This window comes from Halichoeres trimaculatus, unplaced genomic scaffold, assembly GCF_033239565.1.
Source record: "Halichoeres trimaculatus isolate MK-OKI-2021-1 unplaced genomic scaffold, fHalTri1.1 fHalTri1_scaffold_11, whole genome shotgun sequence".
In the NCBI taxonomy this organism is placed as follows: Eukaryota; Metazoa; Chordata; class Actinopteri; order Labriformes; family Labridae; genus Halichoeres; species Halichoeres trimaculatus.
In genome coordinates this window covers 17,559,808-17,683,850 of record NW_027437189.1, presented here as the reverse complement: position 1 = coordinate 17,683,850, position 124,043 = coordinate 17,559,808, and the positions used below count along the sequence as shown (strand labels likewise).

Below are 124,043 nucleotides of genomic sequence, written 5' to 3'. Positions count from 1 at the left end.
TTGAAATGTGCTCTTTGTCTTTTATATTTGTTTAAACAGTTCAAAACAACATGAACATTTTCAGCAAGTAAAATGAGCCAGACTGTCTTTGATTTGTGCATAAATTCCAATTGAAAAAAAATCTGAAAGACAAACCAACAAAAAAAAGTTGCACTGCACATTTTTAAATGTTTGACTGATTGCTAAAAGTCAGTCAAATTTTTACTCACTGAGACTTTCTATTTATGGTTTCTTTCCTGCTTTTCATCTTTTGATTTTATTGTTAATTTTTCATTAAACACAACTCTTTTTTTTTGCACCTTGGTGCTATTGCCACCTGCTGGCAGTTTGGTGAAATACACTTGTATCTGTCGTACTATTCTGAATGATTTACACACATCAGGAGGAAGGTTAGGAAGGTATGTGTCTCGACAAGCTCTGACAAGTTATTTGTATTATTTTTGTTATTATGTCTTTAGTGTTAGGCTGTGGTGGGATCCAGAATGGTACATAATGATAGAAAAATTTAATTTTTATTTTTAAAAATTCCAGCTCATTGATCTATTTGACCTTTTCATTCAAAAATTAGATCGAGTCTGAGAGGACAGAGCTAATAGAAGGTACTAGAACTCTGAAAGATAGTTTAGGTGGTGTCCAGGATATTTTGTTTTTAGCAGGTTTTTTACACACTTAGACAGCTGTAGCTCAGTGGGGGTCAGTCATCTCTCTTTCCCTCTCTCCTTCCTTACACACACGCACACAAACACACACACACACACACACGCACACGCACACAAACACACACACACACACACACACACACACACACACACACACGTACACACACACAAACACACACACACACACACACACACACACACACACACACACACACACACACAGCTGTGATGTGAAGATCTAAACCATTGTTTGTGTATACAAAATGAAACAGAAAAGGAAAAGCCCAAACCCTAACCCTAGCCCTAACCCTAACCCTAACCCTATCCCTTACCCTTACCCTAACCCTAACCCTAACCCTAACCCTAGCCCTAGCCATAACCCCAACCCCAACCCTAACCCTAACCCTAACCCTTACCCTAACCCTAACCCTAGCCCTAGCCCTAACCCTAACCCCAAACCTAGCCCTAACCCTAACCCTAACCCTTACCCTTACCCTAACCCTAACCCTAGCCCAAGCCCTAACCCCAACCCCAACCCTAACCCTAACCCTAGCCCTAACCTCAACCCTAACCCTAACCCTAACCCTAACCCTAACCCTAGCCCTAGCCCTAACCCTAACCCCAAACTTAACCCTAACCCTAACCCTAACCCTAGCCCGAACCCTAACCCTAACCCTAGCCCTAACCCTGACCCTTACCCTAGCCCGAACCCTAACCTTAACCCTTACCCTAACCCTAACCCTAACCCTAGCCCTAGCCCTAACCCCAACCCCAACCCTAACCCTTATCTTAACCCTAACCCTAGCCCTAACCTCAACCCTAACCCTAACCCTAACTCTAGCCCTAACCCTAACCCCAACCCTAACCCTTACCCTAACCCTAACCCTAGCCCTAACATTAACCCTAAACTTAACCCTAACTCACCCTAACCCTAACCCTAACCTTAACCCTAACCCTAGCCCTAATTAACCCTAACTTACACTAACCCTTATTCAGGACTATCCTAAGTTTACACATTTGACTCCTATGTTGCCCCTGACTGGTGGTAATCATGGTGTTAAACTCTCCTTTTGTGATAACCATTCTCACCCTTACTCACTCACTCAAACATACTGATCACTTTAAAGCCACTGGTAGGAGTTTTTAACTGGTCATGAAGAAGGCTGATAAACTGATATTTGCAGTACTTGCACTAACTGTTTTGAGTGGATAAGAATGTTAACACAGATGGTATGGAAAAACGTAGTGTCCTTTGATTTTTCTGGCTGGGGCACTCAAAACAGTCAAAAAGTTAAGTGTGGAACGTTGGCCACTTCTCACTCTTAAAAGTTGCCATCTTAACTACAAAGTGGAAGGGGCGGGACCAGATAAAACAATCTTGTGAAATGTGATAGTAATTTACGGTAAGTACAAAACTGCAGTGTTTGATTTGGGACAACACTGCCTTGTAAGATTTTGTGCACTGTTCTTGTAACTGCATAGTAAACAGAGTGCACTTTGTGTTAGTGTACTAACAAAAGTATCCGATCTGATCTAAGACACAACATAAGTGCCGAACCAAATGACTGACAGCAAGCTGAAGAGACTGCCTTTGAAACGAAAGGAGTTAAATTTTTGCACTGCAGATATTTGCAAAGAGTGATTTAAATTACCGTTATAATCAGAAATATATTATACAAAAGAAATTTATAAGAAACCATGCTGAGTTGTTCTGTCAGAACAAACAAAAACTTCAAAGTAGAAGAGTCAGGGGAGGTGAGAAGTACCCCTTTGCTGGTGAAGGGGATGGGATTATGGTGGCCAAGGACAGATGATCTACCATGGCAAAAGCTATCTCCATTTGGTGAACTGAGCTGCAGGTGCAGAACAGAAGCATTCCTTTTCAAAGATAAACTAAATCCCATCTAAATGCAATGACAGAAACATACTGCAAACAATCTGTTAGAAAAAGCTAAAACAACTGATTGCAGATGCACACCTAATGTACAGATGACGCAAAGCAAAAACAACATGAAACAACAAAAACTTCAGTGATTTAAATGTTGTCACTCTATGGTTATCTTTAGAAGTTAAAATAGATAAAAAAGAATACGACATTTTTAAAAAAAATCTTTCATAGTTATAGTTAGCAATAAGGATAAGTCATGATGACCCTCTGAGGGTGGTGAAAAAGCCATATTGTTTGACACGACTGGCCATCCCAAAACTTAGTGCCCCAGTCTGGCCACCCCAATTTGAACAATTTGGCTCACTCACTGTTGACAAAAAAATGATTGTAAGAACATACAATTAGAGTGCACAGTCAGTGAGTGAGCATGTAAAGCATTATAATATCCAACAAACTAAAAATAACCATAAAAAAAGTGGTTGTATAGGCTACTTATCTCAGAAAAAAAGACATTTTAATGAGGGTCAGCAGCCCATAGGATTCGCTATTTCAGACAACTAGCCTGGTTGGTTTTTATTTGCTGTCATTTGTAGACTTGAAATTTCACTGATAAGCATAAGCAGTGGCAGAATCTCACCAGACTTGTCAGTGATTTTTATATTTCCCGGAGAGAGCCCTTGTCATTTTGTCAGCCTCCCTGTGGCTAAAGTATGCAGCGACAGCGGGGAGGGCTGTCAAACCGTAGCCGCCTGAGAGCGCCTTTCCCCGGGTTGATGAGTCATAATAAGGGCCGGCCAGGTGGTGAAAATAAGAGGGGGGCAAGGTAGTGTGTGTGTGTGTGTGTGTGTGTGTGTGTGTGTGTGTGTGTGTGTGTGTGTGTGTGTGTGTGTGTGTGTGTGTGTGTGTGTGTGAGGGGTAGAGGGAGCATAAAGATGAGGAGAGGAAGGAGAGTGAGCGTTAAGGAGAGGAGGCAGTGAGCTGAGCACTCACTGTGTGTCCTGGAGATTTCAGAGCGTCGCTGCAGAATGGCTCCTCTACTTTGTTAAGAGTGTAAGCTGTGGCTCAGCCAGCCACCACTTACTTAGTTGGGCAAATTGAAAGTAAAAAAATATATTTATCTTGCCCTCTGGACGTGAAGAAATTGCTTTCGTTTCAGCAAAATGAGGAGGTTTTGTTTGAACTTTGCTATCAGCTGTCTGTGGCTTCTCCTGTCAGCGGTAAGTATGATGGATGTGACGCTTCGTTAGCTCCGGAGATAGCACTGTTAACGTCTTGATGTTGTGTTTTTAAACTTCTGTTTTATTTGTTTTCAGATAGCCTACATTCAAAGGCGTGTCGTTAATGTTTATGAAACAAATGAGTCGAGCATTAATTTATGCCAAGGAATATTTCAGTCCTACAGATGATCGTCTTTTTGCAGGATAATCAGGCATAACGTCTTTAACGTTCGACTAGAAACAAGAAAAATCACCGAAGAGCGTTTTGTCCCCCATGTAGGAGTTTTTTTTTTTTTTTTTTTTTTTTTTTTTTTTTTTTTAGATCCGTTTAAGAAACTGAGTGTGAATTATTTACATTGTTTAATCCAATTTGCAGTGCTGCGTAGTTATTTAATTAATCCGCAAAATCAAACTTCTTTTTTTTTTTTTTTTTGAAGAGAGAAGACAGAATACAGGAGTGAGTTGACTTGGGGTTTAATGGGGACTTGCCCAGGAGTTTTTTGTATTTTCCAGATTCCAGATTTTATTTGGATTGACAAGTTTGAAACAATTAAATGAATATTTGCACTGCTGTCTTGTTTATACAATTGTTATTAAATTATATGGGGCGGCCCAGGGTGTTGATTAAAGTTGAATGTTTCATCAGAGACTGAAGTAATGATAACATGATTATCAAAATGGTACCATCTTTCTAGCTTGAGAGTAAATTTTAGGCAAGATTATAATTCAATATACTTCTAATAATAATATAAATTTGACTTTTTGATCTTTGCTTAACCAGTGGTCAGCTGTGTCGCCTACAACTTTAGCTCTGAGGCAGTCTGAAATCCTTAAAACATCCTAATTTTGTGCTTATTCCTTAAATTTGATGACAGTGTAGCCTCTGTCAGTTTTTTTAAAAGTTTCATGCCCCCGAGCTGTGGAAAAATTCACATTCCCCTTTAGAGTTGTTAAAAATAGACACAATAAAGTTGTATTCTAGCCAATTGCAAGAAGTTTCTCTTCAGGTTTTGCCTTTTTTTAACCTCTGCAGGTGTTTTTGCACTGGTGTTGTGCTTGCATCCACTCCACAGCTATTACTCAGTTGCAGTTTCTGTGCTGGCATCTTGACATGGAGCCAATGACATGGCTGTCACACAGTGGGCTCCAATTAGAGTAGGTGAGAACAGCACATAGCTGGAGATTTAGACTTGTAAGTATAGGCACAGCTGGAGCTCACTCGCTTATTGCAGAAGGTAGAGATTGGCACACAGGGCTGGGTGGTAACGGGGATGTGAATCCCACTTGTTGTGGAGAAATAATGATATCGTGGGGGCTGTTTATTCAGGCACTGGGAGGATGAAGTCTTAACTCTGTTTTTTTGACACATTATGATTAAAAAAGAATTCAGGTGCTAAACAATCAGTGAGCAGAACTTTATTTCTAAGTCACAAAGCAGTTTTATGGAAGTATTCATAACCTGACCTGTAATCTTCTTAAATGGCTGTTATAGAGGAAAAACCATGATGTCTTGATAGCAGCATTTTTACCACTCATGGTGTGCAATCAGCTTTGTACCTAACTCAGTGGTTTTGGAAACTACTTTCAGGTCTTATCAAATAAATTTAACGCCACATGATGGTCAGTTATGGTTTTCCAAAACTTTAGTCAAACATTGAATTTGACAGAAAGCTGCCTTATTAACAACTGGAATAATAGGAATTTTATCAATTTAACAAAGACATCACCGGGGAACTGCATTCAGGTTGAAATGACATAGATTCTGTGTTGCTAAGGCATCGTGTTCTGTGCTGTAGTTAACACACTATTACTGGTATTAGCATGACAGACTACTTTTTAAAATATTAGAATGAAACAGTATACTCTTTGGGAAAAAAATGCTCACTTTTTAAAATCTCCCATGGTAAACTGAACACTTCTTTTATTTTTAGTTAGTATTGTTTCAAAAAATATGTGAGGGTGAAGACACATCAGATTTACTGTCAAAGTTTTGTAAAGACTTTGAAACCTCACTCATAAAACTGGGTTGGGAAACTGGGCAGAAAATGCAAAAAGGGTAAAGTAAAGACAAAAACGTGTGCTGTGCCTTTTCTTTTAAAAACACGACCCTGGTAAACAAGGGGAAGACAATCTCAGAAATCAATTCAACAGTACGGGAACATCCCTGATAAGAAAGGTAAGATTAGCACCTAAAAGGAAATAAAAATATATTTTTGGCAGCTCAGTGGTGAAAATTTTATTCAGAAGGATATGCACTGTCTACTGTCTTACACTTTATTTCTTTCTCTTGTAATTTGGGCTTGACTATATTCCTCTCTCCTCCAGCATCTTGATTAACAAGCCCCCACACTCAATCCCTTCACAAGGACACACTGAGTTTTAACTAGGGAACCAAAGAGAGTGTGAGGGAAGGACAGCCTTGGTTGTGTGCCATGGCAATGGGAATGAAACTGTGTGTGAGTCCGAGCCCTCAGGGGCAAACCTATTGATTTCAGTCATTCAAATCCTTTGAGGACATAATACAACAAACATAATTATTTTAATAGATTATCTGCTACTTTATTGATCTACCGTTAAACTGCCCTTCATTCATCCTGCTGGTCTCTGGGTCTCTCTCATTTCTCATCCTCCTTACAACCTTCTGAAAGACTAGAGAAGCCCTACATAAGTTCAGGTGTATTTCCACTTCCCGTATGTTTCATTCTAAGATATTGACATTAATCTCAAAACAAAAGATGTGTACTGAATTATACTTATGCGCAAACTTCAAAATAGCATAAGGTCTAAAATCAGAGTTTTCACCTTTTCCAAAGAAAGATTATCTCTGGTAAAAAGTAATGCAGACTTTTCAGATTTCTTTGTTATCAAGGTTCATTTAAATTTGATGAATAACTCAGATCTTACTTTTTGATATTCTTGGTTAAAGAAAGTGAATAACACCTGCCTCTTGTATTAAGATAACATCAAAAGAGATTTGTGTGACCCCTTCGATTAGGTAAAAACAATGAGCTGTGCCCACTTTGGTGTTCACAGGTCTACGAGACGGCTGAGAACTTTCAGAACCAGCAACAGAGGAAGGAGGAAGGAGGACGAAGGAACACTGAAGGAGCTGCTCTAAAGGTAAAACAAATTTCCAAAGACTTACAGATCATCTCAACCAAACATAAAACACCTGCTTATGGCTCTCTTGGGCCATATGGATGGCCGCAAAACTTCTCCCAAGCTCTGGATCAGTATCTATACCGCACCCCTTCCAAACCCAAACCTCCTGCAAAAACATCAACGAAGGCCAAAAAGATCCTTGGTTGGGGTGACTTTTATTTTAATGTAAAAACAGTGAAATTCAGCCTCCTAGTGACCGGAAAAATAGTCGATCACATCAATGGAACTTTCAGTGTCTACTTTCGCCACAACTCAACCCATCTGGGGAACATATCTGTCAGCATCGTACCACCTTCCAAAGCTGTGGGATGGGACTTTTTGGATTCTGCCGTTCAGGACATTCACACCAAAAACTCAGTCCTGGTGCCTGATCTTACAACCCAGCTCCAGGGCCTGCCTCAGTCCACCAGCTCGATGCCTCCTGAGCAGCAGAGGCTGCAGCAGCAGCAGCAGGACGTGATGATGGTGACTGAACTTAACTGCCGGATAGATTACCAGCGAACTAACCGGTCCAAGAAGACCAAGCCCTGCATGTATGACCCAGGACAGACCTGCTACTCAGAAAACACACAATCCCAGGCAGCCTGGATCTGTGCCAAACCTTTTAAGGTCATCTGCATCTTCATAGCTTTCACTGGCACCGATTACAGGCTGGTCCAGAAAGTCTGTCCAGACTACAATTTTCAGACCGAGCAGAATCAGCAGCACTTTGGGTGACGATTCGGAGATACACCAACTGTCATACATTCTTTAAAACCATGTCTTTTTCAGTTTTTCAAAGAACTTGAGATTGACTGTTTTTTTACACCCTTATAAACTCATTTCATGATATCTGTAAGTGTAAGAGTAAGTTTGAGCCTTTGTTTATTCAATATAGTAACCTTTGTTGACAAGGAGTTTTGAGAGGAAACTTTAACTGCTCACTCATTTTCATTACACTCTACTCTCGGCTATAATGTAAGTAAAGAGCTGACATTCACAGTTCAGATATATTTTCATAGATCATTAATTATTCAAAATGCTTACAGCTCTTAACAGCAAAAGGTTTTTCCTGTTAAATGTAAAGGTAATACAGCGTGATATCAATAAGATACGATTTCTCTAAGACTTAAACAAAGACAAACAAATTAGATGACTGTTGTTGTCACTGTTATCAGCTACGCAAAGTAGGCATGTCCTTGGCTTCCCTCCAGTCAGGATTTTACTTTCACCCTTTGCACTTTGGAAAGTTTTCTGTTTTCCCAGCTGTCGCAGGCATGATTTCTCTGTCACTACGTCAAACAGTACGGGTGAGTACATTTGTTTGATATTTTTTTATGTTTATTTTTTGTTTGCAAATATGTGAAGAGATCAAGAGTTATTTTCACTTACAGGTTCTCTCCATTTTAAATGTAGCTGTACATTAATCAGATTATACTGCAAAACTAGGTCAGCTGAGCTCTTCACCCAAAGTAACCCCAGCACTAAGTGGAACATCATGGGTGAAGATTTGCAGTTTGTTATATTGACAGTTTGCAAACCCAGTAGTTAAGTTTCCCTTTTTTGTGGGATTACTGTAAACATCCTGGGTAGTCGAAGGAGAAAAGTACTTTTGTTTTTTCAGTGGGTTTTTTTGTCGGTAAAGGAAAGTTGACTCTACACTCTGTGCTTTACGGATAAATTTATATACCCAAGGCTTAGAAAACAATGAATATGAGATGAAAGAAGTCTTGCTCAAACATATATTTATGCTTGAACAGTAATCTGTCTATTAGGCCAAAGTAACACATAGTTATATAACTATCATGCAGCTACAAGCTGCTTTCAACAAACAAGGTCCTGATAAATAAGTCACTGTTTGTGTGGCCAGCCCACATTACACTTTTTATGTCCAAGGTTTTCCCTAACTGCTGAATAACACGCTTGTTTTTCACTGCCTTTCATGTAATGGATTGTTTAGAACATCAAAAGACACATTATTCTAAGTCCCTTGTTTCCAAACCCCCGGTGCAAAGTATTATTATTCTGAGTGATGAAAGTGTTTTTTCACACACTCACTCTTCCTAAGGGTTTCAAAAGACACCAAAGCAGCAATCTTGGACAACAAAAAAAAAACAAAGAACAACCCCTCAAAAAGGGTTTCACCCTGCACAGTTTGTAGGACAATGGAGAGCTGCATCAAATTCTTTGCCTTGGTATTTGTCTTTTCCACAAGGTTGTGTTAACCACTCTTTGTTATTGATTAGGACAGTGAGTTTTAGGCATGCAGCACTAGGGATGGATACTGAATCAAGTGCAGATCAAATTCTGTCTGTAGTACCGCGTACCGAGTACCAGTTCACGTGAAATCAAATGGTACCATGTTTAGGTACCTGAATGCATCCTTGTGACAGTGAGGGAGTGGAAGGGTAGGCGATTTTCCACAGTAGAGTTTATACACTGAGAAATAAATCTGTTAAATTAAAAATCTTTGACAAATTAGTGTGTGTTGCCACATCAAGTGACACCGATTGCCAGGTACCAGGCATCAGTACCGTATCATTTCAAATGTGAAGGGAACCCAACCTATGCAGTAATGTCCAGCCTGGATACTCCCGAGTAGAAATTCAGTGTCGTTTACAGAGACAGAGAATTATTTGAAAACCATTTCTGAGGCACACAAGCCATCATATTGACTGGCTGTTGTTCGTTCACCCACGACCCCACAAAGCCCCTCCTGCGAAGGGTTTCAGGTTATTTGGGCCGAGAGGGACCGGTCACGGCAGAGCCATGCAAGCGGAGCCTCAGTGGTGCCGCTGTGTGGAGGGGGCAAGAGAGCCTGGCACAAGATGACCCCGAGATGTGGAGCCTTCTACAGCAGGAGAAAGACAGGCAGTGTCGGGGACTTGAGCTCATCGCATCAGAGGTAAGGTTCATGTATAAGGAAGAGGAAGGAGAGAAGATGATTTAATGCATTTCTCAATCTTGGTGCTGCTTTAGTTTCTAATTGGGAGAAGTTTGGTGTCCCACATCCAGCCATTTGCTCTGTCTCCTTGTAAAATTTAGTTGTTCATAAAATAATTTGGGTATTTACCAAAAGTAGGTTTGTGATATGGTAAAGCCGAAAGGTGCAGTACTTTACTTTCATGGAGTTTGTTGTGATTTGTATCCACTACAGATGACAGCTGTTTAAACTGTACACACAGGCAATGTGAAAAGGTTTGTTTAAGATGGTATTTTCAGCGACAGAAAGAAAGGAAAGCATCCATAACTGTAGAGAAGCTTCCTTCAGCAGTGTAACTACAAGTCACCAGAGTTATGGTTTCTAGAATTCAACTGTTTTCTTCAGGGAGTTCATCAAAATTTCCTTTGCATTTTCCTCCCTCACAAGTCACTGATTTCATCTAAGTGGAAGCTTTGGGAAAAGCCACAGCTTTCATTCTTCTCTTCTTCAGCAATTATGAATCCACAGCACTATCACTCACAATGACATCTGAAAGATTTTTATCTTCTTGTGCATGTGGTGTCAGTCACAGCTGCAGGCTGACTCCCAGTGGAGAGCCCCTGTTTTTTCTTCAAGAACACAGTCTAATGATCCCATTAGGTTCCCTCACTCATTGATCTCAGCATTTCAAGTTGAGACAGGACAGGGGGGAGGCCACCTTTTTTGTGTGTGTGTGTGTGTGTGTGTGTGTGTGTGTGTGTGTGTGTGTGTGTGTGTGTGTGTGTGTGTGTGTGTGTGTGTGTGTGTGTGTGTGTGTGTGTGTGTGTGTCTGTGTGAGCGTTTGTGTGTGTGTGAGCGTTTGAGTGTGTTGAGATAGTGATCTGAAATGTCACAGAGAGAGTTTTATGTCACATAGGGGACAGGTTTAAATCCCCCTGGAATGATTGAGGGATCCCCGAACAGTGACAGGTTTGGAATAATAATAGGCAGAGGGGGCGGCTGAGGAGGACAGGAAAGAGGAGAGAGTGAGACACAGATAAAAGATAAGGAAGTGAAAGTGGGAGAAAAAAGAGAGACAGCTGGAAACAAAACAAATTCACATTCATTTCCTTTTCTGCAGTCCAATCTCTCCTCTGACTCCCAGGTGTCTTTGGGAGATTCAGAGTCACCATTAGTCAGATTATTCTTTATTTAGCCCTTTTTTTCTTTATACCATCTGAAATTTCCTATAGTATCTGTATTTCTTTATAGCATCTGAAGTTATTTAGCCTTGTGCTTCTTGATAGCATCTGTAATTATTTGGCACTTTTAGCCTATATAAGTATCTGCTGAATCTCTCAAAAGGTAAACAACAAATTTAACAGAAGAAAGTCTTTACATGATCCCAGTAAGAGCTGAAACTCTTCTGAATTCTTTTGTAATTGTGTTTTCAAAGAAATATTGTGCTTAAGCCAAATTGCATGCTGGGCAGCAAAAGTTTGGACTATTTTTTTCATTGTGTTGCTGTTCCTTGCTGGGAAAGAGCAGAGGAGCTCAGATTCCTTTTTCCAGTACATAGAGGTTATGTTTGGATGTTGACGGCACTGTTCTTGTTTATCCTGTCAGAACTTCTGCAGCCGAGCAGCGCTGGAGGCACAGGGCTCCTGTCTGAACAACAAGTACTCAGAGGGATACCCAGGACAAAGGTAACTACAGGGGTAATGCACCTCCCAGAATAAACATTTCAGTCCTGAAACAATATTAAATGAATCCCTGAACCCCCAGCTTTGATTTGTGGAAATTTGATTCAAAAATATGTCAGTGAGGTGGACAGAAATACACATTTTTAATGATACTCAATGAAAAAGTGGGATTCTCACAAACACCTCCTGTGTTTTTCAGGTACTATGGTGGTGCAGAGATAGTAGACCAAATTGAGCTGCTGTGTCAGACACGAGCACTCACTGCCTTTCGTTTGGACCCCAACCTGTGGGGTGTGAACGTCCAGCCTTATTCTGGATCCCCTGCAAACTTTGCAGCCTATACATCTGTTCTGCAGCCTCATGACCGCATCATGGGCCTGGACTTGCCTGACGGAGGACAGTGAGTGAACAAAGACACTAGATTTTCCCTGTAGAGTCTAGCAGTGACCCCAGTTTAATGTTTTAACACAAGTATGGCAATTCATTTAAAAACTTTTAGTAAGTGAAATTTTACATTGTTTGCCCAACAGTATAACAAAAGATGTAATAACTTGGGATTCTCTCAATGTATAAGGGAAAATAAAATAAATATTTATCTAAAAGTTTATTTGGGATGTTATGCAATTATTTTGGAAATTAATTAAAAAACTGTATTTGATGCCACTCTGTTGATATCGAACTATATTTTGATAGCCACTATGTTATTTTTTCTGACAGATTTTTTTGTTTTTGTTTGTTTAATTTAAAAAAAGATAGAAAAAAGAAAATGCAATGAAATGTTTGATATTTTGCCTGAGCCATTTTAACACTGTCTTGCATTGTATTGGTGTTGTTATGGAAATAGACAAACTTTTAGTAATGCATTCTGAAATTTTCACATTACACTGCCTATTTGAATAAATACATTTTTATTTGAGTCGCTGAAACCCAAATACTGTGAAAAGTTCTCATTATTCACGTTCCAATGACACCTTTGAGTTGGATTACTTACAGATGATTAATATCTTTAGATAAAAAACAATCCAGTGATTTTTGGAAAGGAAGACAAGTGTTTTAATATATTTAGTGGGCAAATAAAAAAAATAGATTTAATGGCATAAAAATATCATAAACATCAAAGTCTTCGATACAAAATATGACCTAGGACATTTATGATCGTTTGATATATGACAATACTGTTCATGTGTAATAGGAATAAGGTTTACAAAAGCTTAGCGAAGTATGGTATATTGAAAAGAGCCCACATAACTACAGATAACATCTGGGACACCTGCTCCTCTGAAATGCAAGTGTCTGACTCCATTTTTTGTCACCACCTTTCAGCCTCACCCACGGCTATATGACAGACACTAAGAGAATCTCAGCCACCTCCATCTACTTTGAATCAATGCCTTACAAGCTGGATGTGAGTTTTGACGAAAGAAAATACAGAACCAAATGATCAAATATAAGTTGATAGAACCACATTATCTATAAAAACTAAATTACATGGTACCGACTTGTCCTTGTTTGTCCTGCAAGCCAAAGACAGGTCTGATAGATTACGACCAGCTGGAGAGGACCGCCAGACTTTTCAAACCAAGACTCATCATAGCAGGAACCAGTGCCTACGCTCGCCTCATCGACTACCCTCGTATGAAGAAGGTGCCCATTTTATATGAATTTATACCTATTATGACATAGTTTAAAGTTATAGCGGTACAACTGACAGCAATAACTTTTAATTGCTAACACAGAGGCTTTAGTGAAGAATACACAAATCAGTTTAGACTTTGGGACATGAATCACTAAGCTGTGTGTGTTTCAGCTGTGTGTGGAGCTTAATGCCTACCTGCTGGCAGACATGGCTCATATCAGTGGCCTGGTGGCAGCAGGAGCTGTTCCCTCTCCTTTTGAGCACGCTGACCTGGTGACCTCAACAACCCATAAGTCTCTGCGTGGAGCACGGTCAGAAAAAATCTTTGTCCAATGAAACTGTACTGTTGGATGTGATGTTAAAAAACCTGTAGCTCAAGATGTTATTTTGGGTTTTTTATTGTTGTTAAGGTTTTCAGCTGTTGATTTTCCATGCTGTGGTTATTTTTTGTTTGGGGCTTTGATCTGACTTTGTTCTTGTGTTTATTTGTTGTCTATAAAGACTCTTTGTTGACCCATGTTTTTAAAGTTGCTATGAAAAGAAATGTGTTTTTTATTATTATTATTATTTATGATTAGTATTATTATTATTATTATTTGTATCATTATTGGACTATTTGTTTAAACAAGATGTTATACAAATAAGTTATTTATGCCGAAATATTATCTCAAAGTATATTTAAAATATTTTAATTCTAACCTTGATAATATGGGTTTTGTTGTACTGTGCAAGTCAGTATGTTGTAGACATCACTGTTTTCCCTCTATTTTTGGGTCAGTTTGTTTAAAATTATTTTAAATTTTATTTTTACAGTGTAGTAGTAATAGTGGTAGTAGGAATAGTTTAGCATAACATCAATTTTTTTTAATGAGAAACATTAATGTATTAATCTTTCACTCTGTTTTCCTGCAGGGCTGGTCTGATCTTCTTCCGGAAAGGTGTGCGGTCTGTGGATAAAAAAGGTAGGGAGGTGACCTATGACCTCCAGGACAGGGTGAATTTTGCTGTGTTTCCATCACTTCAGGGAGGACCTCACAACCACGCCATTGCTGGTGTGGCTGTTGCCCTCAAACAGGTCCAGTAACCAAATTTGAAAAAGCAAAAATATCTGAAATTATTTTGGTTGAATAAATGGTGAATAGAACAGAGTCCTACTTGTGTGTCCTGATGTGATCCTTAGGCTTCGACGCCAATGTTCAAACAGTACATTGCTCAAGTGCTGCTGAATGCTAAGGCCATGGCTAACACTCTACTGAAGAAAGGCTACACCTTGGTCTCAGGTACTCACAATACAGACGCATACAAACACATTTTTGATCTGCTTTTAAATGATATACACTTATTTATATAACATGTTCTCTGCATTGTTAGGTTTCTTAATACCTGTGTCGATACATTTAAAGTTGCACTGCATTTCTGTCATGAGACACAACAGCTCTAAAATCCCTCTTTACTTTCTCATCTGCACTCGTTTTCACAACTTCTCCTTGACCTTCACTCAGCAGCTGAAGACTGTAAATTATTCCCACTGACCTAAAGATATGATGTTAATTTTCACTTTGGCTATGAAGGTTGAACTATAACAGTGCAGAAACTTTCACAATTTACTTTCACAAACATTTCACAAAACTGAACAGTTTTCACCCTCAAAACTGAATGTTTTGTCACTCCAAACCAAACATTAAAGGCAAATGTCTTTATCTTCACGTCATGCTTTCAGGTGGAACAGACAACCACCTGGTTTTGGTTGACCTTCGACCTCGTGGGATAGATGGAGCACGGACTGAGAGGGTCCTTGAGCTGGTGTCCATCACTGCCAACAAGAACACCTGCCCTGGAGATAAGAGCGCCCTCACTCCTGGAGGACTCAGACTCGGTACTTAGACGATCATTAATCATAGATCATTAAACTATCATTATTATTACATCATTCGTTAGTTAGTTGGCAAGACTCTTTTGATCAAACATAATAAAATAATAAATCATATTAGAAAAATCATGTTACTACGTAATACCCTGTTATTTTTCCTCTCAGGTGCTCCAGCTTTGACCTCACGACAGTTCAAGGAAGCAGACTTTGAAAAGGTTGTGGAGTTCATTGATGAGGGGATTCAGATTGCTCTGGATGTAAAAAAGAAAACTGGTGCGTGAGGAAGAGGTTTTCATGTTTACCTTGGGATTTATTAAGTCAGTGTTGTAAAAACCACCTGACCATGATGTTTACAGGTCTGGGAGACACTTAAGGTCAGGTTTTTAAAACCAAAATCCGTAACTCTGCACGGTGGTGCAATGGTTAGCGCTGCCTCACAGCAAGAAGGTCATCAGATTCGGACAAGTTGGGCCTTTCTGTGTGGGGTCTGCATGTTCTGCCTGTGCATGTGTGGGTTCTCTCTGGGTACTTTAGCTTCCTCCCACAAGCACATGCTCACCAGGTTAAATGGTGATTCTAAATTGCCTGTGGGTGAGAGTATGTGTGTGAAAGGCTTTCTGTCTCTATGTGTCAGCTCTGTCATTGACAGGTGACCAGTCCGGGGTGTACCCTGCCTCTTGCCCAAAGACAGCTGGGATAAGCTCAGTCACCCATGACCCTGACCAGGGTCAATAAGCAGTGGAATAGGATGGGTGGATAGATGGATAGAGCCCCTAACTTGTTTTTATGTATTTGTCATCCAGGTAATCTGGCCAGCTTCAAGTCTTTCCTGCTGGAGGACTCAGAGACGGTGTCACGTCTGGCAGAACTCCGCCAGCGGGTGGAGCTATTTGCCAGGCCCTTTCCTATGCCTGGATTCACTGACCACTAAAAACACCCCACACAGAAAGGCAGAACCCCGCTACAGCATGGACACAGTGACTAGGGCTTCTATAATGTGTTTCTTTTCTTTCTTTTTTGAAAAAATAAATAAATAAAATAAAACACTGTTAACTATATTTCAGCAGGTCATGTGAATCGCAATCTGAATGAACTTGTGAAATTTATACATGAAAATGTCATTGAAAATTCATACATTGGCCACATTCTTATTCAAACAGGTGTTTTATATACAGTGCATTGAAATAAAATATCCTCCTGTTAAAGCTTTTTTTAATTGTTCACATCAAATAAAAGTATCAATGTGTGAGTCGGCTGTACCATCTCTCCTGTTGTTGACACCTCTTGATGTTCAAACAGATTATGAATGTTATAAAAGCAGAGCAGGGGAAGTTAACATGTATGAAAATACTCAACAGTTATTCTAAAAAAAGTTTCTTTAAAGTTTCTTTATGACACTGTTAAAATGACCTGTATTGGGTTTTGTAGCTCTGATTAATACTCAGGCTGGTAAATGTAAGTCTTTTCCAAGTGTTTCAGGTACCACCAGTAAATTTAGACCACAGGCTCTAACCTGTGTAATTATGTTGTCAACCATTTTACAAAAAAAGTTATTTCATCCTTTTCATAGATAGTTTTTTCAGTGCTCATGGAGCACTGCAGGGTATCATTTTAAAAACTATTAGGATTTGTTTTCTCTGTGCTAGTGATAATGCATTTGCTGGATATTGATGCTGTCATGTGAGATTCTTCACAAAGGCTTCAAATGTGTTGTAACTCAGTAGCTTTCTTGCTTGTAATTCATCCACAGCAGCTACACTTGCTCTGATAACACTGTCTGCCTCTCAGATAGGACTGTTGGAAGCTCTGCCTGTTCAGAGGACTTATCAACGTCATGCTTTGTCCCATGCCCTGGGAAACTCGCAGCAGCTGTGCTGGGAATTGAACACAGACTCAGTTTACTCACAAAAACTACGGATCAAAAGTGAGATGCAGTGAAACAGCACGTACTGTGTTTTGAGGCTGTTTTGATAAATGATGAGGACATCTTTTGTATCTTCTATTTGATTTGTAGTGTAGAGCATCTGGAGTGAATGTGCAATGTTTAACACTTGAATATATTGTAATAAAAATTTTGTGAATGTTGACACTTTTTCAAAAAAATTTAAACATTTTATTTTGCATCTTTTGTCAAATGCATTGTTTATTATTTACAGAAGAAAATGGAGAAGGACTCTGCAGGGTTCATAAACACTGATCAATGTTAAGCTGCTGGTATTTCCTCTAGTAATTTCCTCTCGTGAGCTCAGCAGTTTGACTGGTGTATAGTTTGAACAAGATCTCCACACTGTAAAACGTGTACTTATGTCACTAATTGATGTTTTTATAAAAGTGGCTTGTTTTTGTAGAAGTCTCATAAAACAACTATTGTTTTTTGTTTTTGTTTTTGTTTTTTGTAAACAATCTTAACTGTTTTTTTATTCTTCTACATAAACAAAAACAAGCACAAGGTTAGAGTATGACCAATACCTTTTTTTCTCCAAAACACCTTTTGTTTTTGTTTTTTAATCATGTTCTCGCGTTTTTTTTTCTTAATGTATGAACAGAAAAAAGACACAACTGTTTGTTTATTTATCAAAGATTCCTCACAAACGATGAACGTATAAGTATCTGTGATTCATAAAGATAATGAAAAGTGAAACTTATTATTCGCAAAAGTAACAACTTCTCTGCTACCATATTTATTTCTGTGGCACTCTCTTTCAGTGTCCCCCTGGAACCAAATATTATATAACACTAATGATCATGGACAGTTCATAATACACAAAAGAAAATGAGAGCATTATGTAACACCCAAGTCCTTCACTGCCTCACGAAACCTTCAAAACTCTCATTTCTGTGTATTTAAACGCTTCCTCTCTGACTGGTTTTCCCAGATTGATGAAAAAAGAGATTTTGCTGCATCATTATCCCTGTCCAGACTGAAATGAAGTCCCTTAGCTTCATTCAAATGAATGTGTCTCATGTTCAAAAGGAGGCTCTCCTCCAGCATCTGAAGTACAGCTGTATAACCATAGCAAAATGAAGCATTAATACAACTGCTTCCTGTTGGAGCTCTAAATTGATTTCATTAAAAACTGAACAGATTTTTGTTAATATTTCAGCCTTAGGGCTTTTTTTCTGCCTAGACCTTCAGTTCATCCAGTTTTTGGGGTGGAAGATCATTGCTTCAGTTTCTGCCAGAGGAATGTGTCCCATCCACAGAGAGCCGTCAGTGGAAGGATAGGTCAGAGGTCAGGGAAGCTCTCAGCTCTGTTGTCAGAAAACACACAAACTAAACAAAAACACACACACGCAACATCACAACGCAAATAAAGCTAGATTCGTTTCATCTCGGTGCCTCTTTCTCATGACCTCTGGATGCTCTGACTAATGTGAAAAAACCATCTAAAGCAGGGATCTGAAACTCGTGCCATGGAGGGCCAAGAGGCTGCAGGTTTTCTTTCCAACCAAAAACTCCACCAGCTGATTTCACTGATTAGCCCCTGCTCTCTCAGCTTGAAGGTGAGGTAATCAGTGAAATCAGCTGGTGGAGTTTTTGGTTGGAAAGAAAACCTGCAGCCTTTTGGCCCTCCATGGCATGAGTTTCAGATCCCTGGCCCAACGCTTTCAGTAAACCCCTGACATTTGTTAAAAGATCTCAAATTTCAACAATAGAGGGGTGACACAAAAAGTTCATTGTTGTTGTTTTTTTTTGATTGAGGTGTGTTTTCATTATGTCTTTCTACAGCAGAAATAATCAGGTCTTTGGTGCTATAGCTCTGTCTGTTAATGTAGCTGTAGCTGTTCAATAGTAATTTTTTTTCCTCGTCTTTATCTTCTCTGAGAGAGATGGGACTCTGTGTTTGGTGTGTGTGTGTGTGTGTGTGTGTGTGTGTGTGTGTGTGTGTGTGTGTGTGTAAAACCTGCTTCATGTCATACTCATCAACCTGGCACTGCTGTCGCTGATCAAAGACCCAAGGTTGCAGCACACACTGATGCGTATGTGTTCTCTTGCACACACATGCACGCACACACACAGATATATACACACATCTACCAAATGTGGTTAATGTGGTTGTGGACCAGTCAGGCAGTAAAGTGACAGCTTGTCAGCTAACAGATGGATCTGTTCCATTAAAGCCACTGACTGTTACTGGTTGTGTGTGGAAAAAGATGTGTATCTGAAGCAGCTCTCTGCAGGTGTTTCATCACAGCCTCTCTGTTTACTTGTGTGTGACAGTGAACACCTGTAATAATAGCTTTTTCTATGAGCATGAATCAGACACATAATTCATAAGACAATATTTACTCAAGTTTATGCAACTCTTCCTTTATTTTATACAGTGCCCATTGAATTCAGTGACCTCTACAAACAAAATTATGAGCCAGTCATGGAGAAACACATGAAGCCACAAAACACACCTTTGACCAAAGCGATAGGATACTCAAACATAGACTAACACTGGTGTGAGTAAAGCTTTATGCCTCCAGACTAGGGGGAAAAATGACATCAATGACTCTTTTAAGTTAATTAAAAGAGATTTAAAAGAGATCTAAGAGAGCTGACCAGCGTTCTGGACCCTTAGAACAAAAAAATATATATATTTATGTATATATTACTACCACTGATTATTACAAATTTCATGACTAATTTTAAAGGAATTGCACTAAGAATAACATCTATCTAAATTGTTTCTCTTTTTTTAAAAAAAAATAAGTATTTTGTGCATTGAAAGGATTCATGTTACTCAAAAATGTATGGAAAAAAACTTGACAAAACTGCCCAATTTTTCCAAAGGTGATATTCAAAATATATAATCAACAATGTTAGTTAGCAACATTGCTTGTGTACATATTGTTTAAAGAGTTAATACACATCTCAGTTACAAAAATTTAGAATTTTCTGGCTATTTTTTTGTTTGTTTGCGTTTTGATGGATCAGGCTTCACAGGGTTAAATGTAATTTTCTGTCTGTCTTCAGTCTAATTTTAATAAATAGAGGTATATAAATCAGTGAGCATTATCCGAACGCTTTTTTCAGAGATCACATTTAATTTAATAATGGTCCGATAGTACATGTTACCAAGTCTTGATGTGTACTCATCAGTCCATGAATAACCAAGTAACAAACTTGAAATGACAGTACATGAAGGGAGCATGTTAAATGCTGTTTCTTCTCCCCTGGATGGGTGTAAATATCTCAAATACAGCAAATTCCCAACTCACAAATGCCTCAAAGTGACAACTCTGGTTAGTATTACTGGCTTGTCTCTTGCAAACATCACACAGGCACAGAGGAACTAAAGCATTAAAGGTTCTGATCTGTGATTCTTTACACCTCCAGGTGATGACATTGAGGGACTGTGTGGTGAGTTCATGATGGGTCAAGTTTATTTGTCAAGTTTAGATGGCTGCTAGAAGCTCAGAAATCAGGTCCCTCCTTCTTCAGATTTGGGTAGTCTGTGGTGATGGCAACAAACTGAGGGATCAAAAAATACAAACAAACTCAGAAGTTTTTAAAGAGTAATTTCTGTATTTATTTGACCAATAACTAGTCCACAACTTTGAAACCTTTAAGGTAATTACCTTATACTGGTATGTGGGGTCAAGTTTATTCCATGGCTCAGGGTTGCTGGTCTTGTTCCAACTAAAAACAGAAAAACAAAAGACAGAACTGGGATATGTTAGTGTTCTTTGATAACTCTTGTAGATAAACACAACCTTTTTTTGTATTTGAGCTGCTACATTTCATCTATATTTTAGAGCCTGCACTCAATTGAAAATTCAACCTTGGCCAGGGCAAACAAAAGCTGAGGGACAGTTTCACGCCACTCTTTAGCTGACGCTACACACTTCCTGATTTTACCAAAATGTTTGCAGAGAAATGATGGAAGTTCTGCAGAGAAACAAAAAGAGACCACCAGCCTGTGCTCTCCTGTTAAAAGTTGTCTCAGCTTTTATCAAAGCACCATTAAGGAGTTATACACAGTTTGATATCAGGGGGTGGAAAGGAAGTCCAGGCAGGATGAGGTTTGAAGAATCCCTGCTGTTTGTAACAGTCATAAATGAGATACCTCTTCATTAGTAGAATTTATCCACCCACTTTACACCCTTTTCAAAAGTTTGCAAATCTGCTTTTTAAAATTGCGACAAACAAGTCTGATGTCTGAACTAACAACACCTGTGGAGTACATCCTGTGAATATAGGAGGCATTGATTCAAGTTAGGAAACTCCAGCCTTGTCATCAAATAATGTGAAAATGGAAACAAAGAAGGGGACATAACATGAAGATACATGCCTAATTTAGGCAAATTATCTGAATCAGTGTGATAGTGAAAACATTTAAATGTGGTGAAAATTTAGATTTAACACCACACCCAGCAGCTTCATACAAACAAGCCTCAGGTCAAAGGAAATGTTAAAGGTTCTTACGTAACATGGGGTCCTTTTGCCAAACGGACCAGATATAGACCGGCTCCGCCCATTCCCAAACAGATGAAGAAGAACTGGGGAATGAGCTGGGAATACAGAGAGACAGTTAAAAGAACACATTTCTTCATTGTATTTATTTTACATTTCCCTTCCTTTTCATGTTATCATATATTAATATTATTTTAAGTCTTTATGCTAATTAAACCGTGTCACATGTTCATGAATTACAAAGACAAAACAAAAAAAAAACCCTGAACTTTTCATGGCAACACATACACAGTTAAAGGCTGATATTTTATCAGTTTCCAACCATTCCTGCACTGTTGATGGTTTATTGAGAAGTTAAAGCTGTAAGCAGCGATGCACCGCTCTGAGTGACAGAGATTGCTTGACTGATTGCAGCCTGAAGGATCAGAAATAACAGACAGATGTGACTGAGCAGTATTCCAAATATAGGCCTACCAAGTCTTCAAATTCTGACATAAAATATAAAAATGATGTCCTTTACAAGTTGTATCAGTCAGTAAAAAAAGAATTAAGAGTTTTTACTGAACCCTGGAGTAGTTGCTTTTCCTCTTTTCAGTTGGCTTATCTCCCTACATCATATCAAGCTATACAGTGAGTAGATTATTAGCTTTACTTTATCAGGTGAAGTGGGGAATAGCTAGCCTGACTCTGAGTTTTTACAGAATAAATTAAATACAAACAAACAAAAAAAATGGTACTAAAAGATGTCTAGCACTGAAAATACATTTCTTGACCAAACTTTCTGGTGTCTTGTTGTTAGTTATGTGAATAGTTATGTTGCCAGTGTCCTTTTCTCCAGCTGCAACTAAGTACTAAACAAAGATGTTTGAGAGTTTCCATCTATAGTCTAACATGTGGTTACTGTAAAAGATTATCTCAATAGTGATCACTTGTCCTACCAGATCAACTTGGGTATTAGAAAAGATAACCCTGTGAAAGCATATGCTTCAAGTATCTAAAAGTATATTTTTATTTATTTATTTATTTATTTTTTGCCTTGTAACCTTTGTAACACAGCTAAACAATGTACACGTTTTCTCTTCTGAAAAATCAAAAGACATCCTGATTCTCTGTCCCAAAAAGACACGGTCTGTCTGCCCGTTTAACTTTCTGTTCTACTAACTTTTCAGTTGTCTGGCAGAACAGTCTTCTCTCCCTGACTCTTAAACTTTCCACTCCCTCAAACAGCCTGTCTCTGTCTCTAGCTGTCTGACTGCTGTAGCTTGATCAGGAAAGCTTGTTGAGTCTCACTGGGATTTGCTCCCTGCAGCGTCTGTCTCCCTCACTCTGTCTTTCTCTCGCAGCCTGTCTGTCTGTCAGGATGATAGACCATATCAAGGAGTTCTGGCAGAGCCTCATAGGGATATTTTCCCTGCAGTTTCTCTCGCCCTCTCTCTGTCTCCTGGGAGGCTGATGACAAGAAGTTAAAACTCGGTCTCTGCATTCTTTGACAGCAGTGCTGGTTAAAAAGCATAGATATAATCCCTTCCCCAGTGGGAATAACTCAGATTTTTACATTTATTTAAGTCAAACCACTCATTGCTTAAGTGCTTAGATTTTGTCATCTCAGATTTATGAGGAAAAGTATTTTTCAGTGTCAAGCCTCTGATAGATTGGTCGCATTTTGAATGTCCCCTGGAGTAACTCACCCTGATGAACTTTGGATAAAATATGTCAGGAAGTCAAAATTTGATTCTGACTGCATGTCCTGCTTTGAGAACACATCATACAACCATCAAGTTCAGTCCCTTCTGTATTTTCTTGACTAAAGCAAGAACATAAACAATAGTTCATGGAAGCATTTTAATCGCATCTGTTTTGTGAACTTTTGCACAGAATAATATTTTTGCAAATAAAAACAGGTAGCTGAAGCTAACTTGAGAGTATTAAGAACAAAGAAAAAATAGAGGCACCTTACCCCAGGATGCTTCTTAGCATGTTCCACTGCCGCCCGAAATATCATCGCTCCTATTTCAACAAATTGAGCAAAAAAGGCCTAAAAAGAAAACTTTCAGTTGATTTCTCAGGCCCTTGTTATTAACAGGCTCAAGCTTCAAATGGCCCTGCAGGATCAGGATTTGGACCTGTTGCTCTCGGCATGAGGAGGGACGTGGAAGGGAGGAGGGAGGAGGAGGTCATTTACATCTGATTACAGCTCCTTCTGTTCCCTTGTTGAGCTGATTACACAGCGCTCTGAGGTGTAGCAGTTTTTATACAAGCTATCAGGTTTCATCACTGTGAATCTTTATTCAATATCCAGGCCAGAGACATTTGATGCTCACAGGAGGGTGTTTTATTGTTTTAAAGTGTGTTCTCTAACAGCAGACGTTGAGAGCTTGGAGGATTTTTCTCCCTTATTTCCTCCACTTTAGTTTAAAGACCCCTAACCCTCAGGGAGATAACTGGAGGAAATGGGAAAACATACAAACAACGTGTCCTTTTCAAAGCCACAGGGGGATTACTGGTGTTTATGGGCCTCCTCAGTTTTCCAAATCAAATCATCAAAGACGTTTAACATCCCAAAAACAAAGTTGCTCAAATTCTGCAAAAACAAATAGATAAAGTGGAAAAACACAGTGACAAAATATCACTTAAATTTAAAGACTAAAATGTCATTTTTAAGCATGTGTGAATTCTGAGTAAGAATGTTCACCAGATAAGAGAAACTACAAAATACTTTAATTTTGGAAAATCTGGTTATTGTTTTCATGGTGCATTCACTGTGGGGGTTCTGCATAACACATATCTATACTAGGGTTCATCTGACTGACTGGCTGGCTACTGTATAATATGCATTCTAGTGAAAAGTAAATGGGCCATGCCACCAAACTGATGCCTTTTGCAAACCCAGGAAACAAGATGTATAAATTCACAACACTGTGCAGGGAACCAAGCAACCACAAATTAAAAAAAAAAAAAAGCAGCTATCGTGTTTTGAAGCATGGATGTTGACAGGAGACCCGATGTTCTATTTAACACTACTTTTCTTTGTACAAGACAACTTTTCCCAGGATGTATAGCAACAATGTAATTTTTTTAATCATAGTTATTTGGCACTATTGTTTTAAAGGTGACAAGAACCAAACTATGTAAACACAGTTTTTTACTTAGTTTAGTGCCCAGAAAGTGAGCAGACTATCTTTTTAGTGTCACTCAGGTGCTTTGAGGCGTGTCCATAATGAGTGACGCTGGAGAATCCTGGCTATATCCTACCAGTGCTCTTCTACCAACTAAAACCTCACCAAGCAGAGATAACGTAACCTCACTTTTCCTTTTATTGATAGACTCTCAAGTTTGAACAGACCACTGCAGAATAACTGCTGCATGTGAGTTGGAATGGACATTATCACAAAGAGCTTAATCAGTATTTTAGCCTTTAGCCTGGGCTCTATCACTCTCCTGCTCAGCTTTCCTCTGCTCTTCTGTTCATCCAGTGTCCACCATTGTGACAAAATAAATCCAAGAAATCCATTTCTTCAAGAGGAACAACAGGGCTTGTACGCACTTTCAGTAATTACACAAACTAGACCATTAGTCAAAGCTTACCAATACGGAGCAGCTCATTCAGCCGTAGCATTAGTTGCACTCACAACTGCCAAAAATTGGCACATGACTAAATGCACCATGAAAGCAAGGCAGGTGCAGTCCTGGAAAACCCCTATCCATCAAATTGAATTGTGCATGTGTAATTAATTACCAATTAACATGTTACTAAATTGAACATTTCATTTGTGTACAGTATTTTTGAAAAATAAATAAATAATCAAATATTTATGGTCCATCATTTATACAACTGTTCAATGAATTACACAATAAGAAATTTGATTAAATTGAGTTTTGGATCTTCTCCAAAATGTAATAATGGCTATAATTTTGAATGTAACCAACTCTGCCATAAAATAAACATGTTCTTGAAGGGAAATGAAGAAACAAGTTGATCAACTTTTAAACATCTTTTTAAGATGCCACATGAGTTTGTGAAACAGGACTTGAGAGAGTGCAACCAGCTTTGTCTTAGGAACCTTGTAAAAATGTAATAAATGTGCCAATACACATTTTGAGTAGTTCAGTATGTGTATTATCAGATTTAGAGTTAAAAAAAGACAGTTTTGAGAGTAGGAATGAGAAAATGGTACCAATTTAGTGTAAAAGCCCAATGCTATTCACATGATTTGTATAAAATCCTAAATAATGGATTTGTCTTTGTAGCCAGAAATGTTTTCTGTGAGGTTGCAGTGTGGTTGACTCAAAATCCTGATCTTTTTATGTTGCTTAAATGTTAAATTTAAACGTTAAACCACACTATAAAGTTTCACCCTTTCAAAATTTACCAGTGCTCTTGGCTTTATTAAATTCAGTATTGGCTCTATTTTTACTGGTTAAATAAACCAGGAGTTCTGTTAAAAAATTAACTTTTTGACCTTGAGGTCCTCTTGGCAGAACTCAAGAAAACGGATTGAAGATTATTCAACCTCCACAACCTACCTTACACCTGCGTGAAGCCACCATATCTGAGACCTTGTGTCACCTGTCCTCCTACATGGGATTTTGCAACATGAGCTCAGCCCTGCCAGGTGCTCCTGCTGACCTGGTACACGGTAGCTCACAAACAGATTCCCCTAATTGGACACCAGCCAGCGCTATGCCACAAACAGGCTCTAATACTGCACAGGCTTGTTTAAAAATACACACGATCTGCATGGTGTATCTAAATTATCGCTACAGCTGAGGAAAGGTTATTTTCAGTTCTCAGTAATGATGACGTTTATTGGTCCTAGCAGTTTGTTTGGCTTGTACATCACTCACACCCTGCAAGCTAGTAAGAGTGCACATAACAGGAAAATGAATGCTGAGAATGAGTGATGGGAAGGTTAAACCAGGTATAAGCATTTGCAGAAGGGGAAAACATGATCAAAGTTATTTACCATGGATCTTTCTATAAGTCTCTCAGCTTGTTTTGTGGTTTCTTCTCAACTGTTGCTGTGGGCAGCTGACTGATGTAGACCTGCCAAAATCCAGCTACCATGGTTTTTACAGTCTCACCATAATCATCACCACAATGTCGAACAATGGACCCTCTGTCTGTGCCTGTTTCTCTGTCCTCTCTGTTTCTCTCTTTGCTTCTCCCAACTTCTTTCTCTCCCGTTCTCTGTCTCTGTCCCTCTCTCTTTCGTACTCTCTAACCTCAACATGGTCAAGGTGGATGTCTGTCTGACACAAGTCTGATTTTGCTCAAGGTTTCTGGCTGTTAAAGGGAAGTTTGTTCTTGTCTTGTTTGGCTAAAGTGAGATAAGACTTCTTATCATGTCTCGATGTTGAGTCCCTGTGAATAAAACAATATTGTGTTCACCTAAGAGGTTAACGTGCTTTCGTTTATGCTTTTGGAAAGTGTCTTGTGATAACAATGTTGTGCTTTGGCATTATTTAAATAAAGACTGACTGATTGATTGAAACATTATACTCTTCTTACCTGTTGTTATCTTGTTAATTTGATCAACTTGAAAGGTAGAGAAGGATCAGGACACTGTCGTCAAGGACAAAGCTTAAAGCCACATAATGTCATTTTTGTAAAGCCTCACTCAGCTTTGTATCATAAGACATAAAAAGGGAGAAAACGTCCATCATTAATTGTCTCTTCAGCAATTCTTTTTTAAATTAATTTAAAAACTCTTGGTGAAATGTAGTGTCGCCATGGAAATAAATCCTTTTCATTTCTTTTTACATACACAAAAAAAGATTGACTAATTTTTCCTTTTTAATCCCTTTTGTCAAATTAAGCCAAACGCCCTGCAGTCATGGGCCTGCTTTGGCTCAGATTAGCCCTGCTTTGGAAACCAGGGGGCTGTTTATTTCTATGAGTCTTTGTTTGTTGTGCTTCTTGAGGACAAACAGAGCTAGTTGGCAAAGGGTTTGAACCTTGAGCTGTGGCACAGTTTAACACCACGTAAGACCATTAGACCACACAGGTCTGCTGGGTAATTAAGGTGGACCAGCAGGGAACAGAAAACTGTGAAGCGCCTGAAGGCCCTCAAAGTTTTCTCTGTAACCTGTTGAAATAATAAAACATTGAGATGTTGACTCTGCGTCATCATGATCAAAGAATATTAATGACTAAATGTCTTTGTGAACATAAGGTGATTTAAATGGGAATTTGTACATTAGAAAAAAGGTATACTTAATTAAACTTGCAATTGTGAAAAAAACAGAGAGAATTTCAAACACAACCTACATTTTTTCACAGCAGATCCTGGGGAGCATGAGCACAAACTGCAGGTTCACAGGTGAGGTATGAAACCTTTTGCTCTGAATAAAATAGCAATCTGTATCACTGAGGTACAATTCATTGTAATATTATATTGCTATTGTTAAGACTGATGCTGAAAGGAAAGCAAGGTACTGTTATAAGGCCTAGAACTTACATTTTTTAGCAATTGTGCCATCTAGCTGTACCAAACAAAACTGCAACACCTTATGATAGACACAGCAAAGTAACCTCATTAAAAAATATGCAGATGTTTCTATACATTGAAATACTTAGCTAATATCAGGTGGAGGCATTACTTTAAGGTAATCATTTCTACAAAGATGTAGTATCTCACTGACTATTAGCTTTGGATACTCAGTGTAATCTCCCCCTTTCAGCTAGTCTTTTAAGATGACAACTTGATTGAAAAGTAGTACAAAAAGTAATTGTTACCCAATAAATAAATAAACAAACAATAATAATAATTATTATTATTGATAATAATAAAATAATAATAATAATAAGAGAAATACTGCTTTGAAAAATGCCATCTTTCTTTAATGCCATGAGCAAAAAAAGCATTTTTCTTCACCTATGTTTGTGTTGTTGAAAATAACTTGACTGATAAAACCAAGCAATTATAAAATAGAGCTATCTGCATTGACAGATACAACTACAGAAAAATTCAAACATGTATTTCTTTTAATTTTGTGTTTCTAATACCTTGCTGAACTACTCTTGAAATTAGTGAAAACGTAGATTTTATTTTAACAAAACATGCATATAAAAAATCTATTTACATATCAATACATAAAATATTGTTTCTAGACATATTCACATCTATATTTGACCATTCAATTTGAATGCTCTTATGGAATTTTTCCAAGTATCATGGAAATAAAGCATCAATGTTTTTTTTTTAACAGGAAGCTGTAAGGTCAGCAAAGATCAGAACAGTAGGAATGATCCAGTCTCGCTGTAGACCAGGGAACAGACAGGAAACGTATTCCATCATTTAGGCAAAACAAAGCTTAGCTACTAACAATTAGCAACAGCTAAATAATGTCCTTTTATTATCTGTATTCGTCTTTCTTTATTGAGTTTTTTTATTATCAAAAAGGGGCTTTGGGGGAAGAGTCACGTAACAGAGTCCTCAGATAAGTGACCCTGTTTTTAGTCCTCTATAATCAAAGAACAAAGTTGACTTTTGAGTGCATCTAGTTCAGTTCTGCTCACTGGGGCTTGCTGAAAAAGCTGGGAAATTTTCAATTCAATGCTGATAGTGAAGTGTTGTGAGACTGGATTACAGTCGGGATGAGTTCACAGGAGTGATCCCAGTCTAAGAAGTCACAGCAGGAATATTGGGAACGCTACAACTGGGAGGCGTTGGGTCAGAAGTAACTGTGGTGGTGGTAGCACAGGCTGCAGTTGATGTCAGTGAGGCTCCAGAAGGCTCGGTGGGACGAGGAGGAGCTGGTTTGGCAAGTTTTATAGGAATGAAGACGTTGGAAGCACAGTGCTCACTCAGATACTCGCCTCCTTTCTCCTCATAGTCCTGCCTGCTGATCCATCCTTCTGTTGATACTCCTCCTTCTACAGGTAGATGCTGTAGGGCCCAGTCTCTTGCTCCATACCAGGCATCTAAAGAAGGCCGCGATGCCATGGTAACCTGTGAAGGAGTCAAACTGGGTTCATAAACAGAGCTTAACAAATGTATTACACCACCACCCAGTGTAAGGTGTTTGCATTATCATTATCATTATTTTTTAAATTTCTAGATTAGTTCTTTACTTTCATTCCTCAACAGAAAAATGTGTTTTGATGGTTGTTTTCACTATCATTTCAAACTTCTCAGAGATTTCAAGTTGAATGCGGATATAAAAATGTGAATTCAGTTTGAAATTTAACTTATTATGCATTTATCATCACATTTCTTGGTTACACAGCACCACTATTCATGTACATATTACCTCCCTTGTATAATGTTTTAATGCTCTAGTGTTTTATTAATATGATCTTTGTTCACTTTTTTTATATTCTTTATCTAAATATTCATAGATCAAAAACCCTGAGAGCCCTGCACAAGAATTCCTGTGTGTCTGGACTGTTGGTCCATGGACAAATGGCAAATAAAATTCTTGAATCCTTGAAAGCACTTCATGATGTAGGATGGTTTTCTTGTTTTTATGACGGGTGGTCTAATAAATATTTTAAAAGGTGTATATTTTTAAGAGATAAAAACCATACCATACTGGCAGCTAGCTAACTGGTGTGAGCTTTTTCCCCAGGATTTTGGTGTTTTTGTTTTTAACCAGTGTTAAGTTTTCCCTCCATGTCTCTCTCTTCCTCATAATCATATCTATTGAAGATGTGTCTTTGACATGTACACGATGAGGTCATCAGGAAAAGCATGAAATATTAGCACATGAGTAAGGATTGTGAAATTTTTTAAATATTCTTAAAAGGATCTTAAATAGACCTTAAAATGTGACTGGAAGGGCCTCATGGCCAGCAGCTCCCTCTCCACTCTCTCCTTCATCCCTGGGTACTGCATGTTTCCACCAGTCAGAAACACATTGCTCACCAGCGCCTCCTGCTGCTCTGGAGTGTACCTGAAGTAATGAGAAAAACAAAGTGAGCCTTTATATTTCAGGTCAAACAGCTGGGAGAATACACAGAGGATAACTTTGGGGCATCTTCCTTGATGATTTTTTTGTATGTTTTTTTATGTACATATCTATATGTGTATGTGTGTGTGTTTCATCAGTTGTCATTTCATATTACCTGGCAAGGACGTACTGTAGCGTCTCCATCAGCCCCATCTGGTCCTCTCCGGTTGGTGAAGGCTGGAACAGGATTTCTGGACACCGCAAACGCTCTGTCCCAATAAACAGCTGGTGATATTCGGCCATGTTGAACACAGGCTAGAGACAACAGTGAGGTCAGTTTCATTAAAATGCAGTAATTACCAAAACATTAATAACAGGTTCAAAGTTAGCTTGTCTCTTGAAACATTAGACAGCAAAAAAATTACCCACACTCCCATGTACAGTATAACACTGGCGAATAAATGCCTGCAACCCTCATCTCTTAGCCATTACCTGAGCTATGTTAGCTGTTTTTTCTGCCAGTGGGTCTTCTGGGAAGTCAGAATCCATCAGTGACACTCCATCTCCCTCATCCATGGGCTGCTCCAGCTCAGACACCTGGCAGAGAGCAACAGAACACCCCCAGGCTTCATGTCAGCAGTGGCACATTGGCTGCAGCAAACAAGGACGGATTCTGTACAGCCCTGCAGCACTTCTTCGGTAATGACATGATGCTGTCAACTCAGCACAGGGGTCCCTGGTTTATGAGCTGTCATTTTTTTCTCACTCCCCAGAGTATAAAGTGTAGCTCTGCTCTCGTGCTGCTTTTTTATGATTACGTAGGTAAAAAGTAAGAGAGCACAAATCGAAATATGCTGTACATTGGAATTCCTTATTGTATTTTTTAGTGGAATAAAACCTACCTCCGTCTTTCCCTCTGCTCCATCACTGTGCAGCAGTTTTTGTCTGCCCTGCTCCACAGCCAGCTGCAGCTTGGTGATGTATGACTGCAGTTCCTCTGCAGAATCCATATTGAGTTCCACCAGACTCTTATGAAACTGATCCAACATGCCATCCTCCAGCAACTCCTGCACACACAATACTTTATCATCACACTGTCTTCAGTATCAAACAAAAGGTCAGGTTTGTATTTGAAAGAATAAGAAAAGATTTTTTAATTATAATTTTGAGATTGAAAACAAAAAATCTAAAATTTCAGTTTTATTTAAGTTAAAATTCGCTTCCAGAAGAATGACAAAATAAAAAAAAATGTTTATCAAGGATAGAAAAGCAGTTTGAAAGATCTAAAGAACTTAAGTATAATCTTTGACTTGAACAATAGATCTCTTACCTGTATTGCCATGAGTCTATCCAGCCTCTCTTGGTCCTGCTGTAGCTTCTCCTCCCTACGGCGAGCATTGATCTCCTGAAGCCGCCGAAGCTGCTGAGCTCTTCTCTCCTGCCTCTCCTCTACACTCACACAGCTGCCCGGCACCTTACTGGTAAAAGGGAGCTGCATACGATGAACCTCTCGCTCATAAAACTCTGGGCTGCGCCACTTTTCCAGCTCTGTGAATTTCACAACATTGAGCAGATAAAAAGACCAGTAAAGAAGAAAGTACAACTTTTTGCAATCCTAAAACATTAATTTTAAAGAGGATCTTCAAGAAAATATTGACGTTATGAAATTACAGTAGCTGTTTACAGTTAAAAACTTCACCTTCATTATAATCCACAGCTATGTAACTGTGCTCATGCAGCAGCTCCTCTACACGACTGAGTGTGACGGCAGCTAGGTGTCCTGGGTATTTGAGCTGAAGGAGACGCTGTAGGTAGTACGCTGCCTGACTCCCAGCAACGTTTACACGCTTACAATTTGCTGCATCAAACCTGGAATAAAAGTGAAATAAAAAAAGCGTCAATGTTTATTTTTTAATATCAGAAGAACCATGATGATGTAAAAAAAATGTTAGAAGGCAAATACAAAACAAAAGCAGATGCCCCGGTCGATCCTCACCTGCCATTGATGACTGGCAGGATGTGTGAACAGTTGTATCCTGAGGACAGAACGATGCCGGTGTGTGGCTGCTGTGGGCTCCCTTGAATGTTGTGGTAGAAACTGTATAAACTGTCCACGCCATAGGACACATGGGGTACACGATAGCACTCAAACAGCAACTCTGACATCATCTGCCGACAGTGCAGTGGATTGCAGGGTGCCTCTGTCAAAACAACAGGATGTGCCACGCTGCCCTGCAAAAACACATTAAAGCAGTGCTGATTAATTCTCTGTTTCTGATCAAGATGTAACAGTTAAGGGGTCTCTGAACCCTCTGTATCTCTCGTATTTCGCACACTGGTGGCAAATGAGTTGTGAATTTGTATTTGCTTGGTGTTGTACATGTAGGTATCACAGCGCATATTGATCACCTACCACTGACCTCTGATGTGATGCCGAGGTGTGTGAAGACATAATCGAAAATTAGCTCCTGGATCTCAAAGTTAACCACCACATTTCGGTCAAACTGGCTCTTCAGGAGCCATCGCAGTGGCTCCAGGTTTGGGATATCATTGCCGATCTGGGTTTCACTGCGTGCGGCTCCTCTGTTACGCGCCGCCACCGACCTAAAGAGCAACTGTGGAGAGTCATGTTCTCCTACAGGAACAGCCCAACCAGCCCGGGTCTGGAAAGAGCCGTTATCTATTACTATCGGGGCCGGTGTAGGACTGAGACACTGGGCCGGGAGCTCAAATGTCGGGTCAGGGGATGTCTTGCAGTCCTCAAATGAAAAAATTTGAAAGCCCGGTTCTTCAGTGGAAGCCATTTTGAAAGTATGTCATTCAACAGTTCCGCCTCCTTCTTCTTCTTCTTCTTCTCATCGTGTTCCGGCAGGCTACACACCGTATACTGCAATGCTGCCCCCCATAGTCTAGGGCGAGACGGAACAGTACCACTGGAAACCGTGGGGGCAGTGTTGCTGTCACTACCCGATACGAACCTTTAATGATACATGAAGAAGAAATGTCAATGGCGGGACTTAGCAACGTATTTAAATGCCTCATACAACGCTGCCTCCGTTTTGTATTTTGTACAAGCGGCACATTAGCAATACCCCCTACACAGTCGCCGTGTGTGTCTATAAGTTTGTTGTTGTCGTAAACGTTTGATTCTGGGCTGCCCCCTCGTGGATGTGTTAACGGCAATGCCGACGTAAAGGACGCACGGAATGTGAGCAGTGACGGTAACGTAGTTTGAAAAGCACGTATGCATTTTCGTACGTAAAGGGAGTACTAATGGCCTTTTAAGGTCAAAGAACCTTGGTGTTGGTTGAGATCCCGAAGCTTCTACCACTTCTACCCACTGCACTACCTGTTCCAAAGCTTCCTGAGTCTGAGGGAACCAATGTTTAATATTTTTCACACGCCTCCAGATGGCGCCACCGTCAGCAAACAGAGATGTGCCAAAGCTATGAGAATTTTTTTAAACACACAACGTCGAAAAGAACTGGACTTATTGCTTAACCGTGGGGAGTTACATTTTCATTGACAACTGTCCATGAGCATGCCTCCCCTCTCCGTACCTGAATTGACCTATTGGCCTGATTAAGAAAATATTTTAGCTTTACTGTATCAGAATTCTGAAACTGGCACACAAAACCCACACTTCACATTTTCTCCCTGATTCTGCATTGTCACCCTGTGCAAACGAAACGCTACGGGGGGTATTGGAATAAAGAAATGAATGAGTTAAAATTGACATACCTTCTTTGACCACCAGAGGTCGTACTAAACTCTTTGAACGTCACGACTTGCTTCAGTCCCATAGATGTTCCGAGGTTGCGAGTCATCTTCAGTGGGTTACGAAGACTCTCAAAATGGCTCTACGTTTACTCACGTTTATCTGTCTCCCATCCAAATTGTCACCATTTACAATCATATTGGTGAGGTGTTTCACGAATCCCCAGCCTTCAAGTCGAAGACTACAACAACTTTTAAGTGAAAGCAATGGCCACCCTTTCTCTTGAATTTCACATTATTGTTGTAGTCATGGTGAATGTTTTTTTTTTTATATAAGAAAACATCGCACAGACACACTGTCCCGAAGTTAACATTCCATAGAAAGACTGAATAATTGAGCCGAGCATGACGACGTTTTCATTTTTATTTTAGGTTGAAACCAACCGTAGTCAGTCTTAGAACTGTTTTGTAGCCTACCATATGAAGAGACATTTCCCCCAGGCCCTGATCCCTGTTTTCTGTCTGTCTGCCATCCTGTTATTCTCGGCTGACCGAGTGAAGCCTCAGCTGGTAATGTGGGACACCTGCACATGAGAACTACTGTACATCCCAATAGACTCCAACTCAGTCCTTGCACATGCAGTAAACACACCGTTACATTTAAGAAGAGAAAACTTAGATATGTTCGCCATTGTACCAGAAAATACAAACAAGTTTGCAAGAATTTGATAATTTTCTTTAGTTTTTATACTGTTTGTTTCTTTACTGCAAAGCACTATTTTTTATTAGGTGGTGTAGCCTAATCTGATTAGACCTGACATTTCATTCTGAGTAGGCTATACGTTTCAAAGGGATACTAGAAGCTGAGTGTGAGTTCTTAAGCTTAGTATTAATTTCACCCTTCAACTACAGGGGAGGTTTGAAGATCATTTCTGAGAACAGTTTTGTCTTCTATGCTCCATGTTTTATTTGGGCCCGTTTTTTATGTTCGGCTCTGTAGCCTATGTCATGAGAAAATGCTATTCAGCGGCGGAGAGGATCTGAATATGGTTATTTCCTGGAATGCGTTGGGGGCAGAGACTGAAAATTAAAGGTAGGCTATGAAAATGTGTGGTGTGTGTGTGTGTGTGTGTGTGTGTGTGTGTGTGTGTGTGTGTGTGTGTGTGTGTGTGTGTGTGTGTGTGTGATTGGGGGGGGGGGGGGGGTGTATTACTGTATGGTGCTTGATGGTGTGTCACTGAAGCACGAGCACAGTTCACTGCTCAGGCACAAAGCTCTAAGTGACTGCCGCCCCCTCCTCCTGATGCTAATAAGCAGATCTGGGTCAGCTCATCCTCTTGAACACACACACACACACACACACACACACACACACACACACACACACACACACACACACACACACACACACACACACACAGAGTATTATAAATAACATAAAAATGATTCCATATCAACCGATAAGACACCCACGCGCAAACACATCTTTCGTGGGATACTAATCTCGTCACAAACTCTCAAAAGGTCAAACAATATCAAATTCATACTCCTTCATTTTTCTCCTCCTCCAGCGCCGACATCGTTTCATCCCACGCAGTAAGTCGTGACATTGTGTTGCTGTCCGTGTGCGATGCTCACAGCACCCTGCTTGTTGTGCTTGTCATCCACGCTGCAGGGACGAAGCGCGAGTGAAAAAAGGCTGCAAGCACTTTGGGACTGCCACGCGTAATTCAAGAAGCCTCCATTTTGTGGTGAAATGATCTGGCTCTACAAGCACAGGATACCGGGCTAGACTTTTATTTGTTTCAGGTTATGATCGTCACTTGATTTTTCTCCGAATTATGCTGTCTCCGGTTTTTAGCTTAAGTCTCAAATTTTATTTTCAGGTGGCTTTTGCAGTGATGTGATTTGATTTTTTTTAAAAAAAGGAATAGTCAATAATAAACCGAAATGGTACTTCACTTTGCGAACTTACATAACTTTATCTTCATCTGGAGAAAAACATTTAGTATTTACTGGGGCGGGTCCAGGGAATGTTCATCGGGGGTCCCACCCCCTGAGGCACAGACAGAGACAAGGTGTCACACAGAGATATTACGGAATAGGGGGCTGTATTCAGTAAGAAGTGATTGTACTCGTGCTTAAAATTAAGTAAAGCAAATTAAGCATCAAAATTTAAAAAGATAATCTCACTTTAAAAATGATAACTATATCAGCTTGATGGCTATTGAGCCTGACATGCCCAAGAACTAATCCCATACCGACCTTGGTTAGGGCGTCATTTCTTCCCCTGGGTTGATTCAGCTCTTCAATCAAAGGTTCACCTCCACAACTAAACTCTCTGTTTTGCAGAATCACTGGAAAACCTTTGTGAATGTTTCTCTATTTCTAACTTGAGCGACGGTTTAAGAATGAGTCTGAAAAACGTCTGTGTGACAAAAAGCTGTGTGTGTGTGTGTGTGTGTGTGTGTGTGTGTGTGTGTGTGTGTGTGTGTGTGTGTTGCAGCAGAACTGTTTTCGGAAAAGGTGCTTTTGAAAAAGACCAAAAGGTGAGTTTTCCAGCAGCGAGGAAACAATAGTTGAAACCTTTGCCAGCCTGACAGGAGAGTACAGGAAATCTCATAGCGTGACCACTCCTAGTTAAGCCAGGGCCAAACTATCCCCATAACGACGTGCTGGCCAAAAACAGACGCATGATGACATCACTGAAATCCTCCATAAAAATAGCCTATGTGTTTTGAGCCGAGGAGTGGGAGTCTGTGCTGTGTTGTGAGCTGTGTCATCCAAAAAAAAAAAATTTTTTTTAAAACGCAAAGGCTGTTAGGTTGATTCTGTCGTCGCATCATTCATATATCTGTGTTTGCATCAGGGAAATCCTCTACAGTGTATATGTGTGTGTGTGTTAGTGTAAAGTAGGCCTAGTGATTGATAAAGGGGAGAAGGGGGGGGGGGGGGGGGGGGGTAGTTTATGTAACCATCATGACTCTGAACACTTGTGATATTTCAGAGCCACACTGCAGACAAAACCCCTGTAACCTTCATGGCCCTCCTCACCACCCTGTCATGTCTGTGTAAACACACACACACACACACACACACACACACACACACACACACACACACACACACACACACACACACACACACACACACACACACACACACACACACAAGCACACATTTTCCATACAGACATTTACACTGTGATTGTCTCTCTCTCTTCATCCTTTGTCCCCATCTTGCTTGCTCTCTCTCTCTTTCTCCCCTCTCCCATGAACACACACTCACACACACACACACACACACACACACACACAAACAGCACACACAGTCTGTCACTACCACTCTCTTCAGTCCCTGGCCTTGTAAACCCAGCAGATCTTTTTGGGCCACAGAGTGATTAATAGGTTTGTGCACCTGTCACTATTCATGCATTCATGTATTTTGAATGTGTGTTTGTGTGTGTTGAGGGTTGGGTAGGTGTGTGTTATGACTATGAGTGGAGGAGTTTTTTTCCAGAAAGACTTAAAATGTTTTGTTTTTAGGGTTTTTTTTTGGCTGTTGACTTGTTTTTATTCTTAGTTGGCACACCAGAGATAGAGATGGTGAAATCCCTGAAATTAATTCATATCTCATTCACTGCCTTCAGGAACCTATAATTTGGCATTAATTTCCTATATTTTTGTACCGTATCACCTTCACATTGGTTAAGATGGAGCCTAACCCTACCAGTATAAGCATTTTCCTTCCCCAAGACTGAAGACTTAAGACCCAAAAAACTGCAGAGTTGGTTGGAAATTATTTTAAATCCTGTTCCTTTACAATCCCCCAAATTACTTTTTTTCTGACCCGTAAACTATTCTGGTTGGTTACACCTGAGTCTGGTTTAGGTTAAACAGGGCGATGCCTGATATTTTCTGTCATTACTCTTTACCATTACATGGAAACCTCTCAAAGAAATCCAAACTGTGCTCAGGTAAAACAGCAACCAGAGCCAAAATGCAAGGGAGCTTTTCTTAAATGTTAACACATCACTGAATTCATCAGACTGCATTGAACAGTTTAAGTACTGTTTGACTCACAAAGATCATTTCATAATTTATATATGAAGGATTGCAAGAAAAAGCCAACTTGACTTTTCTGAAAACCATTCGCTTTGCTTTTATAATGCCCTCTGCTATCTGCTCAGAAATGCCAAACCTCAGACATTGGGTGAAACTAAAATCTGCATATTTGTAAATAATAAAAAAGATTTTAAAAAATTCTTTGACCCGCAAGACCAACAGCTTCTACTAAATTTATTTTCAAGAACAGGCGTTTCTGACAGTGCTCGATAGCTTTGATCAATACTGCTGACAAGTTCATCTAAACCGCCCTTAAAGGACTATTCCCAAAATTGAAACATCTGCCAAACATGATGGTCAACACCAGCCATGATAACAGGGATGCACCTTCACATCACAATTCTTTATTTAGTAGAAAGAAAGAAAGAAAGAAAGAAAGAAAGAAAGAAAGAATGGATGATAGAAAGAAAGAGAGAGAAATAGACAAAAAAAGATACGCCTCTGCAAATTGGTTGTCTAAATCTTAAATTTCAAATATCATTTTATGCATTTATTTAGTTAAAGAAAGGGTCAGACAAATTACAGCAATAGCTCAGCTGAATGCTTAATGTGTTGTCATTTCAAACCCCCCGAAAGGAACACGCTGGGTCCGTAAAAAAAAAAAAAAACCTCTTTTCTCTTAAATCTCAACACTCACACCCTGTCCAATTACCGTGACCATGGCAACTATCAGAGATTACTGCTTCCAGTCAGCACTGCATGGATGTTGAGCCCGTACCCCGCCCTCCCGCCCCCTGAACACACACACACACACACACACACACACACACACACACACACACACACACACACACACACACACACACACACACACACACGTGCCCGCATGCAAGTGCGCTCTGAATCGAATCTTGCTTGCACACGCTCCTCTCTGAGCGCGCTGCACTCTTACACACATCGGGCGTGAATTAATCCCTCTTTTTCTAGCCCTAGAAGCTAAATTGGTAACCCCAGCAACCAATCTGAAAGCTATTTTTAAAGGATAAAAGGCAATCCATTTTGTCATTAAGAAGTGAAGTTCAGGGGGAACACATCATGCAGGACAAAAAAAATGTCCAAACGCTGCGCTAATTAGTGGTCTCGTTTCTTATCCACAAAACATTATGACGTATTTTCTTGTGGCTGTAATTTGAATTATCGATTCCGGAAATATTTCTCAATAATGTTGATTTTATTTTGGTTTATGCAGTTTGGGGTGAGGCAGCATGTGTATTTTGCGTGCTTGCATTTCTGTGTGCGCGTGAGTGACATTTGCAGCCGATACACTAGACCACTGCGCCTCTGCGTTAGCCCGCGGATTGGGCATGTAATGGGGGAGGGAGATGCCTAAAGGACTCTCCCTATTTCTTCACTGCCCTACACACACACACACACACACACACACACACACACACACACACACACACACACAATACACGCGCACGCACATACCCCCAGACATGAATGACACACACTCACTAACAAACACTATGTTGGCCTGAACACAAATAGCAGCTGGCATAGCAGTCCAAGCCAAGCATGAAAATATGCGCAAGTTTTTCTGTCCTCTGGCTGGTTTCTAAATTTAGATCTCTCTGGTCCATGTAACGTTTTTTTTTTCAATGATACGCTCTATTATCTTATTCAAAATATTTTTGTCTGTCTGCATCATGAAAATATATGATACATTTTTCCAAAGGCTTTCAATCAATCGCAAACGTTTTCACTGCAAAGAAGTGGTTTTCAGTCCTTCGTCACAGAAGGCCTCTATTCTGCAAGCAGGCAGTAAAATTGATGACAGTTTTGTCCAACTTTGTCACAGAAGATTACGGAGGACGGAACGAGGTGGTTCGTATTCCTCAGGATTAGAGCAGAGGCGGAGAATGAAGTAGCCCATGTTTCTCCATAGTGCAGACCTTGATATAACGAAACCTTCCCAAGATAAACATAATTATTGATGTCATAAAATGCAATGCTTGCATGCTAAGTTAAATGAGATTATTCTTTTTTTTTGTCTTGCCGTTGTGTTTCACAGAAACGGGACCTAGGATCGGGGATCTTCTTGAGGAGCTGTCCGTGGTGCTGCCAGTGCGCCGCAGGAGGCCAGCTGCTGCATGTTCATCATATCATCAACGAGTTGCATCTTTTTACAGCTTGCTGAACATGCCCATCTGGAATCCAGCTGTTGTTAAGCAGAAACTAAAATTTAGGCTATTTATTATGGAAATAAAATGTAACCTCTAAATATGGCGCTAATTAAAGCGTTTGTTCAAGGCTATTTCTGTCAACATTTTGCCGAGGAAATAGAAATGCATACAAATATTTGAAAAGAAATCCGAAGACGAAGACAGCCACACTTAGCTCGAAATTTAAAATTAGAAATATAGGCTAATAAGGTAACATCGTTTCTGCAAAAGGCCCATGTATTTTTCCCGTACAGGCCCTTTGTTCTTTCTTTAAATATCATGAACTGTAGGCCTATTTTTAACTGTGGCCATTTTATTGAATGCATTAGCGTCGAAACGATGCTGCTAGTGTGCTTCAATTCGTTAAATTAGTTTGGTGGATAAACGAGCACAACGGGGGAACAGTTGGCATCATATTATTTAACGAAAACAGAAACCATGCTGACATTCGTTTGGGTACATTGATTTGCAGCACGTTTGCTCTATTCAAGGGAGCCACTGAGACCACAGTACAGGAATATTAAACAATCTTTGATTGAATTATTTTTCTTAGCCCTTAAACCTTTTATTTTTTCATGACTGGGCTTCATGCGGACAACATGACTTCTGCTGTTGGCAGTGTCTGTTGACCTTTTAACAAAAAGGGCTTGAAATCAGGTGAAATGTCCTCTCCTTGATCACTTCGAGTCAGATACGATTTTTCATCTCTCTCTCTCTCTCTCTCTCTCTCTCTCTCTCTCTCTCTCTCTCTCTAGCTTTCTCTTCTTTGCTTTTCGTGACGGTGACCCGCGCGCGCAGGCTCCTGTGTTGGCACGTGCACGTCTCTCTCGCTCTCTATCCCTCTCTCTCTCAGAGATCCCTGCGCTCCCGCGCTCACAGAACTCCTGACGGATCAGATTGAGGAAAAAAAGTCGTTTGTTTTTTAAGTCAACAAATGAAGAAATATTCTCGTTTTTGTCTCAGATTGGACGTTTCTTCGCTCACACATATGCAAAGGAGTGTTTTCTGAGGGAGTACTATGGCAGAGCAAGCCAAGAGGAACGGCTGAGGATCTTAAACGGTTTGGGTGAAACGGTTTGGCTGCCGTTAGAAGGTTGGTTAGCTTTGCGACGACACTGAAGAGGCAACAGGCATGGATGTACAGTAGCAGATGAATCGCAATTAAACCACCCTGCATGCAGCTGCTTCTCGGATTTTTGCTCCGCAATACCATTTCCAGTTGAAGACCATTTTCATCGCCCAAAGATGGCTCACCTAATACGACACAAGCTCACCAACAAGCTGACCAATGCGGCCCACACGGTGTCGAACAAATCTCAAGCCAAGGTCAGCGGGGTGTTCGCCCGACTGGGCTTCCAGGCCGCGACGGACGAAGAGGGTTTGGGTTTCGCCGAGTGCGACGACTTGGATTATGACTACAGGCAAGGGATGCAGATGGATGTCCTTCAGGGAGAAGAGGAAGGGGGGCACATGGAGGGAGAGGGGGAGCTTGAGGGAGACAGCCACTATCAGAGGGACGGCACTGGCCGGAGGCCTTCGTCCATGAAACCAAGCGCCTCACTGGATGTGGACAAACCAAAAATCACATCATGGGAAGCTGGCTGGAACGTCACTAATGCCATTCAGGTACATTGATTGCTTTGATGTTGTATTCGTGACAGTAGAGCGATCATGTGCTGCATGTGCAGGCCTTTGAGTGGAAAAAAAAGTCACCTTGAAGATTCTCTTATTCCCGATTAAAACAATTTTAAAATAGACATTTTTATATCATAATTTACTGATTTTGGGCCAATATTTTATAGAAGCTGTATGCGTTCACTTCTGTAGAATAATGAGACTTAACCACTGAAGACAGCTTATTAAAAGTGCTTAAATTATAGAGATTAAATACAGTTTAAAATCTAACGTGTTACATTTATGCATGCGGCTCTGCCTGTGCATCTTCGAAATTATTTATTCAAATCTTTTTATCAGATGAGCTGCAGGCCGGGCCTGCTTGACTCAGATAGCCCTGGGGCTGAATGGCTACCACATATTATCAACGTCTCAATCAAATTGTTGTTGCAGCCAAATGAATTTTGAAAATCTTTTCGACATCAAACCATTTAATTCTCATAGTCCAATCTAAGTGATGACGCGAGCGAGCAGAAGGCCTTTTCAAGGGCGATGGGACAGAGAAAATAATGGTGCGGTGCAGACACTGAAAATATAAATCGGTTGTGTTAAATCAAGCATTTCTGCTCATATCTCATTTTCTCATTGTTAAACTCCAAAATATCGTTTCTGTTATTGTTATTATGTAAGACATGAGCTTTGCGAGGCATTCATCGCATGCTTGGGTTGGCTCGACCTGTCACTGCGATGTGGGCCTTGTCCATTACCACTTATCTACGCCTCTCTTTCCGCAGGGTATGTTCGTCCTCGGCCTGCCGTACGCCATCCTCCACGGCGGCTACCTCGGTCTCTTCCTCATTATCTTCGCGGCTGTGGTGTGCTGCTACACCGGCAAAATCCTCATCGCGTGTCTATACGAGGAGAACGAGGACGGCATAAAAGTGCGCGTGAGGGACTCCTATGTAGACATCGCCAATGCTTGCTGTGCGCCCCGGTTTCCAGCGCTGGGTGGCCACGTTGTGAACGTGGCTCAGATCATCGAGCTGGTCATGACCTGTATTCTATATGTAGTGGTCAGCGGTAACCTGATGTACAACAGTTTCCCAGGCTTTCCTGTGTCTCAGAAAGCCTGGTCCGTGGTGGCCACACTAGCGCTCCTGCCCTGCGCGTTCCTGAAGAACCTCAAGGCTGTGTCCAAGTTTAGCTTGCTCTGTACCCTTGCACACTTCGTCATCAATGTTCTGGTGATTGCCTACTGCCTCTCCAGGGCGCGAGACTGGGCCTGGGAAAAGGTCAAGTTTTATATTGATGTCAAGAAATTCCCTATTTCAATCGGCATCATTGTGTTCAGCTACACCTCCCAGATCTTCCTCCCCTCCCTGGAGGGGAACATGCAGAAGCCTAGCGAATTTCACTGCATGATGGATTGGACACACATTGCAGCCTGCGTCCTCAAAGGCCTCTTCGCCCTGGTGGCCTACTTGACTTGGGCAGACGCCACCAAAGAGGTCATCACGGATAACCTGCCTTCAACTATCCGTGCTGTGGTGAACATCTTCCTTGTAGCCAAGGCGTTGTTATCCTACCCGCTGCCCTTCTTCGCTGCCGTCGAGGTTCTGGAGAAGTCTTTGTTCCAAGATGGTGGAAGAGCCTTCTTCCCTGACTGCTACGGCCCAACTGGACAGTTGAAATCGTGGGGTTTGGGCCTCCGAATTGCCCTGGTAGTATTCACCCTGCTGATGGCCGTCTTTGTCCCCCATTTTGCCCTCCTTATGGGTTTAACTGGGAGTCTGACTGGTGCTGGCCTGTGCTTCCTCCTGCCAAGCCTCTTCCACCTGAAGCTTCAGTGGAGGAATCTCATGTGGCACCATGTCTTCTTCGATGTTGCCATTTTTGTCATTGGAGGCATTTGTGCCATATCTGGCTTCATTCACTCAATTGAAGGTCTAATAGAGGCTTTCAGGTACAATCTCCATGACTGACAGCTCCAGTGATGACCTTTATTGAATGGAAACGCCCTCAAATGCCACACTCGATCTTATTCAAATATCACATTGACCACTTGACATAGAAGCTCATGAGGAGGATTATGTGTGTGAAATGTAGCCTACAACTTTTTTTTTTATTTTGCCTTCGTGATAATGTGCAATAATAAACTTTTCAATCATAGTGTAAAGTAGTGAAGTCATACCAGAAAACATGTTTTAATAAATGGACAGAAGTAACCTCTGCATGATTGGGGTGATGAGAAATATGCAGGCATTGAGACGCCTGCCTAGGCAGGCCCTGCAGTCGTCATGCAAAGTTGACAAAGATCCAGTGCAATGTCCACCACGGGTCTAACTGTGAGTGTGTTCGTGTTTATATCTGAAGAATGAAATATGTGGAAAAACAATGGTGTGAATATGTTACATGGTTTTGAGCTGCTTGACATATCGTTTATCCGACTTCAGAGAAAATACAAGACAGAGGAACCTGTCAGATCAGATGGCACTCTTTGGATTGAATAAATAACAAATTACTGATGTGTAGTTGTTTAAACAGTTAATTTTCAGTTTGTTTTGTGTTTTGATTTCGAGCTCATGCCGATAGTAGTCCTCGTTGGATTGTTTGTTTTCTTGATGTTCCAAGTGTCATACTGGATGAAGTGAATACAAAGTGCAAGCAAGTTGGTACTAATTGTGTAATATGAAAAATGTCTGTCGATAATATTCTCTTCCTATTGAACTTGTTAGTTGTGATTTAATGGAACTAATTATGGTGTGTGAGATTAAGAGTATATGTTGAATTAAGAGATAAATAAATGAAATATTTTATGGCTGGTGATTCTAAAGTTTCCTTGAATTATAAAGATAATTTAGGCCTTGATGGTTTTACTTTCACTTTGGTTTTTAGTGTTTTCCCCTGTTATGGGCTCTGGACTTAAAAAAGGTTTGTGAAACTTCATCTTTTTTAAACCATCAGTATGGATTTTTAAAGAAATAGCTTTCTGCAGCAGAAATCAAATTTTAGGGAGCCACATTTGCCAGTTTAATTAGATTTTGACAGCAGCTTTCAAAACATATTGTTACAGACTCACAGAAATGGCACTAGATATAGTTGCAGTTTGACGCCTGTGATACAGCACACTTTCAACACCTTTAAAATACCTCACACACACACGCACACACAAACACAAACACACAGCACCCATACTGTGACCTTTATATCAGATCATTAAAGCTGAAACAAAATTCAACTGAACAGTAGAGACCATTTTCACTTCCTTTTTCATATAAACCAAGCCATGTGATAACTCCAGGAGGATGATCACATGTCATTCCAAGAAATGACATTTTTGGTCTCTGATCAAATGTTCACCTATTTTGCAAAACATTAATAATAGCTGTTTATCTTAAGGTGATTGGTTGTTTTTTTAACTTTCATACACAGGTGTTAGAAAAATACAGTTCTTCCCTCTCAGGTTAATCTCTTTTTTTTTTTAAATGTCTAATTAGATTTAGAATTCTGTGTTTTCACATCTCTATTCTGACGGTTAATTTGGTTAACACTGCTGGTGTCAACCAAAGAGAATCATACAGTAAATGTTTGAATCAAACTCGAGCCCAGACCTGTTCCAGTCTATTTTGGGTTGTCAGTAAGTTTCACTTCACCATAATACAGGAAGCAAGAGCTGGGGCAAACAATAGCCAAGACGTGTTCAGAGAAACTGCAGACTTCAGTGGCGAACTAACAGACTGACAAGGTGGTGAATCTACTGAGACCTACTGTAATTCAGGTATGTGTCATAATATTCCTAGATAAGCTTGTGTTGACCATTTTTGATCTTCAAATTTATGTTTCAGCCTAAAAATGGGAATGTCTCAAGGATTCTTTTTGTAGCCTTTAGGTGTATTTGGTACTGTAACACCACATGGACTCCAGGACGATGCTTCTATCTGTGAGTGGGGTGCTTGTTCTCATTTCTTTGGCCTGTGGAGAGAGCCCTGCAATACAACTCATTCTTAACAACAAAGGACTTCAGTACGGTAAGATGTTTTTTTCAGAGCTAATTTAACTCAGCAAGGTACTACATCATGAATACTAACACATGCAGATGGTTGCTGTTTCTCAATGAATGTTTTTTAGAAATGAAGTCAAACTCTGAGATGAGGATGTGACCTTAGCTCATTTATAGCTTTTTTGTGTGCTGTCGGCCCCAGGAAAACACATAGGGGCAGGGTGGATCCAGGATAAGTTGGAGCTTGTCACTCTTCCTGATATAAGTGGGGAAGTTGGCGTTGGGATCTTTGGCACCGTATCCTACACACTAACTGGGTAGGATTAGATTTCTTATTTAATTATTTTGAGATGTATTTTTCTTGCAGTTCAGTTTACAGGTGTATGTTCTTGGGTAGGATTGACTGTCCCTAACAAGTTAGCTCATTAAAATTAGCAGCATTTTAGATAAAAAGCCATGTCTCTGACCTGTGTAACAGTCTATAAGCACATAATGCTTATTGCTGATGTATTTCAGCTGACCTACTCAAAAAGAATTTGGATCTCTATCACTGTACCTGCTGAAATGCATCTCTGCTCTCCCTGTGTGCACCAGGATCACCATAAAAAAATGTGACTTCCCTGAGCCATCTGCAGAGTTTTATCAAGATGCCCCAGGATTCAAGACATCCACCATGGGCCTCAGTGTTGCAATTGAAGGTGGATGGAGGACACGTTACGGCATAATGCAAGTTTTCTTTAATTTCTGCCCCAGCTTTACAGCCACTAAACCACACCTGTTCATTTAGGTTTATGGTAACGTTTGGTTAGATGAAACATAAACCTGTAGAGCACCGGGTGTAATCTTTAAATAGACTTTCACAAAATGTATACATCATTTAGTTGAAGTGTTGAAGTTAATTCAAATAGAATCGTGAAAAAAATGTGCATAAAGACAGAATGAGGAAGTGATAAAAAAAGGTTCCACTTCAAAGTTTTCTGTGCAGTTGATTTTATCTGAGGACCTTTGTTTAAGGAAATGTAACACTTTTAAAGACACACTGTCTCAAATACAGTATGAGCCTGCATTCTTGTGATGAACAGGATTTAATTTTATGATTTGATTTAGATACCTTGGCCAAGAACAGTGATGGCTGTGTGATTTTTAACACTATTTGGTCAAGTGACAAATCATTTTTAACCAAACTCAAACTTTAAGGAGAAATAAACCAGTGTATGTGGTGTCCTCCTGTTCTGTTCCTAAGAGCCAAAAGTGTCATATGGAATAAAAAACACACACAAATGTTGACTTAATATATGTGGGAAAAAAAGTAACAACCACTTTGGATACTGTTATGCTGATGCAATGGTCTGCATTACTTAGAACCACATCACCTATGACATGGATCGATAAATCCTCAGTGAAATTTAAAGTAAATAAGAAGCTAGGGCTGAGACGATATGCTTTTCTCCTGATTCAGTTCTTCACAGGTTCTGGGGTGCTGATTTGATTTAAACCACCATTCTTCGATATTTCTGTTTGTTTTTTTAACACCAGACCATGAGACAAAAAATCAAACGATGATGATGTCTACAGACCTTTTCAGGAGTCATATTTTCCCCAGAAATGAACATCACATATAAGTCAGTTTTTAGGATTTGTTCAGGGGATCTCACATCATGTTGCTAGATAGTAAAAAAAAAACAACACACATTTTGCCCTCTGCTGGAGGAAAATGACAACTCTTTCCAACCCAGCGTATACATGAAGACTAAAATGAAGAATTTAATTTAAAAAAAAAAAACAACAACAACCGGTGATTTAAAAGCTGTAGAATCCTGATACTTATGTTTCAGAATCCCACAAATACTAAAGAGTGAGATGAAAAGCAGATTGTACCACTCCTTTCATTTGAATCAGATGTGTTTTATGATACACATTCTGCTTCATGAACACATTGCTTTTGCTGTGTTTTTCAGACGTGACCATGGATCATTCCAAATGGCTTTGTTTAATGTCGACGTGACCTCTGTTGTGAATCTGGGAAAAGATCCTGATGGGCATCTAATGGTCACTAGTGGTGGCTGTGCTGCTCGAGTTGGGGATATAAACATTCACTTACAAGGTGGAGCCAGGTACAGTAGAACAATGGGGAGGAAGGGGAAGCAAATCTTTTGTGATTTCAAAATATCAAGCCTGAATTATTATTTGTCAATAGCTGGATCATCCAACCCTTTTTGGATCATTTTAAGGGACATATCAGAGGTGCATTGGAGGACAAAGTAAGTGTTCTTCTGTATCAACTTGAGTTGTGGTCTATCCTCTATGATCATCAGAAAATGCGTATGGGATAAATATTCTGGTTTCTAGAAGTGAGCACATTACACCAACATGCATTGTGTTTCTTTGTAGATCTGCCCTGCTGTTGAGGAATACATTCTTAACTTGGAGTACCATCTACAGGCCATGAACGGTACTGTAAACAGGCCTTAAAAGCCCACATTTGAAAAACATTACGATGGCAGCTGAAGAATACTTTACATAAAGCCCCAAATATAAATGTAGTTAGTAATAAATGTATTAATTCATTCTTTAATTTAATTTTTTAATCCATTTATACATCCATTTATTCTATCTGTTATCTCTATTCTATTAGTTTCCTTTAATGTGAATCAAGACCTTACTTTTGACCTGCCTCTCAGCGGCTCACCCATCATTGATGCTTCAAGCCTGAATCTGGGTCTCAAGGTGAGGACCCACACACTCGAGAAGCCTCATATAATGTGTTTCATGCTGTGTAAGGTCCCCTGACTATTGGCTACGTTACCCATGCTGCTCTTGTAAACACGTGCCTTTAACGCTTTTAAAAATCAACACATGCATTCAATCGTTTGCATCTCTCAATTCAAAGGGAGAGTTTTACAGCACCAAAAGTCCCACCGAACCTCCCTTTAAGGCTCAGCCTTTCACCATGCCTGAACAGCCAAGCTACATGTTGCTGATGGGCCTTTCTGAATTCACTCTGAATTCAGCCTCATATGGATACTACTCAGCTGGCCTGCTCAAAGCCATCATCAATGACAGCATGGTAAGGAGAAAAGTCAGAAGGTGGAAGAAAGCAGAGAATTAAAGCTTATTAAATAAGCAAAAGAATTAAAGCATTAAAGTTTGACAGATCATTTCTTGCAATCTTGTCATCAGACCAATCTATTTTTGTCCTGAACAAGGTCTCTGATTATTCCTTCAGATACCCCCACGCTCTCCTGTGCACCTAAACACCAGCTCAATGGGGCAATTTATTCCTCAGGTAAGTTTATCCATATAAATTTTAATATGGTCAACACTGGAGTCTAATCAGTTTAAATTTAGATATAGGTCTCTTGTTACTATGCCTTAAAATGACACAAATCCAACATCAACAAACTTGATCATGGGCATGAAAACAGCAGGGAAATGGAGCTCCTCCTAAAAAATGCCCTGTGTGGATAAGACTTCTGTGTTTGTAGTAGTAATATCATTATCAGTTCTGTGTATGTGGAAAAAGTTGCTTCGATGGAAGTTGAAGGACATAACAGTTGACAAACAGTTTTATAAAATAAAGTGAATCAGTGATTAGCTTCATCAATAGTATGCAATGCAAGTTGTGCTATTAATTAAGTAACAAAAGGAAAAACTGATGCTACAGCAGTACGATCACATATCAAACACACTTCATCCAGCATTCTTAAAAATGAAAACCTATTAAAACCCTCTCATCTCCTTTTATTCTTATCCACACCCCTCCATCTTCCTCTTTACACAGAGCCCTAATGGGCGTTCAAACATGAGTAACAGCAAATCAATAAATTACTAACAATTGCTTCCCGTTGGTGTTGTGGTTTATACTGGTGAAGAAGTCGTTATTATTCTTTCATTTTCACTCCTTATGAACATGGAATTAGTTCTTTATTTAAACTTTATTTCCCTCTTTCTACAGCTTCCCAAACTTTTTCCAGACCTGCTGATGAATCTACAGGTTTATGCCAGAGAACTTCCTCTGTTTGCCTTCCTGCCTGGTGTTGTTAAACTGGGCTTCCAGGGGGGCATAAAAGCTTTTGCCATTCAGGCAAATGGCACTCAGACCCCACTGTTCAAACTCAATGTTGTGAGTATATTTTTGTTTGCAGCCTTTAAACAAACCACAATGAATCGATGATCTGAGATCTCTCTGACAATACAACAATGAATGTATATGTGAAAAACAACCAAGAGATCCTCATAATGATCCCTTCAGTGTTTGCAGTGAAGCTTTCTTTCTTTCAGGACTCAAATTTCAGCAGTGAAGTGTGGATTGCTGATGGGAAATTGAAAGGCTCTATAAAAATGAATAAGTAAGTGCACACATATTTGCACACATACAGCCAAGTGTGAGTTTGACAAAGCGAATGTTCTGCAATAATATCTTTTTTTTTTTTCAAAGTTTCACTCTCAAGCTGGCAGCAAGTGAAGTGGGACCCTTTAAGGTACAGTTCTAAAAAAACTATTTCATATTTTAACAAATTAATAACAAATTAAATGCTCAATATGGGGACCAAACTTTGACTTTGGATTTCATGTTTCTCTATAGACTGAAAAGTTGGAGAAGTTAGGTGGAATGGTAGCATCATTAGCTGTGGCTAAACTGAATGGTAAGCCCTTCTTCATTTGAAATTTTTTTTTTTTTACATCTTTTATTCTTTTTTTATCTTCTGTACGAGCAGCTGATAAGAATAAGTCTTACCCTTCTACATAATTACAGCTTCTTCTTTATTATACTCTTTGAGCTTACCGCTTTGACTATTGTAAAGAGCTATAGAAATAAATATTGATGGATTGATAACTTCTCTAGCCGAAAATATTCATAGTGAAATTGTTAAATCTGTTACAGCCAACTAGAACCATTGTTTGAAAAATCTCTTTCTACACATGTGACTGTCTGTTTCAGGGAAACTGGGTGAAGGTGTTGTTCTACCCAGAATGAAACACGCACAGCTAGTCAACACAGCTCTGAAGGTGGAGCAGGTGAGAAACAGAAAAACAAAGAAAACACACTAATACATTTTTAAAATGTTCCGGTTAGTTCTGACCAGTGTCTTATTTTCCAACAGGGATTCGTAGCTGTTTTTTCAGATGCTCAGGTGCTGCTGACAGACAGAGGCTTCAATTAACACACAGACCTGTCAAACACTGCCACATCAAACAGGGACACTCTGCATCTCAGTTCAGACCTGCTTTTTTAAAAAAATCTAAAAACGTGTTGGATTTGTGCCTTGCCCATGAAAATGTTGCTTCTGCAGAAAACTTAAAGCTTAATCTACCTGCCTGACTTCACTGTATGTTTCCTTGCACATAAACATGTAGTCTTCATACCAAATCAACACTGATCAAACCTTAAGCTGAACTTCACTAATGCTGGTAAAGTTGTGTGAATTCTGTCTGATCATTTATGCCCAACAATATATTTCAATTAAATACTTTTTAATGCATTCAGATTTGTACAAGTTCATCGTTTATTATGATTCACTTACAAGAAATGCACCACTCTACTGTTATTAATATTAACACCACACTGATTTGACTCACTGGAGTACGCTTGAATATGGTGAGGACTGATTCTGATTAACTTTAACAAACCTTGAGTAGGTTTAAGTATTTCCTGTTTCTTTACCTGAGAATAAATCTGTTATTTAGTAAATCCAATTTAAAGCTTTTGTCAATATGTTTCACCAACATTTACCTTTTCTATACACATCTCCAAGTCAAAATTGTCAGGATTGGGGTCAAGCCTGTTTGCTCATTTGACTAAAGCCAAAACCAGAGATTGTGAAAATTTGCCTTTAACTAAAAGAACAAATTGACTTTAGACCTTCTTCTAAACTAACAGGTTTTGTTTGTAATTGAATTATTGGAGGTTTGCACTGCTTCATGAGGAAGCTGAAACATTTTATTGAAAACTTCTGCACCAAATTCATGAAACAATGACATCTCTTTATTTTGAAACATTTCAGTGTGCATTTGTTAGATTCACAATGTTCACATTCTTGGAATGTAACACCACCAAAATATAAATACAAGCTTATTTACAGCCGCTGTTCCAAAAATGTTCCCCACAGAACAACATCGCTATGTAATCATGAGAGCAGACACTGTGTGACACTGATCACCTGATAGGTCAGTGAGGGCAGCTGATAGCGCTTCAGACTGAATGATCCTGAATGGATGACACATAAGATTGAACACCTGTTGACCAAATATAACTAAGTTTTAAAAACAAAACTAAAGAAAACGGACGTGAAAGGAAGTAAAGTCATGTTGACATCTAATGAGCTGAAACCAAAAGTTGAGAACAGACACCTACTGTGGAGCATTTTGGAAGATCTGTGATGCTTTATCACTTCAACAAAGCCTCCCAGCAGGACTCTGGGTATTGAGTTATAAAAAGGGAAACGGGGAAGAGTTGTCTTCTACCTCTCAATGTGGTCATTAGAAAGATAAAAACAAGGGGAGCAAACTATTATCTACTATGCAGCACCTGAGAGCCTACTATAGGAAAAGCACAAGCCAAGAGCTTCAAAAATCAGTCAGTTCAACCTTAAGTTTTTGTTGGTTCTTCAGTTTAAATACACTTTGGCAAATACTCTTTGTGGACATTAAGAAACAGAACGGGTTTTCTATGATCATGACTTAAGGTTGTTAATGGAGTCATCCTGAACAAACTAACCTCAAACCAAAACCATGTAGCATTCCTCTTAGAAAACCTGTGAATGTTAATGACACATTCAACACTACTGTGGATGCCAACATTTGCACAGTGCTATTATGAGTTTGGCATCTTTGTTAATATCAAAAATGTATTCCACTGGTTAATTATTAAGTTTTAAATAAGTTAGACATTCAAGTATAAACCATTTTAGACTGTAACACTTTCCGACAGAATACATCACATCAGTGTGACAGAAAACACTGTGAGAAGAGGGTTTCCCAAAAGCAAGACAATGGTACTGAAGTCAAGTCCCGAATTACCTTTAGAATACCAGTAAGTGGGGAAAAACAGTATTTGAAACAGAGGTACCAAAGGTGCTCTTAATGAATTATTAGCTAGAACACTTGTGGCAAATTCCTTGGCTGGACTTCCTGGTTGTTTTAAATGCAATTACGTGTCACTTCCTTGCTGTGCTGTGAAAGGCAAGAATTCTGGTTTATGGACTCTCATCAAACACCCAAAAGAGTCAGGTAGTGGAAAGAAAATACTCACTGAGGTTATCAGCTACTCTGTGTTTGTCGAATACCAGCAGGGGGCTTTAAAACACAACTGACAGCTGCTGAAGCATACAACTCAAAGCTGATTTTACAGTTTTTCGCAGCCTGTTTGCAGGAGTGGGTGTTTGGTCTTCAGATATTTTGGTCAGTTTGGATATACTAAGTGATGTCAGCCATCTAAAAGAGGAAAAGCAGAGTGACTTTGTTTCAGGGGCTAAGAGTACCTAACTTGTTGAAAAGATCTGCTAACAGTTTAAGAACATAAAAGAGGGTTTTAGAGGATTAGGGTGAAGGAGAGACGGCAGTAAAGAGAAAACTGATAAAAAACTACATTGAGGCACAGTGTGATTTTATAAGAGCTTAGACATCACAAGACCGAGTCTTATGAGCTTCAAGTGCAGATCCACTCAACCCTGTGTTTTAACTACCATCAGTTCAGCACTTCCCGTCACTACCCACACTGGCGAGGATTACTGTGTGGACATCAGGGAAGTGACAATCAGGAGTAGTGTTTGTGATGTTCAAACAAAATCAACAAACACTCAGCTGAAGGTCGGTGTTGGGATGCAGTGTGCTGACAGGCGAGGTGAAAGGAAATGTTAGACAGGTCCATTGGTTCATGATAGTGGAGTGGGCAGCAGAAGAGGCTGGGATCATTTATCTGCCACAGCTGCCGCCATGGGAACACGTAGGCCGCCACAAGCCGTTGCAGCAAACTCTCCAATTTCTGTGTTTAATCGTCTGATGACCCACTCCATCGCTTCTCGACCCTGAGACACACAATGGGTTGTTTTACGCATTATGTACAGTTACAAGTGTACAGTTACTACAAAAATGTTATAATTTCTAGACTAATGTGAAGGTTTTCTGGGTACTCACCTTGCCAGCGTTGACAGAGATGGTCTTCGCCATTAAACTCTCAAGGTAGCTGCTTAGACTGACTCCTTTAACACTGATCAAAGCTTCCTGGGTCAACACCGTCCTAGACACAGAAGTTAACAAACATCAGGTGTCAAACATCCCTTAAACAATGCAAAGAATGTAAAATATATGTGTGCACCCATTATTCAATACTGTGACCAAATAAACATTGAGTTATCTACAACCGCAATTCTTAAAAAAGTGGGACATTGTGTACAAATGTAAATAAAAACAAGATGCAATTATTCACACCCGTTTTTTCACAATAGAGTGAGACATTTTACCATTTCATTTTAAATATTTTCAAATCTTGAATTTGATAGCAGTAACACCTTGACAAAAAGTTGAAACTGGAGTACAAAAAGGCTGAAAAAATAAGTGCTTCAAATGAGAAACAGTTTGAGGAGCATTTTTCAAATTATTTGGTGAACTGGCAACAGGTCAGCAAGATGACAGGGTATAAACAGAGCTTCACAGACAGGCTGAGTCTCCCAGAATTATAAGGGGGCAAAACTTCACCAGTTTGTGAAAAACTGTGGAGCAACTTCAGAAAAGTATTCCTCGGCTGAAAGACTTTGAACATCCTGACATCCTCAGCTCGTAATGTTAACAAAAGATTCCCACAGAAAATATCGTGAAAACAAAGGCTTATGAGATTTGCAAATCTCTGTATCTTGTTTTTATTTACATTTTAGACAACTTATCAACTTTTTTGGAATTGAGATTGTACTACTTCAGGTCACTATTGTAAAACAGAATTTGTTCTTAATGGCGCAGTTGGTAAAAAGATAAATAAATAAATAAACCCTAATCAACCGTATGTTAACCTTGATAAAGAACACAGGTGGCATTTACTTTTCAGGATCCTGAGGATGTGGCTTATACGTCAACTTCTCATCCACAGATACAAGGTTAGTGAAGGAAATCTGATTGGATGAAGAAAGAAAATACACATCAGCTCTGTTAATAGACACTAAATCCTGGCTTTCTTGCAATTCACCAAAGCTGAAGTGTCACTCTGAATTAATAACTGCTTATACAAGAAGTGTCTTGTCAATAAACCATGACATCACAACCTACATTTGTAGATTTCAGCTCAAAAGTCTTCTCTTTTGGGTCCACCACTGAATGTTCTTGAACATAAGTGCACGTTCTTGTTACTCCAATGATCTGCAGGAAAATGACACAAAATCCAAATTGATTGGCCATTATGCAATTTGTTATAATCAGTGCCCACATAAAGAGAACAATCTTACCACAGAATAGGTATCAGTGAGATGAACCTCTAACACTCTGCCCCTTTAATAAATGGTCAAAGACACCCAATACTATATTCAACAAAACTAATCTGCCATACAAAATAATTCAATTGATTATTATAGTAAATTAGTCTGATGATGTTTTATGAAAGGTGGTTTTGGATTACATGTGCTTCTGTGACTTAAAGTAAAGAAAGCTGGACACTGTATGCTTTGACAGCCTATTCTTCTCCGTAACCCCCTTCCCTCACAGCTGAAGTTCTTCCTCCATCTGGAAACTTACAGACTTTGCCATGGCGGGGAGCCCCCATTCTGTGCTCAGAAGTCTAGTGCTGTGTAACCGTCCCTGTGTGTCCACATTTCTGTCGAGGACGTCCACACCAAACACACTTGGGTTCATTGGGTTGGGGTACTTCTGCATTGCTGCATTTGTCACCGTCTCCCATGGATGGCTGTTAGAAAACACATTGAGATCAACAATTGTCTAATTTACACAAGCCATTTAAAGGGGGTATGAAGACTGCCTGTAAAAGCTAGGGTTGTGCCGGGAAAAAAACACAGTATACCATGAGCACTTGACTCTGAGTGAGGCATGAGTTTGTTGTGAAGCAAATGAAGGGAGAGCAGATCTTCTATTAAACGCTACTTTTCTTTATTCTCAATAGGATTGGGTACCTTTCACATTTGAAACGATACGGTACCGATGCCCGGTACCTGGCAATCGGTACCGGTACTCAGGGGTATCAATTTTCGGTACTTTTTTGTGTTTCTGTGGTAATAAATACCAATTTGTTTAGTAATAAAATACATATTTTTTTGACTACACATATTTATTCTTCATTAAATAACCTTGCAATGCTGTGTTCATGTCCAGCATGGAAACCTGGCTGCCCTTCCACTTCCTCACAGTCACAAGTATGCATTTAGGTACCTAAACATGGTACCTTTTGATTTTACATGAACCGGTACCCGGTACTTTTGACGGAAATCGGTCGGTACCTATAAAAGTACCTAATTTGGTACCCATCCCTAATTCTCAACAACTTTTTACTGGATACAATGCGACAAGGTTAATATGTTTACAGTTACATAGCGCTGTTGTTTGAAACGTGACAACAAGCAAACTTTGTAAACTCAGTTTGTATCATAGATAAGTAACCAGCTACATTTAGCGCTACTCACAGCCTGGTGCTCTGAGACATGTCCGTAACTTCCAATGTTAGTGGTTATCCAGCACTCATCTACCGAGCAAAGCAATCATCACCTCACTCTTCATTTTATCGATAGACTCTCAAGTTTGAGCAGACCACTGCAGAATAACTGCTGCATGTGGCTTAAAATAAACATTAACACAAACAGCTTAGCCCTTTTAGCCTTTAACTAATTTATATATTTGGTGACAAGAGAAAAAGCGGCAATCACATTTATGGATTACAGCGCTGTGGAATTTCTATAAGTATCCTGGCTTTACGAGGTGGGAAGAGGCCAAAGCCTACGGTGGCCGGTAGGTGTCAGCCAACTTGCAAAAGTAACAACAAAAATGAAAAACAAAAAACACAAATGCATAAGCCACAACACAACGGAAGTACAGTCACAACGGAAGTTAAAAGGACAGATATTGGAGAAAGAAAAGTTGTGAAAGTAAGAAAATTATTGTTTTCTTTTTTATCCTCAGCTTTGATAAAAATATCTCTGATGCTTAAGTTATTAATTCAGAAAGCTAAATATAAGATGATGTGTTTTTCCAGCTATTTTAATCATGGATGAAGTTAAAAAAAGATAATCATTTACTTACTTTCACAACTTTTCTGTGTCTGTTGGGATAACTAACCTCTTTTAACTCCTGTTGTGGCTATAATTCCGTTGTGTTGTGGAGTTGCATTTGTGTAGTGACTTTTGCATTCTTATTTTTGCTCTTGCATTTCTGTTGTGTTTTTTGCATTTGTGTTTTTGCTCCTGCATTCAGCTTTTGCAAATCGTCTGACACCCACCGGCCACCGTACAAAGCCCAGAAAAAAAGTCGTCATTACTGCATAGACTGTATACATTGAAATTGTATATTTATATATGTATGTATATTGTATATAAGTATATATATGACATTACAGTCATTTCTGACACAAAATATAGTCAATGAAGATAACAAACTCAAACGCACTATATTTCGCCGGCAGATATCCTCAAGGAAACATGACAACTTCACGGATTATTCTAAAATTTTACATACATATGTTTCAAACAATCATTGGGTCAATTGGACTTTGTAAAATAAATAAACAGTATTGAATGAACAAAATGGAGGAGACAGGAACGCCCCCTTGGTAGACCACTTCCATTGTACTATAACTTCTGGTATCAGACAAAATGTACCCGTATTTAACAACTACAAGTTTATATACAGCTTTCAGATAATTCGAATATATGTATATATGAGTACATATAATACAAAACCTGACTGAATAATCTGTTCCCGGGTGGTGCTTAGTGTCTGGAGGCAACCAGACTGTTATGTAACACCCGATGAACGGTACATGACACTTATATCACTTGAACGATGAGGCTTGTCTCAGTGTTAAGCCAAAGCTCCCAGATGCCTGCACCACATATTAAGCTATGACTGATACATTACAATAAAAATAAACCAAATCGTGAGGTTTAAAAAAATGCAGCTATCCCACAGATAACCGACTTTAGCCGATTGGCTAACGTCCCCCGCACACAGCTAGCATTTGAGTAGAACTAGTTAGCTTGAACAATTTAGTTGTCAAACACAGAAATGACCAACTTTTACTACATAATCCAGTATTTATAATTCAAATACCATGGCGGCAGCTGAACACATTTACTACAAAGGCAAATGGATGAGCGAAATAGTGTTGGGTGGTGTAGCTAGAGACTCTCATAAAAAGCTCGCATGCAACCTTAACTTAGCTGCTAGGGGGGGGCTAGCAGCTGTGATCCGGACAGTATGTAAAGTCCGTAAAAACTACCGATGCGACGGAAAAGCTGTGACTTAACAGGCATACTTCAACAAGAAATTACCACAGAGACAAAACCACTCACTTGAAAATGTGCTCTGACGCCCAGATCTTCATTTTAGAGGCTTTTCTGTCAGAGCTCGGGAGCCGGCGACTGATGACAGCGTGACCGCCGTGTGAGGAAGGAGGGAGGTCTCGAAAGAGATCACTTTTGACAGAGTCACAGCAGCAACACTCCCCCTGGTGTCGCAAACAAGTTCACCAACTCATATTAAACAATCTAGATCAGAAAACTTTTCTCTTTTCTTTTTTTTTTCTTTTTAAATTGACTTTGCTCTTTAATAAAACTGCCATTAGTGTAAGAGTTGTCCAGTACAGTTGCCAATGGGAATATTAGACTAATTTTAAACATTAAGGTATGTTAATCAATATTCTTACCACTTTTTTGTTTAATAATTCCAACATTTTCGAACAAATGCATCACAAATGCAACCCAATGGGCAGCAGTGGTTGGATTTCTTAGCTTTTTATTTCTTAAAACTATACAACCTCAGACCTGTCACTTTCCTGAAATCAGTCGCGGTATCTGAAACTATTGTATGTACATATCCAATTGATTATATGATCTCTAAATGTTTCATCATCATAGTTTACCAAAATGCTTGAAACTTATTCCCAGCAAATGATTTATTTAATGCAAGGCATTCAGGAGACTAGATTACAAAAATCTTTCCAAGTCCAACAAGGGGGAAAAATAAAATGTATGAAAACAGAGAAATTGAATAATGAACCACTAAAATTTGATCAATGACCCTCTTTCAGTCAAAGAAATGTTGCAACAATTTACCAACAATCCATGACCAACATGGAGCAGAGCCCTGGAACTGTGGGCAGAAGCGGCAGAAGTACCAAACGTACCGAAGACGTCATCACGCATAATAGATGTCATGTCCATATGTACCTGAAGGTGGCAGTAAGGCTTGTGCGTGTCCTGAACATTTACAAAAGAAGAAGAAGGTTAACATCCGATCTGTCCTTGAAGCCTCAGAGCAGACAAGATGGTCGCATACTGGAGACAGGCAGGCCTAAGGTAAAAAATGTGTAAATTATGTAACTCAAACGTTAATTCGACCATGATGTGTCACCATGAAATTATTTTTTTGCGGAAAAAATAATATGAAAAAGCCCCGTGTGATATCCTGTTTCACTGAACAACTCGAAATGCAGTGTTATGAATTTTGTTTCAAAGGCACGGTGCTAACGTTAGCTTATACCAGCAATTTATTATGTTACCTTTTGTTGGTCATGTGTGTATCCGGACATCCTTAGTTCGTAAACGAGTTTGTCCTCCCCTTGATTTAACCAAATCTGAGTCAAGTTCACCTGTTATTCAGCATGTCGCTAAAAATGTGTCTCCTCTCTGCAGCTATATTCGCTTCTCTGCTATCTGCGCCAACGCGGTGCGTTCTGCTTTGAAACCGCAGTTCAAAACCGATGCAATGAAGGCCGCAGAAGCCAGCGTCAAGGTTTTAAAACCAAAACCAGCAGCATGTAAGTCCATCAATGTGTATGTGTTGTCAGTTCTGGGGGTATTTTCTTCATCTCGTCCGTACATGATGGTGCTTGACAATTGGCGTGCGTAGTCCCAACAAGGGACAGCTATGACATTGAGTGATTACAGTATAAACGCTTCCCATTCATTTAAAGGCAGATTAGACATACCACATTGTTAAAAATGTTCTATCTCAAGTTGACCTGTGGTCATTCCCTGCATTTGTCTAAAAGATCTGCAAACTTCGTAGCTGTGGGGGGCGCACCGTACAGTCTCAGAGGTCAATGGATAATCTACACGGACCTTTTCAGGGAGCTGTAAAACTAGTGGTTTGGATTTGCCTCTGCTCAAACCCTTTAACCTCTCTGTTATATGGTATCATTGTTTAGGTATAGTAATTTATTCATACAACTGGTGAATGCATTTAGTAGATGTCCCTGTCCAATATAATGCTAGATCAAGAGTTTTCAAGCATTTGGAAGTTTTATACACTAGATGGATCCACTTGGGCAAATATCAGTTGTTTAGTGTCCTGAACATAGATTGTCAAAAAATGACCATACAAAACACTCTAACACTCTGGATGTTTTGTATGTAAAATGACTTAAGTTACATGAAGTGTGAGTTAAAAATGCAGACAAACTATTAAGTTCCATTTTAATCCAAACTGTGTTGTATAGATTTCAAAATTACTGTCCTGTGTAGAGGTAGACCGATATATCGGCCGGCCGATATATCGGGCCGATATTTGGACATTTGTCTCTATCGGCCATCGGCCGTATTTTCTTTTAAAAAGCCGATTTTTGATCCGTTGTATAAAATGACGCAATTTTTGATCAGGCACAAAAAAAGATGAGCACCTCAAACTTGTGGAACCACTTGAATACATTACATACTTTTGTTCAAATTATATTAATAAGTTTAAATTTCTTTTTTGACATTTTAAGAAGTGTGAAAGTTTACTACTGCTTGTTACATTGTGTGTTTACTCAGACAAAATATTTAATTGTTTTGAAAGCTGAATAAATGTTCAGAGGACTGGACACGACTTGTTGTAATAGATTTCTTTTAGTTGCTCAGAAATTGCTGCGTTTCACAAAAATGTGATAAGTATATATTTATTTAACAATCGGCCTGAATATCAAATTGGAAAAATCGGCTATGCATATCGGCATCGGCTGCCCAAATTTGGAAGGCATCGGCATCGGCATCAGCCCCCAGAAAATCCATATCGGTCGACCTCTTGTCCTGCGAGACAAACTGTAGTCACTATTACACCCATCTTCATTAGTTCAATCTGTTTGAGAAGCAAAAATAACTTGAAGGCAGTTTCAGTAATTGTATTCCTTTGTCTTGTCTTCATTTCAGGATTCCAGCAGACTGCAGTGTAGATAGTTTTTCCCTGTTGTGAGGTCCTGTCACTGTCTTCGAAGGAGAGAATGGATAACATCAAGATGAACCATTGGAGTCTAGGGGGACCAGAATGAATTTGCTGTGTTTCCCCTTTAAATTGTTATGAAACATTTATTAAAGACAATTATTCCAAATACATTGTTTCCATGTGTTCTTGTCTTGTTATTGATTGTACAGTGGACCAGCAACTCAACAGTTTCATCCATTTTTATTTTGGTATAAATAAAACCATTCATACATCTCCACAGTCATTTACAGAAATGTATTTACAAAGGTACGGATGCATTAATCCATGAGAAAACCACTTGTGTACTGAAATTTCACTGTTCCCCTGAAGGATCTAATTCAAAGAATAGAATGCTATATGAAAACCTGAATTAGAATGAATACAAATGCATGCACTGCTCAGTGGACTAAAAATCAAATGAACTGACAACTGTCAGGAGAATCATTTGAGCAGCTTAAGGTAAATGGTATCATGAAATGCCCTTTAAATTACTGTGACGTTCACAGTTAAGAGTCATTTGACTGTACTCAGTCCTTTCAGGTGCACCTTACACTTTGATGTCCTCAATAGATCTAAAAACTCTCCCACTAGACCTGGAGAAATGTTCTCATGATAAAACCTGTTTATCATCTCTACCTACACGTGTTTTAAGAGAGGACCTCCAAAGCTTGCACTTGCCCAGAAAGTCATAGATGTAGCTTGGTACAAGAGGGACATTTTGCTCAGTGCTACTTCAGCATGGCTCCTACTTACATCAATGAGAATCCCCTGCTTCACCTCCTGCCAGTTAGTTTTTTTCCCCCTACACTAAGGTTGAGTTTCAACTCAAATTTATTGAAAAATGTGTATTTGCTCTAAATTATTCTCTCTAAATAAAGGGAGTTAAATGGATTTCACTTAAGTGTCCTTTACAAATAAGAAATACTGTGTCAAAGCCTAATCGTCTTTCTTTTCTCTGGTCATCTTGATCATGGTCTCTGGGGATCGGTAAAGGAAGATCAGTTTCTCAAACAGTGTCTCCTCAAGCTCCATTTCTCCAGTTTCTCTGACAACAAAAATGTCAGTGCAGAGCTTCAGGACCCTGTCAACACATGGCAGCTCCTCAAACATGATGGACCTAGAGATCCCGTTGAAGAACTCTCTGACAAACTTTCCAATGACCAGCACGACAGACATGTAGAGGCCCACAATGCTGCAACAAAAAGAACAGAATTTTAATAAAATAACTCTAGGTTATGTAAAAAGCACCTTGTAGAATTTCTGAGAGCAAAAAATGTAGTGTATACTATGAAAGAGAGGGTCCATGCAAGGAGTGAAAGTTGTCCCATCTGAAAAATTAGTGGAAGCTGATAATTGGTTGGGACCATCTAATTCTAATGGCAGAGGAGAGAAGCTTGTATGTGAAAGGACAAACATTTATGAATGTCACCACTAGATGTTAGATAGCATCAAGAGGGTGCTGTTGTTTTAAGTTTTAAACTGTCAAAACCCATTGACTGTTTAGTTAAGATACAGCAGACGAAATCATTTAAATATTATGCTATATTTATGCAGGGGTTTGGTTTTAGGGAAAGAAGCTGACAGGTTAACAATAATGATAATGACTAACAAACTAATGGTGAAAGAAAACAACTCTTACCCGTGTCCAGCCAGAAAGCCAAGACTGGACGGGCTCACTTTATCACTAAAAATGGTTATCTCGATGCTGTCACATTTGTGGCTGGAGGTCAGAACTGGGGAGCACTCTTCCACAACCCACCACTGGTCTTTGTCTTTCTCTGAAACTCCAGCAACCTCTTTAAGTTTGAGTGACATAGGCCTGAAGAAAGCCAGCGCTTGGACTGAAGGATCTAAGGATGGACATGTCAGAGAAGATCAATAGCTCAATCCAATCACCTGATACATAACATCCCTGACTCGAGCCAAAAAAAAAAAATCATCTCCCAATTAAAATGTCATTTTGTTATGAGAAATAATAATAATAATGACAACAATTTACCAAAAGAGAAACAAATTCTAGCCAATATCTTAAGTGTAATGTCATTTGAAGATATGAAAAACTGGAATTGCATCAATACATGATATATGCAGATATAAGCCATTATTATAATAATGTAAAACTAAATGTTACTTGCCTACTGCCATCCTGGTAGCCATTTTGGACACTGTTCCTTTGGGTCCTCTAATGTATTTTGGCAACAGGGAATTAATCATCCTATGGGACAAGAGCTTAAATCAGAGTGTGAAATACTTCCATATCAAAACACACTCACAGTTGTACCACCCATGATGAGAGAGGGATGATGTCGTGAAGCATTTTACCTCTGATAATTTCTTTCTCAGTTTCTTACAAGCCTGTTTTTTCTTCTTATTTCTCTCACATTAACATCCAAAGAAGGTCAGCTGCTTATTTCTACCAACAGTAATACTTCAGCAATGAAAAACAGCACTTCTTTTTGTTGAATGAGACTTACAACGGTTTGCTGCTGTTCCCTTTGAGCATATTGACTATTCCATCCTTCAAGGCCTTGTCCTCGAACTTCACAGTGTGTTCCCCCACTGTTTCTGCATTCATTGATATGGAAGCATTCCTGGCATGAACAGGAGGGAAGCATTTAGTATGTCAGTGTAAAAAGAGACTAAAATTAAAAAGATCTCACCTGTATTTATGCATTGTTATTATTGTTATTATTATTATTATTATTTTCTAAAGTAAGGGTTGATCTTTTGTCGTTTCTGTCTCCTCTTCCCTCGTGCTAATGAGGTAATAAGGGGAGGTAAATGCACCCAGTGGGGTAGAGATCTAGCCCAAAAAACTTCTTATCCTGGCTCTTCCTTCCCTTCCTCTGACACTGGGATCAAGTGGTAATCCCCCTAAAGGGCCTAACTCAACAAAACTGCGGTGAAGGATAGCCTGTTTGATAACTGATGGCCCTGCTGACCAACTCTCTTCATTTATCTTCATGCTAGAGTGTTTGGGGTCATCTGGAGCCATGTTGTAGACTTATGTATGTTACTGACAAAACAAACAAGTTGGGGTTAGGGTGTGGAAAGTGTTTCTTTACTAAGCACCTTTTACTAAAAACGTGTGTTTATTGGAAGAAAATGATTGTAGAATTCTAACACACTCAACCACAAAACAGAAGAGAAGGATTAAACACAAACACACAAACACACACACAGACTGTACAAACAAACAGACCTGAGCAGTGTCCAGCCTAAGGTAATGTATATGTGAGAGGAGTTGCTGAGCTCCTGTATCATGGCCTCTCGACTGGCTGGGCTGATGCTCCACAGCAGACTGGCATCACTTTTGATTTTAGCGGTAACAATGTCGTCCGCCACATAGTTCATTATGAACTGCATCGCTGACTGGGAAAGACAGAGGTGGGGGGAACAGCTTTATACAGTGATTTGAAAAAGATGTCACCAATGCTGCCAGAAATAAGTCATATCCTTATATTCTCTCACACTGGCAGCATCTCAGTGTTCCATTTCCATCCAGTGGTGGGATTTTGTTTTTGACATTTAGAAACTTAAACTGATAGCTTCCTACCTTGTGGGTTGCATACTTGTTGGTAAGTTTGTTGAAATCCCTTTCTGTGTAAGGAATCAAGTTTTGCTCCTGGGCACTCATTGTGAACAAAGGCTGAAAAACAAAGAAACAGTCAGAAGTAGATCATACATACACAGCTTCTTGTTTTCCAGTCATTTTTAACAATTTACCTTGTTAAACTCTAAGGTTAACATCTTAATATTAGCATTCAGCCCAAAGAAAAGCCTCTAAACTAGTGATAGACCGATTATCTGCCTGGACGATTATCGGGGACGATACTTGGCATTTTGAGGCATACTGGCATCAGCCTTTTTTTAGTCTGACGGCCGATAAGAAACAAATTTAAAACTGCGTTGTTTCGGCTCTGATGCAGCCTCTTCGCTGTTTGCAGTCACTACTCAGTCCCCAGCACTGTCCCACCCACAGTACCATCTGATTGGTTACAAGCAGAGCCATGGCTTGGGAAACAGCCAACTCATGCTTAAAGGTATTTGAATGAAGTTAAGTGTTAGAGTTTGTATTGTTCAAAATTTTGACACCAATATTTTTACTTTGACTGCAAATTAATATCGGCTTTAAATATCGGTTATCGGCCTCGTTGACTACAAATAATTGGTATCGGTATCGGCCCGGAAAAATCCATATCGGTCCATTTCTACTCTAAACTGGTGTCATTGCAGTTCAACATGAGAGACCGGTGAAGAAAGTAGTTGAGGTGTTAAATGGTGATAAACTGTTAGCTTTTTTCCAGCATTTAACACACCCATATTTTTTTATTAAAGCAAAAGCAAAAAGCTACTTGATTCAAAACAAGTCCAAACTATTCTTTATTGACTTAAATTGATTGTAACTACAAAAACAGGTTAACATCAAAAATGACCTCAGTTTTTTTGTTATTATTCTAAGCAATTGAACTGAAAATAATAATAATAAAATTCTTACCTCATATCCTGCGATGCTAAGCTGAATTGAGACATCAACAGGTGGATTGGTCACTCCAGCTGCTGACTGTACCAGTGACATAAAGAGAAGGGGGAACCAAATGATGCTAATCAGGGCAAAGATGATGAATCCTCCCATCCCATATTTCACCACCTTCTTCTTCTTTTGTCCTGGAGTGTGGGGGTATTTCTGGGAAAAAAATGTTAACAAACAAGTGTAGATTCTACTTACTTAAACAAATTATGTTATTTTCTAAAAAGGTGAAGATACGTCACAGTGAAGGCAAGACAATGCAAGATTCAGTCATCACTCTTATAGTCTAGATTTGGTAACAGTGTCGAACTGATAATAAAAATCTTATTTTAAAAAATCATATTTGCATTCTCTCAATTACTTTCTCGGACTCCCTCCAACACTTCAGGACAAATATATTTGCATAGATGTCTTCCACACAAATCCAACTGGAGAGAGACAGAGTGGTGTCAGTCCAAACCCAATCCATCACCGCCCTCAACTCTGTCAGGAAGGGAACCATACGGAACCTTGAGGAAGGATTGAGAGAAACATAAACTTAAAGATTAAAAATAAAGAAAATATTTAGTGTGTTTGGCACAGAGCATATCTGAAAAAAATCAGATGAAAAAGACAACATACTGTTCTCATTCTTGTTCTTTTTGTATGACTTTATACAGAATTTAACCTATCTCCTTTAAACAGTTTGCTTACCCTTGGAAGAGAAAGAGATTTAGGTAGTTGTAGTTCTTGGTGAGGAAGTTGCCCAGGATGCGGTTTGGGTAGCCACATTTGATCTGGTAGGCAGATAGGCCAAAGTAGATACACTTTACAAAGTACCAGAGCTGAGCAATAGGGTTCCTGTTGAACCTCCTGTGAATGTCAGACAGAGAGAGAAGTTTGATGAGATCAGTGCGATTGAGTTGATTTCTCAAGATGATACTACAGATTTTACTGGATAATAAAATCAGTGACTAACCTCTCTGTGACCCCGGGGAGGATAAAGAACATCCAGAAGTGTATTCCAAATACCAACACCACCTGAAAAACACATTTTCCTAGCAGAGACTTCTTCAAGTAAAGGGCCCGGTCCACTATCATGGTGCCAAACTGCATGAGCAACATGACCAGAAAAGCCTCTGGAACCTGGTCCTCTGACAGAGACTCTGTGATGTCAGCTACAGCCGAGTATTTCTGCAGAAAGGAACAAGAAAAGTCAAACAGTGTTGTACTGAATTCATCTGAATATGTAGATTCTTGATTTGATTTGAGGCGAGGAAGACTCTTACTCCAAAAGCCCAGTATCCATATATTGTGACGATGAAGTTGACTACATCAATAAGAAACATGAGAGCATAGACGTCACACACAGGACTGTAGTCTGGGTGGATAATGTCATAGAAAAACTGCCTGATGGGTAAGTAAATATGAAGAGCGCTGTAAAAACAGAGAGAAAGTGTTAAAAAGTGTTGACAAAACGATACAGTGAGACAGCAGCTTAGTTCAGTTAAATACAACTCTAACTTTCAAGCACATTGATCATGAGTTAGATTTTTTTTAAATCATGTAATTTCTAGATGTTTGTAAGTGGCTTCACAAGTAAGCCAGTACTTCATATATTCATTTTCTTCATTGTAATAAGAGGTGTAATATTATACTTTGGTGTAACTGATAAGAATTACACAGAAAAGTCCCTAAATGAGACTGCATACATGCATATTTTTTTCTCACATGAAAGGCTGATACACAGCATAGACATCTTAAAGGTCCCATATTTTGCAAAAATCACTTTATTAAGTCTTTTAGTTAAATTTGTTGGTCTTTGGCTTTCCTCCCAACCCACAAAATGTGATATTTAATGACAAAACCTGTACTTAGTAATGCTTGTGAATGTAAAATCCTGACCCAAAAGGAGCTGTTTGGATTTTGGGGATTTGCCGACGTCAGCGATTCCCTTTTTGGACCAATCAGGAGCAAGTCTGACCTGATTGGTCCACCGGAGCAGATACCCCCAAATCCCCTCCCCCGCTGCTGGAATGCCAAAGTTGAAAAGCCATCACTGCTTTGTTTTTGGCTGTAAACAGCCACATAGTTCCATGCATAAGCTTTCCATCTCGGAAGAAGACAAGACTAAGTGGCTAGAGTTCATTTATCAAGGAAATGTGCCAGCTACACTCAGTAAAACTGTGCATGTGTGTGCTAGTCACTTTAAGGCTGACTGCTTTTCCAACTTTGGACAGTACAACAGAGGGCTAGCAAATAGACTGGTCCTGAAACCAGGCGCATTACCAACCATCCGCCAACAAACCTCGGACCCTGGAAATGTGAGTATTTTAAATGCTGTGTGCTGTGGAGCAGATGTAAGAGCTTTTCCTCAGTGTCCCCCCCTGTATCAGGATGCTAACTGTAGCTGCAGTTAGCCTGTTGTTTTAGCCTGTAATGTTACGGTAAACGAGCTTAGCTGTTTTCTAAACATTGTGCACTTGGAGCTTGTGGCGCTGCTCTCAGTGACGTGGAAGAGCGGGGCGCTATCAGCGGTGGCTCATTTACATATGAAGGTCACGCCCACTAAATCAGAGGGTTCTGAACAGAGGGGCTATGAGAGCCTGGAAACAATGCTGCTGTGCTTGATTTATTGGCTTTTTGGACCAAAACATGTTACTACCATTTCATGAAGACATCAATGATCCATATTAAACTGCAGAAAAGGGGCAGAATATGGGACCTTTAATGAAAGAAAATAAGAATGAAGCTAAACTGAAACTGCTTTTCAGCCATTCACAAGCAGTTAGGCTGTAGCAGCCACATTAAACTATGCAGCACACAATTATAGCTGTAATTTAACTACTTGATCAGGAAAAACTATCTTCTCAAAACAATGATTGCTTACAGTGCATCCAAAAACTATTCACATTTTTCACATTTTGTTACATTACAGCTCATGTAGAACACAGAGGACAAAACAAAACACTACATACACTTCTATGACAGCAGCTTTGGCCTGCAGCATCTTTTCTCTGATATGTTGTCTGATCCTCTGCTTCCTGGTCAGAGGAACGCGGTGTCGTTGTCTTTTCTTCTTGCTGTGCTGCTTTTTAGGCTTCACCTCTCCAGTAAATGAATTAAAGATGTGTAAGAAACAGAAAAGAGATAAAGAAGAGTTACACATCACATCTACTTGAACTGTCCAGCCAGATTTGGAATAAGATATCCTCCTTTTTTAACACTCACCATTGGATTCTGCTGAATCACCCCTCCTTCCTTTACAGAATAACGAGGTTGTTGAGGCCTGTAAAGGAAGGAACTTAAGTCGGCGTTGAGATTTGTCTTTGCTGCCCATCTTATCACTTCCTGTCATCTTTTTCTTGTCCACTTTCTTCTTCATCTTCTTGAAAAAATCAGGCATCTCCACCTCTTTGTTGTCCCACAGCCCATGACACTGTTCAGTCATGGACACAAACAGAATTATTCACGTGAAAAGGCAGCTGACTCGTGATATGCAGAGAAGTAATTTAAATTTCACTTGTTATTTTTTAAGCATACCTTGAGAATTGAGCGATGAAAGAATAAAGCAAGCAGCTGAATCAGGTCAAAGAGGACATAGCCGTTCTTTTTCTCCACTCCAATGATGTTTGGGAGGGCAAAAGGCCGGTCAGCGTTGATACCTCGGTAGGCAGAGGTGGTCCAAGGGAAGAAACCAAACTGGAAAAAGTACTTCACCACAACAGTCAGCTGAGAAAGAGGGAACAGAGTTTGAGGAACGGATCAGCAATGACAATGAAAACAATCAAAGGTCATCCTGATTAGGGATGGGTGCCTTTCACATTTGAAACGATACGGTACCAATGCCCGGTACCTGGCAATTGGTATTGGTACTTAATGGTACCAATTTTCAGTACTTTTTTTATGTGGTCAAAATATCAATTTGTTTAATGATAAAATATATACATATTTTCAATTTCACATATTTATTCTTCACTATATAACCTTGCAATGCTGTGTTCATGTCCAGCATGGAAAATCGCCTAATCTTTCAATCCCTCACAGTCACAAGGTTGCATTTAGGTACCTAAACATGGTACCTTTTGATTTTATATGAATTGGGTCCTGGTACTTTTGACAGAATTCTGTTGGTACCTATAAAAGTACCTAATATAACCCATCCCTAATCCTGACGGACATTGGCAATTAATCATTAGATATAGCATTACTGCCCAAAAAAACATACACACTTTTGCATGCCCTGTTAGAGCCCAGTTTGAAACATTACCCAAAATGTAATACAACCTGAAATGAAATGTGATAACTGGCCAATAATGTAATAAATGTACTTACCCCAAAATGTAACAAAAAAAAAAATGTAATAAATTCCAAAATGCTGATCTAAAGTATTTCAAGTTCTAAACATTCTGGTTAAAAATTATTAGTTTTGGGCTCAGCATAATTTGGATCTGGACTTGGATTTGGATTACATTTTGAGGTTTCTTCATTTTTTTAAATTACATATTGGGTTGCTGTTACATAACATAACACTCTGCTTTTCTTAAATCTATCGAAAAAAGAATATTTAGAAGGATTTTCCAGACTTTGCTTTTTGTTTATAATAATAAAATACACACAAACTAGTGGTGTCCCAGTCCGATATTAATATCAGATATCGGTTCGATATCAGCAAAAAAACAAATATCGGTATTGTATCAGAATGCATCTAAAATCTCCGATATCAGCACTCCGATATAAGCAGTCCATTCCAGACTCTGCTCCTGCTGTTTTTATTTGATTTATTTAGGTTATTTTCTGGGTCTTCTAATTTTTTCTTTATTTTATTCAATTACTAGTATTTTTATGTTTAATGTTAAAATTTCTGTTACCCATTGGTTAATAATAAATGGGTCAGTTTTTCCTCATACCTACTGTTGCTGACTACTGTTCTTTTTGAATAATATCACTTAATCAAGCCTTTTCTAACATGACAGAGATACTACAAAATAAGTAATAAAAGTATGCATGTTTAATGCTGATATCGTATCGGATTAATATCGGTATCGGCCAATACTCAATGCTGCAGTATTGGTATCATATCGGAAGTGAAAATGTAATATCGGGACATTCCTAATACAAACATGATCAGCTGCTGAATGATTCACAGACTTGCCTAAAGTTATCCCTGAGTAACACTCATTAAAATATGTCACCTGATATATAAGTATGTTTTTGTGTAATTATTCTGAATGGTAGCATCCTCAGGAAGTAATACATTATACTTAATTATTTCAAAAACTGTATATTGCCATTTTTAACAATTTATTCTCATATTAGTTTTAAAACCCTTCAGAGAATCCACACTGTGTACCTCTGTGTAGATAATAGCAGTCATCCAGAAGCGTTTGGTGGGCCGGGGTACAGACAGCATGGCCCAGAGAAAGATGAGGATGGGCAGGATGAGGGAGAGAAGTGAGGCAGACACGATATGGTTGAGGATGATCACAAAGTAGCACAGCATTTCTGACTTGGAAACCATGGTGTTGTAGAGGGCAAAGAGCAGCTTCAGGGGCCTCGGTAATGTCACAAAAAACTTATCAGACTCTGAGATCTCATCATTTTCAAACATGCTGTAAAAGGAGAAGAAAGGAAAAAGACAGAAATGGCAAAAGTGAACAAACAGATGACCAGAAAGTCATTGGTTCATTAATACCTTCCTCACTTTCACCTACTTGTTTAGCAGCAGCTCACTGGCTGTGAGGTTTCTTGTTTCCTGGCTCAGAGGTTTCAGAGGCTCTGAAAGGTCAAGGCTCTTCTCTCCATCACCTTCCCTGAAGCCTAGTGAGATACATTCTGGGTCATCAGCACATTCATCTGCTTCTCTCTGCTGTGGATCCTCTTCTGGCTCTTCTTCCTCCTTCTCAAAGTCCACTTTTGGTTGTTGCTCTGCCTCTGGGATTTGGTATTCTTGCTCAGGTTCAACCTCTTCCACAGCATCCTCCTCTTTATCTTCATTTTGTACGCAGTCTTCCCCAAGAGGAGAGCCATCTCCACTTTTAAGACAAGGACAGAGGAAATCTTAACTTCAAAATCAAGCTAAACACAGTAAACAATAAGAACAGCTACAAGTTGTCAGAGGGAGGTGCCTTCTACAAGGTTCAGTATTTTACTTTGTGCTCCCAGACTGGATCCTCTCTGCAAGCAACAACACCAACCTGGATGTGAAATCTTACTTAACTCACTCACGTTAGAGAAATATCCTCAGGCCCAACAGAGGTGAGGTCAAAATTTGTTGTCCTGAGGAGCCTCCGCCTGAGCTGGTCAGCAGCAGGCAACACAGTAGGAGGCTCATCGAGCTCTTCTTGTGTCGGCTGACGGGAACCAAGCATTGTCTCATCTGTCATACAGCTGAGGGTGAGAAGAGGGGAGGGCACAGCGTATTATCATCCAACCAAGAATGGTTTTTATTTCTGTCCTTTTTATCCCTTGCATGGGACACCTGGTATACATCATTATCAATTCATCATCCTATCATCCTCATACTGTCCTGGTCATCCTTAGACATGCCCCTCAGTGACCTTTCCAGTCACCCTGGTCCAGTCATCCTGGTCCTCCATGGCTCTGACTCGCTCATTAGTGATTTCTGTGCCAGCAACTCACATAATGCAGGATATCCTTGTGTTGTGTTTTATTGTTGTATTTACTCTAAAGACCAAACAAATGGCAAAAGACCCTACGATCAGGATGTAGATGAAAGGACGCATGGATCAGTCTTTCTTTGATTACGCTTCAATCTGGACATGACTTAGACTCTGAAGTGTGTCCCACCTTAACCTCGCCGTGACTTATTTTGGCAGCACAGGATTCGTTAAAACTAGTCATTAAGTGGACGTCACCTCAGGAATCTAGATGTGCTGCCCAGTTATTCTGGCATTTACCAACTGGCATTGTTCAGTGGATTTGTGTTGTAATAATTTCATTATTCTCCACAATATTTTTACACCTCTTTCTTTACAAATATAAAACATATGTAGGGCATAAAAGTAACCAAAATATTCTACTCAAGTACAAGTACGGTTACTTATTTTTACTTAAGTAGAAGTAAAAGTAACAGTCTGTAAATCTGATTTAGCAAAAGTAAAAAAGTTCTTCCTTCAAAATCTCCTCCATAGTATTATTATACTATGAGTATAATAAAAAAACTTAATTATTATTTCTCATTTTTAAAGACATAAGATATTGTAAGATATTAACACCAAATAATGTCAAACTATATATTCTTAATAGTTGATGTAAAACAAACAGAGCTGCATTTATGTGGAAATATATTTTTGACAAATATTTAGATTGAACAGTCTGCTGTACACTGAGATCACTGTGTAGTGTCTACTCTGCAGAGCAGCTTATACTGATCACAACCAGGTTCAGCTCTCATTTTATCTCACTGTGATTAGAAATAGGTGTATTTATGAATTTGAGTTTTCAGTGATGAGTTATTGATCTAAAAGGTCAAAGCTGTGAAAGTATTTTAGCAGGAGCAGCATGTTCTTCTCATCCTCTACATTAGTTCATCTGATCGTTGGACAATACATGTCAGTATCAGCTGGCAGTCACACTGTAGATGAACAGCTTGTATCCCTTCTGCGTTTCACTTTCTTTTCACTCAGTAACTGATGCTGTGTAAAATATAGCAAAGTACAAAACATACCATGGCGCATACTTGAGTCTAAGTAAAAGTACTGGTTTCAAAAACTAATCAAAAAGTACTTGTACCAATAATTCTTAATTACAGGAACCCAAGTAAATATGAACTGTACCTTTCAGTCTGGAACACAGGGAATTAAATAGAAGCAGGAGAAAATAAAACAGCAGAAACATTAACACAAACTGACTCAGTGTCTGATGATCTACCTGGAAACACTGCTGCCCCATGACAGTTTGGAGGCTTGGTTGCGAAGCTTGGTGTAGGCATGATTTGAGGAAGGGACGTCGGGTGGGGGGGTTGAAGGAGGCAGCGGGTCATCTAGATCATCTAGAGATGAAAACGTGTTTTGACGAGAGAGCCAGTTGTCATAAAACTGTTTCACACTCTCCTGGCTCACCTCTCTGCCCTGAAGAGAGACGGAGGGAGAACAGAGATCAAAAAAGTTACGTGGCCAACAGGGAAACCAACATGATCTCATTTTCTGTATAGAGGAGTAGATCAGGGGTGGCCAACAAGTCAGAGACCAAGAGCCATAGAAATTACTGTGGTACTACAAAGATCCACAAAAAAATGGTCTTGCAAATGCACTTCCTCTCACACATGAACGAAATTACATGAAATGAAAATGAATTCATTTGCAATTTTCAAAGCGAGATTTGTTGTGTTTGTCAGCATGTTTGAATTTGTGCTTGGAGCCATGTGAAAGACAAATCTATCTATCTATCTATCTATCTATCTATCTATCTATCTATCTATCTATCTATCTATCTATCTATCTATCTATCTATCTATCTATCTATCTATCTATCTATCTATCTATCTATCTATCTATCTATCTATCTATCTATCTATCTATGCTTTGTTCCTGCTTCTACATCCTCGATTTGCACCCACCTTCTTTTGCTGTTGGTTGAGTAATGCTCTCTCAAAACAGAGCACCTTGGAAATGTCCCGGCTGTCTTTACAGAAAGAATTCAGACCCTCTGTCAAGTCGTCAAGAAGGGACTGAACAAACACCCAGAAGAACTTCAAGGTGCTGATGACTCGCTGCAGGATGTTCTCTGTCATGGAAACGACAAGTTTATAAGCGCTGGAGTAAAGTTTGGATCTGTAAGCACATTTAAAGATTTCTCTGTTCTTAAATTACAGTTTTGTGGCTTCTTGTTGAGCACACTAAATTCTCTAGGTCATGAAATTTCCCTTTTCTGAGGATAAAATGTAGTACTATTTTACAATCTAGCAATGCAGTGACTTGTGTTTACCTTTCTCCTCGACCACTTCTTCCTCCATTGTGCTTTCATCTAGCTCATCCTCACTTGAGTCTGTTCTTTCAAGGCCTGGAAAGAGAAAAATGTTAAGTCGACTTGAGAGTGTCCTGACTAACTGATACTAAATCTAGTGTTCCCTAAAAAACAGTTTCATGTGAGTGAACCTTTCATTTGTCTCCGAAATTGGGGCAAAAATTTCAACAACAAAATGCTCTTCCATAAACCAAATGTTGCTTTATCACCTTGCTGTTTCTGCAGCTCTCTTTTTGCCCTTTTCTTTTCTTCTTTCTTCATTTTTTTCTTCTCTTTCTTCAGGTCTTTTAGAGCTGTCTTGGAGCTGGTGACCCAGGCTTCATAGGCCAACTGAGATATCAGAGACAAAAGATACATGTTTTGACTTGGGGTGTTAAATCCAGAGGTATCGGGGTGTTGGATGTACAACATATTGAACTAGCAGTGCTCACTTTTTGAACAGTTTTGTTTTTTTATCGTTACCTGGAAAGCAGATTTCTTCTTTGGTGGTTCCTCTTCTTCTTTCTTCTCTGGAGCTTCTTCTTCTTCCTCTTCACTGTCACTTTCAAAAAGGTGGTAGCCACAGTTGTTTTCCACTGTGAGAAAAAGAGAAGTGTCAGATGCACATCATTGCACATTGTTGTGTCTTTGGAAAAGGAATCCAACCAAAAGCTGCTCCAGTATTCATCATTCATCACCTTTTTGTGTGCTTTGTTTCCTAAAAGAATACACAAACAGCACTGGCTCACCTCCTGGTTTAGAGACCCAAGGTTTCCACCATTTTCCTGCATCTCTTTTTGCCTTTTCTTCGTCACCTGAGACACAGGAATCAGTTTGTTGAGCTGCTGTAGAAACTTTCTGATTTTCTCACCTTTGATGAAACACTAAGTCAACACTTTCGCATTTACAGATGTTGGTAAGAAGTCAATCACGGACTTCAGTGTTATTAGACAAAACAATCAATGTCGACACAAAACGAAAACAAACACTAGATACAAATAAAATTTTAAGAGCCAGAAAACAGCAGAGATTAATCAAAATGTGTATAGATGATATCAGTAGTGATTTAATAAAAATAATCTAAAATTCTTTAAAATTTGATCTACCTTTTTGTCAGTAAATGAGTAGCAACACTAAAATAATAAAATACTTCTCACAGAGGATATACTTTCTTAATTTCTTGCATTTCTGGTTTATGAAAAGTACAAAGTGTTACCTAGAGTTGACTGGGCCTGATCAATTGGAAGGGCTGGTTTGTCTGCTGCTGCAGGTCGACTCTTCTGTTTAGATTTTATCTTTTCCATCCTCCAGAGAAAAAGATGAGAGGATGGGTTAATTGTTTCATATTTCAAAGACAGTAACTTTGAAATCTAGAGAGAAACTTTGGAAACAAATATCAAAACATTGCTCTAGCTGGACAGAGCAGCTAGTTCAGGTTTCTTACTGTTTCTTCAGTGTCTCAACAGATTTCTTCTCCATTTCTAGGCGGGCTGCTACCATCTTCTTCACTTTCGCCTCAAACAGCTCAGCACCCCTAAAAGTACAGAGACATTCAGAAAGAGAGCATAACTTGTCAACAGGAGGTGTTGTAAAATCTGTTCATTTTTATTGCTGCGGTTTGCCTTTCAGCTAGTAAGCATTTTCTTACTACAGCGTATGGCTGGCATGACCTAGGCGCTGCCCTGTTGGCTATGGCTGCCTTTTGCAGCAGCTCTCTCTTCTTTGTCCGTTTCTTGTAATTTTTCATCTCTTTTTCGTAATCTTTGTATTTGGGGAGGATCATTACTTTGTATGGCTCATTTGTTGGTCATAGACACCAAACCTTTTGTGGCTGCAGTGATATTTTTACTACTTTTTCTCCTGTGTTTGTCTGGAGATCCTACATGTAACCATGGCCGCTTTGTTTACATGTGAACTCAGCTGTTAGCAGCCTGTAGCATGTCAAAGCTAACTGGTGTAAGGCCTGATGTCTTCCCACAAGGTGAGGAGAAGGAGATGAGGAGAAGGAGGTGAGGACGACGTGCTGGTTCTCAGGTGTGAGCCAAGAAGTGGCGACATAGACCTGTCCTTCCATCCATCATTACAAATGGATGGAAGACATGGCTAACAGAGCTAACACCAGACACCAACGCCACATTGGAAGAGCTTCACCTGCTGTGAGCAGACAGGATCCAAGAGACAGAGATGGAGCATGACTGAAGAAGCTCAGTCCTGGACCCTGTGGAGGTGGAGGCTGGCTGAACTGGACAATGATGGACAAGCTGTCATCATCTATTTTCTTATGGACCTTTTTGCACTTTCTATACACTTTATTAATTTTGTTTTCTTGATTGTTGCTGTGACTTTAACTTTGTTGTACTTGTTACAATGACAATAAAGTTCTATTCTATTCTAAATAAAAATATATAATATATTGGGCTATGAATACAACTGAAAGTTCATAAAGTCATAAATTTACAAGCTTATAAACTCAAAAATGTCAAGTTTACTTTCTCATTTTTTAAATTTAATTTATTTACGTGTCTCTAATGTACCATCGTAATTTCTGTACCACTTCACCAAGACGTTACATTTAAAAATCTGCCAGACATAATTTGATGTCAGCTACAGTCAGTCTGTAAATTTGCTCATAAAAATTGTATGAAAAAAAAGGGATAAATGAAATAATGTTTATCATTGTCACAATTCTAATAGTCATTTTCTTTACTATTTTTGAAAGGATAGTCTACACTGTGTCCACAGGAGAAGGAAGTTTTGGTGGGCATGCAAAGATCTGTATCTTTTCAGATGAATATTAAATGATGTCTTTATGCCAAATAATTTTTTCCCTTACAGTAGAAACTAAATAAGACATTAACTTCAAAGATAAATAATACTCCATGAATTAATATCTAATTTGACACGGCACTTTTAACCTTCTCTAAAGGCAGCTTTATTCATGAAATATGGATGTAATTTCAGGATAGTTTTCCTATATAAACACAGGAAAAGACATGCTAAGAGACACTCTTTATTCTTTTTATTTTGCAACAAAATATGCTAAATTCCCCCTTTCCCAAATGGTTTCCTTTTCCTGCGCCAAGTATTGTGTTTGAGACATTAATATGAGGATATATGTAGAGCATGGGTGGAGTACAGACCTGGAGGCTAGTATCTTAGAAGACTTGAGGTCAGCTACTATGTAGAGGAAGTAGTAGCTCAGGAAGACCCTCCTCTGTGCCAGGAGAACAGTGAAACAGATTGCATCCCAGACGATGCCAGCCTCACCTTCAGGTAGCTCACATTTATCATCAGGCTCGGCTGAAACACAACCGGAAAATTATCTCTTTAACTAAAGAGAATGAGCTCCATGAACAAAGACAGTTCACGCACTGTAAATGTTACAAAATCAAAGAATTCTTCTGTAAATGTTCATCATTTGCTCTCATACAAACACTGTTTAGTGAAATTTAGGATGTTGTAAAAATTATCCATGGATGATACTTACGGACATCATAGCCTTTAATGGTGCAGAACATACTAAAGGCTTGAATCAACCAGCAGCCATTCTTCAATAGACTGCCCAAGTAGGCACAAGACCCAAGCTGATCACAAAAAGACAAGAATGGCATAAAAATACTGCAACTTACAACATTTAAACAGAGCATCATCAATAGGACAGCGTGCTTTTTAAATGACTTGGTGAGCTTCTTCACAGTGTAAGAACTCACAGACAGCAGGTTCTTCATGGTGATCACAAAGCAGGTGTATCCAATGAGCCAGTCCCAAAGTCTCAAAATGTATCTGACCGGCTGCATCAACACGCTTCCACCAAACAACATGAAGTAGAAACAAGCTACCAGGTAGCCCAGACAGAAGATATTGATCCGTGTGGTGCCAGTGATGAAGATAAGGCACAGCACCAGCCAGAAGAAGTAGCTGAACACAAACACCTTCACCATGTCGAGGTAGCTTCTGTTGAACAGACAGAGTGGGTCGGCATAGAAAAGCAGCAAGAATAGATTATGGTACCAGAAAGACAGGAAATATGAGGGAGACGTTGATGATAAATACCAAAAAAATCTCATTCTTCCCAACAAAATGCCCCTCCAGCATTCTCAGTGCATTTGTATTAACTTGACACCCAAAAAAGTAAATCAGTGATCTAAATCTATCACCTATGAAGCTGAATGGAGCTCTGGCCCCTAACATGTAACTCATACAAGAGGAGACATTCACTAGAAGCTTAAATGTAGAGTCTGAAGGATTTTCCTAAAAAAAAAAAAAGAATGTCTACTTTTACAGGAATAATCCTGTAAAATCATCTCCTACAGGTCTCTGTATATGTGTGTCTGCTCCAACCCCCTCCTCAACCTGTATTTTGATTTTTTTTGTTGTATTAGGATGAAAGTAGGTGTGGTCACATCAGCCAATTACAGAGTGCCCAGTGTTCAAGTGAGTTTGTTTGTTGATGATCAGGAGTCGAAGAAGCTATCCTGAACGGCTACGATGGTGGACACAGTACAGAAAGGAAAATACAACCAAAGTGTGTTGGTGTGCGCTGCCGCTGGCACTGAGCCAAGCAGGAGGAGCCCTGTTTGAATTTGTGGTTACTAACAAGTAATGAAAATTCCTTCACACCCTACCTTTAATAACCAAGCTTTGGTTATTCCCTGCTCTTGTTTTTAATTGTATACTCTCAAGAGGAGAACATACTGGACATAAAATAAGGAGAAAGAGGATTGTTACTGACCTGCAGTGTAGGAAGTTATCAACAGGGATGTACTGATTAAATGAGCAAGGATCCAAACTTCGACTGATCTCCACATTATCTCCCGCCAGCAGTCGCACAGCTGCTCTGTTCTCCTCCTCAAACATCTGCCACTGCAGAGACGAGCAGAGCAGCAGGAGGTGGTCATCTGCAGAGAGCAGGAGGGACGAGGAGGGCGAGGGGTCAAAATCTGACAGGAGGAGGAATGGGTTCAAAGACATGATAAACCAGTTGAGATGAACTCACAGAAAATAAACAGAGGATTGGGTCTCATGGCAAAGTCCGGCAGGTAAAACCACTTTATAACATTAGAGGTCAGAGGCTGAAATGCAGTTCTCCAAGGGTAATCTGAAAAAAAGAAGACTAGTTTGAAGCTGGCAAGACAACAATTTCCAACAACTGACGTCTCATTTTATCTAAAAAACTGAAACATGCGCACAAACAAGATTTTAACTGACAAAGGGGGAATCAGAAAGTACTTTTTTTTAAATAAATGGATGATAAAATGTATAATGAAATGTTAAATAATGCATCCTCATTTTTTTCAATATGTTTACCCTGATCTTTCAGATATTAAAATGGATATATTACATATTTTTTTGACATTTTATGAGGTAGTGGGTGCATATATTAGAAGATGAATGATTAAAAATGTAATCAGATCAAATTACAAAAAATTATTAATTTCTTTCTTACAGCTGATTAACAGACATGTAAATTTGATAATATAAAAAACACTCTGATGATGGATAATTCACTTGTATTCGTTATGAAGTAAGTATTCTTTATATTTTTTCTTTCTTTCTATGCATTTGTGAACAAACGTGTATCCAGAAACTGGATAAAAGCTACGTGTATTAAATAAAAATCCATACCAACACAGAGAGCAGGAGGGATGCCAATGCACAGCAGGTACTGCAGCACCATGAGCCCAGCAGTGAAGCAGCAATATTTAGGCCACACCTCTCCGATGGCCTTCCTCCGCCTCCGCGACAGCACAGCCATTAAAGCACAGGAATGTAGCAGAGCATAGAAATCCATCCTCTGGCCAATCACGTTCACTGCCACAATTAAGCTGATCTAAGGAAAAGTGTTGTCACCAATACAACATCAGACATACTTTAAGCTCACAGACTTTCAAAAACCCCTCCAGGCCCTGAAAGTACCTCCAGTCCAAACTTGTAGAAGCAGTAGTTGATGAAGTACTTGATGCAGGGCAGAACACCGTGGTCGAGGTGCTGCCTTGTGATGCCCTGGAATATAATGCTGAAGGGTGGAGGTTTGAGGTCATTGTGGAGGCGGAAGTAGAGCTGATGCCGCTGGACAGTAGCTTCAAAAACCAGTAACCCCAGCACCATCAGGTGGTTCTGTAACAGGAAACACACTTAGTAAAGGAAAGGAGGAGGAGCTGTGGATTGACTGTCAAAGACTTAGAAACCAAGTCAAACTCATTGAGGAACTCAATCAAACAAAAGTTGTAGATGATAATAGTTTAAGAATAAATCCAGTACCTTTATCGTACTTAAAAAAAAACGAGTAGCAGGGTCAGTGAGATCTTGGAAATCTCCTTTCAAAACACACTTTTACAGACTTAATTTTAATGTAACTAATTTTCATCTTCATTTTTTATAATAATTATTCTCTTTCTTCATTTTTTATTCTCCTTTGACACTGACCCTTTGACCTCCACTAAACCCTTTTATTGGTTTTATGTTTGTCTATTCACCCTATTAATCCATTCATTTAATCATTTTTACCTCACTGTTCCACGTCCTATTAACCTTATCTATTTCCTTCATTGTGATGAGTTTTCCCTTCCCCTCAAAAAGCCATCTGTTTCATCATACCACTGCTTAGCTTTCTCTGGGACATGTTTGTCTTGTTACATCATTACTAAATGATAAAACTATCTTACTTTCTCTGTTTACATAGCCCTGGTTACAACCCTTGAAAAAAAACATCTGGCCTTAAATATGAAACATAAATAGAGCATAAACCTGATGCAAAGAAATAAAGTTTCAGACCATACCCTGAGACAAGGGAGGATCCTGCCTTCACATTTACGCATTGCTCCACACCAGTACACCGGGTCCACAGGCTCAATGTAGAGGATGGATCTTCTGAGCAGTTCCATCATGTTTCCTCTCAGCTCTGCTTCATCATCCAAACCTGAGCTGTTGGACGGTATTAGGCCCTTTGAAAAAGTGATAAAAGTTTAATATGGAAATTGTGCTCACCCTATGTTTCTAAAAAAAAATGACTGGGGCCAAGTATGGAAGACTACCAGAGAAAAACTGTTTGTACACTGAAAACACCACAGGACAGTTACATAAAACCAAGAAATTAATCTGCTGGCCAAGAGAAGAACCAAGTCTAAGCCTAAACACTCAGTTACAGATACTTACGGCTGTGCAGTTGGAGGAGTAATCGAGGGGTTGGATTACTTTGAGCTGGTAAAACATCTTGCACACCACCATGACACAGGCCCACACAGCAGAGATACTTGATGCCAAAGGTCGTAGACGTGGAAATGGGAGTGCAAAAACCCACAGGACCAGGAAGAGCAGGTTCATCAGAGATACCTGTTGAATGTAAATCACAACTTGTGTTTTTCTTTCTGTGAGACAGCACATTTTGTCAGGCCAAATAAGCAAAAGGCTTTAAACAGTAAACAGTAATTTCAGGATTGAAAATGTCTGTTGTAATATTGTGTAGATAAAAAGAAAGAAACAATTTTCTTTCAAGCAGACAGCAAAGTGCTATAAAAAGACCTTGCACGCGCACACAAGCATAGCTCATATCCCACCTCTTGCAGGGACACCCAAATGATGCCAGAGGAAACAATTTTAAGGCTGTGGAGCTCCAGCAGTCTCCAGCTCTGCTCCTGGAGCTTGTAGAGCCCTAATAGAGCGTGGACAAGAAGCAGACTCGCTCTGTCCACAATCACAATCCACTTGTCCTCACGACTGCTCTGGAGAGGCACTAGAAGGAAGAGATGGTGGCGGGGGGAGGGGAAGGGCATTAGACATAATCATACCCCCACATTTTTTCATTATTTGGAAAGCAAACAATGAAAAACTGATAAATTATGCTCAACTGCATTGAAGTAACACAATAGTAAACCATTTTAAAACTCAACAGAGGGGTTTTCATTCTTAGCATTAAATTAAAACCTACATTAACTGGGCCAGTGGTTGAACCAGTGGGAATGAATGTGTCAAAGGTAAAATGGTGTAACAGAATAGGAAGCTCATTCTTGTAAATCAAAGTATTTATAAGTGAGACTATTTCAGGATTGAAGTCCGAGCAGTGGCTTTAAACAAACAGAAACAAAGGAACCATCTGGTTTTACCTTCTTCTGTCATCTCCTGCGCCTCAGTCTCTTTGTCCTGGGAAGTTTGGAGCCCAATGCTGTCGAGAGTCTCTTGACTTTTTCCATTTCCCATCTGCTCCTTGACGAGCCTAGAAAAAGAAGAGTTTTTAAACTTTGACAAAAGTTGTTTTTTAAAGTTTTTTTTTTGTCCCTTAAATTCCACCTAGTTTTCAAACAGCAAGCAACAAGATCAGAGAACAGTCTTACCTTTTCTGGAATTTTACCAGGATTTCCTTGATTCTGGAAAATAAAATGAAAACAGATTCTAAATTTGAAGGAAGTATTACTGTATTACACAAAGGATTTCTAAATTGGTAATCATTATGTATGATTATGATCAACAAATATCTTCACCTATAAAATTTAACTGGGACCTGTTGTTCTTCACAGACTGTACATTTACACGAGTTGTTTACAGCCCATTTTAACTCAAAAAGTTTGTGTTAATAATCGAGTCAGACTGAACTTTGTATGACGACTGAAAGATTTTCAATTGTAGGAGCGATAAAACATGTTAACAAATAAATGTGTCTCTCACGTCTCAGAAATCACGTTGACTGAATTCTTGAACTCTTCTTCCCTGGGTGGAGAGAAGAATGGATCAGACAAGAGACAACGAAGAAGATAAATAATGAGTTAAGAAAGATTTTTGGGTTGAATGACCCCATCCAGAACAGCACAGTATGAAGCTACAGCAGCAACATATTTGGTCACAGTGAATGAAGGATCTAGGGCTTTTAAACATTTAAATTGAAAAAAAAAAAAAGAATCAAATTACTAAGCTTGATTTAAAAGTACCCCCCAATCCATCAAAAAGTCTTTAAAGATAGCACATAAGGCATACAGTTTGTCTATTCTGGACTACCATAGCTAGAAACATAGTGGTGCGGGATGGTGGCGATATGGAAAGGAATCAGCTCCTTATGTAGATACAAACTGTACACTATACGTACATATACATACTACCAACTGGTATCCAGTTACAGAACAACAACTGCAGCTGCTGAAGATCCATTTGAGGGTTGATCCCATGACTATATGGCTAAAAGTTTCAATATGTTAATGTACTATTCACAATCACATCATTTCTGTCTCACCTGGAAACCTGTCTGACAGGAACATTGTCGAGGTCAGTAAGGGTCAAGAAGTCTGAGTTGAAGTAGTGCAGCTGGAGGATACAAGCCAATAGGAAAGCAGCAGGAAGCAGAATACGTGCAAACAGCTCCACGGTGTCATAACGCTCCAGACCAATGTCGCGAAGACTGAAAATGAAACAAATGATAATTTGAGAACAAGAGTCCAACACGATGATCATTACATAACTCTAAACTTTCCTGCTTTATTCTTAAAATATAAAAAGACTCACCCATCCTCAGACATACCCATGATCTGCCTGAACAGACCAGAAACACTCCTGAACTGGTACATGTAGATGGCTATCAGTACCACCATGGAGTAACCAACCACCACCGCCCAAAACGTCTTTAAAAGACGCCTCCACACATCATAACGGATCTAAGGAGAGACAAACCCACAACATCATTCACAGTCTAAAGAGACCCTCTTGAATCAAACTACTGTTTTGATTTTGATTATTTATTATCTGCTTGGTTAGGTAGGAGGGACATTGGTATTTTGAGGATGCAAAAAAACTAACCGTGCCATAGACCAGAGAAAAACCTGGTCCAAAGCCAGTGGGGAATTTTGTTCATGATATTACTGATAGTAAAAAAGGGTAACGCTTTATATTAAGATCCTGTAATAAGCATTAATAAGACCCTTGTAAGTACTTATAAGATGCTTATTCACACTATTATTTGTTTATAAGACTATATAACTGCTCAATAAGTGTTTAATAAGGTCATTGTAATAGTTCATACAAGACAACTTAATCTATAAGGTATATGGAACCTAGCCCTAACCCTAACCCTCTTTGTTTTTTGTCTTCTGCTTTTGTCTGTCATAAGCCCTACCCCAGCCCTTCCCCTAAACCTAACCATTCGGGGCCCCATGCCTCAACCTAACCTGCAGGGCCTCATGCCTAACCCTTACAATGACTTTATTAAACATGTATTAAGCAGTAATATAGTCTTATAAACAAATAATAATGTGATTAAGCATTTTATAAGTACTTACAAAGGTCTTATTAATGCTTATTACAGGACCTTAATATAAAGCGATACCTAAAAAGGTAAATCGTGCATCGGCAATCAGGCAAGTCCTCAACACACATGAGACTTGGAACAGCGCTTAAACTCAAAATAAAACATTAGTGTATTTACATACATTTAAGCTGGGAAAACGCTTAACTGGCAAGTACATTTGAGAAAAAAAAAAGCCATGTGATCCGGGAGTAATGCATTAAGGAAGTTTTTAAGCCAAACTTTCTGTAATATTAAACACATGGGACATTTAATTTTGTTAGATTGGAAATGTCTGCAATTTCAAATAGTCAGTGTTAATGACTACTCTGACTGGCTGTGGCTGCTAATAATAAACATCCTTCGGTTACTCATTCGCAGTGGAATTAGCAACATGACTGCTGGACAAGAAGACCTTTTAAGCAGTCTTAAAGGGAAAGAGCTGACATGGCGACCAACATGTATCTGCCCTAGCCAGTTACTTGATGACATAGATAAAAGAGTCTTTTCCATGTAAACAGCTTTCCATGAGGGCTTTCCACGCAGTCCTCAACTGTTTTTTTTTTTATTATGTATAAATTCTAAGCTCACTAGTGAAGGTGTTCACTTTTGGGCCTTGATTGTAAGCTTTAGGTTGTTTAAAACAGGCTTATGTTTCTGTCTCATATTCCATCACCTCTACAGCCATTAGGCCTTCCTGTAAGTGCCTGCCATGTTTCTAAAAGGTCAGCAGAAACATGATGGGGAGAAAACAGGAAAACAGCAGCAAAAACTGAGTGATTATGACTCATAATCAATACTTTTAACAGCAAAATTGTTACAATCAGCAGCATGTGGACTTTTAGTGTGTGCTTTCCCAGAGTTTGTGGCAAGAGGCTGAATTATTCTGAATCACTGATGATGATGATTTTGGTGTTAACACATTACAATGTTATATACACATGGACAGGCTTTAATTTATGCAGCAGCTAAATTTTGATAGACAATTTTCTTTCTCCACTTATTAAGTAATACGATATCAAAACGATGTTTGCACACTTCTTCTTGACCATGTTAACATATACATGTATATGAGTTCACAGAAGAAGCTGAATGAGGAAGCTCATCTTTACACCGCAGAAAACAACCAAACTGCCTGCTGCTATTTACTAATAACCAGATCACTTATAAAACTGAGCTGGTGAAAGAAACAGAAATCTTGAAAATCACAAACCTGGTAGAGGACAACACAGTAGAGGAAAAGGACAATGTAGAGGATCTTGTAGACGACCACCTTAACATGAGAAACAGTCAAGATTTAGGTCAGTTTGATACCTACATTGTATTTACTCAAGAAATCTGCTTTAGACTGAATGTGCAACTCAATGCCATAATGTCCCTGGGCAGCAGTTATAGCCTAACAATGTGAATCTGAAGTTTTTATCAGAATGACACAAAAAACTATTTTTTCCCCTTTTTTTTCAAGTAAATTGGAGTATGGGTTTGTCTATGTGGGTGTTCACAAATTAAGGGCGTGGTCACATCACTTTAAGAAGATCTGGTCCATAGAGCCACACAGCCAAAAGTGATGAATTTAGTTATGCAAACCAATAGCTATACATTTGTGTTAATGCTAGGTGCCGCCCTGTTGGCTATGGCTTGCCTATTCACAGACATTGCTAACGGAGCTAACATCAGACACCAACGCCAGATTGGAAGAGCTTCACCTGCTGTGAGTAGACAGGATCTAGGAGACAGAGATGGAGCATGACTGAAGAAGCTCAGTCCTGGACCCTGTGGAGGTGGAGGCTGGCTGAACTGGACAATGATGGACAAGCTGTCATCATCTATTTTCTTATGGACCTTTTTGCACTTTCTATACACTGTCTTACTTTTGTTTTCTTGATTTTTGCTGTGACTTTAATTTTGTTGTACTTGTTACAGTGACAATAAAGTTCTATTCTATTCTATTCTATTCTATTCTATTCTATTCTATTCTATTCTTAATGCCCTCGGTAGAAGAGTTAAAGTACGCGGCTTATAAAGTTACAAAAATCTATCCAGATTTCTGACTTCATATCAGCCTTTGAGTTCTGCTGCAAAATTCCCTCCAAAGTTGTGATAACTTGAAATAGCAGTGTTAGAAAGAGACCACTTTAAAAATGAGGAAGTCTGGATTTTCCAGTGCTTTGTCTTTAAGTGGTACTGTACCTTTCCAGAGAAGCTGACCACAAAGAACATGGAGCAGCAGAACAGGATCCAGTATTTCACCAGCACCTCTTTCACTCCTGAAATCAACATTGCTACCAGAGGTGATGGTTGATTTTCCTCTGCTGAAAATGGGAAAAGTCATGGTGCAAACAAAATTAAGTGAAGGTTAATTGAAGGGTGAAGGAGATTTGAGGAGAGCAGTGGGGCATTTTAACTTTTTGTCAAACAATGTCATTCATCTAGCCTGACAAAAAATGAAAAGATTGTCATGAATTACACCAAACCTTACTGTTGTCCAAAGATAGTTGGTTAATTAGTTAATTAGACTTTATTTCATTCTGTCAAAAAGAACATAAAAAAAAAAATTCAGTACAAAAATAAAAATCTCAAAAATGAATGAAAAGAAGCAGAAAAGAGAGATAATCGTATCATATTTACCCTTCTCTTACATTATATTAATTAGTTAAACACATAATTCAAAAATAAAATAAAAGCTGAGATAGTAATGGCTATCTCTTAACATGCATTAGAGGTAAGTCATGTACATACCTGAAAATAACAAATACGTAAACAAAATGAATTAACAGTTACTGAAGTTTGTTGTTAAAATAAAACAGAATTTCAAAATGACTTACTTGAATCAGTTTTAACTTCATCCAAAGACTGTGCTTTCAAACTCTGCTCCTCTTGCCTCTCTTTCAGCTGCTGGCGAAACATCAGCCAGAAGCTGAAGCTATAAAAGACCTGCAACACATGCAGTGTGTCATGATCAAAATAAACTTGATGCACATACACAAACAGTTGAGCAAAATGCACAGTCATTCTGATAAGATATTCATAATAAAAAATAGCACATCAGCACAATTGGTGCAAATGTTATCACAGCACGCACAGATTTTAAACTTCACTTATTGGGTTGAAAAGTTGAATACATTAAGTTACGAAGGACCTTTTAAAGCTTTTTGATGTCTTTGGTACGAAGAAGAAAAACACTTAAGTGCTCCCTGGGTAGACTTTCATAAACCTTACCAGAGCTATCTTCTATCTGACAATATCCCATCCAAGATAATTTCAAACGGGGGTTGTTGACTTCTTTCAGACTTATTGACCCTTGAGTCAGTGAAAAAGACACTCTTGCATAGCCAAATGTAATCACAGCACCAGTAACAGTTGCAACTTCTGACACATTAACGATTGTGTCTCACCTTAGCTCCCAGGTGAACACAGGGCGCAGGGTGGTAACTGTTCAGGTCAAAGTCCACTATTACAGCTTGGGGGAGACCAGGGTACAATTCGGCCCGGCTCAAACGGAGCCCACTCAGAAATCCAAGCACGAGCAGCACAGTGCCGTAGATAGCAAGGAACGGGGCGGACATCATGGCGTAACGGCGTCGGTCTCTCATCATCCAGATTATACAAGACCACACCAGCAGGGCGAAAGTCAGCCAGTTGTTGTAGGTGATACTCCACACCTAAAAATATATAAATAAATAAATAAATAAATAATAATTTTTTACCGCTTTGTTTTAAGTCCTAGTACTGTTGTCAGAGAAATATTGGCAGCATTTGTCTGGTTTTTATTAATCCTGAAGTATTGTTTAAAACAGAGCCTATGCTGCCTACACTAACAGGGGTGATACTGGGTACTCCACAAATGGGTTCCATTTCTTAACATTCAGTAGGTTAATTTGGGTAAAGTTAGACATGCAACAGGGGGCTTAAAAGTTTATCAACAATAACAATGAACAAATTTGAAACTGTTTGACAAAAAAATCATTTTTCATGGAATTACAAAACACTTAAATTCAAAATAATGTTTCCTTTCCTGTTTTTTTTTCTCTTAAGCTGATCAGCCTGATCATCACAGTCATATATACTGAAAGACTCTTCGCTGAACTTAAAAACCTTTATAAATGAATATAAACATTGTGTACCATCATGATGATGAGGGCACTGACATAGCTGTGTTTTTGCACCAACTGTCCAAAAATCACCAGGCCACTTGGGCCTGTGGTAGGAGGTGGTGTCTCTGCTGCCAACTCCTCCCCAACCTCTTCACCCATTTCTTTCTCGCTCTTAGTCTCTAGCACAAGGAAATGAAAAACATAAGGATAAAAAGTGAGGGTTAAGTCAAAGGAAAAAACACACTCAAACCTGTAATGATTGGATTTAATGTGTGAGTTACTAAGGTTTCAAGATACCATGTGGCAGGGAGTCTTTGCTGCCATACTGTGGTGGAGAGTAACAGTTCGTGTATCCTGCTCCTGGTAACAAAGATCCCAGGTCGTTTGCATGAACTTCTTGCCAAGGACTCTCTGTCATTAAAATCATTGGCTGTGAAGTAAGAAGAAAAACATATTGTATACTGAAAAAAATATCAACATGTCTAACACATAATCTATAATGAATATAAAGTATAATAAAAATAACAACAAATAATCCCCCCTCTGGGGATCAATAAAGTTTTATCTCATCTCATCTCATCTCGTCTCATCATGCTAATAATGCCAAACTGCATAAATAATAAAATGACTTACCTCGTCAGGAAGGTAGGTTTCATCGTCTGTGCTGCTTAGAAGCTGATAAATTAAGCACATCATAGATTGGTGTCACAAAAGACATACATTATAAAATATGTGACAAAGAAGACACCTTAGAGCTTATGTGGGCTAGAAGACTTTCCTTGGATGTTCAGGTAATGAACATCTAACTAGAAGCAGAGCAGTGGGTCAATACTGATGATGAGTGGCAGAAGCACATGAATAATAAAATCCAAGAAAAGCACATCCATGGTTGTAGTTTACCTCTTGCTTATCCCCTGAAATATAGATGACCCTGGAGAAGCTCGGAGGAGCATCTGAGTTTTCCAATGGACTCTCTGGCTCTTCACCATCACCTCCAACTGTGTCCTGAAACAAGCAGCTATTAATGTCCTGTCACTATGTAAACATTATGAGTAATAATTGTCTGTAATAGTAGAGTTTTTAGGGTAATCATAGTGTAGGTAGGGCTTGAAGTAGCATTGTTAGCACAGTTGCAAAAGTTGTTGCAATAAATTGTGGTACAGGTTAAAAACTATGAGCAGACTTTGAGTGATAGTACTCGGCTGTGTTACCTTATTAAAAGGGAACCACTAACTAGGGATGGGTACCTTTACCATTTGAAACGATACGGTACCGGTTCCCAGTACCTGGCAAGCGGTACTGGTACTCAACGGTACCAATATTTGGTACTTTTTTGTGTTTATGTGGTAAAAAATAGCAATTAGTTTACTAATAAAATATAGATTTTTAATTTAACGTATTTATTCTTCAATAAATAACCTTGCAATGCTAATTTCATGTCCATACTGAAAAAAATGAAATCTTATCAAGTGTTTTTGTCTTATTTTCAGTAGAAAATGTCTTTTTAGACTAAATATGAGCCACATTTACCTGACCAGTCCAGAAAAATGTCTTGTTTCAAGTTATTTAAGGACAAAAATAAGGTCTTGATTGCTTGTAACAAGTAAAAAAATATTTATCTATCCAATGAAACAAGCAAATTTTCAAGTAAACTTTTCTTGTTCCAATGGCAGATTTTTTAATAACTTGTTACAAACGATTCAGACCTCATTTTTGTCTTTTGAAACAAGACATTTTTTTGGACTGGCTAGGTGAATGTGGCTCATATCAAGTATAACAGGAAAATTTTTGCAGTGCAGCATGGGAAATTCTCTTCCATTCCCTCACAGTCTTTTGACTTTTGACTTTTGACAGAATTTGGTCGGTACCGATAAAAGTACCTAATTCGGTACCCATCCCTACCACTAACATAAACCATTTCATAGACACATGTCTATTTAATATCTCTTGAAAAATGCATGAACACACTCACACAAACCTCCTCTGTAATGTGGACCCATTTGTGTAGCAGAGCCATCAGTGTGTAATAAAGCAGTAGTAAAACCAAAGGGTTGATGAAGTCAGGCCAGCTGACATGTGGGTGCAAACCAAGAGAGTGAGGGTCCGAACTGTTTGTCCTGATTACACCTGTCATCCCGAACAACCTGAGAGAGGGAGGAGCAGAGAACAAAATTAGAAATGAAGTAAGAGGAAAAGATGGTTTGATGGTGTGTGAGAGCACAATAGTGATACAAGCTTGTGTGTAGGCTGGTTTATTTATTTTTTTCATCTCACACCTGGCGAAGACGTCTTCTGGTGGCACAAGCTGCTGAGACAGGGGCAGCTGGTAGAGGTACAGAGCTAAGAGGTGTCCTCCACTGAAGATGGCCATCATCACACATAGAGAGCTGAAGAACAGGATGCCGATGGAGCGGCTGAAAACCCACCACCAAACCAGCCAGAGAAACACTCCAAAATATACACCTGAGGTGAGGGAGGGCAGTGTGATACCTACACACAGACGCACACACACACATAAACAAATGTTGAAAGATAAATTGAATGGATACCTTGAAATTATATTTGAATCAATAGTCCAAAGATTGACTAAAATTGTGTTCTCACACAAGCTACCATATTTTACCTGCAAGCCCAAGCAGCAATGTCACAACCACTTTCGCTGCTGTGTTCATAATTGCAGACACCAGCAGCCTCAGTCCAGCTGCAAACACCATCAGCTTCTGGACAAACTGAGGAGGGCCTGACTGAACCGGCATGGTGGTCTCATCTGAGCTGTCAAAGGACGAGCCCTCTGTGTCACTTTCTTCCCCGGACTCGCTTTCAGTTGTTTCTGCTTCCTGTCAAATTCATCAAACGATCAGATTGGTACCATTATGCATTCTGTTAGTTTTAACAGTTTGTGTGTTACCTCAGGGTCAGTTGTAGGCTGTATGCCGTTTTCATGGAGACTGACTTGTGGCACTGGACGCAGTAATTTTTTACACAGTCTGAGTATGAAGAGGGAAGAAAACAGGATGCCTACATCTGGAGCCAGGAGACGCACAATATTTCCAGGGTCCACTGAGCTGAACCTGAAAAAATGCATTCACTCATCCATTGGATCTCCACTGATATCCTTTCTCTTAATGAACAGTATATGTCTCTGAAATATTTTGTAGCATCTTTGAAAATTAAGCCACAGAAAAAAAGGTGTTTTACATTTCATTGAAGTTATAAGCGTTGATCTAAGTTGGAATAGTTTTATACTTCTGTATAGTGAAATGCATGACACCTACCTTACTATACCCAAATGGTAGAGGAAATCTTCCCAGAAGCCACTGACTGTAAAATTAAAAAAAGAAGTCATCAAATTAAACCCAAGGTATTCCACAGACTAAAAAAGTTTCACCAATTTGCATGTCACAAAATACATTTTTAAGAATAAAGATCTATTAATGTATTATTAACTTCTTAAAATCAATTCAATCAAAACTTATTTGAGATCAGTTTAAGAATCAGCTGACATGTCAGATATGTCAGATGTGTCAGGCAAAGAAGTGACACAAATGGTTATTTTGTTTCACCATGTGGAGGTATGTAGGCGAAGGGGATCTGCATGAAGCACTGCAGGGTCAGGAGGGTTAAGCTGGTGTAGATTATTCCCCTCAAGAATTGACCTGTTTTACCTGGACAGAGAAGCAATTGGTTAAAACAAGAAAGTGACAAAAGTGACAATTAAAAAACTCATAAAAGTCAAAGTGTCCAACTCCAAACTCAAAAAGCCCACTCTTCACAATTCTAGCTTTAGCTTTGACACTGCATAGCAAGTACTTAATGTGATTTAGAAGTTTTAGGAAATTTGTTTTCAGTGGAATGAATTCATCTCGACCTTTTGTCATAACATAATTTATGAGGTTTCTAAACCCTTGTGGAGACTTTTACAAACAAAAGAGCCAACCAAAGAGAGATACATGTCCGATTAGCTTTATGAATGAAATACCCAAGTTTGAGGTTCTTTTCAAATAGAAAGCTGGACCCAGAGTGGATGTTGGATGTTGTTGGGTTTCATGTAATGCTTTTTGCTTTTTTTTAACAGCTGATTGTTCATTTGAAATATATTAGCACTAACAACCTCTCTGTAAGTTAAAGGTGAGGTTCAAGTTGAACGCAAACATTGGTATGCTAGTGTTCTTACGGTTAAAACGCTAACACTTGGATGTTAAAGTGTGGAGTGATTGATCGCCACCCTTCTCTTTGCCTTTGCTGTTTTTGCTGTATAAATACTTTTGTAGTATTTCACATGATAACATATATAAATGACTATCTTGGATTCTTTAACCAAAAAACAAACAGTCTAATGTAAGTCTGGATGGCGTCTTCTTCGTCTGTTTGCTGTTAGCTTGATGGCAGAAGTTTAGACAATTACAACAGCAACATGAGAATAGTCAAGGTAGTCTGATTTGCTATTACATTTAATTCAAAATTAAGTGTGTGTGTGTGTGTCTGTATGAGTTAAATATATATATATATATATATATATATATATATATATATATATATATATATATATATATATATATATATATATATATATATATATATATGTGTGTGTGTGTGTGTGTGTGTGTGTGTGTGTAAAGCTAGATATAGATAGATAAATAGATCGATTGACCTATCGATAGATCGATCAATCGACAGACCAACCGACTGACAGACACACACACACACACACACACACACACACACACAGACAGATAGACAGATAAAGCTTTACATTTTGTTTCTTAAGTCTTAATCAAGGCATTAGTTTTCCTGGGAACAGAGTTTGATGCATGTAATCAAGACGTTAGAGACAAAAAGCAATAACAGCTGATGTTGCTCAACTTTAGCTGAGTGTGCAATTGTGCTGTCGGTGTTTAGGGTTTTTACTAAAAGCTTTGTTTCACTTATACCTCTCTGCTACCCTCTCTCCACACACACACACACACACACCCACACACACACACTACCAAGTATATAGATGGATGTACATAAACACATGAGTCACACACTGGATAAACACACACTTGACCACTTAGCCTAGGGGGCTAAGATCATAGTGGAGCGATGAAGACCACTGTGGGTTATGTGAAGCTTTCAAAGACAGGGTGAAAGGCAAACAGGTTTTAGATGAAGGGATGTAAAGTGTAAGAAAAAATGCTGTCAAATTGCTGACAACACATCTTTTAATTCCTCACTGTAATTACCAGGTTATGTATAATTGATTTTCCCATTCAAACCGCATCCTCTTTACAAAGTAGTTTGAGGGAGGGGTGCAGAAACTTTAATTCATCAGCAGGCAGTGATCAATACAGAGAAAGCACTTGCACAGCACACACACACACACACACACACACACACACACACACACACACACACACACACACACACACACACACACACACACACACACACACACACACACACACAGACTTTTTTCCAATTCAATATTGTCTCTTCTGCATTGTCTGTGCCATTTTAGCTTGTTGTTTGACAGACTATAGCAGAACACTTAACCTTTTGCAATTTGATTTTCTTAATCAACAAATTGTTTTTATGTACATGTTACAGAAAAACACCCAAGCATATGATGAATCTCCGAACATACATTACACAAAACCATATCTAAAGTAGAGAAGTCTTTAAATTAATTTTAAGATCTAACTTTCTCCATGACACCACATGAGTGAGGCACAGTGACATTCATTATTCACATTAGAACACTTTAAATTTAACTTGATCATCTTCACTACAGATGGGCACAAAATTTTGCATCAAGACTTTATGCTTTATAACTAAGTCTATGCAAAATCTGTGGAAATCTCCTACCTTTCATGGTAACCAGGCTGGGATTTGGCAGCAGAGGTAAAGTGAGCAAAAACAGGAAATACACCACTGACAGACCATTGTAGCGGAACGAAGAAGCTGAGGAAAGAAAACAACATGAAAGGGAAAGTCTCAATGCGTTTATTAATTCACAGACACTGTCTTTTTTATATTATCACAAGTATCCCACACTAGGGATGTCAAATGATTGAATTACCAAGGATTTGCTTTTTTTTCTTGTCTTGGTTATGATTTTGCCGTAGTATTCTGGTTTTTTTTTTTTTTTTTTTTTTCAAAAGCATCATAGGCTTCATACTCTCTTCAAATTACCTTGCAGTTATTGCTTAAGAATATTCACGTGACTAAAAATACCTCCTCAGTGACATTTTTTACAGTGAAAATCCACTTACACATAATCAAACAATGAGGAACATCAAAAATACAATTAACAGTATATTCAGTAAAACTAACCCAATTTTGCCTTTTCCACTGACATGCAAATTTACCAGAGATGGCTTAATAAAGTGGCTTAACAAACTGTATCTTGAATGCAGTTCTTATTCTCTTAGTTCATACTGTTGTAAGCAACATAAAAAGATGTTTGACTGAGCAAAGCTCCATTGTCCGCAAAGGGGCTAATGAGGAGTTTGTGGTTTCAGCGGGGTCAGAGTTGAACGGGACATGTAAGGGTTTTAGATTTTTGTTTAAAAAAATATATAAGCTGTGCAAATAAATGCAGAACGTATCATTTGATTGAGTTGGATTTTGTCCGATACTGTATTTATAGACAACTATAGACCATTGTTACTCTGAGTCTGATCTTTATAAGGTCTGAGAGTGTTGAAGGAATACTCTTGTTATACCCATTCACAACAAAGAAGTAACTGTACACACATCAACTCACCAGTCAACAGCAGCAGTGGCAGTACTAAGTTATACAGCATTCCAACTGCAAGGTCTCCCGCCATGTCTCCTCTGTTTCAGGGGACGCTGATACTCCCACTTCAGATACTGCCACCCTCTTGGTGTCTGCACAAACGTGTGAATGTCTCAAAAATGTTGAGGGGAAGTCTAACCCGCTTACACATTTCTCAGAGGAAAATAGAGCAACCTTGGTCAAAACATCCACAAGTACAGCAGTGAATGCAGGAAATAAATCCAACACACTCTTAAACCAGACGGAGATGATGTACCTTCACCGACGACCGTGAAAAAATTGTGGAGGGAGGAGAATCTTCATTTAAATGGTGTGATGATTATGACTCCTTCCACTCGTTGCCTGTCTCTCTGTCACACCCTCCTTTCCTTCCTCACCTCTTTCTCTCTCTGTCTCTCCCCCAGACATAATGGGCTGCAACCCAGCATCTCTGTTACCATGCTCATAACGAACCTTATATCACTCAGGAGAATACTGATATAATTTCACGGCAAAAAACATGTTCCAAATAGTACATCAAACAAGACCAAGAAGTAACAGAGACAAACATAATCCTCTGTTAAGACTTTGAGGTAGTACCTTAAAGTCTTCCTTTGCCTCCTATAGGGTTCTGTTGTCCAATGCCAGTATCTTTTCATGCATTCACTATCTCATTCTAATTTGTTGATTTCTGAAACCCAGACAGATATACAGTACAGTGTTTGTTTCTGCACAGCCGCATCAGCCTGGCTCATCATATTTGCCCTGTGGGGTGAAGGGAAGTGTATCTAATATTCATGGCTGTTAGGCCATTAAGAGCTGGTGTGACTACAGGGGAATGATCAATGTGAGAGCTGAGACTAACAAAAACATTAACTTGACTACAGAATACAGGAGGAAACTGCTCAATCCCCTTTATAATCTGATATTTTCATGTGTTAAATTACACCTCTGGTCACATAAAAAATGATGTCCAGAAGCTAAAATGGTACCTTCACTTTTAAAATGGTTCTATTCACAGACTTTACATTCAAAACTGATGACAGTATTTCTGTAAAACCCTTTGGTGTAATCAGTTGAGGTATGCTGATACACACGTTTAAGCCTATTTGATAAAGAAAATGTGAAAGAAGCTGCAACTGTCAGTCAGAAAAATATATAGATGTTTTCTCTTTAAGAATATTTCAAATATGTTCAGAATACTATGATGTCTCATTTCCTCATTCCCCATCAATCACCATAATGCCACAAAAGATTCAGAGAAGCTAACAGGCTCAACAAAAGTAAAGTTAAAGAGGACATATCATGCTGATCCCTGATTTAATACTTACATATAATATAATAAATTTGAAAACAAGACCTTTCACCCCCTGAATTTTCAAAAGAAGAGATATTGTATTTTTTTCTGATATCCTAGAACGAGATTTGATGCTTCTGAAAATAGGTCATTGCCAGGTGGCCGCGAGATTTCGACCGTCGTGACGACACGAGGTACCTTTCTTTTTTATTGGAGTAATCTGTTAAAGCAGCTCCTCCTCTGTGAAGTCAGTTCCTCACACAACCGCCACCGAGGGATACACCCACCAAGAGCCGAGTATAAACGTATAAACTATACATGTTATAGTACCGGTTTGACTCACCACACTGAAGCGTCCTGAGATGATCTGTGTCCAGGTGGATTTTCTTCCTCCTGAGCTGCAGAACTGTCCGGGTCTGACTCGGGGTCCAATACAAAAGGACGTATCCTACACTCTGCCATTTTATTAGTGCTATCAATTCCTTACGGTGAAGTTTTGGCAAACAGCAAACTTGCTCTGTCTGCCCCATCCAATATGGCGATTATGTAAATACTGCCATGCTGCAAAAACCGCCCCCTGGCTCTACCCCCTCCGCCCCTCTGATAGAACTGACCAATCCGAGCACAAAGGGCTGTGATGTTGCGGGTTACTGGAGGTCATTCTCGAAACGGAGCGTTTCAACGAGATCTTCAGAATGGCCTAAACTGATGATATTGAGAACGCTATTGTGGGCCAATGAAGGAACTAAATGACTTGTACTGAGGGCAGAAATGCTTTACAGGCATCCTAGTCTGGAATAGTGAAAAGGAGAAACAAGCATGATATGTCCCCTTTAACTAACAGAGTACTTACGTGTATTTGTTGCTAGATTATCAAAGATGATACTAATCTGTGGGAGAATAATGTCCAACTAACAAAAGGAAATGCACTCAGTTACTCCCCAGTATGGATGGGTACCGCATTAGGTACTTTTATCAGTACCAACCAAATTCTGTTTGCAGTACAAAGAACCAATTCACATAAAATCAAATTAAAAAAATGTTTTGGCACCTGGACGCATCCTTGTGACTGTGAGGGAGTGGAAGAGTAGGCGATTTTCTATACTGGACACAAACCACATCAGTGCAAGTTTATCTGTTGAGAAATAAATATGTTACATTGAAAAAATTTAATTATTAAACAAAGTAATATGTATTATCACATTAATACACACAAAAGTACCAAAAACTGGTACCATTGAGGACCGGTAATGGGTAACGATTGTCAGGTACTGGGCATCGGTACCATATTGTTTGAGATGTGAAAGGGACCCATCCCTACTCCCCAGCAGCATTTCTAAATTGATCATAAGAATGAGTGCTGAGGAGGCATCTTGAATTTCATGACAGTGCAGTTAACAAGAGAGCTGATGTGTGGGTCTTGGGTTGTGATGTTAAAGGAAAAAGTGTGTGTGTGTGTGTGTGTGTGTGTGTGTGTGTGTGTGTGTGTGTGTGTGTGTGTGTGTGTGTGTGTGTGTTCATTAGATAAAAAGCAAGATCAGGAAACCATATGTGAAGTTCTACCTACACTATTACTATAAAAACTGCTTGTTTTGTCACAGGCTTTGTAGCCAGATAATTGTGTTCTGTTCGCAGCGATGGGAAGCTTCAGAGTTCTAATAAAGGGCACTGAAATCAAATTGTTATGGATGATCAAATCTACAAAAAAATATATACAGCAAAATGATGCCATTAATGTTAATCAATGTTTACCAAATAAATAAAAAAGTGTACTTGATAAATATTTGAATGAACTACCAGGGATTATCATTTTAACCTTGAACTCATCACTTGGCATACTGTACTACATGATGTTTATGTTTCCAGAGTAAGGCCTACACTCTGAGTGTGTGACTCATAGGATTCATGTACTCTATTTACATCCTGAACAAAAACCAGGAGAAAAGAGGTGTGGCTGTGATGTTTTTAATGTTAGTCCAACAGATGGGAGGCAAGTCCTCAGGGATTTTCACTGAAATGGTCAAAGGCTCTGGGGCGCACTAGATCAGAATACCACTCACAACCAAAGCTCACCTCAAAACCCAAAGGACATCGAGGGGATCCAAAGAAAAGCTCTTAGTCCCCTTACAGATGCGCTTCAGTTTTTATGTTACTAAGACAAGCCATACTAACCTGGACTTCTGTTTTACTATTTGTCCTGGCTGTATATTTGGTCGGAGCTCCAGGCCAGGGGATAAAAGGTTTTCATTAAGTTATAAATGGGAAGGAAATTGATAAATTCCTTTTAATGACAGAAAAAAATAAAAGCAAGTTGTATTATCAACATATGGCTGTAGTTATAAAACTCTTAGTTTGATATACCATTCAAATGTTTGTTACAATCAGGAACAAGTTGACACTGACATTGTGCTGCAAAATGAAGTCCAGAGTGGTTTTACATCACAGAAAGTTGAATGGTAGCATACCGCCCATAATCATAAGATAAATTTGTTTATCAGTGTTAAAAAGAAAAAAAAACATCACTGTAGTTATTAAAACTGTCACTGAATACTGTTGGTGGTTATTTTAGGTATATTAGATATTTAAATGTTATCACTGTAGGTCCCTTGAAGTTTTATGTTTAACATACATTACCATTTTGGCAAAGGTAAAAACACTTCAATTGAAAATTCCTTCAATTTATTTAATGAATGAATGAAGGTTATGATACTTTTGGGATGACTTTTAAGCAAAAACAAAAATATGAAAATAACCTACAGATCTTTGCTCTGATTAGGTAGACTGCTGCCACCTAACGTTCATAACGCATAGTAGCAACAAAGGCATGGCTTCCCTGTGTGATTAAAATGAAGCTTGCATTTTAAAAAGATATCACATAAAATGTGATGAGGTTAATTCATTCTTCACAAAGAGTTTTATATACATTTTTTCTGATTTCTTTTTTTTTTGCCTATCCCACCCCTTGCGTCCAAAGACTGCTAAACCTGCAGGCTTACAGAGGAAGTGATTATTTGTTAGGCTACTGCATTTTCTGTGGTGGTACATTATATCTATATCATTATACCGTTTATAGGCCGTTAGTTGCTGTTTGTATCTTTGATTGTTATATGTACCGTTAAGGCATCTTGGTAACTCAAGTAAAGAGTCATCACATGCCTAGAAAGATACATTATCAATTAGACACTGTTTTTAACCTGACTGAACTCCTATAGCACTCACATAACACAGCTTTGCGCAGTGGCTTACTATTTTCATTTAACGGGCGGTAAGGGGTTTAATGGGTGAAAACAACACGAGTCTCGTTTGTGTAAGCTAATCGATTGAGAAGATACGATTAGCTGCAGAGCAACATTCAAGTTATGTCACTGCAAATTACTAACCTGTCGTTTAAACAGCTGTAAAGCTGGGCTAAAAGCAGCCTACTCGGGGGTCCTCATTACTAGCATTACGCTTGCGCCTCAATGTCTTGCAGTCTCTGGTTCTTATGCTGATGATGCCCCCCACCTCACCACTCCAAATGTATGACTTCCGACCTTCAGAGTAACGCGGAGGTTTTCTTTGAAGAAAGCGCCCTTTTCTCCGCAGCGCCGTGCCTCTGACGCAGCTCCGCACCGGGGTCACGTGACGAGACGAAGCGGCCTCTCTTCTCCTCCTCTCGGTCCTTCCCAGGGTTCAATGAGCGCTGTGTGGCCCCACCCCGTCTACCTTCAGCGCTGTCTAGCTCTTCAATATAGGCTACTGTACTCGTCGAAAGAGAAAACGAGAGAGAAAGGAAGAAAATAATAACCTCCAAGAATTGGTTATTCCTGTCTTTCACCTTCCACGACAAACTACCAGGAGGGGAGCGGCCTTCGCGGTGGGAATGTGCTGCTACAGCAAACCTTCGTCCTATTTTTTATGAATGTATATGCACATGAAGTCTCAAGCCTGATGCCAATTTATTGACCTCAGATTCAACAGGAATATATATGTATTTTTGCAAGAGTTTCTCCATGAGTTCACCTAGGCCTTATGTAGGATGTAAAAATTGAGCAGAACAGCGGCTTTTTTTCCACCAGCAACAAACGTGGCTAAATACGAGGGATATACACATATTGGTCACGTTTTAATTTTTCTTTTCTGTTTTGAAATCGCTTCGATGATCATCTACGTGAAGGGATTCATCGGACTCAACTCGGGGAATTAAAAAAGTCTATCTGTGCGCAGTTTTTGGAGGGTCGGTGGTGATTTGAGAGGTTGATAACACATTTTCAGCAACAAAAGCTAGGGGCAGGGAGCGAACGAAGGCCCTTTGGCGGAGAAAACACAGCAAGGAACAGCCATCACAAATAAGAAGGACAATCCGGGGAAACTGGAACGTGTCGGAATTGTAGGTTGTGGGTGACTTGTCGAAAAGACAACCGCACTGAGTTTGCAACGGTTGACGGTTGATTTGTTGCAGCAAACGAAGAGGAGCCGGATGACGACGGAAGCAATGACAGTATCACACATGTAGCTCGTTTGGATGTAAATGTTATTTTCTTCTCGCTGTCCTGCTGCCCCCCGACGAAGAAAGCCGTCGGGGAGACGGGGTTACAGAGGATATTTTATACCGTCAGAACTGTTTATCATGCAAGGAGATGTGGTAACCAGCCGCGCCACAGCACGAGTGAGGTTTTCGGACACGCCGACTTTGGATCCTTGTCACGGGCAGCAGTGAGACGCAAGACCCGGGCTTTTTGGAGATGCAAATTTGGCTGTGTAGTCTGCCTCCGTTTGAGGTGAAACCTCGACTTCTGGTGTCCTAATACACATTGTGGATTACGACTCTCTACATTTCTTGTTTTACGTGGGCAGACCGTGTGGGGAAAGATAACATAACTATACTGCATGTGAAGGAGGAAAGCCCAAGCAGGATTCAGCAAAACTGAGAAGGCGGCCTCGGTGTCGTCAGCAATAGTATCCTGCCTGTTCTCTGACAGCTAAATACGCGTTATGGACACATAATTTCTCCCGTTCTGCACCACGAACAGTTTCTGGAGCAGGCCAGGGACGTTATATAGTGTGAAAAGGGCTAACAGAGCTGCCAAACCGCATGACCAACGAAGGATCTAGATAAGTTTAGTTCATTTATTTTTCTTTGCACCCCCTCCCCTCCCCTCTACCTCCTCCTCCCCTGGACCCCCTTTTTCTTTTTTTTTTCTTGCGGGAAGATGGGTTGTTTGGGCAACAGTAAGACCGAAGACCAGAGAAATGAGGAGAAGGCACAAAGAGAAGCAAACAAAAAGATAGAGAAGCAGCTCCAAAAAGACAAACAAATATACAGAGCAACACACAGACTACTACTTTTAGGTGAGTTTGTTTGTATTCTTTGCAAACTTGTTTATGCTTGATCTAATAAGCTAGGCTACAACCAAGTCTCTACTCTAAGTGAACACAGTCTACTGGGATGTTGTGTTGGGGGACATTGTCAACAGTGTGATTTTATTGTGTAACTGCTGCACTGTGCTGGGTATTCAGTGTGCTGCTGTTCACCATCTACCAATGCAAACACCAAAGCATGCTCTAGCTGACAATGCTTGTTGGTTTGACAATATTAAAGGGTTTCAGAAGCCAGTGTAGGAGGTGGGTACACTGATGTCACTGGTTATCACAAAACATACAACTCCTGACATCAGTCAAAGCTGGTTGTCTGTCTATTTAGCAGCAACTTTTACATGCTTAAGTGTGTAAGATTATGCTTTTCATCTGTGTTAATTTGTGACTACCCTGCACCCCTTAAAACTTTAGAATGCCTGTAGGTGTAAGAATTACTCTGAACTAGTTTACTAAGTGTAACCTTAACCGTGTATTAAGATGGTGTGTCTGCAAGAGAGAACACAAGTGGAGGTAGGCCAGTTCTTGACATTACATAAGAGACAAATAAGAATTTCCTAGCTTTTTCTACCCTGCTCTCCTCTCTATCATAGACTTAATACTCAGAAAGCCACAATGTTCTTAGTAAAAATCAAATTATCTTACTGCAGAAACTCAGTCAGGATGTGTGCTGTACAACACGCCTGTATTTATACTGAGGAGGAAGTTGTGGTGACTGAGGGAAAGCAGAAGGACAGGAACCACGTGAACATCAAAACAAATATGTCTGCTTGAGAGCAAGATACCTGTCCATATTCCAGTTCTCTGGAGATACCAGAAGTAATACGAGATTTTGACTATTTCTCAGTACATGACAATATGTGTAAGCAGTAAATTTGACCAAATGAAACAGAAAAAGCTCAGTACTAGACTGTAGTGCACCTTAAAACATATACATGGCCTTGCTGTTGTTGAGATGCTAAAAAAGCCAGCATCTGAAGTGCTACAATCAGTTTTATTAAGGAAAACATCGCAGTGACAGTGAGTTATTTCAGGACTTAGTTATGAGTAAACAAGACAAAGGAATTGTTTAGAATTTGTGAAGTAATACTGAAATTGTTGTCATTCATCTACAGAAGTAATGTATTAATTAACTTAATCACGTTTTTTTCTGCCATGCTGGTGAATGGGTTAAGAAGTCATGCCACTGGATTATCTTGTTCATCATTGAAAAGGAATTAGTTGGAATACATTTGTACAGAATGCAAATTATGAGTTTTATTGGGCCAAGGAGTTATTTAACATTTTAATTGAAATGTAACATCATTCCACTGTCTGCCAAACAAAAATGGTTGTCCTGTATTCAAAGACTACCTTTAAAAAAAAAAAAAAAGGTATCGACCAAAGTTAGAAGTGGCATTAGAGTGAATTCACCTTTGAGTTGATCAAAGTTATCGTTAAAGTCCTCTTGCTGCTCATTGGCATTAAGCACAATTTGCACACTCTGGTGTTTGCATTACAGTGGCCACCTTTATTCACATGTTTCAATTTCTCATGTATGTTACATGTTTTAATCACTAATCTGAATCTGAGACATGCTGAAGATCCATCCTGGCCTCACAAAAAAACCCATAAGGTCTTGCTTATGAAAAATCTACTCTGATTAAGCTTTAGATTAGATTGAATGTATTTTAAAAAAGGATTCAAAGATTATTGTGTACTTGTACATAGTATAAACCTATGGTGGCCCACGTTCAGATTTAGTACCAGATTGAACTCTACAAACATGCAAGACCTCCAAATCAACAAAATGTCAAGGTTAGGCTAAAAGTTAGGGTCTGGTCATTTATTTTGTGAAATGCTATGACCCTACAATATTTAACTTGGCAGACTGTGTAGCATAGGAGGAGACAAGAAGATGGAAGTGATAGAATAAAGCTGACTTTGAGACATACATGTATAAGTCAAATTGAGTGTATCAGATCTTCAGGTCAGGATATACTACTCAGCTGGTTGAGCAACCAAAATGACCTGAACGCAATGTCTAGCCACACACACACACACACACACACACACACACACACACACACACACACACACACACACACACACACACACACACACACAGCCACATATTCACCTACCTCTCTACTCACTCACCCAATCACAAGCATGTGTTCCTGTACTCTCTGTCACAGGTATCAAGGATGACTGGCAGACTAACAGACTCACTGCTAAAAGTCTAACATCAAGGAAAACTAAGCACTGACCATGACAGTGATGCTCTTTAGCTCTTTGTAACTTTACATAATAATAGCAAATATTGCGTAATCCACTCTATGAAAATACTATAGATGCAAACCGTGATTACATTCTCCTTCTACAACATAATGCCACTCGCTAGACCACATAGTTAGTGTATCTTCTGCCAAAAGCAAATATTTTATTAAGTCAAAAGAAGCTTGATAACTGAAATCAGCTTTTTCCGTAAAACTGATTGAAAGGGTCAGTAAACATGTTTCAGCATCCTACTGGTAATGAACCGTCACTGGTGGATCTGATTGACATATATCAAAAAAGTGCTCTGTGTTAATATGACTACAAAAATACATTTTTTTATTATGTGCTTCAGTTTTTCACCAATGTCTGTTTAGGATGAGAAATGATTCTAGTTTAGAATAGCAAAAATGTAATTCCTGATAACTCCTCAAGCAAGGCACAGTGATATTTTCACTTCACTATTAGTCTGGAAATATTCTTGCAGGTCCCAGACCTTTAAGACAAATGAATAGGAGCACATGTAAACACCTCCAGATCTGCGGTCTTTGCAGTCTTTATGTAATTGTCAAATGAGTCTTTAAGTGCAACCAAGACTTTCTTAAAACACAGGTTGCTTTGCTTTAAAAAAGCATGATTTTGTGGAAGCACATCAGATATTTATCTTTATTTTTAGAATGTGTCCACTGAGGCAGTGGGAACAGTTTTCAGATTCAGATAACCCATGCTGTGAGCATGAAACAGGACCGTCCCATTTGTCAAACTCTAACTTCATTTTCAAGGTTTCTGCCTGGTAAAGTTTGTGTAATCTTGTATTTCATGTCCCTAATCTTTCCTTTCTTTCCTCTATCTTTTTTATTTCTCAGGCGCTGGAGAGTCAGGAAAGAGCACCATAGTAAAACAGATGCGAATCCTACACGTCAATGGCTTTAACGCAGAGTAAGTATGACATGGGGATCGGGTTTAACCTAAGTGGTTGCTGATCATATACCTGCTGTTGGTCAAATCAACATGATGACTTTAATCATTAAATTAACAGGGACTACTTTTCTGTTTAAGTTAATTCTTATTTGTCTTAGTCAAGACTAAATGCTTAAATAGATGGATCCAGTGCTTATTTTTTAATTTCATTTTATTTTTTATCAGGTACAGTGGTAGGATGTGTTACATTCAGGCAGATAAAAGAAGAAGAAGACCTGGCTTGCGATTATGCGTTTCCCAACTTTAAATTAACTATGAGTAGGGATGGGTACCTTTCACATATGAAACGATACGGTACAGATGCCCGGTACCTGGCTATCGGTACGGGTACTCAACGATACCAGTTTTCGGTACTTTTTTGTGCTTTTTTGGAAAAAAATATCACTTTGTTTAATTATATATTTTTTTGTTTTTCCATTTGAAATATTTATTCTTTAATATATGACCTTGTAATGCTGTGTTTATGTCCAGCATGGAAAATTACCTACTCTTCCACCCTCTCATAGTCACAAGGATGCGTTTAGGTACCTAAACATGGTACCTTTTGATTTTTTGTGAATCAGTACCCGACTTTAACAGATTTAGGTCAGTACCTATAAAAGTACCTACTTTGGTACCCATCCCTAACTATGAGTGGAGGGCATCATGTATACATGATGAGGCAATGCACAGAAATCAAACCAGGGTCCTTGTAAGAAGGGAACTTTGGCTCAGACTGGATGCAGCTGAGTTAGGAGTAGTTGGGCCTTTAAAGCTTAAAGCTATTGTTGTCAGTATGTTGTCTATTTTTTCTGGGTTTTGTAATGTGTCATTAAATTTATGATAAAAGGTGTAATTAACAAAAAATAAACAAATACTAGATGCTTCCCTGGAGAGAATTATGACTGTGAGGTGCTGGTTATATATACTCTCTACCACTAAATCTCAGAGCACAACTCCTGTTGAATTTTTTGACTCCTGCTCTTGGCTACAGCCATGCCCCATGCACAAAACACTACAAGAAGGAATCAGTAGAGACATATGAAAACTATATTTTGAAATAGAATAATGGTCACATGAATTCATTTTCTTATCAACCAAGCACTCAAAAATAGTGGCCCATTGCTATTGTATTCCTTGTGTGTGGCATTCTTATTCCTCGCTAAACAATTGTCTAATTTTTGTTGATGGTGTCATGAACAATGCAAGTCTATTCAAGCCGTTGAGATTAACTAGACATGGCTGTGGAATGGTTTTAGCCAAAGCTGAAGTTTAACTCATACCCCGCCTTTCTTTCGCTGCATTTAAGAAATTAATCTCTGGTCAGTATTATATGTACAATATTGACAGAGACGTGAAGGTTTCTAGATGTTCTCACTCCAGCACAAATGTTGTCGAACAAGCAGTTCAGACTGTTTTACAGTTATTTTCTAAAGTTTGACGTTAAATTCTGGATCTGTTTGAGCCGTTGGTATTCACTGGTGGTTGAAACAGAATTATCTTTGGGAGGTTCACCAAGAGAATCAGCACCTCAGGAAGGCAGTAGTGTATGACCCAGCACATGACTGCGCAACACCAAGCCGTGTGTGAGCATGTCTGTTAGGTTTGTGTGCCAATATATGTCCACCTGTCTGCCCAGAGCTTGTACAGGTGGACAGGCGACTTTATGAACAATCACATCAATATCATCACTTCAGCAAAACCTTTGACATTGCACAGATTTCATGCTTGTGTCTTTGCCCATTTATAGCTCTTGTCTTCCTGTGTGTATGGTTGGCCGTGGTATTTAGATAAACTAAATTTTGCTGTCTTTCTCAATATGTGTTTGAACTTATGAAGATAATAAGTTGGGTCACTTATCATCTCTCAAGTGCATGAAAAGGTCCCTTTTTAAACACAAGAAATCTGCTTTAACAGTCCCTGAGGGCTGTCCCTCATGGTCCCCCATATGATGTAGAAACAGTCTGTAGAAAGCTTGGTTCCTGAATCATGGCATAGATTCACTGATTTGTAGGGATGTTCAATACCATTCTTTTTCAGACTGGTACCAGTTTGAGTTCCCCCTCAAGTACTCATCGATATCCAAGTACCAGTACCACTAGCGCTTTGATACATAAAATTCCAATTAACAGTGACACATCATTTTGATCAAAGACAGCACAGTCACTGCCATAAGAACCAAAATAAAATACAAACAACTCTCTCTGAGTTTAATATTTGTTTTTAGTAAATTAATAAAAGTGCAAAGTAAAACTAAGAAGTCTCAGAGTTGTAGTATTTTTTTAAATAAACTGATGTGCAGAATAAAACGGTTTAACTGTTAACTCTCCCTGGTTTATTCATGTTGTCTGGACAGGACTAGGCGCACATTTGCCATGGTGTCAAACTGAAGCATGTAGGGCCAACTACTGGCAATGAAGACTCACTTGACATAAGATTTTTTTGCCTTGAGTATCAGGTGTTGGTATTATTTGGTACTGAAAGAGTGCTAAATGTCCATGTTAATACAGAAAGGTTGAATAAAGTTAGTGTTGTGGTTATAGTCTGAGTGGCTTGTGACAAGATAAAATTCTTGATCCAATTGCTGACGTGATTTTCCAAAGAAAGAATGAATGACTGACTCAGCTCTTTTCCTGTCCTTCTGAACAATGAATGCTACCTTTGGGCGAGGCATTTGACTGACAGCTGCATAACTGGAGCTCTTAAGTGGACAGGAGCTGAAACTTTTAATCCAAGGGATGTTTTTGCTTCCTATGTGAGGCATATTTTTAAGTTTTTTTCCAGGTTCAGTTTCTGTCATCTGCTTGTCCTCTTACTCCATTAATCTGGGATGTATAACCTGATGCCGTCTGTGTAACACATTATGTGTTTTTGTTTTTCTGCTTTTTCTGTTGCTAAACTTGTGTATGCTGTCATGCTAATACTATGTGACTATCAGACTGATGAGGTCTCGAACAAGACTGATACGTCTGCAGTCCGACTCTGTTCTGTTACGTGCTGACTGCGTTTGTCAACTCACACCGGCTGCGTGTTCAGTCCAGCAAGCCACATGACTGACAGACAGCTGGAGTTGCGAGACTGAGAAGTTCCTGCTCTTCCCACTCCATTGATAAGTCTCTCTTTATTCATGTTGGGCTGTAAAACCTCAAACCTGTTGACTCCTGGTCTGGCTGCGCTCATTATGTCTGTTTACCGTCCTTGTCAGGCTAAATACAAACAGATTTTGACACGGTTTGTTTTATTCTTAAAGTCACTAAGTGATTTTAGGTAGTTTCCCAGTCACGACTTCCTGTCCCACTCAATGTTCCCGCGCTAAATTTTTACGTCATAGTTCAGTGTCTGGCAAAAATAAGATGGCTGTGCGTTACCTGCAACCTGCCAGACTGCCCCTCTGACCCAAACAACTCGGTTTAACCCCTCTTTTCCATTGATTTTCTTGTTGTCCATTTAATTTTATGAGAATTTGTTAAAAAGGTATGGCAGAAATAATTTCAACTATCATGAGTCAACTTTTCATCCTAAAATATAAAACATTTTTTAAACTATTTTTCTATCTCACTGTAAGATTTGCAGTTTCTTGCAGTAAAATGATAGAAATCACCACCAGGTTTACAAACCTAATTAGGGCTGGGCAATATCTTTGTGCCAAGAAGCATAACTTCATATTTTAGATGATTGGCAATGAACAATACATGTTTCTTTTTTGGTAATAAAAAAATCATTCCCTGTTAGCTTAAACATTTAAACCTGACAAGTAATTAGATATTTTTCTTTATCTTTAAATCAGTTGATTAACCACTTAAGTTGCAAATGGCCTGATGAAGTCTGTGTCCAAAACCCTGCATATTCTGCACAAATTGAGTTGCACTGTTGTGATGACTTTACTCTGGTTGTTGGATGATCTAGCATACAGTCCCATTGGGCTGAGCTTTCTGCTTGTGAGGGCATCCCACTATCAATCTTGGGGGAAATAGCTTCATTGGAGATGGGTGCTTTGGTAATGTACTGTCAAACTCTCATGGCTCCCAGGTCCTGTTGGACCACCCAGCGTTAGTGAAGAGTGAAACACTTTGTTGAGCTGTACTTCCAGGCTCTCTCTAACTTCATTGCTGGTTTTGGCAGTGTTTCTTTTATACAGTAATTCCAACTGATCGACTGGCATCTTGGGCTAGTAGTTGTTGGTAGCAGTATAAAGCTGTCCTGTTCAACAGTTGCAATGAGTAGCATGTCTTTAGCAATATGGTATGGCCACTGCCTTGGTATTGCCCCACCTTTATCTTCTTTTCACAACGCACATCATGGTTAAATAAAGCTTGCAACATAGATTGCTTTGGTGCAGAGGACTGTGAAGGCTTCACGTTATGGGTTGCAGCACACAGCTTTGCTTACTTTTTGTATTGTACTTTGTGGCACTGTTTTAAAAGGTAGAACGGATTAGTTGGGTGAAAAGGATTTTGATTTGATTTGATTTATTTAGTATCCACCATTAGTAACAGCAAATATGCAGTAGCTATTCTTCCTGGGGTCCACATATTACACTTTCAACAAAAAATATAATCTTTTTAAGCATGCCTATATACACTACACTCACAACATTCACACAGTCCACTCATTCAGTAGCTCTGTTATCCACCACTTGATTGCAGAAAATAACCAATACACATTTACAAGTTTATAAAAGAAAACAAAAAAAAACAAAAAAGAAGAGACAAACCACAGAACTCTTCTAACCTTTTGGGACTACAGCAAAAAATTCAAATCATTAGTGAGAAGTAGTTCATATTATTATCTTTCAGGTAAGCCATATGTGAACAAATACATCTTTAATTTCTTGTTGAAGCAACTTCTGTTACTGTCTGAAATTAATTAAGGAATGGACAGTGACAAGAGAAATAAGTGAGCTGTCAGCTCTAGAGTGAAAACGTGGTTGTTGTTATTTTAACTCAGCTTAATTATGTAAGACCAAGATGTCTTACCATGTCTTAAAAACTCAACTAGCCCTTATCTCCAAAACATTTGGAGCTCCTGTAAAACTGTAAAACATTTGATTCCAGAGCATTTGAGCTGCAAGATAGGGTGATGCAGAAAAATGTTGAATGTGTCCCAGTCCAGTTTTTTTGTGTTGTGTTGTGTTGCTCACACTAAATTGAAAATTTACATTCACTTTCATACAATATAATTTTTTTTAGTTTCTTCAGTTAAACCTTGTTTTTTACAATTTCCAACAAAATAAAAGGTTCAAAAGATTTGCAAACCTCAAACTCCATTTTCATCAACACTTCTCTACGTGTTCAAACATCTTAGGAACTGGGTTCGTACAAGAGTTTATGTGTGTGTTGTGTTTGAGTCTGAGCAAGCGCTCTGAGTATTATTCTAAGCCACTAATGATGATTCCCCGTAGGTAGGAATTGTCAGCAATATTTGATAGCTGTACAAAGACCTTGTGCTCTTGAGAGAATTTGAGACATAAGGCTCTACTAAAATAATCTGCAAGATATGGAGTACAAAGAGAGCACATGCCAAGGACATGACAGGTTTTTTGCACCTGTTTTCCAAATACTGATGCAAACATATGCAAGGCACGACTGGGGTGTTCTGCCTGGCTGTAATAGATCAAAGTTATGATCCATAATTCTTCCGGTTGCAAAGAATGGTACAGTCCTTGATTTTGGTAATCACATGAATAAGTTTTTTTTTTTTTTCAAATTAACTACTTGGATCCGTATGGTGTAGCATATCCCTTGTGAAAAGGAAAAAAAAAAACATCCTTGCTTAATAACACAGACCAACTGTTAGCAACAGTATGTTTGCTCTCTGACTGGCTTCCCAGTTACCTCAAATAAAATCTAGAGAATTCTAGTAGCTGTCCTCATAGCAGACACAATTCCTCTGCCATACATGTCAACAAAGGTCTGTTCCCCGTCCAGATCAAAGCTAACAGCACGTGTAGTTTACCATGTCAAAGTAACACTGAGTGCTTTTTTCTACTTGTTTAGCTTCAAGGAAATGATACTTGTGAAGTGAATCCTCATTTAACACAAAAGTGTTGAACAAAAAAAAGGCTGTGCCATCCTGGATGGCTCATTTGTGTGGTAATTACAAAACAGCATATTTCTTAGTGCCTCCATATCCATAAGTATTTGGATTATTTTGTAAGCATTAAACACATGAAGTAATAATTCTGTCTTATTATTGAGTTATTTTTGATTAGTATCTGCTTTTAAACCCTGATCTCTAAAGAAGGCTTTGGGGGAGCATAACAACATTTAAAAACCTCCATAGGCTCCTACAAGAGACTGCATGCCTTCTTTGTCTCTGGGAGTGTGTAACAGCACAGCAGTAATCCCTAAAAAGATTTTCACTGACCCGTTGTGTCTGTTTCAGAGAGAAGAGGCAAAAAATTCAGGACATCAAAAATAATATCAAAGAAGCTATCGAGGTAAGTGGCTGTGTTGGTACCTTTTGTTTTGAATTTACTAAAACATCAAATTTTGTTTGGATGCTTAAGTTTATTGAATTTGAATATGAATATGTTTGAATATTTTTTCTGCCTATTAAACCTTTACTTCATTTTGTTTTGGTTGGTCTACTTTAACAGACCATAGTTACAGCTATGAGCACACTGACACCGCCAGTGCAGTTGGCGTGCCCAGAAAACAGATACCGGATTGAATACATCCTCAGCCTTGTCAGCCAGAAGGACTTTGAATTCCCCTCTGTGAGTATCACAAAACAAAGACGAGATTTTTAAGAATATGAATGTTTTGCTTATAAAAAAGTTATAATCTTTAAGCAGTGTTCTTACCATGCAGCCAAAATTGACAAGATAATTTAGTTATTTAGATTTAGTTATTTGTGCTGGTAATTTATAATGAATCCAAAGAAAATTTCTGTGGTGTCTTATGTAACACCTGTGTCAGTTTCTTTCAAATCCAAGGTGACAGTTCCCTGATATGAGTAGTACACCCCTGAGGTTTACTGAGGCCTTGTGAGTAATTACTGTCTAAGTATTGTCTATGGGAATCACTCGTTAACTATTTGTCCAAGCCAAGGGAATTAAAGCTTACTCTGTGGGATTTTAATTGTTTATCCACAGCCACTTGTGGGACCAGGTTGATTCTCTTTTCAATTACCTGCTTATGGAAAGTAAACGAGACTTTAGAGTCAGCAGCTTTAATTTTTTTAAAAGCTCATTTAAATCAGGTAAAGTGATAATATAACTACAAAGGTTCAATGTTTCTTTGTCTTTATGTACAAGTGTCGTCATCCAAAAAACATAAACCTGAAAGTTGCTGGAAATGTGTGAAGAGTGGTTTGACTCGCTTTCTAATTAATGTACTACTAGGCTTATGGATCTAATTAGTTCATATTAAAGTGTTAAACGCATGCAGATGGTTATAAAGGGAGTGAGATCCCTCATAAAGGATGACCATCAACAAACAGCCCTACCACTAAACTAGCCTGCTCTCATGATTCCTGAAAAATATCCTTGGGAAAGACCTCTGTCTCTCACCAACTCAAGTGGCTCTTTTTTTTTGTATGTGTGTGTTTTTTTTCTCTTTAATTGGACAGAGTAAAAGATACAGACATGACATTGATAACAAGTATGCAGCTTCAAGAACACATCTTTAACCAAGCGTTATACTGTCACCAAATGTATAGCACATATCTGTGCATTTTTTAAAAATGTTTTCATTGAATAACCTAAAACAGCCACTTAATGGATGGACGAATGTTAGAAGACAAGAAAGTGTCTGCCCCCTGTGCACTGATTCATGAGTTTAATACATTTTTTAACTCAATACGTTATCCTTTCTGGTAAAAAAAGTGCACCAGAGTAATAATGAAGTCCTGCTTTTATTCAACAGCACCGTTGAAACGACTTTTGAATATAACTAAAAGATGACTATACCTTAAACTTGATCTCATAATACAAAACAACACTCAATTATTAATCTCATTCTGAGGTTTCTTTTGTGCAAGCTACTTGCTCAAGTGTTGTGCTTGTGTCCTTCAAACATCATTGAAATGAATGCCCTAACTTCATGAAGATGCTTATTCCCAGTGTATCCAAGCATATGAGTGAATGAGTCTGTCTGTAGCACCTGTGTGTTGAGAGGTATCTTCTCTTCCCACCTGTATTTACCTTTACAGACATGTACACATGCATTACCCAAGTACAACATCGACTGCATTTGGTGTCAACAAGAGCCCAGAGCATCTGGTGCCCTCAGAAACAGGCTGTGGATGGCACACAGCCCTGTCTTTCTCTCTTTCCTGTGATATTTGGTGTACTGTAAATACTACTGACTCTTTCTTACCTGACTCTGTAATTCCTTTGAGTTTGGACACTTTTGGTTGATCTTATGTAATCAAACAGTTTGTAGAATGTTACACTTAAAAAAACTGCAGGCGTTAAACATTTGTTTTGAATGAATCTGGTTAATTTTCCCAATGTCTTCTGAAATAAGCCTTTGATTTATGTATGTCACATGTAAACACACAGGCATTTCTGCAGCAAAACTGAATTTGGTTCTCTGTGAGTTTCTGATTTCTGACTTTGATGTATTTGTGTACCCAACTACATAGGAGTTTTACGACCATGCAAAGACGCTGTGGCAGGACGAAGGGGTCAGAGCGTGCTACGAAAGGTCAAATGAGTACCAGCTAATCGACTGTGCCCAATAGTAAGTGACCACTTCAAGTTCTGATACATATCCTCTCAGCTGAAGTGCCAAGTTTTTGACTGAATCTAGACAACTGAATGCAATACAGTAAAACAGCTTTGCAGAAACAACAATGGCCCCGGCTGAATAATTTTTACCTTTTTAAAGTAATTCACATTTTTTTTTACGCTGTTAGTGCGTTGACATTGAGATTACAAGTCAAACAGGACAAGAAAAGGAAGTGGGGGATTTTAGTTTGTAAACATAATCCATTTGTATCCATCCAGGGGGGGCAGACTTTGGGTGTAGATAGAAATGTATTAAATGAATTTGTATAGGTACATGAAAATATTGATTTGAGTATTTACATTAGATAGCAGTCAGCACTGCTGCTGTTTTTAGAGGCTGACTGGACCGGCAACAGACACCTAAATTTACTTAGAACCACTTAAGTCAACTTGAATCCAATCAGTGAAAGTGGTGTACACTATATTTTAGTGATGTTCCTGTTTCTTAACCATGCAAGTTATGTTTAACAGAGGCATGTGTGTTATTTTCCCCTTTTTGATGAGCTCTTTCAGTAAGAAATTGTTTTGACAAGTCTAACTTGAGTTTATGCTTAGTTGATAAAGAAATTAAATAACTGAACCTTCCTCATTTGGCCCATCTCAGGCGAAGTAAAAGTTATTCCCCTCAGGTGAACAGTGATATACATGAGTGGTATTGGATTTGGCTCAACAGCAGCATCTAGTGGCAGCTGTTCAATATTACTGCTTTGTATCAGTAACTCCTGCTTCTTGTAAATATCTTTATATATGTCACCGTGTATCCAACAAATTGATCTCAAAGCGGCTCCACATATAACTTTAAATTCACACAAGGTGTAGTTTTAAGGGCTCTTTGATTACTTATTGCTTGTCTTCAAGGTTTTGCTCTTGAACTACCCTGCCCGGTGTGTAGGGGAGACTGGGTATTGTTGTAACACTTTTTGCTTCAGCACCTCCAACTTACTGAATGTTTGAGTCAGAGTTCTCAAACTTTAATGCAAAGAACCCACATTTGTTTTCTACAAATGGCATCAACTCAAACCACTGCAAGAATATCGCAGACCTCACCAGGTGATGTCAAATATTTGTTTGACACCCTACCCCACTACTGGGCTAGGTTGTAACACATGCTGGGGTAAATTTTAACTGTTGGACAAAAAAAGAAAAAACAGAGGTCATGCCCCTCAAAAAGAGGTTTATTGAAATAGAAACATCCAGAACAATGTCTCTCTCTGTGACTGACCATAACTCACTTCCTGTTTGACTCAAGAGTTCATCCTTAACAGTATGTATGCTCAGACACTACAGTGTAGCTGTGTAAAGAGCACGTAGGTCTAAAACAACGTACCGTTTTTTGTGACTTCATCAGATGCTTTTTTGAAAACATCTAGGCACACTTCTGTCTGTCTTTCTTTTTCACTGCCTAGGCCTTATGTAACATTATTAGATTCAAGAAAATGTTCTTAGTTGTTCATAAAGAGATGGTTGTGACACTTTTTAAAGATGTTACAACCCACCCCACTCCTGTCAGCCAGTGCTTAGCTAGCTGTATTAGCAGAGTGGATTGAAATTAGCATGGGAAAAATGCATCACATTTTGCATAAGAAACTACAATTTATTCTAATATAAGTCAAATATTTTTATCTGGACTAGTATAAGTACTAAACAAAATATAGTCTTAGTCAAAAAAAATTTACTTTCGTACCTCAAAATCAGTTTTTTTTCTCTATAGAATCTTCATGCACCTGTTCCCAGCCCTGACAATCACCATGTGTGATCAGGGTGGAAGTGGGTAAATATTGAAATGATCATATGACTCCTATCTGATATCTGATTGGTCAAATTGACTGCATTACAACTCTTCCCATGTTACAACCATACCCAGTCTCCCTACTCCAAGCATTCTCTCCCCGTCTTTCTCTGAGACAAACCATATAAAGTTTCAAAATTTTACAACTGAAGTTACTTTTTGAAGTAAGTAAGTAACAACTAAGAAGTATTTTCAACAGAGTATGTCTATTCTATATATTCTGTATTCTAAGGCAAAAGCAGGTATCGGGTAGAATAAAAGTCAAATAGTTTTCCTGAAATAATATCATTTTGCAGTGTTTTTGAAGCAAAGGTGGCCAAGCCTGAGTCATACTCATATGAGTGGAGGTTTAATGGAGGACAGGGGTGATGTTTAGGGAGGGCATCTTTGCTACTAAACTAAGGTTTGGTAAATTACTCTTGGTGGACAGATCAGTTTTCAACATCACATTTTTGAGTTGCTTGGCTGTGTTTTAGACAGTCTTAAAGTTGAACTGGTACCCATCATTTCTGATGCTGATGGCTGAGATGGCACGTTCAAATCTTTAACTCCAACACTTTTGTTGCTCACAGCTCAAAAATACAAGCACATCTTGGTTTGCTTTGTTTTTCTACTTTATTTCAATTTGTATTACTGTGTGTATTCTTTCTTGAGCTACTCAAGCCACTGTAGATTGGAAGCTGATAGACTATTAATAGCGCATATGGTTGGGTCTCCATGGTAACTGTGCTGGAGGCCAGGGCGCTGGGGAGCTATTTTTGAAATCTGCTCTGTAATGTCAGACAGACACCACTGTGCTTTTATTCTTTTTCTCTCTCTCTCTCTGTCCTCCTCTTTTTTTGATCCCCCCTGTCACATGTCCATTCTCAATCTTATGCTGTAAACAAGTAGACACAGTACAGTGACAGCGTGTAAATCTCTGCATAATATGATGAACATTGATTTACATTGCTCCATATTATATTAAAAAATGTTGATTGTTGTTTTACCCTTTTGTCCCATGAATGAGCCTTGGTATTCCTCTGAGGTTTTTTATTTATTTATTTATTCTTTTAAATTGCCTGGCTTTTTTTGGTGTCTGCTTAACTTTCTTCATCGATGAGGTCACTATCTCATGTGTGACATTGACAGTGTTCCTAAGGCACTTTTCATTTTTCTGTCCTTTCAGCTTTCTAGATAAGATTGACATAGTGAAACAGAGCGACTACACTCCAACAGACCAGGTGGGTGAAGATTTTAGTCAATATTATCCAAATCCCATTATATGTGTTTTTTTCAACTAAGGTGTATCAACGGAAGAAGGTTTTTACTCTATTTATTTTTGAATTTCTCTATTATCTTCCACAAAGTGCTTTCTGGTCTTCCGAGGGGTCCAGACGACAAAACAAAAATAAGAAAGCAATTGTTTAAAAGCTCTCAGGTTTTGTAGGCAGTCTCTTAGGTTTCAAATCCCTCAAGACCAAAATTCTAATGTATAATTTTCTAATCCATCATGACTACATTCTAACACCACACACATTTTTTTAGGATACACTGAAGCCACGTTTGACCAATCTTTAGCTAACATTGGTGTTAGCTTTTTAGGCTTTTCTCATTGTTCAGTTTTAAAAAGTTTAAGTCTGTAGGTCATGTCCAAATTTCTGATGTTTTTTTCAGCTCATCAAGAAATTAAGATCAAATTAAGACATGGAGCACTTTGTATGGTGTAGAGCTTTAGATTTCTGAATCTGAATTTTTGTTACATCTCTTTGGTCTTGGCAACATTCTTAAGACAGTTTTGGTTTTCTATTTCAGGATTTGCTGAGATGCAGAGTACTGACTTCGGGAATCTTTGAGACAAGATTTCAAGTTGACAAAGTTAATTTCCAGTGAGTAAAATTTTCAATAACAGGGCAAAGAATAATTCTTTTTACAAAGCTGACTGTTGTGACTTGTATGAATGAATGAACTATGTTGAGTTGAAGTGCACAATGGTCCACATGATGGCAGTAGTTCACTTATTGACATTAATGTCCATTGTTTGATTCACACAGTATGTTCGATGTTGGCGGTCAAAGAGACGAACGCCGTAAATGGATTCAGTGCTTTAACGGTATCCCTCTGTTCATTTCTGCCCCCTCATACGTCTCTCATCCCAGCTCTTTTTTTTTTTTTTTGCAAGACTGATTTCTCTGTATTTGTCATGTCATCACCAGATGTAACAGCCATCATCTTTGTGGTGGCCAGTAGCAGTTACAATATGGTGATCAGAGAGGACAATCATACCAACCGTTTACAGGAGGCCCTTAACCTCTTCAAGAACATCTGGAACAACAGGTTAGAAGTGACTCAGTACGACAACTTTATTCTGAAGAGGCAAAGATGTTTAAAAAGTGGCCTAATGCAAGTGGGTTTATGATAAAAAAGCACCAACTTGCGCTCATGGAAGAAGACACCACTCCTTTCCTGGCCACACGTTCTTCTCATGTGCTATTGGGCGCGCTTTTTTCTGTCCTCAACCACTTTTCCTTATTCTCATCACACTTTAGCCCCTCCCAGCTGCTTAGCAGAGCTACAGCTTGCAAGATATACTTTAATACCGTTATTGCTCTATGCAGCTATGCCTTTGTGAAATATAACAATAATTGCAGCCGGGGTGCAGCAGTAGATCCCTGACAGCCTGTGCTGCACAGATCACCTGTGTGCATAAGTGATGCACGGTTAGAATAGAATAAAACTTTATTGCTCCATTGGGAAAACTTGTTGTGGACTCAGTGCTGACATCATACTGCCTTCATGAATAGTAATAAATATATAAAGAAGCCGTAAACATATACACAATGGCCCATACACACATGCATTTCAACGTGTTGAATGAATCCCAACAAACAACACACTAGGATACACCAGGAGTTTTTAAAATTGTTCAGTTCACATTTGGGGACTCTGGCAGACTGTACCAGATGCTGAAGCATAGATTTTGACTGACTTTCACATGGATATTCAGAGTGCAACTCTGAATAGGAGAAATACCATGATATACCCCAAGGCCTCCTCAGTGTCAAAAAATACTGAGATATAAATCTTTTCTTGTACCACCCAGCACTAGTATGTGTATACACCATGATTCAGAGTGGAAAAAGACTGAATTTTCCCCAGGGGTATTAATAAAGAAACACTTTAAAAATCTACCATGCAAAGAGGAAATTGTATATAAACCAAATCCAGAACAACTCCATCACTGGGGCAGGAGAGACTGAGGTTGTGCCTCAAATCAGATACTTCTGGATGTACACTTGTGTCTCAGATCAAACACTGCTGCTTCACACTTAATGGACAATGTAATAGCGTTTCAGAACCGCTCATGGTTATTCTTCTGTCTTTCATTAAATCAAGTTGCATTGAGTTTTCATACTGTTCAAATGCTAATAGACTGAGCTTAATACTTGTGTCTCATACAAGCGTGATATATTATTGATGATAGAGGGAGGGATTAAAGGGTCAGTTGGAGCAGTAGGAGTTGAACTGTTCTTAAATGAACATTGATGTTGTTGCAGTGTTGGTAATTGTACTTTGTTTCTCCTCAGGTGGCTGCGGACCATTTCTGTCATCTTGTTCCTTAATAAACAGGACCTGCTAGCAGAGAAGGTGTTGGCAGGAAAGTCAAAAATTGAGGAATACTTTCCTGAATTTGCTCGCTACACAACACCTGATGATGGTGAGCAGTTGTATGCAACTAACACATTTACAAAGCTTTCATGTTTTTGTTCTGCCATTTATTTAGAGAGGACAGTGTGTCAGAAAACTAGCATTTGTTTTCAGAGTCTCCAACAAAGGAATGCACAATCACATATATGTTTTGTATGTTTCAAATAAACATAAATTGGATAAACCGCTTTAAAATTTCACATACATTCAGTTGTTTCTCTGATAGGGTGACAGGATACACTAAACTGCTCTTTTGAACACAGAATGTTATTCAGGTCTGATCCATTCATGATTGACCTGAAAAGTAAAATCATAGGAGATCTGCCCTCATATAGCCTCTTTCCTCTTGCAGCAACCCCAGAGCCTGGTGAAGATCCTCGTGTAACGAGGGCTAAGTACTTCATAAGGGATGAATTCCTGGTAAGTGTTGGGATATTTAGTTTTTATTTAGTTTTTTGCAAGTCCAGAGATAATCACCACATGCTCAATAAAGTGATACCAATAACATGTTGAAATATGGATAGGTATCGAACTATGTCCTTTTATAAGTATGGACCAAATTCCGTCTGTAGTAGTGATTTACGTAAAATCAAACAGTACCATGGTTAGGTACCTAAACGCATCCTTGTAAATGTGAGGGAGTGGAAGAGTTGGCGATTTTCCATGCTGGACATGAACATAGCATTTCAAGTTTATACTCTGAGAAATAGATATGTTAAACTGAAAATCTTTGAGATTTTATTATTGAATAAATGTAATATTTACTACCTCATAAACAAACAAACAAGTACCAGAAATTAGTATTGTTGAATACCAATGCCAGTTGCCAGATATCGGGCATCAGTTTCATATCGTTTCAAATGTTAAAGGTACCCATCCCTATGTAGTAATACACTAACATGTCTACTCTGGAGCGCTAATCACCATTGTTGTCCTAAATAATGCCATCCCCATTGCATTGTGTAACATGTATCATCATTATGCTCAAAACTGGATCTATTTTATGTTTTCTGGTGATCTTAGATGCCAGTGTTTTTAAATGCTAAGAACCAAATGTGTATCATATTAACCCTTTAACTTTCATTTTTTAAATGCAAGGGATGTAAAGTCTATTAAATTTTATTATAACTATGTATTTGTATTTGTGAAAGTTTTTTGTACAACATTTGGTGAAAGGCAAACTAGTATGTTTCTAAAGATAAGTGGCAAACATAGCCAAATTTGAAAATTAAAACCTCCAAAAATCTTGAGTAATTATTTTCTTCATAGACAACAAATCTCACAAAAGGGACCAAATCAAACATTTAGTGTTAATTTTGCATTGCATGGATGGGCACACTAATCCACTAATAAACATTTTTCTTATTTTCCTTTCTCCATTTACAGAGGATTAGTACAGCAAGTGGTGATGGAAGGCACTACTGTTACCCCCACTTCACATGCGCTGTTGACACAGAAAACATTCGCAGAGTCTTCAACGACTGTCGGGACATAATTCAGCGGATGCACCTGCGGCAGTATGAGCTGTTGTGATGGCAGGAAGGTGTTCAGCCAAAAACAAACAAAAAACATGGGACTATCAAAACCCTGAACCCTGTGTCTTGGAACTCTCATCCACAGAAGTTTGTGAGCTCTTGTGAAGAAACAGGGGAGCCAGGATACACAACATTCTGACATGCACACACAGAGACACACACACACACTATTTACACAAATCCAGTTACTCTGAACCTAGAACTTCCCCTGATGTAAACTTTAGAAGACAAGCTACTTTGACAGGAGGGTTTGATGATCTGAAACAAAGAGACTCTGATCTGCATTCATCCATATTGTGGCTCTTTTCCTTACAATCATATATCAACCCATAACATGTTACCTTTGCCTGTCTGTAAACCCAAAGTGGCCCAATCCAGACTGTCTTTCCAACTTTGATGAGGGTTTGAGCAGCAGTTGAGATTCTCCTCTTGTTGAGCTCATGATGAAACAAAGAGAGCTACTACTTAAGTGCCACTGTTTAATTACTGCATATTGAAAAAAAATAACATGTTGGAATTGATCAGCTGAACACTGTATTTATAACAAGCACTCTGCTCAGGACTTGACTCAAAAAAATCAAGATTGTATACCAGTCCATCTTATCACTTACACACATCCCTAAACCCAACCACAGTATCTGCTTGCACACTGAAAAATATCAACCTGCTTTCAAGTAGACTACAGAACTGGGACGTCTCTAGAAATGTGCTAATCAACCATCAAGCAACAGGTACGTCGAGCTCTTTCCAGCACAGCTCTGAGATTAAACAGTCCGAGTGAACGACTGCACAGCCAAGCCCTGAGTAGCAGCGTTGCATGGACTAAATGGACCAAGGGTGTGCTGTGATCAGTCAGGCCTTCAGGCATGGGGTCAACATAAAAAGGACTGACCCAACTCCGATGTGAATTTCTGGACATGATGACAGGGCTCTATGACCGGCACTCGACTTCTCTACAGAACTGCTTTGCAGCCTGACTTTGCCCTGTTGGAAGTGGAGCAAATGTGAGAGAAGGATAAACTGAGTTAAAAACAAAAGCAAACAAAAATAAGCCAACTTTACGGGACTTCACTAACAGAGGGCAAAAAGCATCCATATCGTATAGGTTCAAGAGAACTCTCATCCTGTCATGATTGACTCTGTTTTACGGTCTCCACAGCTGTTTCTTGTCTGTGTGGACATTTGTGCCATTGTGCCCTGTTTGCGTTCTCGCTCTCTCTTTATCGCTACTCTTAATTCTCTCTGTCTCTTGTTATTTGTTCTTCATTTATACTGGCCTCACTTTGCTCCCCCTGTCTATTGTTTTCTCATTCACTCTCACTCCTCCATAAACATTTTTCCTCCCATGCACCTTTACTTTCCTAGCAGTGCTCTTTTGCTTTAGGAGGAAAATACAAATATAATAAATACCAAGATATAAGAATGAAGAAGACAACAAAAACAAATGGGACACTATTTTTTTTCCATTCCTTTGTCTTTCCCCTTATCTTCTGCCCGACCTTGAGCTCCTTTGTATGTGTGTCTTTTCTTTATTGCTGAACTATTATTCTTGTACAGACTGTAAAATGTATTATTTTGTACAACTTTATGAAAAAAAAACTTTTAGAAGATCCCTGTGCCTTGATCACGACTGTACGTGTGTAATGAGCTAAAGTGGGTGTCATACTGCGCTGTATAGCTTGGCCAATTCCTTCCTAACTTCTTTTCCCCAAACCACTAACTACTTCTCCATTTTCTTGCCCACCCACCCACCACCATCAATAAGACCATGATTCATAGCCTCTCTACTTTTATTTCCATCCCCTACTCTTTCATCCTACCTTGTCATTCTCTCTTTTTGATTTAAATGTCTATTTTTGGATCCATATACCCCAAAAAAGATAAACTTTATGAAATGTATATGGGTTTTAAAAAAGTATTTTATTAGAATCACATGAACCTTGACAAATTGTACACTTGGTAGTGTGCACATTGCTATAACTTAAATCCTTTTAACTGAAGTTGGTTTCTTTCGTTTTCTTCGCCATCTGCAAAAGACATTTTGAAGGGTTTTTGAGGTGCAAAATCCTTGGTTTGTTACATCTCTTGTTCATTTGTTTAAAAAAAAAGGCCTGAAAATAATCACTTTAGTTTCAGATGAAGGGGAAGGGGTCCTCCTTCCTAGCCTTGCACAGCAGTGGCAGACTGTACAGTATTAGTATCTATCTCATTTCAGTGCCCTATTCTTCATTTAATGTGTACATCAAATATGGGTCTCAACTTTCTGAAAAGAAGCTCTGAGAAATAAAGGTTTTTTTGATGCAGACAGTAACAGGTCTGTCATTATGCATGTCAATACATAACATTTTGTGAGGGAAAAAAATCCAGGTAAGCTAGGGTTGCGGTTATCCTGTAGTTAGCTCTTACATAAATAACTGGGTGAACTGAAAATAGTTTATTCTGAGAAAATAACTAATTTTTCTTCCTTGATTTCAGCCTTTTTTTGCCATGACCTAAATTAAGTATGGCCTCAAAAAT

At 39.0% G+C, this 124,043-nt stretch overlaps 10 protein-coding genes across 11 annotated transcripts; 6 read left to right on the top strand and 4 right to left on the bottom strand.

Moving 5' to 3' along the window:
- The first annotated feature begins 3,463 nt into the window (after positions 1-3,463).
- Positions 3,464-7,652, top strand: LOC141799823 (neurexophilin-2-like). Its single transcript, XM_074682197.1, has 2 exons — positions 3,464-3,764; positions 6,798-7,652. Exons 1-2 carry the CDS (start codon positions 3,708-3,710, stop codon positions 7,641-7,643), a joined length of 903 nt encoding a protein of 300 aa, XP_074538298.1. The 5' UTR covers positions 3,464-3,707; the 3' UTR covers positions 7,644-7,652.
- A 429-nt stretch (positions 7,653-8,081) lies between these two features.
- Positions 8,082-17,360, top strand: LOC141799822 (serine hydroxymethyltransferase, mitochondrial-like). The gene is made up of 12 exons (XM_074682196.1): positions 8,082-8,215; positions 9,616-9,810; positions 11,434-11,513; positions 11,710-11,910; positions 12,834-12,915; positions 13,032-13,154; positions 13,318-13,457; positions 14,059-14,221; positions 14,327-14,426; positions 14,867-15,022; positions 15,182-15,289; positions 15,820-17,360. The coding sequence occupies exons 1-12, from the start codon at positions 8,099-8,101 to the stop codon at positions 15,945-15,947; spliced, it is 1,593 nt and encodes a 530-aa protein (XP_074538297.1). The 5' UTR covers positions 8,082-8,098; the 3' UTR covers positions 15,948-17,360.
- A 2,349-nt stretch (positions 17,361-19,709) lies between these two features.
- Positions 19,710-23,562, bottom strand: ndufa4l2a (NDUFA4 mitochondrial complex associated like 2a). Its single transcript, XM_074681665.1, has 4 exons — positions 23,377-23,562; positions 21,432-21,517; positions 20,585-20,645; positions 19,710-20,477 (listed from the first exon to the last, which is right to left on the bottom strand). Exons 1-4 carry the CDS (start codon positions 23,419-23,421, stop codon positions 20,421-20,423), a joined length of 249 nt encoding a protein of 82 aa, XP_074537766.1. The 5' UTR covers positions 23,422-23,562; the 3' UTR covers positions 19,710-20,420.
- Positions 23,563-28,420: 4,858 nt separating this feature from the next.
- actr5 (actin related protein 5) lies at positions 28,421-33,200 on the bottom strand. 2 transcript variants are annotated; one of them, XM_074681601.1, is made up of 9 exons: positions 32,732-33,200; positions 32,308-32,543; positions 32,011-32,180; positions 31,642-31,859; positions 31,214-31,378; positions 30,804-30,908; positions 30,487-30,626; positions 30,182-30,314; positions 28,421-29,371 (listed from the first exon to the last, which is right to left on the bottom strand). In XM_074681601.1, exons 1-9 carry the CDS (start codon positions 33,113-33,115, stop codon positions 29,042-29,044), a joined length of 1,881 nt encoding a protein of 626 aa, XP_074537702.1. In that variant the 5' UTR covers positions 33,116-33,200; the 3' UTR covers positions 28,421-29,041. The 2 variants fall into 2 exon arrangements, with proteins under 2 accessions (XP_074537702.1, XP_074537703.1); XM_074681602.1 differs by having other exon boundaries at positions 32,725-32,903.
- Positions 33,201-41,118: 7,918 nt separating this feature from the next.
- LOC141799473 (vesicular inhibitory amino acid transporter-like) lies at positions 41,119-44,750 on the top strand. The gene is made up of 2 exons (XM_074681717.1): positions 41,119-41,943; positions 42,726-44,750. Exons 1-2 carry the CDS (start codon positions 41,563-41,565, stop codon positions 43,911-43,913), a joined length of 1,569 nt encoding a protein of 522 aa, XP_074537818.1. The 5' UTR covers positions 41,119-41,562; the 3' UTR covers positions 43,914-44,750.
- Positions 44,751-45,598: 848 nt separating this feature from the next.
- On the top strand, positions 45,599-51,565 carry bpifcl (BPI fold containing family C, like). The gene is made up of 16 exons (XM_074681884.1): positions 45,599-45,709; positions 45,814-45,959; positions 46,134-46,248; positions 46,526-46,657; positions 47,890-48,045; positions 48,129-48,192; positions 48,323-48,383; positions 48,567-48,658; positions 48,822-48,998; positions 49,158-49,217; positions 49,887-50,054; positions 50,213-50,280; positions 50,370-50,412; positions 50,517-50,577; positions 50,874-50,950; positions 51,037-51,565. The coding sequence occupies exons 2-16, from the start codon at positions 45,845-45,847 to the stop codon at positions 51,094-51,096; spliced, it is 1,449 nt and encodes a 482-aa protein (XP_074537985.1). The 5' UTR covers positions 45,599-45,709; positions 45,814-45,844; the 3' UTR covers positions 51,097-51,565.
- A 330-nt stretch (positions 51,566-51,895) lies between these two features.
- On the bottom strand, positions 51,896-58,576 carry LOC141799598 (PRELI domain containing protein 3B-like). Its single transcript, XM_074681885.1, has 6 exons — positions 58,432-58,576; positions 55,652-55,820; positions 55,190-55,279; positions 54,965-55,035; positions 54,068-54,170; positions 51,896-53,958 (listed from the first exon to the last, which is right to left on the bottom strand). Exons 1-6 carry the CDS (start codon positions 58,461-58,463, stop codon positions 53,842-53,844), a joined length of 582 nt encoding a protein of 193 aa, XP_074537986.1. The 5' UTR covers positions 58,464-58,576; the 3' UTR covers positions 51,896-53,841.
- A 700-nt stretch (positions 58,577-59,276) lies between these two features.
- atp5f1e (ATP synthase F1 subunit epsilon) lies at positions 59,277-61,447 on the top strand. Its single transcript, XM_074681318.1, has 3 exons — positions 59,277-59,436; positions 59,773-59,897; positions 61,267-61,447. Coding segments are annotated over exons 1-3 (159 nt in total). The 5' UTR covers positions 59,277-59,404; the 3' UTR covers positions 61,269-61,447.
- A 143-nt stretch (positions 61,448-61,590) lies between these two features.
- Positions 61,591-95,970, bottom strand: LOC141799175 (piezo-type mechanosensitive ion channel component 2). Its single transcript, XM_074681319.1, has 56 exons — positions 95,902-95,970; positions 95,001-95,096; positions 92,717-92,818; positions 92,429-92,474; positions 92,062-92,224; positions 91,777-91,990; positions 91,430-91,643; positions 91,126-91,297; positions 90,054-90,158; positions 89,787-89,828; positions 89,451-89,583; positions 89,184-89,332; positions 88,455-88,721; positions 87,885-87,993; positions 87,250-87,371; positions 86,273-86,332; positions 84,285-84,433; positions 84,016-84,180; positions 83,457-83,498; positions 83,126-83,158; positions 82,898-83,007; positions 82,352-82,527; positions 81,951-82,127; positions 81,575-81,739; positions 80,712-80,912; positions 80,421-80,625; positions 79,792-79,893; positions 79,528-79,693; positions 78,506-78,749; positions 78,283-78,379; positions 77,936-78,095; positions 76,240-76,329; positions 76,012-76,100; positions 75,545-75,610; positions 75,279-75,391; positions 75,026-75,146; positions 74,778-74,852; positions 74,410-74,576; positions 73,722-73,921; positions 72,057-72,218; positions 71,543-71,863; positions 71,182-71,440; positions 69,372-69,560; positions 69,060-69,267; positions 68,807-68,936; positions 67,118-67,265; positions 66,808-67,022; positions 66,543-66,701; positions 66,211-66,358; positions 65,817-66,005; positions 64,875-64,967; positions 64,521-64,690; positions 63,793-63,909; positions 63,454-63,533; positions 62,958-63,168; positions 61,591-62,510 (listed from the first exon to the last, which is right to left on the bottom strand). The coding sequence occupies exons 1-56, from the start codon at positions 95,963-95,965 to the stop codon at positions 62,255-62,257; spliced, it is 8,226 nt and encodes a 2,741-aa protein (XP_074537420.1). The 5' UTR covers positions 95,966-95,970; the 3' UTR covers positions 61,591-62,254.
- Positions 95,971-100,826: 4,856 nt separating this feature from the next.
- On the top strand, positions 100,827-123,814 carry gnas (GNAS complex locus). Its single transcript, XM_074681315.1, has 12 exons — positions 100,827-102,541; positions 105,688-105,760; positions 112,166-112,220; positions 112,380-112,499; positions 114,371-114,468; positions 117,473-117,527; positions 118,099-118,172; positions 118,338-118,396; positions 118,500-118,620; positions 119,871-120,001; positions 120,344-120,411; positions 121,378-123,814. The coding sequence occupies exons 1-12, from the start codon at positions 102,403-102,405 to the stop codon at positions 121,522-121,524; spliced, it is 1,140 nt and encodes a 379-aa protein (XP_074537416.1). The 5' UTR covers positions 100,827-102,402; the 3' UTR covers positions 121,525-123,814.
- The last annotated feature ends 229 nt before the right edge of the window (positions 123,815-124,043 follow it).

Bases quoted from the DNA above. Each gene is read 5' to 3' on its own strand.
- LOC141799823 (XM_074682197.1), top strand. From the start codon at position 3,708: ATGAGGAGGTTTTGTTTGAACTTTGCTATCAGCTGTCTGTGGCTTCTC. The intron at 3,765-6,797 runs GTAAGTATGATG...TGGTGTTCACAG, and splicing joins TGTGGCTTCTCCTGTCAGCG to GTCTACGAGACGGCTGAGAA.
- LOC141799822 (XM_074682196.1), top strand. From the start codon at position 8,099: ATGTCCTTGGCTTCCCTCCAGTCAGGATTTTACTTTCACCCTTTGCAC. The intron at 12,916-13,031 runs GTGAGTTTTGAC...TTGTCCTGCAAG, and splicing joins CAATGCCTTACAAGCTGGAT to CCAAAGACAGGTCTGATAGA. The intron at 14,427-14,866 runs GTACTCACAATA...TCATGCTTTCAG, and splicing joins AGGCTACACCTTGGTCTCAG to GTGGAACAGACAACCACCTG.
- ndufa4l2a (XM_074681665.1), bottom strand. From the start codon at position 23,421: ATGATATTTCGGGCGGCAGTGGAACATGCTAAGAAGCATCCTGGG. The intron at 20,646-21,431 runs GTAAGAACCTTT...TTCTGTTTTTAG, and splicing joins GCAAAAGGACCCCATGTTAC to TTGGAACAAGACCAGCAACC. The intron at 20,478-20,584 runs GTAATTACCTTA...TTGATCCCTCAG, and splicing joins ACCCCACATACCAGTATAAG to TTTGTTGCCATCACCACAGA.
- actr5 (XM_074681601.1), bottom strand. From the start codon at position 33,115: ATGGCTTCCACTGAAGAACCGGGCTTTCAAATTTTTTCATTTGAGGAC. The intron at 32,181-32,307 runs GTGAGGATCGAC...CTTTTATTCCAG, and splicing joins CTGCCAGTCATCAATGGCAG to GTTTGATGCAGCAAATTGTA. The intron at 30,315-30,486 runs GTAATATGAAAT...TCATTACTTCAG, and splicing joins CTACAGTACGTCCTTGCCAG to GTACACTCCAGAGCAGCAGG.
- LOC141799473 (XM_074681717.1), top strand. From the start codon at position 41,563: ATGGCTCACCTAATACGACACAAGCTCACCAACAAGCTGACCAATGCG. The intron at 41,944-42,725 runs GTACATTGATTG...CTCTTTCCGCAG, and splicing joins ACGTCACTAATGCCATTCAG to GGTATGTTCGTCCTCGGCCT.
- bpifcl (XM_074681884.1), top strand. From the start codon at position 45,845: ATGGACTCCAGGACGATGCTTCTATCTGTGAGTGGGGTGCTTGTTCTC. The intron at 45,960-46,133 runs GTAAGATGTTTT...TGTCGGCCCCAG, and splicing joins CAACAAAGGACTTCAGTACG to GAAAACACATAGGGGCAGGG. The intron at 50,951-51,036 runs GTGAGAAACAGA...ATTTTCCAACAG, and splicing joins CAGCTCTGAAGGTGGAGCAG to GGATTCGTAGCTGTTTTTTC.
- LOC141799598 (XM_074681885.1), bottom strand. From the start codon at position 58,463: ATGAAGATCTGGGCGTCAGAGCACATTTTCAA. The intron at 55,821-58,431 runs GTGAGTGGTTTT...GTTTTCTAACAG, and splicing joins GCGTCAGAGCACATTTTCAA to CCATCCATGGGAGACGGTGA. The intron at 55,280-55,651 runs GTAAGTTTCCAG...ATTTTCCTGCAG, and splicing joins TCCCCGCCATGGCAAAGTCT to ATCATTGGAGTAACAAGAAC.
- atp5f1e (XM_074681318.1), top strand. From the start codon at position 59,405: ATGGTCGCATACTGGAGACAGGCAGGCCTAAG. The intron at 59,437-59,772 runs GTAAAAAATGTG...TCCTCTCTGCAG, and splicing joins TGGAGACAGGCAGGCCTAAG to CTATATTCGCTTCTCTGCTA.
- LOC141799175 (XM_074681319.1), bottom strand. From the start codon at position 95,965: ATGGCGGGAGACCTTGCAGTTGGAATGCTGTATAACTTAGTACTGCCA. The intron at 82,128-82,351 runs GTGGGATATGAG...TACATTCAACAG, and splicing joins TTTGGGTGTCCCTGCAAGAG to GTATCTCTGATGAACCTGCT. The intron at 71,441-71,542 runs GTAGGTGAAAGT...CTCCTTTTACAG, and splicing joins AGTGAGCTGCTGCTAAACAA to CATGTTTGAAAATGATGAGA.
- gnas (XM_074681315.1), top strand. From the start codon at position 102,403: ATGGGTTGTTTGGGCAACAGTAAGACCGAAGACCAGAGAAATGAGGAG. The intron at 114,469-117,472 runs GTAAGTGACCAC...CTGTCCTTTCAG, and splicing joins CTAATCGACTGTGCCCAATA to CTTTCTAGATAAGATTGACA. The intron at 117,528-118,098 runs GTGGGTGAAGAT...TTTCTATTTCAG, and splicing joins ACTACACTCCAACAGACCAG to GATTTGCTGAGATGCAGAGT.